This window comes from Callionymus lyra, chromosome 2 (assembly GCF_982586985.1).
Source record: "Callionymus lyra chromosome 2, fCalLyr1.hap1.1, whole genome shotgun sequence".
Classification (NCBI taxonomy): domain Eukaryota; kingdom Metazoa; phylum Chordata; class Actinopteri; order Syngnathiformes; family Callionymidae; genus Callionymus; species Callionymus lyra.
The window spans coordinates 25883924-26003769 of record NC_141819.1 but is presented as its reverse complement, the minus strand read 5'-3'; the positions used below and the strand labels follow the sequence as shown (position 1 = coordinate 26003769).

The following is a 119846-nucleotide window of genomic DNA, read 5'->3' as shown; positions in this document are numbered from 1 at the left end:
GTTACTAGAGTAAGAACTCGGTAACCCTCATGCCAGAATGTCAACACCCTCAGACTTGACAAAGAAACTAAAATGCTCTTTAGTTCACCTCGCTTTGACATCTTGAACGATCCCGAGTGAATGCATTTCAATGATTATACCTTTAAAGAATATATAAGCTCTGAAAATATCCCACACACAACTGCTGACAAGACTGTTTACACTTCTGTTAAGAGTGGAGGGAGAGGAGACCCTTAAAGGCAGGAAAAGGTCTCGACATTTTACTGAATACTCAGGAAATATATAACTTTCATAGAGGTCTGTCACCTCTCCTTTTGAAGGGTAGCCTTTCTATTTCAGACCGTCTTTGTCAGCTTTCTTTGATCCCACGAGGGCAATAGTTTAACGTTCAAAAATTCTTTAATGACCATATTATATTTAGACGACATATTTATATTCAAATCAGAAAGCTCTTACTTGAGCTAACTTTTTTAAATTGTATTTTTTACTTTTTTCTGGTCCACTCCCCAAAAACTATATGAATTGAACTGTGTCTTTCATTACATATTGCATTTAATCACTTTCTTGAAGTGTCATTTATTACATTTACTGTACCAAACCATGACCACCGACTGACTGGCCATGTGATAGACATGTGACAATCATGTAAATGCCAAAGGATGACATAAAAAAAAATTAATTGGAAATCCAAATAATCCTGACATCTCTAAAAGAGAGTAGATTTTAAATTCCAGGGGATTATAGGATTTATGATGGAAAGTAATGGAAATAATTGAACTTATTATTGTTTAATATGTAATAAATAAGGTGTCAATTTCATGATTTATGAATCTGAAGTTAGTTATTCTCCTTCACTGTAGATCAGAACAGGAGCTCATGCTCAGGCTCGATGATTTAACATGATTGATTTTGACATTAGACAGACAGGAAGACTCATGGACAGCCTCCCAGCAGCTGGTGAAGATCCGTCAGGTGATAGTCAATTTTAACATCACGGAGCAGTGGATAAATGCGTGGCACTTGTTGATGACATTTCCACTTCAAATAGTCTGAATTCACCTTCATTTTATCATCATTGTTGAGCAGCCGGACATTGAAAAATGTCAGGTATTCAAACGGTCATATTAATCCGTCACTCATCCTTGCACTTGACACCACATCTTGCCTATTCAATCGTCTGTCTTCCTCCCTTCTTAGTCGTTATTCATCTATTAACTGTCTGTCATCTGAATTGCTAAACCTGTCAGTCACTGACATCTTTGCCTGTACCAGCCCATCTGTCTCTCTTTTCAAACTAGAATCAATTGTGTGTGTGTCAGACGTATCAATTACATGAAATGTTATTTATATCTGCCATCAGTCTATCGACCATCTTCCACGCAATTACGCTCTGTTCCCATGTCCGTCTCTGTCTGTACATGAGTGGTCTGTCGCTTCCCTGTTTAAATCCATATCCACTCGTCTGTGAAGAGTTATGGTTATGATCTTTCAACGAATCATAATGTCTGTATTACATGGACAGAGTTTATGAAAGTGAATAAATAGAGGTTGAAATCTATATAGTGTGTCTGAAAAAAACTGCGGTGATCAAGTGTTTGTTATGATCGGAATCGAAGAGCAGACATCGATGCATAAGAAATGTTTATTTCAAATATAAGAGTATGCAAAATAACAGCACATAATATTAAACAAAATGAACATTGCTAACATCTGATCAGTTATTATAATAGCAGCCCAGTTGCTCCATCACCCTCACCACCAGTTGGAAATATTTGTTCCATTTTTCTTATTTATATGAATGTTTTATTCAAATTATATTTCCTCACAAGCATCGTCTTTTAACTCATACCTTCAAGTTTGTATTCAATTTAATTTCCTAATGAATATTTTTGATTGACATCCTTGCAAATGTTACCGCTAGCTTGAAGCTCTTGTTAGTATTTAAATTCCCCCTGAAGGCATTTTTGTGAGAGCAGGTGGAAGCAGTGAGAGAAATCCCAGTTATTAAAAAGAAGCAATGCTCCGGGTCATGGGTCTGTATTTTGGGGGAAAAGATTGTAAGAATTATGTTTGTTGGACATTTAGAGCAGAAGGTTATTAGTGAGTTTGATTGGCAGCCGGATATCTGTCGCTTTTCACATGACATTGTTGCTAAAAAATAATAGAAAACATAATCACTGTGCACCTAATAAATAAGCTTCAAAGCATTAATATAGTAAAAAAAATTATTTACTCATCATTTCTATTTTTTAATTGGCATGAATGTTGATACTGCAGTTTACGTGTATGTATGTGTATGTGTTAAACAATATAAGTGTAACCAGTATAACAATTGAAGCCCATACATAGATGACACAAATCATTTTTTTTTAAATGTTATTAGGATCAGATCTGATTATGTAAATCATATATTAATAATAACAATAACAATAATACATCGTACTGATACAGAGCTTAAAGTTCACTCTCCTGCCCAAGACACTGTAGTATTGCTTGGATTCACTTGAGAGTCCTTGAAAAAAGTACATTAAGTAGTTCAAAAAAAAAAACTTTATACAAAATGATCCGTCTCTCCTCTACGGCAACATGGTGACGTCAGGCTCGCTCGTGTCGTTCAGGTCGTACCCTTCCGTGTCACATTGCAAGTTGGGGGATATTTTTCCGGCAGAACAAAGCAGGCTGTGAAAGTATCTCCCGAAGGTGTCGGAGAAGCAGGTGTAGAGAATGGGATTAGCACAGCTCCACGAATACGACAAGAGCACCACGACCTCGAAGGCCCTGGCAAAGTTCTCCACCAGCTCGGTTTGATAAAGGGAGCAGAAGTTGAGGGCGTAAAAGGGCAGCCAGCAGATGCCGAACACGAGCACCACAGAAACGACCATTTTGGTGACTTGACGCTCCACCCGGTGGTTGCCGCCGGTCGTGGCCTGAAGTCGCTTGGATCTGAGCGTCAGCAGCAGCGACGAGTAGAATGCAGTCATGATGGTGAAAGGTAACGCGAAACCCATGACGAACGTGTAGGACAACACGCCGAGCCACCAGGTGTCCGAGGCCAGGTCGGGTATGCACAGCCCTCGCTCCGCGGAGAAGTGAAGCGCCATGGGAAGGATGGTGAGGAGGGAGAAGAGCCACAGGAACGCCGACACTATCTTGGCACAGCGTGGCGTTCGCCAGCGGGCGAATCTGACCGGGTTGGACAGCGCCATGTAGCGGTCGATGCTCATCACCGTCAGGCAGAAGATGCTGGTGAACTGGTTGATGCCGTCGAGCACCATCACCACCTTGCACACCAGGTCACCGAACATCCAGTGGTTCTGGAAGTTCTGGGTGGCGATGAAAGGCAGACCCACCATGAACAGTCCGTCCGCCAGGGCCAGGTTGAAGATGTACACGGTGGTGGCCGATGACATCTTGTCCAGTTTCAAAATGGCAACGATGACCAGGGAGTTTCCGGCGAGTCCCAAAACGCACACCACAAGATACAAGATGGCCATGGTGACCCCGAATCCATCGATAGTGTCCTGAATGTCAGGGTCCATTTGAGTCTGATTGTAGTCTGTGAATAAGGAGGCGTCCATCGTGCGGAAAAGAAAAACAGCAACGGCGATCTCCGGCAGGTCGTTCCTTCAATTCTGTCTGCAGGACATTTTTAAAAAAACCTGTGATTCCTGCCGCAAAAAAAACGCAACTTCAACCTCAAGAATCAGATAAAAAAAGGAAAAAGAAATACCCTTAAAGGCCTCAAGAAATGCCAAACTTCAGCTCCTCAGCTTCCCATACCAATTGTTTTCTTCTTAAGTATATTCCTTTGAAGAATGTTCCTGTCTGATGCTGACTCACGCACTTTGAAGACGGTCAGTGATGCACAGAAGTGTGGAAACGAACACGCTGGTCAACTCTGACTTCTGCCTGAGTACTCTCCTTCCCCGGGAGCCTTTATGTCCCCCCCACCACCCCCCACAACCACCAATAGGTTGTGTCTGCCACTGTGTGTGTGTGTGTGTGGGCGTGTGTGGGCGTGCGGGTGTGAGTGTGTGTTTATCAGTCTCAGGAGACTATGATAAACTCCAGCTTGACTCCCCCCACACTCCCTGTTGTAACGCTGTTTCCAAGGTAAAGACAGGCCCCATCTGCTGCAATACTTTTGTTTTCATAACTTTCTCTCTCCAGGCTTTTTTCGCGTCCTCCCAGCGTCTGTTTACTTCACCTCCCCTTGCATTCATCTATTTCGTCTTCCCCCTTGGCTTCCCTCCATTTCTTTCTCCTGCGCTCCGTCAAAGTCAGCAGGGGGGGGTCGCGCCGCTTAACCTCAACGCACACGGAGACGGATAATGAGCCTAGTTTGTCACTTGGGCCACCTACCTTCAGGAAGCCTAGTTAAAAAAAAAAGTTAATTATCCTGGCGTGAAATCGAGTAAATCGTTGGAATGGATTGACATATTTAACTAAAGAGCTACAATGAAGATCAGTAATTCAACAAGTAGTACCGAGAGCTGACCTGAAACCTCAATTCCATTCCACTCCTTACATGATTCCTGAGGATTAATAAATCGAATAAAACTCAACAAAAAAACAACTATTTTTAAAAGATATCTTTGAAAGCGTCTGATCATTTGAGAAGTTCATTTATAGGTTGACAGTGAGCGTATTTTAAGACACACTGCTTCTACTCGTGGCATCAAAGGAAAGTTGATCTGGTCTGGTTCATCCTTAGATACCTCGGGGCGAAATGGGCAAAAACAACTTGAATTTAAGCACTTTTCTTGGTATTTATTGTGATTGTAATTGTTAAGTCAAAATCAGAATCGGAAACTTTTATTGTAAACACAACATAGTTATTTTTTTGGATTGATAGTACAGAATTAAATAATTAAATACAATAACACACAAAATAAGCAACATTAGAGCTTTGGGTACAAATGTAAGTAAGTAAGTAAGTAATTTTTATTTGTATAGCGCTTTTCGAGACCAGGGTCAAAAAGCGCTTAAACAATCAAAACAATATTCAATAAAGTTTATACTTTAAAGGTCAAGATAAAACTGATAACACAACAGGAGTTCCAGAAAATCAAGGAAAAGCCTGAACAAATAAAAACGTCTTAAGATGTTTCTTAAAGGAGTCAGTAGATCCATCAAGCGCAAAGAGAGAAGAAGATCGTTAATCCAGTGTGTTTAAATATTTTTAGAGGTTTTCATTCGTAAACGAATGCTACAATGCTTTGTTTTTCGTGGTCGAGGTTCAAATTGACCATGGAATGCATGTGTATACTTCTCATGTTGGTCTTGTTTTTCTTAAGGTGATGAATGGGAACAAAGGGGGGAGACATGAGGGAGCGGTGGACGGGGAAATGGGAACATTTGGGGAGGGAAAAGGGACGGGGTATGCTAAGGATGCGAGTTGGCAGAGATTAAAGACCATGTATGAGCAATGACCTCTGTGCTGTTGCCACTCCGACACGCATAGTTGGAATACCCCTGACACTTCTCCAGCAATCCTCAAAAGCCTCTTTTCTGAGGCTTTTTCAGAGTTTATCTAATTCCAAAGACACTTAACCTTATCAGAGAGCTCATTCTTCAGTCAGAGAAGATTTCCTGTGAGATTTACGGAGACCATCATTTGGCCCAGCTCTTAACTGGTTTCAATTAACTGAAAAAATGCCTTTGTAGTCTAAACTCCTGATTAGGTAAAGGCTTCACTTCCCCCGGGAGACTTCCTAGACTCGAGTCTCCAACTCCCATAAAAAAACATCACTCAAAACACTTTGTGTCACGGTGCTAAATTCAGAGACGGTTGACAGCCTCGCTTTTTCAAAAGCAATATTTCACAGCAGTGTTCTGGATGATGTTCAAGCATCGTTTTCCACTTGAAGGGAATTTGAAAGTTCATCGGTTGGTTCTTGTGTGTTTGTTAAAGACGGCGATGGTTTTGCACATCCAGAGAAAACAATTGTTTCTGATTCCTAAGCAGAGCTTTTCAAGGTATCGTGGATGTACTCCCTTAACTGCCTAAATGTGTATTTCCAGGACATATTTAACTGGCTAACTGAGGATTAAGTACCTAACGGAATGTTCCTAATAAGCTCAAAAACAGGGGCTAAAAAATCTCTATTGGATTGATATCAGTATCTATTCAAGCCAAGTGAACTTCCTGACATGTTCCAGACAGATTAGTACGCAGGAATACTTAGATACAGTCGGTGGGGGGCAGTAAAGAGATCAGCTCAATTCGTACTAAGGGTAGGAAAAAAAGATAAAAGACCAAACATTACCCTACACCTGCACCCCTGAGTCGAGGTGGTTCATTTTGCTTTTCGTCAAATCCTGACGCTACATTGGCATGAAATTAATGACTTGGCAATGTTTCCAATCTTCTTTTGTGAGCCTGAGCAAATGGTCTCTTTCATGATAAAAGGGCACTGCTGTGGTTTTGTTCTGTTATCTGCCCTTCTGACGTCTCAAAATGATATGAATAGACATCTTTATTATTGAAAATAAAGCAGGAAGAGTTTTAGGTTATATGGATTTATCATAAAAATAAATCAAGGAAGGTCCTTTTGATTCTAATTTGCTATCTGGATTGAACAATTTGTCAAGGACATTTATATGTAAATGTTGTCAAGCTTTTTTATCAAATTAGCATGAGATAAAAAAAGGTTTTGAGATCTCATTTTAATTGCAAGTATCTGTTGCCTGTAGCAATGACTCGGTCTTCGAGATTTACCACTTTTGTAACTAATAAGCAATTTGACAGCTTAAATATATCTAAAGAGGCTTCTCAGGAAATGTCCAACATTTCACAAACTCTCCAATACTATTCAACCATTTTTATCCAGAACTAATATATATGTATTTCACCAAGAAAATATTATCAACCTTTCCCTTGAGTTTCTTTGCTGGTAATTATTTTTGTGCTGGACAACTGTCTATTCCTCCAATATATTTGATGGTGTTTTTGATGGTGACTTATTTTGGCTGGAAAGGGAAATTTTGAAGCAAGTTGCCAATTACTTAATTGACTTTAAGATAAGATTAAATAAGATATTTCTTTATTCTTCCTACATTGGGGAAATTTGAATTGTCATAGCAAAAAAGATTAAACATGCGCATTCGATTAAACAGTACACATATAAAAAATAAGGATAACAAATAAATAAATCAGAATTAGTATTGTTATACATTTGGGAACATTTGGGCATTTTAGTGAGCTCATTAAATCGACCACAAATGGAAAATGCTTCTTATCAATGAGTAAATAATAGAAACTACAATCATAATAACTACTCGTGTTTTTGCACTCAGAGATCAGATAAGAGAGCTGTAATGTGTTGCAAGCCATTATCAGAATCAGGAACCTGTATTTCCTGTGTTGTCAACACAACATAGTGGTTTCTTTTTTTTGTGGTGGCAGTTGAGAATTAAAAACAAATGGAATAAGATAATACACAGAATAAGCAATATAAAAACACAACCAAGCACATAGCCATTCTGTGATGCTTCAAATTAGTATTGGTTATCCTTAATGTACTCTAATATTAATACGTGAATTCGCTCTTCCGGAAAACCTTAATTTATTTTATGTTTTTATTTCTATTTATTTTAAATAATGGAAAAAAAATAGTGGTGCTCAAAAAATGGTCAACATACGTAATATCAACGAACAAGCAGAGCATTTTCTATGTGGATAATGTGGTGTTAAGGGACTATGTTTGTTAAACGCTTGTTTATTTGTGACTACATCACTACAGATCACTACAGATAACACAAATATCCAATTCCAAAAAAAAATAAAATCAGGGGATAATTAAAATCAGGAGAATTAAAAGCCAAACTGATATAATATATTTATAACATGATATATTTGGTATGAATGTTAAATTAAATGATATTAAATCATCGCGGTTACCTGAAGTCTGAATACGACTTTAATACGTGACGTCAACTCAATTGACCAATGGCCTGCGAGGAAGGGCGGGGCTTAAGGTGTCAGACAGAGACACGTGTCCCGGGAAGCAGGAAGTAAATACACGGGATCAGGAGCAGAGCTGCAACAAGTGAGTAGAACAATAATGGCTGAGAATCATAAACGGCAGAATTAAACTCACTCACTTATTCTTGGTTACAGTTTATAGAATGTAAAGGTTGTCTAGTGGTAATTTCGGTTTCTTTTTGTAACACCCGACGATGCTTTAATCTCTCTGTGTTTGAATGAAAGATCCATTTAACCTGAACTTGGTGTTAAAATCGTTCGAATATTCAACTCCACATGTGAACTGCACCATTTATCTGTTTATGTTTATCCAACCGAGCGTTTACTGAATGCAATATGTAAAGAAATATATTTTTAAAATACTAAACTCAACCCATATTTATTTTACTTGAACTGAAACTTAGCTCAGGATAATGTACAAACATTTATTGTAATGTTATTATGTTATGAATTCAGTTGTAGGTTCAGTTGTTTAAACTGTTCCTTAATGTGACTCGGGTATTCTCTCTATTATAGGCTCTTTTCAGGCTGTTGCTCCTAAGTTTTGGAACGATCTTCCTCTCTCTTTGCGCTTGATGGAGTCTACTGACTCCTTTAAGAAACACCTTAAGACGTTTCTATTTGTTCAGGCTTTTCCTTGAATTTCTCGAACTCCTGTGTTGTTCTCAGTATTATCTTGATCTTTAAAGTATGTACTTTTTTGAGTATTGTTTTGATTGTCTAAGCGCTTTGTGACCCTGGTTTCGAAAAGCGCTATATAAATAAATATTACTTACTTACTTACATATAGTTCCAGCAGCAATAATCCATCCATCCAAACAAACATCCATTAAATAAATGCATGTAAAACAGTCAAATAAAGAAATACTATCAAATAAAAACATATACAAAGACATGAAGAAATAATTTGAAAGTTGCCAAGAAAAAGTAAAAAGATCATGTCAAGCATGAGGGAGAGATCTGTTGTAACATCTAATGGCGGAAGGAACCAAGGATGTCTTAAAACATTATGTTCCACTATGTGGTTAGATCTTATACTAATACAATGGTATATCTGTCATGATACAAACTTTTGATTCACTGAGACTTTAAATGCTTTATTTAATGTCGATGAGAAATAAATAAAGATGAATGTTTTATTGGAAACTAGTAACCATGTTCAATACTTGGGAGTTCATATGTATTTAAAAATCCAGGATGTTAAAACCCTGAGCAAACAGGATTCCGAGTCTCCTCTGTGTGCATACACAAAGCAGTTGTTGGCCAATTGATGAGCACTTAAGGCGTGACTGAGTGAAGTGTCTGAAATATAGTCGTCTCTCTTGTATGACTCGAATGACTCTCTTCCTGGTTCAGGACTGGCACCATGATAGAAGGCTACAGTCCAGTCACCCAAGCCCTGCTGGGGACCTTGTTCACCTGGGGTCTGACTGCTGCTGGAGCGGCCTTGGTGTTTGTCTTTTCCAGTCGGCAGGTAACACATCTTTATATACAGTACACACAAATTAAATGTTAGTAAAGTGAGTTAGAATCAGAGCCAGAAATAAAAACGGTACCATTAACAATATTTGAAGTAATATCTGATAAGCATAAAATACAGGGAAATTTTGCAAACAATTTCTAGCAGACATTAAAGGGCAACTAATGCGTTGATTTAAGTGTGTCTTAAATAACATGGACCTTTATTGTATCATCAGAATGTGTCTGTTTGTACAAAACTCTCTTTTCATTGAAATATATACATTAAAAAATTTGCTACTGAAAACACTTAGATTTTCCTTAAATCCCAGAAGCCTCCACCTCTAAAGGAGTCGTTCTATAAACAAAGCGGGCGTGATTAAAGCTGGCTGGAAGAGGAGTGAAGCCATTATTACGTGATAATGGACTCCACTCTCGTAACCTCTTGTTCACCCAGATTTCAGACAAATGGAAACTTTATAAATTAATAAGTTCAAAACATGGTCATGATGAGAGACTTACTGCATCTTGGAGAGGAAGACTTCAACATTTGAAACATGTGAGTGAGTCAGGAGAGTTGGGTTTACCCATTAATTGCCCTTTAAGGAGAAAGAAAACATTACTTTAACTAGAATGGTGAAAACGCCTAAAATATATATTAGGGAGTTAGCAAATTACCCATATGAATTGGAAATCGATTGCTAATCTTTTTTTAAACTTATCACAATGAAGGTTAACGATATCAAATGTTTATGATTTAATTTAGGATCATTTATAATGTAAAATGTATACTTTAAACAAGGAACAAGGAACATCTCTAGGCAACTGAAGCAGGTCAACTGGACTTGGTTTTTGTCTGTGTCTGCGGGCTAGTCAGACTTGCTAGTCTCTTGAACTGATGAAGCCACTTGGATAAGAAACATCTTCACAGACAAAAACCAAGTCCAGTTGACCTGATTCAGTTGCCTAGAGATGCCTTTGACCTGGAAAAATGCACTGAATCGTACCAAATCAATCCAATCGTTATCTAATTGTTTGTTTTTTAAAATGTATTGTTCCTGAATTGTTTCGTACCTCATGTATACGCATCGAATCGTCTTATTTTGGAGAGATGCACACCCTTAATGTATATATGAAACAATTTCCAACATGATAATATTAGTTAATAATTATTAATAAGATTGGTATTTTACATTCAAAATTATCATCTATTTTACTTACACTATTCTGAGTAACCTATAATCTTCAGTACGTTTTTTAATAAGTGTTTTGAATGTTCATTTATTTCTACTTTTTAATCTAAATCTGCTGATTTAACATTTTAGAGTTGCGTGTCCATAACTTTATTTTGTTTGAGCACTCAACTTCATCAATAATTGTACATCTATATCGCCTCCGTCATCATCAGGGCTGGATACTAAACATCAATAACTTAACCAAAGTATATATTTTCTCTTATGAAAGCCGTTAATATCTAAAGTATATCAATAAAGTGATTGATTCTGTGAACTTAATTCTTATTGTTTATGTCACTTAAGGCAGAACTATGCGATAATACTATACAAGGGCTCGGCTTAACGGTCTAATGTTGAAGTTATTTTTAGGGTATTGTTTTGTTTTTAACTCATTTCCTCGATTCCTCTGCCGATTTCAGAAGCGCATTTTGGATGGAAGTCTAGGCTTTGCAGCTGGGGTGAGTCATTCTTCTTTCAAATTGGAACATTTCTGTTGACATTTGTTAGTTTAGCGAAAGGTTTGATATCAGCTGCTGCTGCCTCGTTGGAAGGAAATAACAACAAAATATCTAAAAGGGCATTCTGCTGTTAAATAGTACATCTAAAATCTGATTTGTCTTTTTAATTAAATTTCTCCACTTTGTGTAGAAGCTGCACCTCATTACTGATATTTATGAGGATGAATCAGCGACTCAGCTCTACAATTGCTTTTGATTATGTTGGAAAACATCTATTCTTAAAAGTTAAGGATTTGTAAAATCTTAATTATAGTATCCAAGCATAATTAAGTCTGTTTTTTCTCTGAGTCATGCAAAACAAAGTTATATTCACACATTTGTTTTCAATAACATTTTTAATAAGAATTTACACAAATAGGAATCTAATCTAATCGTTTAACTTTTTTAAGATTCTTTTATTTTTATGATTATTCTAACATAACAATGTTCTTAATGGACTAAAAAATAACATGATCAAAGTCACAAAGTCAAACTGACGTTTTCCTCTTTCAAAAAAGTTAATTTAATTGAACCGTTTTATCCGTAACCATTCCTTTTTCATGAGAGAAACTGATCTAATTGGCTTCAATATCTTTAATATGAAACAACTCTGCCAAACACAGTCTAATTAGATGCTTTTTAATGGTTGGTTTTAGAAAAAGCAGAGGGAATTAAATGTCCTCTAAAACTGAGACCAACTGCCTCTGTGTTGTCCTCAGAGCACTGACCCCTGAATTATTGATATGGGAGGGTTTTTATATTCTTAACTGAATCTTAAATGTGTTCCACTTCTGTCTTTTCCTGAATCCACAAATTAAATTGAAACTTAACTATCTTTCTTAAGGTTATTTATTTGCTGTGTTTATATTAGTATTAAGTTTGTTTGACAAAATGTCAAATGATATTTTTAGGCAAACCGATCCGTCGTTCTAGTTGTAAGTGGAAGTTGGATTGGTGGAGAGCTGTACCATCAGCGTTCAAAATAGATGGATAGATAGCTAGATATGTAGATGTATAAATAAACTTTATTGATCCCTCTCGAGATCTTCTTTCGGGAATTTGTTTGTCCAGCACAGAGCAACATAGACAATAGATTCATAAAACAAGAACAAATTGCAATAAAAAGAAAGTGCAAGATGACACAATAGAAATCGAAAGTTTAAAAAAAATAACAAAGAAAAACTATACTAAGATTAACATAGAATATAATCATCTTTTCGCTCCACTCCTGCCCCCAAACTCAGAATTAAACAATATAATAACACAAGGAAAGAATGGTCCCTGAGTCTATTAATGTACCCATGCAGTCTACAATTTGCAGATTGATCTTCAAGATTGCTGAATAAAAATTAAACAACCTGCAATTTGCATAAGTCTAAAAATCAAATCGGGTACATTGAAAAAGCTGCGATCCACACATCCGATCCAAGCAGTTTAATAACTTTATTTGCGTTGACGTCACGTGCCAGCGCTGGTGAAGCAGCTGCTGCTGACAACAGAGCTAACAACAGCGGGTCTGCAGCAGTGTTGCTGTGAGCAGATGTTTGGAGAGAAAAAATCGATAATAAGATGAAACACCACTAACTTTACTAAGTATCTAGAGAAGCATCACAACAAAAACAAAAAATATCAAAAGATTGGAGAAAACGAGAAAGACGAAACAAATGTTCTTGTTAGTGTTAATGTTCATCTTCATCATTGGTATCTGTCCCAATCTAATAAAAAGAGAGTCAAATTTTAATTCCACAAACTTCAGGATCAATGATGACGCAACAATACATATATTTTATACATTAAGTTTAGTTTAGTCATAACACCGTTAAACGCTTTACTTGCTTTTAAATCATTTTGATCACTGATGTGATGATTGAGTGTTTCTTGTATTAAAATTGTCATCAAGACCTCTGTGCTCTAGAGTCTAAGGTTCTTCTATTCATGCACACCTTTTGTAAATCAGATTTGGACTAGTTTATTGGATTTGTTTAGATAATTTCTGTTTTTATAATAAGTGATTATACTTAGTGCTTCTTTTATTTACATCTATTCTCAAAAAATTATTGATTTTAAAGCAGGGAAGACTGCAAGAATATTTTTATTTGACTTGTTTATGTATATAATACTTGTTTAAGTGTTATTATTATTCAGTTTTGGACTTTTTGTGTTCACTTAATAATCTTGCATGGACATTTGCAGGGTTGTTTGCACTTTGTTCCACATTGTCACCCTTGGTATTTTGTTTCACCAACTTTTCAACTTCACAGACCGTCTATGTATTCTTCAGGTTATAGGGAAACAACGTTTACAATTTACCTTTTTATTATATCTTTTTTGTTCTCAAAATGCTGATGAACATTAAACTATTTATTTGAATAAATACAAACTTTGTAATTCTACATGTTATTATTGTCTCTATACCTTTATTAGTATCTTGTGTGTAAGGAGGATGTGTGATGGTGTGATGACTAGTTCATTTACAATTGGTTGATATACTAGTTGTAGTAACATAAGAGAGAGGGGGATGAAAGACCAGTGGAGGTATCAGGGAATGATAACTTGGCTGCAGAGGAGGATCTGTGAACACTGAAATATAAAGTAGAGTGAGAGAATAAAGATGATAATGTTATGGGTTACAAAGCTGGATATGTAAAGTATAAGGTTTAAAATGTTGTATTATGGGGGTTTGTGTATTTGCAGAAATCATTTTCAAATTGCAGAACACATTTTTGACACTGCACAACACTGAAAGAAAGTATTTCTACCTCTGACCATGTAAAAGATATAGTATTTAATATGATTCGATCCTTGACACTTTATGTTGCTCTAAGGGTTGAATTTACAGTTTTCTAATTTTATAGTAAACGCTACAATCATTTTCGCTCAGATAAAGTGTGTCAGTGTGGACAAACGGTGAAAATGAACTGTTAAATATGATAATGTCATTGGACTCTTGAGACAAGCTCAAGCTTCCAGTTGAGACCTGCATATTTTAGAAATAAATGGCATTAATTAAATATAATTTTGAAAATGTTCTTTTATTTGTCTGTATAAAAAAAGCTGGAATAGAACACACTCCTGCTGTGTGCAGCATGTTGTTGAACAGTTTTTCCACGCATGAATAAAATCAGTTTCAAAGAGTCCAGCAGCTGTTTAATAATGTGTGGAGGGTTATATGTGCTTGATTGCCCAGATGAAGATATATATATATGGCCTGGGTGCACAAGAGAGACAGATGTGATCCTGTGGAACTTGGAATTATATCAACACATATATTTCTATTGGAACGCCAATATTCTCAATGACAATAATCAAGCGCTACAGTTCAAATCTGCAGTTTTGCACTTTGTTTGATTGAGGATTTGTGAGCGTTCCGCTGTTGTCATCGTGCATACGGATGTTTGTTAAGATAATAAGTACCACGAGAATGGCCAATTGTATCACTCTTAAGTGCTCAGTACAGAAACTTAGCTGTTGACCTTGTTGTTGGAGAATCCATTTGGACATTTCTGGTGACTTCAATTGAATCGACGTGAATTGGATCATTATCGTTAAGCATTACAGCAGAAATGGAGAGTGACACGGAGCATAAAAGAAAAGATACACACACACATATATACACTACCGTTCAAAAGTTTGGGGTCACCCAGAAAATTTTGTGTTTTCCATGAAAAGTCACACTTATTTACCACCATGAGTTGTAAAATGAATAGAAAATATAGTCAAGACATTGACAAGGTTAGAAATAATGATTTTTATTTGAAATAATATTTTTTTTTCCTTCAAACTTTGCTTTCGTCAAAGAATCCTCTATTTGCAGCAATTACAGCATTGCAGACCTTGGGCATTCTAGCTGTTAATTTGTTGAGGTAATCAGGAGAAATTTCACCCCATGCTTCTAGAAGCCCCTCCCACAAGTTGGATTGGCTGGATGGGCACTTCTTGCGTACCATATGGTCAAGCTGCTCCCACAACAGCTCAATGGGGTTTAGATCTGGTGACTGCGCTGGCCACTCCATTACAGATAGAATACCAGCTGCCTGCTTCTTCTCTAAATAGTTCTTGCACAACTTGGAGGTGTGCTTTGGGTCATTGTCCTGTTGTAGGATGAAATTGGCTCCAATCAAGCGCTGTCCACAGGGTATGGCATGGCGTTGCAAAATGGAGTGATAGCCTTCCTTATTTAGAATCCCTTTAACCCTGAACAAATCTCCCACCTTACCAGCACCAAAGCAACCCCAGACCATCACGTTACCCCCACCATGCTTGACAGATGGCGTCAGGCACTCTTCCAGCATCTTTCCAGTTGTTTTGCGTCTCACAAATGTTCTTCTATGTGATCCAAACACCTCAAACTTCGATTCGTCCGTCCATAACACTTTTTTCCAATCTACCTCTGTCTAATGTCTGTGTTCTTTTGCCCATATTAATCTTTTTCTTTTATTGGCCAGTCTCAGATATGGCTTTTTCTTTGCCACTCTGCCCTGAAGGCCAGCAGCCCGGAGTCGCCTCTTCACTGTAGATGTTGACACTGGCGTTTTGCGGGTACTATTTAATGAAGCTGCAAGTTGAGGACCTGTGAGGCGTCTATTTCTCAAACTAGAGACTCTTATGTACTTATCTTCTTGCTGAGTTGTGCAGCGGGGCCTCCCACTTCTCTTTCTACTCTGGTTAGAGCCTGTTTGTGCTGTTCTCTGAAGGGAATAGTACACACCGTTGTAGGAAATCTTCAGTTTCTTGGCAATTTCTCGCATGGAATAGCCTTTATTTCTAAGAACAAGAATAGACTGTCAAGTTTCACATGAAAGTTCTCTTCTTCTGGCCATTTTGAGCGTTTAATCGTCCCTACAAATGTGATGCTCCAGATACTCAACTAGCTCAAAGGAAGGTCAGTTTTATAGCTTCTCTAACCAGCTAAACTGTTTTCAGCTGTGCTAACATAATTGCACAAGGGTTTTCTAATCATCCATTAGCCTTCTGACCCAATGAGCAAACACATTGTACCATTAGAACACTGGAGTGATAGTTGCTGGAAATGGGCCTCTATACACCTATGTAGATATTGCACCGAAAAACAGACATTTGCAGCTAGAATAGTCATTTACCACATTAGCAATGTATAGATTAGTTTAAACTTAGATTAGTTTAAAGCACTGTTTTTTTAAACAGTGCTTTTCTTTCAAAAATAAGGAAATTTCTAAGTATATATATATATATATATATATATATATATATATATATATATATATATATAATTTGGATGCAGATAGGCCATACAAACAAGGATCTTCCCAAGAACACAAAGGACCAAAATTGTTTAATAGTTACAAAATCTCTATCTCTATATCTATTGTTAGAGTCTCAATCTTCTTTTTATTATCTCTATGTTTGACCTTCAACAAACACTCCAATCAAATTCCTTTGCTTCATTATCACTTAAATAAATGTTGTCATCCATTATCTTTGATCATAATTTAAAGAAGTAGAAAAGAAGATTTAAGAAAGAAGAATATAAACAAAAAAAGTTTAAAAAAGAGTGCAATAAATATGAACGTTCACATTTTTCAAATGAAATATCTAAAGTTGCATGAAGGAAAGTTGAAATCTTGCAACAAGCAGTGAATTAACCCTTTTATTCTGAGGGAAACTGACAGATATTGAAAAGGTAAAATAAAGTTTCATTTTGGAATGAAAACTATTATTGCTGATATTACACTTATTACACAATTTGATTCAATATTTTTGCTATTTTTGCTTATAATTAAGACTCTCTTACTACTCTTAATAGAAGGTGGAGTTTTCATTTCAGACTTTCAGATGAAACTGCTGATTCAAAGTGCAGTGCATGTTCTTATGTGCCAGAACGCTGGGTGTGTTATTCAAGATGTGTTATTAAAACCCACAATGAGAGGATTTCTCCATGAGGTGAGATATTTCACAGTCTGCAGCCCACGTTGGTACAAAAGATTTTATTTTTTGTTGTGAACGTGAGTTTGAAAAATGTGACCGTTTCAATTATCTAAGATAGTAGAGCAGAATGGATAAAGTTAAAGTTTTAGTAAGTTTTAGTGGAGCGTGCTTGTCCATGTCAAGATTATTAAATGAGAAATTAAAGACTGTATGTAGACACTGTCCAAGTTAGTTCAGGCGAATAATTGTCCTACATGGTCTCGATATGAAATTCTGAAAAGCATGAAAATTATAATTAAAAGGCCTAATGACTATATCTCATAAGTATAGTATAACTTGCTATACTAAAGTGAACTGACTCACTCACATGTTTCAAATGTTGAAGTCTTCCTCCTCAAGATGCAGTAAGTCTCTCATCATGACCATGTTTTTAACTTATCACTTAATAAAGTTCTCCCCCTATTGAAATCTTGGCGAATGAGAGGTTACAAGAGCGGAGTACATAAAGACGTAATAACAGTCTTCGCTCCTCCTCCAGCCAACTGAAATCACGCCCTGCTTTGTTTACACAACAAGTCCCCTGGAGGTGGATACTTCTAGGATTGATGACGCGTGGTGGCAAACCTTGATGTTTGACCAATCACAGCAGAGTGGGTGTGGTTATGGTAAACATCAGTTAATCTCCAGAAAAACCAAAGTGTTTCCAGTGGGTGTGGTTTAAGAACATTTTCTTATGTAAATATTTCAATGAAACATTTTTACAAACAGAAACATACTGATGAGTACAATAGAGGTCCAAGATCTGTTTAATACACACTTAAATCAACACATTAGTTGCCCTTTAAAAAAATAAAATAATAATAATATATATATAGGAGAAGGCAGTGGCTGTTATTATGAAATAAATATGGCCAATTGTTTATTGCTAATTTTACCTGACTTCTATATCATGATTAAAAGTTCAATCATGGTGCACTCTACAGTCAATACAGTATACTATCACATTTGTGATGTTTGATTTCCTTTTCTTTTATGTCACTGCTTCACGTTGAGACATTGAGACCATTTTATTGCCATATTTTTTAGCTGTTTGTTGACGCTGTTTTCTTGTTTATACATCGTTTTGTACCTGTCGGTCTCTCTTTGTATCCGAGTTTCCCTTTATGTTTTCCTTGTAGCCACTTCTCACGTAGACAAGTTAACTCTCTGCAAGTATGAATAATTTGTGTCAATTGTGTCCTTCTGTGGTTCGCTTGTTATCGACTTAGCATTTATTTTAGAGTGCAGCTCATTTTGGATGTGTCAGATTGTTAGAGAGAAATGCTGTTCTGAACCAGTTAGAGCTGCTCTGTTGTGAACCGCTGCTGTTTTTGAGCTCAAAGGTTTTGGAAGTGATCAAATGTTTTGTCTAAATGAGGATAAAACGAGGTTAATGTTCTCTTTGGTAATGATTTTTCGAGTCATCCCTTTAGTTCCGTTTAGGAAGGCAGCAAGCTGTTAATTAATTCCGGAGTTTAAATGCTTTTCCTTATTTTCTGTATTGGCGAAAAAGAAGAAGTATTTTTCTCCGGGAATAGCTACTCACGTTGTGCCTCTGGGTCATGTAGAGAATAGAAAACCATTAATCTTATGGATAACTCATTTTATTTCATGTCATTTTCACGTTTTTTTTACCCATCCTTTTTAAAAATGTATCACCCGATACGTTTGGTTTTTGCACTCTCTTGTATTTAATATTAAGGAATTCCCAATAATAATGTATAAAAAACTCATTATTCAATTATTATTCAACTATACACTTCCTGATTCAACACAAACTATTCTCAGTGGGGCAACACGTTTCCGTGACAGCAATAAGTCCTTAAGGGGTAAGTGGGTTACGAGGTTATTGACTTTAATTTAGGCTGTCAGTTGGTATTTTCAGTATAACAAAGCCGGTGCGTGTCCCAAGAGGGAGTTCAGATGAACAAGTACGGGTAAATTCATGCAAAGATGATGATGAAGAGAATATCTTCTTACTTGAGTACTCGATAATAAATTCATTATGTATTGTTTAAGACCCACAAGACCTGAACCGTCACTCATGTACAAATGAGGAGATTGATGAAGGTGCTCTTGAATACAACAAAGGAAAAGGTAGTAATCTCGCTCTTTTCTATTTTTTTGCATGTAAATGTTTTTCGGATACTACCGCTACGGTTTATAAGTGCCATTGGAATATTAAATTGCTTTAACGTTTCAAATTTTGAATCGTATTTTTTAATTAAAATTAGTTTTTTTATTTAAGCGTTTCATTTTTGGGGATAATTTAATTGGATGATTACTTTATTAAAAAGCTGAATTCCAATTTTTTTTAAATAATGTAATCCAATATTTTGTATATTGAAAGATTCAAGGTTTTTTCTTTTAATAAAATTGAAAATTAAGACATTTTTTGTTACACATGCTATATATTTTCAATCCAACAATCCAAAAATAACTTTTATGAATTTAATTTTGTTTTAATTTGTGTCCTTTTAAATAAAAAATAAAAATGTTGGTATAATAGTGGCACCATCTTTAGCTGAACATTTGACAGAGTAACTTCATACTCTTTTGGTATTGTCTGGTAGTATTGGATAGAATTATTTTTTTTAAACTTTCAGAATATACATTTTTTCATCTAAATATTAAAAGATATGTCAACGCTTAAAAAAAAGCTTAAACAATATCCATTTAAAAAAACCAACATTACATTCAACTCAGTATTCTGATGGCACTGATACACTTCCATATACCTGTTCAGAGGAACATGTGTGAAGAAAACTTTTAATGTGAATCTTATGTAACACAATAATTTCCCACATTCATAGCCTTGGTTATATGTTTTCTTTGTTTTGCTCATATCTGAGCTGAAGTGATGCGAGACCATGTTGTATCATAATAATGGAGTTCAATGCAATGTTTTTCTTCAAGTAAGGGATTCTAGATCCTTGTCTGTAGTTTAATAAAATTGGAACATTTTTCAAATGCTTTGCAGGATAAAAGTGGCTTCTTCACCTCTAAACTGAAAAGATTTGAAGGGTCATTGCAGTCGCCCACAATCACGCCTCCAGTCAGGGACTAGATTGAAGATGTAGTTCACAGCTAGTAGATGTGGTGCCATCTTTAGTCTGCAGGTGCGTGACTTGATCAGACTGCACTCAAAAAGATTTCATAAATGGGATTCAATAAGTTGTGACTTCAAATTCAAAAGGTATGTGACCAGACTGTTAACTAGAGTTCCACGTGGCAAGCAAATTTAAAACAGTCACTCAAACACACCGTTTTCTTCAATAATCAACTAAAATGTACTTTGGTTGCTGCAAATTATTCAAATGCTCCAACAGATTTAACCTTCTGTGAAAAATACATCTTCAATCATTGCAGGGGACTGGCTCGAAATAATGAACAGTGTGTGAAAGAGCCATGAGAAAAAAGTTATCTGTATGGCTTTGGAGGCGAGATCTTGCGGAAGATTCTAAATAAATCAAAATCAAATGCATCTTTTATTTAGGATGAAACCTGATAATTTACCACCGTCATAGAAATACCTGCATCTACACAAGTCAGAGTTGTAAATCCGACTGGATTCTCCACTGACTTTGACGCTCTTGTCAGGTTTTCTTTGATCTTTTTTGCCCTACTTTTGGTACCTCACGAGTACAAAGAGAGTTTAGAATTGTTCCAGTGCTCTGCTTGTTGCCCAGAGTAAGGGAATCTACATTGCAGACAGAATTGTTTTGATCATTTTGTGATGCCTGTCTGAGTGAAAGTTAAAGAAAAAAAAGATAGACGTTGATGGAAGGAGAAACTGTGGCGTGGAAGGAAATCTTATTTCATATACATTTGATGGGTTTGTTGGATTGGTTTCTGGATCGAGTCAATTTTTCATGAACCCTGTTTTCTATTGCCCTCTTCAGTTTTTAAGATGGGATTCAATTGCAACGCTGACAAAAGTCAATGCTGTGTAATGCTGACAAGCCGACTAATATCTGATGGCTGAACGGCTTGTTCAAAAGCATTATTTCACACAGAAGCAGAATCGCAGAGTTAGCAAGTGGGAGCTGTGTGTTCCAGATACCAGTTTCAGGTTGAAGGACCAATTTGGCAAGTCACTTTAAGTTTTGTCAGTGCTGGTTCCTCAGTGTTTCCCTAATGAAACATCTGAATTGTCCCATTTTCAGCATAGTTTTCAGCAACCGATAATGGTAAAATGGAAGTTGAAAGACATGTCTTCCCTGTTATTGGCTTTCTGTTGGGTTTATGCCTCCATTCACGTTATTGTTGTTGCTTTCAAGGGACTTTTGTCATACTGGTCAATACCAAAAAAAACACTTTTTGTCCATTTTGACCTCAGTCTCAGGGGCGTTGATTCCTCCGCCAGCCTCTTCAAACTCAGACGAAAAAAGGCATGAATGAGAGCTGCCCACACACCGAAAGACTAAAAGAAATATAAGAGTGTACATTGAGTAAGATCCAAGTCAAAACTAAAAAGTCAATACTAAATTGGTAACTTTTTCATGGACAGGCGGGAAACGTGTTTTTAGTTTTTTAATATTTTTAGAAATTAGCATAGACACTTCAGCTTTACCATATATAATGTATCTTGTCATAATAAGTTTCAAAAAGTTTCATTGTTGCAATTCAAAATGTTGTGGATTTTTACTAACTCTTAAAAATATCGTTATTTTGTATGTTTGACTGTGTGTGTTCTTGTGTTTGTGTGCCTGCTTGTTTTTGTGTGTATGACAAACGACAACAAATCAATTTTCAGTTTACCTTAAATATTTGTCACACACACATCTTAAAATCTTAGCTTAACATTGATAAGTTTGAAATACTTAATATAATGAAAGTGTTGCTGTCATAGTGTCTAAATTAATTGATATGGTGAAATGTAATGCCTTGTTTTGCACTAATTCAGTTGCAAAATCCACCTTGCAGTGATATATATTTTTCTATTTTGTTATAGGGAAATCGGATTATGCTTACTTGTTGTTCTTTCTTTCCTATCCTAACTCAGGTGATGTTGGCTGCTTCCTATTGGTCACTACTCGCACCAGCGATTGACATGGCAGAGGATTCTGGGAAGTACGGCTCATTTGCTTTCGTGCCTGTAGCTGTGGGTTTCACACTCGGAGCAGCCTTTGTTTACGTTGCTGACGTGACCATGCCCTTGTTGGTAAGAAAGAAATCACATTTTTGAGCAGGGTTTGAACCCCAATGGGTTAATTCACTGATTTGGTTCTGGATGTTACACAGAATCAAGCCCCTTATGAACAGAAACCGTTAGTTCCATTTTAGTTGTAGGCCTAATCCCTCTTTCTTTCATTCTTGTTTTTTGCTCTGATATTTTAATTCTCAAGTTTTCAATAACTTAGACAAGTTTTTTGGCATTTTGCAAAATAAAAACATTAAAGCTAATTTGTCATGTGACCTGTCGCATAACAAATTATGTGTGGAACTGTCGAACCATGCAGCTTTTATATTTTATTTCTCACTTTTATAACTAGAAAAAAGATTATAAAAAATGAATATACTCGTCCAGCTTCCGAGATTTACATATCTTTGTGCACTTCAAAGATGGACTATGTCATTCTGGGAATTCTTGGAAAATGCCCTTTGATGTTCTGCCAATGAGGTCTGAATCAAAGTGGATGAAGTCTTTTGTACACAGCATGTTATTGTTGTGTTATTTACAACTGGCCTGACACTTGATCTGCTTCCAATAAAGTCCACATCACAACTGAATTATTGCCAAAGGCAAAACAATTCAGTGTCTGCTCAGTACTAGGAACTGACCAAGGATGCATGCTTTTGCTTCAGGGTTGAAATAAATCCAGGGGCTACGACTTCACGGTTTCCTGAATGTTGCATCAGTGATCCAAGGGTACACAGGCCTTGGAACCAAAGTCATAGTTTTGTATGTAGTACACAGATGTTTCAAAAACATGCACAGAGAGGGACACAAGACGGACAAATTCGGACCACGATGAATTGAGTAATTCTGTCTGGGGACAAGGACAGAGTCTTATTATTGGAAAAGTTAACTTAACTTCGTTACCTTGTCTCCAAAAAGTTCTATCAGATTTTGTGAAAATGTTTAGAATTAATGTCCTTTCTCATAGCAATGATTTTTTATATTGGTCGATTGTTTTTTTTTTGACGTTCTATATGATTTATACTTCAATTATTTGATGTTAATTGTACTTCCACTGATGGGACGTTTTGGATTGATCAGGTTGATTTTGATTTAAGAAAAAAGAAAACCTCATATTATTTTTTGTAATTGATATTTGTTTCTTAATAGTCAGAGGATATATTTTCATATGAAATTCATTATTGGTGGCGAATGGTTGATGAGGTTGGGCTCTGTCAGCTTTAAAGGTCAGAAGTCTGGTCGAATCTTTTGCAGTGGCATAGGGTGGCATTAGGAAACAAGCCTTGTCACCCCTGCTGCTTCCCCAATTTGCTTTCCAAAATGATTTAATTTAGTCTATGTTACCACCCTTGAAAAGTTCCTGCCACCCCATAAATATTTTTCTATACCCGTCCCTCAGAGAAGATTATTTACAGTGAATGATTGATCAAATTATTCAGCGACTGCTTTGCTCTTCCAGAAACATTTACACCCAATAAATCTCAACCTTTCTTTTGTGATTCGTAACAATACAGCTCTCTCAATGACCAGTACCCTTGTGCAACAATAACTGATAAAAAGAATTGTCTAAAGGCATTGGAAAAGCTATCAGAAAGCAAGACATTCATTTATAGCTTAAGTGCTGCAGTGTCTTGTCTGTTACCAGGACTCAGCTTCCCATTCAAACACACCCTAGAAACAGCAAACAGTGATGATGCCATGTTCCGGGATCTGTTCATTGTTGCAACCGTCTATCTACTATTGCCCCGAGAGTTTATGTGAACAACAAATCGCCCTTGATATACAGCTCTTCATGACGCAATGGTTTATCTGCCTGTTTTTCATGTCCTTGATTCACAATCTGTGAATTCATTCTGTTTATGTCGCAAACATGAAAAAATGCATATATATCTAAATTATTGCTGACAGATTCAATGGTTGTCCTTAAAAGTATTTATTGTGTGTCTGTTTTATTATAGATTGGCGCAAATATTGAAAAGATACATTCAGAAGCAATGGTTGTACTTAAGAAAACTGCAACTATCAGGGTAGATCCATTATAAAAATCTGCCCTTTTATTCTATTTGAAATGACTTCATCCTAATCTATTAAAGCTGTTTCAAAATATTGGTGGTAATTTGGACTCAAATATTATAAATTGTTGACTTCATTGACTTCTCGGAGGTAAAAGCTTTTATTTAGTTTTTCAATTATAGAGTTAATAATGTTTTCATTGGTTTGCAATCCATGGCATTAAGGGGATCTTTTGGCATTTAAGTGTGAAGAGTCAAGGGAGTATGAGGTTCGGCTTCATTGCTTTTGGGAAGTAGATAAACCACATACTGACAGTTACTACCGAGTCACACAACCATTGAGGAACACAATTTGCAAATGATTTTATCTGCCTTACTTGACTGCAAAAGTAAAATATTACCATTTATGAAGTTGCTACTTTAATTGCTTGTATTCAGTTGAAATTTGAATATAATTGGAAATATTAGACTCGCATGTAAATGGCAGGACACCCAATCAATTCAACTATGTCCTCGAAATTAAACCTCATACTGTTGAACAGTTATTTAAATGATCTAAAACCTTTGGAAAACTGCTCATATTTAAGTCTTAATTGGGTAATTTGACATGACATGTTCCACATTACCATGTCAGACTCTACATCACACTAATCTATGATCGGGCAGATTTTATTCTATATTTATATTTTAGTGCAACTGATTAATTCATGCCTGAAACGCTTTTACATTACTCTTGAGTTCTGTCAGCTCCCATTATCCCCTCCAGGTGTTGCCTGTCATTCTCTCTAACTGTGCTCCCAGTATTAAGCATTTATTTCTCCTTAACTATTCTTCTATAACTGATCCAGTGTTTGTTGAGGAGCCAGTAAAAGTGGAACCAGCAGCTGTCTAAACACCGATTACACCCCCCCGTTTGTGACCCCCCCATTGTCTTCCCGGTTGATTTTGTGCTAGCCACAACTCGACATTTCCCAAAAGCACCATGACACCAAGACAGAAATGGCAGAGGAAAGAGAGCAGAGGGAATCGGGATGGAGCAAGAACATCAATTATTATGACTATGGATATATAGATAGATAAAAGACGAAAGGGATCAATTATCCATCTATTTTAATAATAATTTATATATTTTATATTTAGTTTATATTATATATATATATATATATAATTTAATATAAAAAATCTACCTGTTTAACTTGTGTTAGCGGAATATAGCCTATTTTATGATACAGCATTTGGCTGAATCTTTAGCACACATGCTCTTTAAAAACTCCATTTAAAAGGATTCACGTCTAATATATTCATCAGCAACAGTGCCAGCTTGTAAATTTTTTCTCACTCAAGCACCTGCTCAATGTGAGCGGGTTTAATGCTTCTCTGAACTGTCATTATTGTCCTCTGCCCTGTAATTGTTCCTAAGTGTCGTGGCTACCAGCACTACCTACTCATCAACAAGCACAGGTGCAAGTGAGCAGCCGCCATTCTTCTCTGTTTTTAAATTCTACTCAACTAGAAAAAATGACCCTCATAAAACTGATATCTTACCTTAGTAAATGTTCAACAATTTGATGCTCACCCATCATTTTTGTCGATGCGTTGGACAAATACTTTTTATTTGGCAACAAAATGCATGCAGTGGATGCATTTCTTGAGTTCTTACTTAAGCACATTTTTATGTTATGCAAACAAAGAGCAAATGATGATTAGGTTGGAAAGTACGGAGGTAGAGAATGATTGATCGGTCGGTAAAACAGAGAGATAGAGGTCCGGGTGATTGAGGATGGAGAGGGACATGTGTTGACAGGTGCCACAGAAGTAATAGGAAGATGGAAAGAGTACTTTGAAAAGCCAATGAATGAGGAAAATGAAAGCGATCAAAGGGTATAAGAGGTGACTTCTGTGAACCATGAAGTAGCAGAGATAAGTAAAGGTGAAGTGAGGAAGGCATTGAAGAGGATGAAAATGGAAAGGCAGTCGGTTCTGATGATACATTTTCCAGACCAGGGTCACAAGGCGCTTACAGAATCAAAACGATACCCAATAAAATATATTCTTAAAGGTCAAGACATCACTTAGACAAACACAGAAGTCTCAGAGAATCAAGGAAAAGCCTGCATGAATAAAAGTGTCTTAAGTTGTTTCTTGAAGGAGTCAGTAGATCCATCAAATGTCTAGGAGAGGAGGCAGTAGAGTTTCAGGTTAGACTATTCAACAAGATCTCAGAGAGTGAGGAGATGCCTGAGGAACATGGAGAACAAGTGTAATGGTGCCCACTTTTAAAAATAAGGGAGATGTTGAAAATTGCAGTAACGATAAAGGAATTAAGTTGATGAGCCATACAATGAAGTTGTGGGAAAGAGTAGTGGAAACTAGACTGAGAGCAGAAGTCGGCATCCGTGAGCCACAGTATGGTTTCATGCCTAGAAACAGTGGGTGCCGAGAGAGGAACTTTGGTACTGTATGAGGAAGTCTGGAGTAGCAGAGAAGTATGTTAGACTGGTGCAGGACATGTATGTTAGACTGGTGCAGGACATGTATGTTAGACTGGTGCAGGACATGTATGTTAGACTGGTGCAGGACATGTATGTTAGACTGGTGCAGGACATGTATGTTAGACTGGTGCAGGACATGTATGTTAGATTGGTGCAGGACATGTATGTTAGACTGGTGCAGGACATGTATGTTAGACTGGTGCAGGACATGTATGTTAGACTGGTGCAGGACATGTATGCCAACTGTGAGACAGCAGTGATGTGTGCTGTAGGTGTGACAGAGAAGTTCAAGGTGGAGGTGGGACTACATCAGGGTTCAGCTCTCAGTCCCTTCTTGTTTGTGGTGGTGATGGACAGACTGACAGGAATCTCCATAGACTATGATGTTTGCAGATGATATTGTGATCTGTGGTGAGAGCAGAGACCAGGTGCAGGAGAAGCTGGAGAGGTGGAGATATGCTCTAGAAAAGAGACATAATATATGCGTGTGAATGAGAGGAACCCAAGTGGAACCATTAGGCTACAGGGAGTGGAGATGAAGAAAATAGAGGATTTTAAGTATGTAGGGTCAACAGTCCAGAGCAGTGGAGATTGTGGAAAAGAGGTGAAGAAACATGTTCAAGCTGGATGGAATGGTAGGAGAAAAGTGTGAAAGATATTCAAGACATGAGACCATCTATGCTGTATTGTCTAGAGACAGTGGCACTGAAGGAAAAGGCATGAAGCAGAGCTGGAGGTAGCAGAGATGAAGATGTTGAGGTTCCTTTGGGAGTGACGAAGATGGATATGATCAGGAATGAGTGAATCAGAGGAACATGTTAGATGTTTTGGAGATAAGGCCAGAATGAGATGGTTAGGTCATGTACAAAGAGGGATAGTGAGGATATTTGTAGAAGGATTCTGGGGTTGGAACTGCCAGACAGGAGGTCTATAGGAAGACCAAAGAGAAGGTTTAAGGATGTAGTGAAATAGGACATGAAGTTGGTTGGTGTAAGAGAGGGGGATACAGAGAACAGGGTTAGATGGAGGAGGTTGATTCATGGCGACCCTTGAAGGGAGCAACCCAAAGGAAAAGAAGAAGAAGATGCTATGTTACAACAAATATAATAGCTGCCCCTTTTCTTGTTGATGAAACTAAAGGTACATTTGCTTGTACAAATATAATGATGAAAGTAGATCACAAGAGTTTAATTTAGGAACTAATATCAAGACATCAATAGCTATGACATTGTACTCTGCTTTAAGGAATTCAATGTTTTCTTTTCTGTCTGTTAGTCACATGCTTCACTCAGTAGTTACTACTTGATTGATAACCACAAAAAGAACTGCTCTATTTATGTTTTACATGGCTGTGTGTTATTATAGTCCAGTTGCATAGTGTGATTAAAGGGTTGTTTAAATCCCTCGCAACGTTGTTTCTCGCTAATATCGTGAAACATATGATCATAGTTAGCACAGTATCTATTAGCAAATGTATGTCCCCACTGTGATAATAATAATATTCATTAAAATGGGCTCGCTGCACCAAGTATTAAATCTTGCATTTACACATTTTGGGAAACCAAGAACTATAAACCCAATACATGAAAATACAATTAAAGTAACTTTTTTATTTACTTTCATTGTTAGTTGTCATGCTTAACAGTACATCTATTTAAGATAAGATGTACCTTTATTCTATATTTCCGATATTTTATATGTTTATAAGTGACCTATATTTCACATTATATTTCTTTCTGTAATCTCTTTTTCTTCTTGCTGGTGTCAGTTTTTTGGTTAAAAAGCACATATTTAAAAGTTGTGAAAAGATAATGTTCTTAAGATCAGACATTGGCAAGATTCAAATACAATTTGGTGATCATCTGGATCAAGGTCTGGATCAGAATTAGATACTTTTATTGCCACTGTTATAAATACATCATAGGTTGTTTTTTTTCTGGCAGTACAGAATTAAGTAATGGGGTAAGAAAACACACAAAATGAAACAGAACCACGCACCAAGGCAGCCATTCTGCAGCACATATAAACAGGTTTTTACCTGTCAAATTGAATCATTCAAATAAAATAAATTCCATGTTTTTCAGCACCGCAGCTCAAGTTGAATTCCCTTTCAGGATTGATTTCATTTTTGTTACGGTCCAATTTTTCCACTTTGATTCTATTTTTCTCCTGCTTGTAAGTAACCGCACATTTGTTATATCCCCTGCAAGTCAAGGCCGGTAAATACATTTTCTAAATTCAAATATTGTTGTGGCTGGAAAAAAAAAATCAAGTTCTTCTGGTGAGTTCTTGACAAGTTATTTCAGCAGAGCATGATCCAATTGCTGCATTAAAAACGCTTATTTACCTCAGACCAAGACCATCTTTCACGTCAGAGGACACAGAGTATTTTTCTCCTGCTGGGTCAGTGTGCTTATGAGCAGCACAGGGTTTAAGTGAGTCATAAAAGGAAACGGTTGGTAAATGAGAGTGACAAGTGAGGGTAAATGACAGGAGGTCAATTAGACCCTGAATTATATACACTTGAAAAAATGTGTAATCGATTATAAAGCAAAGAAAATCGAATTGATTGTCAAATAATTGCTCATGAAGGCAAGCGACGTTAATGTGGAAACATTTTCAAAAGTTATTTTGTATTGCTTTAATATTTATTTATTTTGTATATACTTCACATAAATGTGTCTTTAGAAAGTATGAAGACATCAGATGTCTGAGGTCAAGGACTAGGTGAGACTGAGATACACAAATAACCAAAATAACTATACAAAATACTTTTCTTTCATCCAAACTTAAAAATAATAAAAAACTGATTACAAAGGATTAAGTTAAAATAAGCTGCAGTCTTATTGAGATGAAAAGTCTCTTTATCTCAATTGGAATGTGCAGGAATAATCATTTTCTTCTTAAAGATTGCTAATAATACTCAGCAGACAATTTAACGATCAGCAAAAGCAGCCGAACATATTGCAAATTTTACTAGTGAAAAAATAAAATGGATCTCCCGCATACAATTTTTGGAATAATAAAGTACTTATGGTCAAAGCAATCTGTCAGGACCATAGATGCTAGAGATTTAGACATGGATTATTACAGCATTTCTGTTGTCGTTGTCCTCTTTCCATTTGAACATAACCTTTTCCGTGGCCTCAATATTTGTAATCACAAGTAAAACCTACTTTGATGTTTCTGGATGCAAAGCTCTTCACCTATTCTCATTGATTTGAAAACCTTGACTGTGTAAGAATAGCTATGTCTATAATTCGAATGATACAAACTTAATCTGATTTACACAATCAGAATAGAACAGCAAGCACTGAAGAAAATCATTTTTTTTAAAGATTGCTTAAAAGGCAACTAATGTGAAACTCCAACTTTCCTGACTTGCTCCATGTTTCAAATGTTGAAGTCTTCCTCTCCAAGATGCAGTAAGTCTCTCATCATGACCATGTTCTAAACTGATTACTTTATAAAGGTCTCGCCCGTCTGAAATCTTGACAAATGAGAGGTTACGAGAGTCGATTATGATGTAATAATGGCTTCACTTACTCGAGCCAGCTGTAATGCCCGCTTTGTTTACACAATGAATCCCTCGGAGATGGAAACTTCTGGAATGCTGAAGTGCGGTGACAAACCTCAATGCTTGGCCCAATTATAGCAGAATGGGTGTGGGTTAGGATAACAAGATTTCATTTACAGAATTTTTTTTTGTTTTTAGTGGGCAATGAAAAGAGAGTTTTGTACAAACAGACACATACTGATAATACAATAGAGGTCCAACTTCTATTTAACAATAACTTAAATCAACACATTAGTTTTCCATTTACATAAATAACCACATATGTGTTGTTCTGCTGCCAGAGAACTTTTAGAGACTTGTAGCTCAAACACATTTTCTCTTTAACCTTTATATTTTCAGTAGCAAGCCGAACTGTTCAGTGTTTCACGACAACCAGCCAAGAAAACGTGGCTGTGGCATTGAGATAGAAGTGAGGCTCATTGTTGCGCAACGCCAACCTAAGGAATCATCCCTCTAACTCTCTCCATTGACTGACGGTGCCAATTCTGATGCTATGTCAACTTTTAGTTTTTAAACATAATGTCTGTTTGCGGCTTGTCGAGGGCCTTAAATCCGCAGACATTTCCCTATCGGTCCACAGCAAGAGTTATAGCCTGTATAACTGGATGTCACTTTTATCCATCTATAGAGTTTTGGCAATGGAAAGATGGTAGGGATTATATTTCTACATAGATGACCAACAGATTATTTATGTATTTTCACATCATTCTTTCGTGGCTTTTGCTTTTGTTGATTCAGTCATTCAAAGAATAATATTTTACCACCAGCCGTTAACCAAACATGACTGAATTGCAATATGTTGGCACCAAAGATGTGCACCACTGCACGTAATTTCCTTTTGTTGGCTAGCAAACAAGCTACAGTTTCATTAATTAAACATCTTTGAAAGGAAAGCAGAGACAGCTGTCAAAATATCTACTTGTCGCTCTGTAGCCACAGCAAAATTTCATTGAGCAAAATAGTCTTTACTTATGTCCTATCACTGATGCATGATGATTTGTGCCTGTAGGAAAATGGTTGTGTGTGTGAGTGCAACAATCTGAAGTGAGACAGTAGTGTTTTCTCAATTGGATCGCAAAGGCTTTGCAGGTCGCAAAGGTCTGTTGGAGCCAAATGATTCATGCAGCCAACAGCAGTTCTGTCTCATTTATTCACCACACGGGCACAGGGATGCTGATCCTCCCTGAATATCACATGACCAGAGTACGTTGTCATCTGTGTGTATTTGGGCTCGCTAGGAGACACCTTTTCCTATGAATAATCTTTCCGTTTGAAATGTCACTTTGTAAACTCATTGGCCCAAGACGTATCCATGTGCACTGGCGTGTGATGGTTTGTGTGTGTGTGACGCTTCAAATCCACTCGCTATGCACACAACATAAAGACACTTGAGACTGAGACCAGAGTAAGGCAACTAGATTATTAAGCCGGCGCCATTTAAAAAAAACCTGAAGCACTCTCAGTATTCATGCTCACGTCTCTAAGGGGGACTATCACCATGACAACTTCATTTAAACTCAATAATCTGTCTCGGGTCGACCTTGTTGGTAGGTTCTGCCCTGAGCTTTGAGTGCCTATGGAAAATAATTTAATCGGATTCTATTGATTGTATTGAGTTTATTTTAATTCCTCCACCAATTAATTACAGAAAATGAGCCAATGATACAGTATTTTCAAACGTTTCTATGTGCAAGTTCTTTTTAGTTAAATCAACTATCTGGAATTCACATCTAACTCTTTTTCTGCATGATGAAGGTGGGATGTTGATTTACCTTTTATATTCTTGGATAAAGTCCCATGCAATAAAGACAGAATTTAATTTAATGTCAAGCAGAGTATAATTAATCCTTGCCAAGTATAATAAATCAAAAGTATATGTACAATCCCTAAAAAGCAGATGTTCCTGTAAATCTTTCCAAACTTATTTTAATTATTCTAATGCTCTGAGATAAAATATTTGACGCGTGAATTACGAGTTGGCAACAGATACAACCAGCTAAATAAAGAGAAACAAATTGTTATTATGTGTCAGGGGACTATTGCGTCATTCTCCAGCCATCTTCCTTGCTTCAGCCAGTATCTTCACTGCCTGTGGGATTGTGATGTATGATAATAAATAAATCATTGCAATTTCACATTATACACTAATATAATCAATTCTCCACAACATGTGACTTTCTATTACGCATTCCATGTTGTTCTGATGGTGTGTTTAATACAAATAACATGTTTTTTTTTCTTTCTGGGCACTATAGGTGGCAATCTTCTTAAGAAATGCTTGCAAAGAAGAAAACAAAAACAAGCTAATTTATGTTTGTTGACGATAATAGATAACATTCAGGCTTGCAGGCATGTAGAAATTCTTATTGTCAGCCTTGTTTTCTTCAATGTGTTGTTGATTTTTACATCTGGTACATTAGTTTTCACAAATATAATGATGAAAAATGCTACATAAGGGTTTAATTTAAGGACGATTATTTAGACATTTTCCATGCATAGCTAAGACATTGTAATTACAAAAACAGTGCTTTTAGGTATTCCGTGTTTTCTGTCAGTCACATAAGGATGACACAGGACGTACTAATCAACGGATAACCATTGTTGAAAGAAAACAAGGCTCAGTTACCATTTTAACATGATTGTCTTTGTGATTCCAAAAGACCTAAGTACCAAAACCAGTATTTAAAGGAAGTACAAAAAAAAGTAGCACCTCTGCACACCAGTCTTTCCTTTTTTCATGCACGCATTTTGCCTTTTGCTTTCAACAGTCAATGTTAGGACCGTTTAGTTTTGCTTTGCTTTCTTTACACCTTTCCAAAAATATCAAGGGAACCATTAAAGCGGTCCATCATCCATGCCCTGCACGAACCATGCAAACCTCAGCACTCAATTACGCGTACAAACCTCATGTCATCCCCGGGGGTTTCAGTGCAAATCATCTCATTCTCAGGCAGGGGTGTCAAACTCAATGGCACAAGGGGCCAAAATCTCTAGGAAAAAAAAAAATTTGACTTGGTCGGCTGGAAGGATATATTGGTCAACCACACAAACCAACTTTGATTTTGAGCCAACCATTTGGCGGACAACATAAAATTAGGATCTACAGTAGAACCAAAGCTCTGCTTGTGTGTAGCTCCTTTCGCTGCCCTTCTTTTCTACGAGTTGTTTCTGTCATGTTCCTGATGTTCAGCTCCTCCCATTCACTTATGCTTGAAGTCGTAAGTATTCTTGAAAAGACAACAGAAAAGATGATATGATGAGTATAATTTTGCTTTTTTAAAAGCAAGATGATTTGCTTGTCAACCTGATTTTTAAATTAACTAAAGTACTCTTCCCTTTAATTTTGCATCTCCGAATCCACAATGGGAAATCAAAGTCTTCTAAAAGACGGAGAAGGGAGCTATTTTGCAGCTGCCATCATGTAAAACATTCATGAAGTGGGTCAAGCACATGGAAGGGATTGGTTGAAAATCGTCTGCCATTTTCAGAAGTTTAATGTGCTGTCTCTTGTTGTCCTTGTGTAAGAGAAGCCAGCAACATTTCACCTGTCACATCGGTTATTATTCATCTCTGATGTTTCATTTGTGATAATTCTAATCTTCAGCTTTTTTTTTATTGAACTCTCCAGAAGTTTTAGTTAACGGCTCTAAGCTTTAAAAGTTGTTTATTGATTTCCACAATGGTGATTGATATTGTCTTACAAATGAAATATGGTCAATTTGTGCTAAAAAAGAACTGTGACAGAATTAATCTGTGATAGATTTCTATTTTTTTCGGATATTTCTTCTGATTTATGGCAATTACCAGCTTATTTAAAAATGAGTACAAGGTATTGCTGCTTTCACAATGGTTTATTTTATTTGACTACTACTATGTGGATTTAAGTGTCTCTTAAATAGATCTTGGACTTCTATTGAGATCATCAGTTTGTGTTGATTAAACACATTGAGCTTTGTTACTGCATCAATCCCGAAAATCACCTCCCTGGGCTAAAATGACAAAGCATTTGTACGACTTTGAAGTGGAAATATTCTTGTGTAGCAGAGTCACAGACCCTTAAATTAATGTAACAATCTAGACACTCAAAATGAATAAAAACATGAAAGAAACAGGGACAACTATTGTGGTGTGTCATTTATCTACACAAAACACCTTGAACAACTTTTTTTTTGCCCACTATATCCTAAGAAGGTGGTTAGGTTTGATCAAGTGCATGTTATTAATTATCTAGTGAGATATTTGCTTTCCAAGTCATCAATAGTCATTAGGCTCATTAGTTATACCAACAGGAATTCCGCTCATTTTCCCCTTCAACCTGTTTCCTGGTGAGGGTTTGGCTCACTTGATATGATGCATTTGTTAAAAGACTGTACTTCCTTTGATTCCAACGTCAGATGTACCATCAAGCGTTTTCATTTGAACAGCTCACAGGCAAATGTGCTAAAGAGGCTCTCAAGAGAGGAAAAATCAATGCACAGGTGAACACAGTATCTTGTCTAAATATATTTGATGTTTTTTTTGTTGTTTTTTTTCAATTGCTTTTAAAAAGTGTCATTTAACTTTTTATTTTCATTCGAAATAGACCTTGAAGTCTGATTCTTTTTTCACTATACAATGGAGTTGTTAAATATCAATACGACACCACAGAGGACTATAGGTCTTTGCATACTTGCTCACTGTCCTTGCCTCTTATTTCCTTCAGTGTGACTATTCAGCAACTGCTCCATTCTGATGCTTGGAATACCTAGTCAAGACTTATGCTCTTCGCCCCCGCTTAGCAGGCCTTTGTCAAACTATCTGTCATCTTGTCCTTGCACGGCCGTAAGCCCTGTCCTGTTCCTATCGAATGTGAATACCAAGTGGTTCCTTTTCCTCCTTCTGTCTAGGCTTTGCTCAGGAAATGATTTGTGATCCTCCAAAATGTCTACTTACTCTATTAAAGGTCAATGTGAGTTTTTTAATTATATCCGTCTATAATCACAGGAATGTGTTTTATATTATATTATTCAATAATAATAAAATCTTTCCATGCCTCATACATAAGTGCTGTTAGAATCTTTTGAGGTCCTACAAGGAAACGAATGAGCAAAAGCAGACGCGTCAAAAGAATGTTTTATAGTTATAGTAACTATGCAGCTTATCCAATTATACAGATAATCTAATTATTTTAGGGGTTTACATCCTCCAGGAGGTACTTTAGCTGGGAGTAATGGGAGAAATAATGCTCCAAGAAAGACTATATTTTTAGGAACAAGACTTGGTAGTAATACGGCAAATAAGAAATATTTTATTTTTATTTCTTTACGTCATCATGGCGATGACTAAGGACAAGAGGATACAGTCAACTCCAGCAGCTTTTAAATGCCTTGGGACTTGGTTCTGTTTTTCTATAGTCTTTTTTGCATGTGATTTTATTTAGTTTTTCTGTACTGCCACCACAAAAAAATCATATGTTGTGTTTACAACACCGGCATTAAAAGTTACTGATTCAGATTCTGGGAACCCTACAAATATATATAGTTGTTCCTACAATATTGAAATATAACATATCATTGCCTGTGTATTGTGATATGTAGCGTATCGCCAGATTCTTGCTAATACACAGACCTACATGTAAGCTTGGCATCAATGAATCAATGGTGAGATTTTGGCGACAGCAGCACCAAAAACTGACTGATCAGCAAAATGACAAGTAAAACTTTTAAGAGAGAATATAACATTGACTGTTTCTGTAGGCTGTTTATTATTATTATTATTATTATTAATATTATAATTATTACTGTTATTATTTCATACGGCCGTATTACTGCTGTGTTACAAGCAGAAAAAAAGATTATTAAAAAAACGTACTTTTCTGTAAATGTCTTATGTTACGAGGTGGTGCAGGTGTCTATAACCTGCAGGTGTAGCATATGTACATGCAAAAACAATTGTTGGTCCTTATTATATTTAACTGGCATCTCCATTATCATCAATTTAAACAGGATCTACTCACCATTTTCAACATCTCTGCATGTGTGTGTCTATGGATTATGGAAGGTGGTGTGAAGTCAATATTTTCAGCATGTTATTAAACACCACACCAGCCGAATGTCATTCATTAAGATGAGCAACAGACTAGGACGGAATAATCTGTACTCAAACACATGACAAGAATGACATCCCTCAGGATGTTTTTTTATTTTCAGTAGATGATTAAAGCTCCTTAATGGTGTCAGAGAATGGACCGTGACTTAAGGCTTTGGATCCGATGACTTGCTTTCAAACAAATCATCAGCAGACGCTTGAAACTGATATTTGCTCATCACTCTGTTGTTGTCATTTTTTTTCTCACTAAACATTAGTGAAAATATATGAAGATAATATAGATTCTGAACTGATACAATCTTGCTTAATGATCATCAACACAATGGGTACTACACACAATTGAGTGTGTTTATTCTGAATGATGATTTTGGCTACTGTTGCCTAGGGAATGGAGTGGGTACATGATTCCCTTAGGCTGTGGTTTCAAGTGTTTCAAGAAATCCACCATCTAGGGCCAATGACCACCTCTTCAAAGAAAGAATTGACTGACTTAAAAGGCAGGAATACATCAAAACACAAGCAACTCATAATGGTGCCATCAATTATCTGAAATAACTGTTGCCATGTAATTATAACTGTTATGCAGCCGCGCTTTTCACAGCAATTCCTGTCGTCAAACGTTACCAAACAAATGTTGCAATAATAAAAGACTAAGCAAAACATGTTTTTAGGGGGAATAAAGCACAGTTTCAATTTGATTTACATGCAAATGATTTCCACAGAAAGAGAGGAAAGGAGGGTGATAATTAACAATAGTGATGGCATCTTCTTTAAACAGACATTCTCCTTCTTACAGAATCTGAAAGGAGATAATTTTCCTTTTCAAGAATACATGGTTGTGTGTTCAGATGAAAGATGATACTTTTCTCTGAGGTTGTCTATGTTCTTATACAGACATAGTTTTGCAGGGTCCACTTCTTTCAGTTTTGCAATCAATTTGTCATCTACTTGCTAACCCCAGCTTCTAAACTTTAGAATAAAAACGTCACCATTTTGCTGCCTTGTTCAAACAGTTTTGTCTGTGACCCAGTTTTGAAACTACAAAGACTAGAAGTATTGAGACCAAGACATAAACCATGACAGAGACAGACCAAGTCTGAGACCAAAAAAAGACACCAAAAAAAAAAAGAACTATACACAAATATACACAATAAAAAGCCCTTAAACATTCTTCTTGTCAAAAATGTACATCCATTGCGATATTTACCCCAAGTACTTTGAGAGTACTTACAGACGAGAGCCATGGAAGTATTAAGTGTCTTTTTGGTGGAAGTTCGTCCACTCACGAATCATAAATTATAAAAATGGATCTACATTTTTGTCTCTATAACTCTAAAAAGGAACAGATTACTCTGAAAGTTAATCCCAACTCTAAATTGTCATGAGGGTGAGTAGAACAAGAGTGGTATTAGAATTTTGGGTGAACTAACTCTTTAAGGGCCCATGACTGGGCGTGAAAAAGAGGAACTGAGACTTTGAAATCAAGACCAATATTATTGACCGTTGCGTACAAGACCACAAAACGTTGTCTCTGTTTTGGTTTCAGTTTTGTTGATAATGTGTTACTTAAAAAACACAGTCATATCAAAGTGTATATTTTTCTTCTTCCCCAAATCAAAACAGGGAACTCCAGACTTAACCATTTATTTTTGTCACATCTTGGCAGGAAAACAAATGAAACTAAATATTGGACAAAAAAAAAGATGAACTTGAACAAACAATCTAATTTTCACGTACTTCAAACCAACAACATGAAACAGCCATGATGTAGGGTCTAGAGCCAACCAACATGACTGTTTTATCCAAATTCCTGCTTCAAATGCATGTAAAATTTATCAGCCGGTCCCCTCATTGAAAATGAGATTTTTTTTAAGTTTAAGAAATAATATGGTGTCGTGATGGCTGTCAAAAAACAGACCAGAAAATAGGACATAGGACATGAATTTTTAACCGATTAAACAAAGGTAATGTGAACCAGAGGAACATCTCATGAATACTAGCTGACCAGAAATATCCCAATAGGGATCTGCAGACCAAAACCCCTTCCAGGCTTATCCTCTGTATTAAATTCTGTTTACTGTAGAACACCAGATAATGCAGAAATATATGCTTTTAGGATATGTTAAAATGACTTTGTAAGAAATATGTGAAGTCATTTAAATTTCTACAATTATCTTGGTAAAATATTAATGAATACGATTATGATTAGGTTTGAATCCCTCCAGCTAATGAAAGATTGATCTATCCCTGTAAATTAAAGTTTGTTATCAAATCCCGAAGATTATTTTCTTTCAGGTGTGAATAAAATGGATGATAATTATGCCAATATATTCAAATTCGAATCACTCTTTTTAATAAAAGATCCTGACGAGTGTTATTTGAGAGTGGCTCAAGCACAGGTAGAAGGAGATCATTGGAATAAAGGGAGACTTTATGTTTCAAGTTTCAGCTCTGAATACTTTTAACGCTATTGTCTGATTTGAGTCTGAACTGTGATTGCAAAAAGAAGTGGAGAAAAAGGGACACCTTTGACGAGTGCCAAGAGACTTAAATGCTTGTGAGTAAGTTCACACTGGGAATGGTGAGGAATATAAAGGTTTTATTCAGGAGGATTATACCAGGGGCCAAAACCAAAAAGTTAAATATTAGGAAAGCAGTAAACCCCATTCACCTCCATCAAAGGCCGTCTCTGCTTCTAAATATGTTAGAAGGTTGGGAGTGTGAATGACGCTGCTGTCTGGCCGAGAGGATTTACCATTACGCATTGATTGAGTTGCAACTTTAACCTCTGCTAATTCAATGTGGGCTTGGAATTTGGCTTTGTCATGTGAGGACTCCAAGGTATACAGATAAAGTAGACATTTAAAAAAAAAAAGTTTATTGTGAAAGGAGCATTTCTAATGGGACCAGTTTCATTCTGTATTTGTAGTTCAGATTCCTTATTTAGTAGTAGGTCCAGATCAGTAACTTTATCCTCTTCTCAATCAACTCTGGCATTTGATTGATTATTGCTTGCAATCTATTTTTCTAATTGCATTATTTAATTTATTATCCTCCTAAGTAGCCATTTTGCTTGGATTAAGATTTGTCCAGGGATGGGTGTTTATTAAATATATTTAAATATACTTGGGTATATCAAAATAAAAATGTACAGTTTGAAAGTTTTTTAACAGTTAAACATCCATATATTGTAAGCTTGATTAAATAAAGTGAATTGGAACCACCAGGAAGTTTATTTAGCTAGTTCGTAGTTAGCTAGTCTCCATTTAGTCAAATTGTGTCTTCTGCTCCATCACCATGTTCTCTGTGTCGAGTCAAGATAAGCCTCCAAAGTAGCAAACGTTTGGTGAGTATCATAGAGATCCACCTGCACTTACACGCTCTACTAATCGGAAGTGATCAGTCTCAATCTTGGATACATTGCAAGCTTAACAACAACTGATTGCATCTTAATATTCTGTAAACAAAATATTCATAAAAGTGTCATCAACCACTGTGTTCAATTCATACCTTGTATCGATGGTTAACCCTCGAAAGATATTGGTTAATGTTCTGTTAAAGGTCCCCAAACTGTGTAGAATGGCCAGTATGAACCTGAATCTAATAATTTAAGATAAAAAAAAACAATTTAAACCTCTTTAATGTTCTTGCTTATCTCATGCACAGTATAGGGAAGTTGCTCTGCACTTGCTCTCAACCCTCAGCTTTTCTCATTTCAAAGTGTTTGATTGAACTTCCTCTGACTCTGATAAAGCAGTGTTGAAAAGTTGCACTTGATAAAAGCCATTTTTCCTATCTCGGCCTTCAATGGAGTTTGTCCTAGCCCAGTGAGCTGTGTTGTCAGCATATGTCAGACAAAATAAATTACTTCTGACTCCTCTACACCTTTGAGCTGCAGCTCTAAAGTTGTGTCTGCTCATAATTGCAAAAATGGATGTACAACAACATAGTGGAAAAGATGTTCACAAAGTTTAACAAAATAATGGACAATTAGAACATTTAGCTATAACAAGGTCTTTTTTTTTGGATTAAGAAAAACTGAAACTGAGTTGTACAGCAGTGTGGGCAGTGTGGGTGATTTTGTAGATTCAATATCTTATGATGTGAGTCATAAACCTCTTCTCTACTCTTAGTTTTAACACTTTTGCAAAAGTATGACAAGACATATGTGCTTTCTATATTACGTTCCATATATAAGGCTTAAGCAGTGGTCTCTATAAAATCTTCTTGGGATGCATTGACAGAACATGTTGTGCACACAGAGCTCAATGGAGACCATAAACATTTATTTATGAAGCAAATTCTTCTTCATTCTTTTCATATTTGGATGCTGCATAAGATGAATAAGAAATGCATGCTTCTCCAAGGAAATGTATTACTTTGCCAACGATGTCCTTGCTTTCATTTTTTTTTCTTTTTACTAGAATTGGTCTTCTAATGTTAAGCCTTAAAAGAAACAGGAAATGTGTTTTCATAGCATCTGCCTAATATTGTATTTACCTTTTTCATGGAAAACCCTGCTTCTGTAATGGTCTGTCAATATTTAAACTTTTCCGACAATATTTGTAATTTAGTTAACATTTAATTAACCTTTGCGAGAATGCTACGAGTTTTAATATATGTTTTACTTTCCATTTGTTTGATTTGTTTCCATTTGCAGAAATTGTGCCCTTTTCACTTCACTTACAAAATAATTGAACAAAAAATTGAAATTTTGTGTCGTCCTTTTAATTATTGTCATCTCACGAGTCATACAGTAAGCTTTGGATAAAAAAGTCTGAATTAGTTTTGGATCTATATCTATATATGTAAAATCCGTCGTTATCAATATTGAGAGACTAAAACGACTAAAACGAAAATCTAGGAAAATCATATTAAATTATTATTTTTGTACAAATTACATAAATGAATTCTGGCTCTCATAGACCAGTCCATTTTTCTTTCCTGGTCTCCACTCAGACTTAAACCTCTACACTATAGGGAAAACCTGTGAAACCTAGGAAAAAAGCTGTGAAAGGACATCAGGGATAAAATTGTATACCTTGAGAAAGTCGGAATGAGCTACAAGAGGCAACAGCCAATGGCCCAATTTTCAAGAAATGGCAGAAGATGACGGCCAATTTCCCTTTCTCTGGAGCTGAATGCAAGATCCAATGAGGAGGGTGGGGGATCAGCCCAGTACTGCACGGCAGGACCTTTTCACTGATCTTAAGAGAAACGGGACTGCAATCTCAAAGTCTTAACTCCATTCGCCGTGTTTGTAGAAGAAGAAGAATTAGTATAAATCTGAGAACACTGTCCTAACTGTGAAGCTTGTGGGGAGGAAGGAGGATGGATGGCACCATGTATCTCTAGATCTTGAACCAACAACCTTCTTCCCTCATTAACCATTAAAGATCTTGTTGTGGATGGGTTTTCCAGCATGACAATAAACCTGTAGAACACAACTCAGGAGTTCCTCCTTAAGAAGCATCTAAAGGTCCTGTAGTAGCTCAGCCAGTCTTCAGACTTGAACCTAATAGAAAATCTTTGGAGGGAGCTGAAAGTCTGTATTGCCCATTGACGGTATCTGGAGAAGATTTGTATGGAGGCATGGGCCTTAATCCCTACAGCAGTGTGTGCGTACCTGGTCAAGAACGACAGGAAATTCCTTAAAGTGATAGTCAAACCCAAACTTCACTGATTTTCTAACCACCATAATAACGACCTAGGGTTGGGGTTATTTTGTATATTGTAGTGCCAAAAGGCAAATACAATAGTGTATTGGGGTTTTTAGTAATCTTTTCCATTCTAGAGTTTTAGGCAAAAATGTATGTTCATTTGAGTGAAGCAAATGACGCTCAGTGGACTTTAAGTGTTCATCTTCGTCCAAAAACACAAACTTAAAAACATTGGTATACCTCCATACTGCTCCTCTGTAACATCCATCTTGTATTGAAGCCTCAACGAGAATAATCGTCCTGGAAAAACTAAAACAAGGGTATATTTAAGATAATTTACAGCTTAAGTTAAAATTATAACAAGAGATACCGACAGGAAGTACTCCAGGTCAACATTGCAACACTTCCAGAGTAACTATACAGGTATGCACACTAATACCTGTTTTGCGAACAATGTTTGTCCACAACATATTAAGTTATCTTCTTCTGATGATACAAATACATAATTTAAAAATCCTACCTTGGTATTTTCTGCAATTTTGTTTTAGATTCCGATGCTAACAGTTGAAGTGTAGCTTTTAAACAAATCCACTTTACATGCTTTGTAAGTGAGAACACCATCTAAAATAGATATTTTTATTTTTGAATATAACAAATTAATTTTGCGAAATAAAATAACTAGTAATAAAATAACTAGTAATTTTGGTTTTGTTCTTTTTTTATGCAAAACTTAAAACTGTGGTTTGGAGACAGTGCATTAGTGGATTATGACAGTGGTGTTCATAATGCTGGTAATTGGCTTATTTCAACCTTCTGTCTGGATAAAGAAACTTGTATGAATGTATGTATGTGTGTATGTGCACAGTGACGTGTGTAATGCAACTTAATAAATCATCACAAGATGATCTTACTTATGTTCTTTGTGTTTTTCTTCCACAGGGTGTCGGTTCTGGCCCCCAGTTCTCGCTGGCTCTCAATTCAGAATCCAAGGCAAAAGCTGACGATCCTCTGTTTCCACTGTTGGAGGCTGATGAGATGACCATCAGGATAGGTACCCGACCTCCCTCAGGATCTTCCACAGGCAAGCCTGATTTCATATACCACATCAAACTTCACGCCATCTGATAGACTCAATAAAAACACAACCCACATACTGTTTTAATGAGATAACTTCTTTGATGGCTTGTTGTTTCTCTCCCACATCCTCGGACTTCCTTGTTTCTTTTTCCATTTACGTTTTTTTTTTCTCCGTCATCAATGCTTTCATTTTTCTTATCAAGTCGGTGTGGGGATCTTTTTCATCAGGCAACAACTCAGAAAATGCTTTCCTTCTTTACATGTATTTAGTGTGTATGCATAGAAGAGCAACAACATATCTTTATTTTTAAAAAACAACAATTAGAAATCAAATTATTTCTTCAAACTCCAAAATACGAAGCAGCAAAAAGTTAAGTATGGCTTTGCAGCCATACAAAAAAAGCTTGAATGCTTAACCAATAATACACGTTTAAAAGTGAATAAAAGTAAGGCTATACATTTGAATCTTTCTTTATATATTTTAAAGCATTTTCTGTGTTTTGCAATTTTGGTTCCCGGGGATAGGCTTTTGGTTTTGGGGGTCCTTGGCATGCTCCATTTGGATCACTCTGTTATTGGTACGTAAGGAATATCTGAATCCTGGATATTACCGACATCTCAAGAGATAAGTATCAAAAAATAATGTGTCGTCATAACATGAAACCTTCGTCGGGCTTCAATATCGGTTGCAATGGTATCAAAGAAAGATAATCCTTTGGTCAGCCCCATCGTAGTAATCTTAATATTTGTTTAAGATTTCATATTTATATGTTAATCTAACATTAATATTCAATCTATTCTGATGTGGATTACGCTTGTCAATTTCTGAGGAATGAAACACTTTCATCGCTCTATGGTACGTGACCTTTTCTTAAGGTGCTGTTCAAACAAAGATAATCAGTGTTCACGATAGGAAACGATTATTCATTCCCCGTTAAAACTATTCATTGACGTACTGTATCTCAATCCGTTCCCAACGTCTTTCTTCTGGCAGATTGCTTGAGGGTCTCCGCAGGAAAAAGTAGATATACACCTTCATTGGTCAATATATTCTTAGTCTTCATTGTGATGGAACCCATCTTTATATAAGTGTTTTTCCAAATGAAGGGGATCAGAATTGTAATGAACTGTTTCGCCTTAGAAGGTAATCTGTTAGATCTTTCCTCATGCAGGTAGACCCACACACTTTACGTGGTGCTAACAATAATAAAGTGAGCTTTAACCAATTAATAACTTGTCATTTGTTTTGTTGATTAGGATGTACAGACATAAAGTTTTAACAAGTGAATTGATCCATTTTGAAAAGGGTAAAAAAAGTTAATATGGAAAGGTTTGTTTGTTCAATGACAGATGGAGCTCATTTAGTTTTGCTTGCTTAAAGTATACAAATAAAACAGCCATCAGAAGTTCCCTTTTTTTTCCTCAAACTAGACCAAATAATAAATTACTCTTTTTATTTCATGATGGATTTGTATAATCTTTAGAAAAAAAAGAGAAGCAAATAAAGTGTTTAACAGAAATAAAAGGGTCATATTTCGCAATTTATATTTTTAAACTGAGCACATACAGTATGTGGTGCATCTTGAAAGACAAACAACCATTGATACAAAAATATTAGCAATTGGAGATTGTGAAAATATAATTGATAACTCATCAAACTAAAATATTAATTATGGATTTTAATGTGACATTTGGGATTGAACAACATTCGTTTTCTGCTTTTAGGCCAACTTTCAATTAAATGCTAGCCTTCAAACTTGACTTTGGTAACATCGAACTGTCAAAGATCACTGGTTCAGACCCTTGATAAAAGCCTCAACAAGTTGCAAGAGCAGCAGTCAAGGACTGTATTTAATAAGACTTCCTTTTTCATGAGTGAAGATAATTTGGACGATGGTTCACATATTTTTGTGATCGTCTCCACACATGACGCTCACTGTTCACCACAAAAAGTTCTAATCAGAACTATAAGGTTTATCGATCGACATCAGCAGCAAGAAGAAAAATTGATATAATCTAATCCCCGCATGACTCACTCACCTTCAGATCTTTCTGGATACACTGTATATTCAATCATGGTTTACATGAATTATTCAAACCAGTGTCCGTGCAACAGTGACAGAAACATGAGGAACATGTTGGAACGGACAGGACTAGGAAGTAGCTGCTGAATTTCCGTTCATTGTGAAATTTAAGTTTTTAGAAGTGATCCCTTGATTTTTAAAATGAATGATTATGTACCACGTTTTATTTGCTATTGCAAAAAGCAAAAACGCATCTCAAACATGATTAAATAAGCTCTTTTTTTTAAAACCTTAAGACCTTAAATGTTATTGGGCCGAAAAGTATCCATTAAATCAGTTATTTTTCCTCTCTCATCAGGATTCTACTTTGTTTTGCTTTTTTCCACCACTAACTGCATATATTAAGGGCATCAGAGTTTATTAAACACCATGGGCTGGTCCAGAAGCTGTGATTTATGTTAATTGGGATTCTTCAGAAGATTAGTCAAGCGTTTCAAATATCCGATCCCATCTCCTGTTGCCTTTGGTCATTACCAAGAGAAGTCCAATTCCTCAAGGATAATTCTTTTTAACAGCAATTATTGTTACTTCAAAAGACCAAGCAAACCTGTCCTGTGACGAGCATGTCAGGTTTCTATAGCAGTCATCACCGGTTTCAAGTTTCTTCAAATCCGCAGCTTATAAACAACTTCCCTATATTCTTCCGTTGCTCAAGTCCACTCCTCTTTTTTCTTTTCAAACTGAAAATGATTGGTTGTGGGTGTTTCTTTGATCTGAAGATTTCTGGGTCAATTTCGCCTTTTTTTCCCCCTTCTGATTCGGCTGTAATGCATCAAATGGAACCTGTGCTTTATCAGAGTGTTCCTTCAATCTCAAGTCCTCTCTCTCTCTGAACTGGCTGCTGTAGCTACTTCTGCCATCACGGAAGATAAGCAAACACAGAATCTTACCTTGTACATGTGGTATATGAATGTTGGCAATTTTATCAGTCTTTCTACAATGTTTTTTTGCTCCATTTAAATGTTTTTATATAAAATGATTTAAAAAATATGAATCAAAGTGTAGTGAATATCATAATGCAAGTTTCATTTCGATTGTGAATGTAAATGTACAAAACAAGCACATTACATATTTACACAAACATTTCCATCAATTTCCTCATTTCAATTTTGCCCTCCATATGTTTTAATTTATCACACAAAAATCTGAATTTACTATCCTACTTACTTACTTACTTATTGTTCTGGCTATTTCTAAGATACATTTATTTTAAAATGCGATCATTATAAACTTTTTATATTTAAAAAATTTACATTTCTTTTAAAATAGTCTTTTTTTAACAAAGAAACTCAAAAGAAAGAAAGAAAATCAAAGTGTTAATGGCACTGTTTTGTTTAGAATGAGCCCTAAGCAATGTTTTACATATGTGAACATATTACACATTAACACTAACATACAATAACTTACCATAACGTAGGATGTATTAAATGTAACACCAGAAAGCTGAGTATTAATTGGTTTTGACAATTTAAATCAACAACAATTTAGGTTCAATTGTTCTTCCAAACTTTACACAATGTAAAGCGCAAACAATGGTGAATTTGATTTTAGTTAATATCTTCATGCAGACCTAGTTGTACAAAAATAAAAAGACCTTGACTGTTAAATGTATGAATACCTTACATACATTATGAGTATATTAAAACATCTATAAATAAAGTGATGAAGAAGTTGAATAAAACACAGTTAGATATGTATGAAGTCTTAAAAAGAAAGACTTCTATAATTAGCTCCAAATATCTTATAAAACATGAAATGAGAATACACAAAACAGCACAAATACACAGAGAAGTGATTATTATTCAGTAAATGTATCATAAATGACCTGAAGGCTCTGATGGTCTTATGGGGATTTTAAAGATCCATAAACTGCCTGTCTTTGATTGATTTTAAACAATTACTTGCACAAGAAAAACACGTCCCAGTGGTTGGAAGGGAATGTGTACAACATATGTTTCTTAATTATTTAATAAAATAATACTTTATTCTGGCCCAATTCATAAACATTTCAATTTTTTTGTCAAGATGGCCACAAATTGTTATCATGGTTTAATGATTACCAGTTTTTCGAGACCAAGCCGATCCATTTTTATCTTCAAATTTACATGAAGACATGAAAAATATTCTGGTTCTTACTCATGCAGTACGGTTTTAATGCTTGATTTTGTATTCGGTGAAATTTGCCTTTTGGCAATTTATTAATTAGAGTTTTAGATGCTTAATTGGAAACTTCACGAAGAGGAACACATGCAGTTTAAACCATAAGAAAGACCATAGTCAGTTGGCGTTTGAAGTTGAACATGCTTTCAGTAACATGCATGTAAATTAGAATAGTTTCAGCAGGCTTCTTTTATTAAGTAGAAAGAATGATGTAAGAAGTTCAGTACATCCTTTTCATTTTGTTGCTCATCTCTTAAGTTACTTTCAAGTCAATGAAAAAACATGACTTTTGCCCGGAGCCATACCAACTGTAAACCTAATCTTCATAAACCATGTTTCACTTTTTGCTAGCTATGTTCACTCTGTGTTTGGACAATGTGGCAAAAATAAAACATCTCTAACGGCGTGTACCAAATTATTCATGCGAGCTGTAGACAAGGTATTCTTTTATTAATAATCAAACTTGGTATATAAAACAGTGTGTGAGGTATGTTAAATAAAAAAAAAATCACACCTTAAGACCTCTAGGGTTGATGATCTGACCATCGTAGCTAGGTTTGTTGAACATGTATTCATTTCATGAATGTTTCAAGCTACTCAAGTCACACCCTGACATGGTCAAGACATATCCTTTGACTTTGATACCAGTGATGGTCTGTTGAAGCAGTGTCATTATTTTCATAGCCCACTAGATGGCGGTCCCTGCACTATTTTCCTTTGCTTTGAACAACTGTTCCAATGAAACAAACACTGATGGCGCCACCTACTGACCTCTTAACGACATGATACTGCTTCATGAAGCTTCATTAGCACATCACTATTTGATACTCATAATGTGAGGCCTGTTACCAAACTTCACCATGCCAAGGCCCCCGCCCAAAAAATACAATTCCTTACTTTTATTCACATTCCGATAAAAAAAAAACATCTTTATTTTTGGCAGCATCCTCACTAAACAACTTTCTTTGACAGCTGGTCAGAATCAGATCGTCTCCAATTGTATGATTTTATTTTTAGGCTCGGGCAATGTGGTACAAGCCTTTCAGGGCCCACTCAGGTAGAGTAGGTTTGCTGTGTAAATACAGCAGGTTGCTGGACCTAATACTCTTCTTAACGTTGGGCATTTCAGGTCACCTATCGAGCAATCGTGGCTATTTTCAGTTTGGCTGTAGATCCACACCTGAGGAATGATGACTCATATTTTTGGGAATTTTATACGGCCATTAGAGACATGCTTTTTTAGCAGCAGAATCTTCCATGGTTTGGCTGTTGCTCTGCTCCTTTGGTCTCAGAATCCTTTGCATTTCTGGCTCAATAGCTCCAGCTTCAATCGACTTACTAACAGGCGCAAACACCCAGGTTGGCACGGACACAGTCATCGTCACAGGGGGCGTCACAGGTGGTGTTGAAACTTGAGGATCAGAAGATCGAGGCAGTGTTGTATGTTCAGGGAAAATAGTTTAAAAATAAAATGATGGTTCTATTATATTCCTTTCTTCCGTTCCCTTCAACTTTTTCTGAGCCTCCCCTAGAGCCTCATGGCAGCCCCCCCACTTTGAAACCACTGGACTTAAGCGCTCTGATTCAGTCTGTCTAGAATGGCATGACCTTGACACACTAAAAGTATGTCAAGATATTAAATTGGATTTGTTGGCGGATACAATCTAAATAGTTTGTCCCTTTATGGAAACCATGTCTTTTTCTAGGAAATGAGAAGATTTGTGATGATAAATGACATTGATGATAGACAGAGTAATACTTAGCAAATAGCCTCAACATTCTCACACTTAAAGATAGATATAGATCTATAGATAGATACTTTATTGATGAGGAGAAATCCTTTAAAATAAACAAGTAGCTGCTTGGACTTGCTGCCACTATGGTTGATGCATGCACAGAAAATAAGAAAAAAGGTAAAGGTAGCTATCATAAGCTTTTATGCTATATGAGAAACAAAAGGCGAGTTTTTAAATTCCATCCTTCCAAATAACCTGAAGCCCAAATTGATCCACAGTCTCCCATCAGCCTAGGCATGTTTCTCAATAAGGCTTTTACTCATTATGGCGGAATAATATTGATTCCATTCGTTTTACTCATGAGGTAGTTCGGCCCACGGAAACATTTGCAGGAGAAAAACAAATGTGTTGGACTTAAATCTGTCCCAGAGAGCCAGTATTTTGTAGTTATCTCATTCGTCATGCCAAGCCAGGCAGAAGTGGGGAGTGATTGCTGACATTATCGGCAATAGAGCTCCTCGCACCTCTTTGGATGCTCTTAATAGTGCTTCTTCAGATGTGTCAGCAGACATTAAAGTGAGATGTTGACGACATCAGAACTGACAGTTATGGACAGAGCGCAGATACAAAGTGAAGTAAACAGAGTGGGTTTGTAGACAAATGTATCACATGTGGAATAATATGCACGATATTGGTAAAGGACTTTTTGAACTTCTAAATTAAGGTGGCAAAAAATGAAATGTAGTGAAAGGGAAATAGAGGATGTAAACTGGGTGTAAAAAAAGTTTTTTTTACATCAGCAAATTGTAAAATTCAAGTGTTGTAAACACAACACTTGAATCTTTTTGTAGAATGAAATAAAAATAGAATTATAAAAGAAAAAACAATAATCTCTTTTATTGCAATTGCATAATTCATTTTAATATTCTAAATAAAATGAGATTCCAGTGCAAAAATATATATATATTTTTAATATACTGCTAAATGAACGCAACGTAACTGTGTAACACAGTTAAAATACATGTACATCCGAAGGAGATAACTAAATTGATGTTTTTACTCTGGATGCTCCCCAGAAGGAAGATCCATGGCTGTTTTTGTGCATCTATTATTAACAAGCCTGCTATTTTGAAGTAAGAAATGCAGAATAACAATGTCCAATTAACTATATATTTATATGTATAGTTAAACTGTGAAGGATTCCAGGATCAAAAAGTTTCAGTGAAATGCACGAAAGAAAAAAAACAATAATTTGATCACATTTTATTTGTTTCTTGTCTTGTAAACGTAGTCATGACAGAGTTCAGATGGCTGATGGAAATGAGCCATATCATTAGATTATCTCTCAAACACCACTGCTACTGAGGGAAAAACAAAAAAATACCTCGTCTTTCCCTCATTCAGCAACATCAGCTGAGCAAAGATCAGTCCCTGCTGTAGCTGAAGGGCCGTTTGTCCACCATGAGCTCATCTATTGTCCCCAATCGAAGACCTTTTCAAGTCCTTTGTGCCACATTTACCCATCTCTGCGTCCAATGTAAACGTCGATGAGAAGGGGGGCGCAAGCCATGAATCTTTACTTTTAATTACACCTTTAACTCGGCCAGTCTGTCAGGGTCAATTCCACTCGCGGGTCACATTAAAAAAACATTATTTATGCGATATTCAGTTCAGACTCCTGGCTAAGACATGGAGCAAGTTTAATATTCTCTATTAGAAAATATGAAGGCTACACATGACTATGAACAAGTCAATTTGTGAGAACGAACCTGTTGCTATTCACTCTTAACTAATATTGCACTAATAATAACATTAATAATAACAATAATTATGATAACAAATAGATTTATTTTCTACTGTAGATATACTTTTACTTACTACTGTTGAGTCTTGGTTCAGGTCATGTTTTAGGTCCTGTATCATGCAACACTCGTTTCATTACTTTGGTTGTTGTAAGAAAATGATACGACTCAGTTTGCAGCAGAGCCATTAAAATTAGGTGTGATCTCTTCCTTCGTCTCACATCTGTGATAGTTGAAGCTTGACGTGCAGAGCAACTGCCTAATTGTATTTAGTTTAAATGAAAAACAAATCTAGCTCTCTACTGGGGTCTTATATAATCATCTTGAGACCCCCTTCCTTTACAGAAGGTATATTTATGGTAGAAACTAAGTTACATTAAAACAATAATTGTTATTTGGATATTTTTTTGTAAATCATTGAATAATTCGTATAGTGAAGGTGATTATTTACTTTATTTCAGACTGAGTTAGACATTAAACATTTTTAAATGAATTGCAAGTAGTCAGGTTCAATTAAGTTCACATTTTCTTGAGCTCACTAGATGGCGGTCCCAGAGTCTTGCTGCCCAATGCTATTCATGATGAGAAGCTTTCATTCATTTCATGTCTTTATATTTCTAGAAAGCCCAGACATGGTAATATGTCAATGAGCTGTAACTAGCAGGTCATTTTTTTTATTTTTTATTACTGCTCCTCGCATACGTCTTGATTGGTTGATTGTCCCGAGGAGATAACCCAATGTACATCACCTGATGTGTTCATAATGTAGATCAGATAAGAGAAGATTTCTATCTAAGAAAATGATGAAGATTTGGAAACTTTCCCTTTTCCAAAGCCACAAGACAGACGGTGAAATACAGCAAAAGCAGAAGGAGGCAGAGAGAGTGAATAATAGATAAAGCTCATGGTAGATGCAGTTAACAGGGCCCATTTTGATCGTTGAATGTTTACCCCTTTGGTCTGACTTCTCAGGAAGCATTTTTAAAACTCACCTCCATCACTACTCCATCTTAAGCTCCTCAGAGGCTCTAGATATCATTAGTGCTTCGTACAATACTGATCAAATGAGGCGCGGAAGGCTGGCAGGGCAGACAGAAACAGCTCTGAGATATTACTGCAAACACTGTTTACTAAGTTTATTGAGTCCAAGTTCTAGAGTTATGTAAAGCAGTTTATATATAATATATGATCTCCGAGATGTCATCATGCCTTCCAACCTCATCCCATTCCCATTAAAGCCCTTCCAATAGTTATATTGGCCCACTTAAAATCCATACATTTTCTCAAATATTGACTGTGCCCCTTAGGAGCCTTATGTAGTAATTCTGGTTTTACTTACTGACCTTTAACTGATTTTATGTAGTACATTAAAAAACCTGTCAAAGTGTTGGTAAACTACCAAGCCGCACTGCGAGTCATCAACTCTTCAAGTCACAATAGTATTACTCCGCGATTCTCGTAGTATTACTCCACCACTCAACTGAGTATTTCTCTGCAATTCTCATTGTATTAGTCCCCCAGTCACCGTAGTGTTCCTCTGTGATTCTCAGGGTATTACTCCACCAGTCACCGTATTATTAATTCTCTATTCTCCTAGTATTACTGTGTCAGTCAATGTAGTATTGCTCGCGATTCTCGTAGTATTTCACCGTGATTCACTGTAGTATTACTCCGTGAGTCACCGCAGTATTACTCCTTGCTTCTCATAGTGTTACTCCACGATTCCCTATAGTATCACTCCATGGGTCACAGTACTACTACTTCACGATTCTCGTAATATTACTCTGGAAGTCACTCCGGTATTACTCCGTGAGCCTCCATAGTTATACACCAAACAGAGTGGTGACAAATAAATCAACATCTTAAAACTTTACTGAGTCTCACATCTGAGTAACACATGACAAAAACATACACTACTGTGCAAAAGTTTTAGGCAGGTGTTAAAAAAGTATTTATACTAAGAATGCTTTCAAAAATATAAATAATAATCTAAATCAAATCAATATTTGTTGTTACTTGCCTTCAAACCAGCATCAATTCTTGTAGGTACATTTGCACAAAGTTAGGGGTTTTGTAGGATTCTAGTGTATGATCAACAAATTACACCAAACAAGTGCTAATGATCATCAGTTTCACAAGTAGGTTGAAACACAGTCATGAAGTGAAAAAGATACAGTTGTTTAGGAGCTTAAAACTGGGTGAGGAACAGCCAAACTGTACAACCAAGCTGAGGTTGTGGAAGACAGTTTCATGTCAAAGGTCATACATCATGTTAAGACTCAACACAGAAACAAGACACAAGGTAGTTCTACTGCATCAGCAAGGTTTCTCCCAGACAAAGATTTCAAAGCAGACTGAGGTTTCAAGATGTTCAAGCTCTTTTGAAGAAGCACAAAGAAACGGGCAACGTTGAGGATCATAGACGCAGTGGTCGGCCAAGGAAACTTAGTGCAGCAGATGAAAGACACATCAAGCTTATTTCCCTTCGAAATCAGAAGATGTCCAGCCATGACATCACCTCAGAACTGGCAGAAACCAGTGGGACCCAGGTACACCATCTACTGTCCGGAGAAGTCTGGCCAGAAGTGTCTTCATGGAAGACTTGCAACCAAAAAGCCATTCCTCCGACATGGAAAGAAGCGACTCAACTATGCACGAAAGCATAGGAACTGGGGTGCAGAGAAATGGCAGCAGGTGCTCTGGACTGATGAATCAAAATTGTAAATATTTGGCTGTAGCAGAAGCAGTTTGTTCGCCGAAGGGCTGGAGAACAGTACAATAATGAGTGTCTACAGGCAACAGGGGAACATGTTGGAGGCTCCTTGCAAGTATGGGGCTGCATTTCTGCAAATGGAGTTGGAGATTTGTTCAGGATTAATGGTTTCCTCAATGCTGAGAAATACAGGCAGGTACTCATCCATCATGCAATACCATCAGGGAGGCGTATGATTGGCTCAAAATATATTCTGCAGCACAACGACCCCAAGCATACAGCCAATGTCATTAAGAAACAAGTCCTGGAAGTGATGGCATGACCCCCACAGAGCCCTGATCTCAACATCTTGGAGTCTGTCTGGGATCACATGAAGAGACAGAAGGATTTGAGAAACATCTACAGAACATCTGTGGTTAGTTCTCCAAGATGTTTGGAACAACCTTCCAGCAGAGTTCCTTCAAAAACTGTGTGCAAGTGAACTTAGAAGAATTGATGCTGTTTTGAAGGCAAAGGGTGGTCACACCAAATATTGATTTGATTGACATTTATCTTCTGTTCATTTACTGCATTTTGTTAATTGATGAAAATGAACTATTAACACTTAACGGTTTTCAAAGCATTCTTAGTTTACAGCATTTTTTCACACCTGCCTAAAACTTTTGCACAGTAGTGTACACATGTCTAAAGCAGCTCCGCCTCTCAGGCAGGTGTGTAATTATTGGTGAGAAATAAATGCGGTGTAGGAGGAGAGAGTTTTTTAATGTCAGCAGTAAAAAGGAAATAATTATTATTTCTCGTCTTCGGTGTCTTTTTCAAACTTTTTTGATTGATTTGTTTTTTAATGATTTCTTTCGAATGGTTGCGATGCTTATTCCACATTTTATCTGCTATTATTTTGATCTAAGAGTTATCGTCACATATTAATTGGATTTCTTGCCAATTATTTTGGTCATTCATGAAACTTCAAGAATGATAATGAAAGCTTTGTCAACTTCATACAATTCAATTTTATTTAAAGTGTCATACAGTATCCTAACAATCTCAACACACTGTACAGTTTAAGAAAGACTATATTTGGAGAAAAGGGAACAGCGTACAACACATAACCAACACCAGCATGAATGATTTGTGTTGTTGTTGTGTGGGTAGTTGTAGTAGTGCAGTGTTGATCTCTTGCACCTTCATGAAGCTTTATCTTTCATCTTTTTAAGCTTTGAAAAACAATGTGAGGTTTAAATAAAATAGCTGTTCTAAGCAATACGATTATAGAGCAGAGACCGCCATCTAGTGGCTCTGAAAAGAAAGACACTGCTTCATGAACCTTCATCAAACCATCAGCAATATTAAGTTTGAAATCGAATCTGGGGATTTTTCAAAGTTTGTGTCTTGTTACGTTACAAACCTTTAATCGCACGATTACAATATTTTTCTAAACACAACATGATCACTCAACATTAGGGAGAAATGTTTTCTAATGTATTTGTCACTATAGTTATTATTAATGCTCGTTGAAAGCGTGCTCTATGTAGATGCATGTTGGTGAAGTGTGACGCTGAGAGAGAAGACGTAAGGATGTAAGGAGGGAGGCATGGGGGAGGCAGTGAAGTGGGAAAATGAGTGATTAAGGGTCATCAGGCAGGGTTATTGAGCACGCTTGGCTTAATGGAGGTATGGATCACAATTGTTATTAGCAGCATCAACATAGTAAAGTGGACACTTGAGAAAGAAAAGATGAAAACAAACTACATTTAAATAACACTTCTGTGTTCAACCTGCGGATCGGCTCATCAAACCAAGGCTTGAATTGTTTAAGTGTGAGTTAATGGTCATGATGCTTGCATTATATTTGTGTATTAACTTCTCACTCAGTCACGGACGATACCTCCATTAGATTTGTGTATTAACTTCTCACTCAGTCGTGGACGATACTTCCATTATATTTGTGTATTAACGTCTCACTCTGTCGTGGACGATACTTCCATTATATTTGTGTATTAACGTCTCACTCTGTCGTGGACGATCCTTTCATTATATTTGTGTATTAACTTCTCACTCAGTCGTGGACGATCCTTTCATTATATTTGTGTATTAACGTCTCACTCAGTCGTGGACGATCCTTCCATTATATTTGTGTATTAATGTCTCACTCAGTCGTGGACGATCCTTTCATTATATTTGTGTAATAACTTCTCACTCAGTCGTGGACGATACTTCCATTATATTTGTGTATTAACTTCTCACTCAGTCGTGGACGATACTTCCATTATATTTGTGTATTAACGTCTCACTCTGTCGTGGACGATACTTCCATTATATTTGTGTATTAACGTCTCACTCAGTCGTGGACGATACTTCCATTATATTTGTGTATTAACGTCTCACTCTGTCGTGGACGATCCTTTCATTATATTTGTGTATTAACTTCTCACTCAGTCGTGGACGATACTTCCATTATATTTGTGTATTAACGTCTCACTCTGTCGTGGACGATACTTCCATTATATTTGTGTATTAACGTCTCACTCAGTCGTGGACGATACCTCCATTAGATTTGTGTATTAACTTCTCACTCTGTCGTGGACGATACTTCCATTATATTTGTGTATTAACGTCTCACTCTGTCGTGGACGATACTTCCATTATATTTGTGTATTAACGTCTCACTCTGTCGTGGACGATCCTTTCATTATATTTGTGTATTAACTTCTCACTCAGTCGTGGACGATACTTCCATTATATTTGTGTATTAACGTCTCACTCTGTCGTGGACGATCCTTTCATTATATTTGTGTATTAACGTCTCACTCTGTCGTGGACGATACTTCCATTATATTTGTGTATTAACGTCTCACTCAGTCGTGGACGATACTTCCATTATATTTGTGTATTAACGTCTCACTCTGTCGTGGACGATACTTCCATTATATTTGTGTATTAACGTCTCACTCAGTCGTGGACGATACTTCCATTATATTTGTGTATTAACGTCTCACTCTGTCGTGGACGATACTTCCATTATATTTGTGTATTAACTTCTCACTCAGTCGTGGACGATACTTCCATTATATTTGTGTATTAACGTCTCACTCTGTCGTGGACGATACTTCCATTATATTTGTGTATTAACGTCTCACTCTGTCGTGGACGATACTTCCATTATATTTGTGTATTAACGTCTCACTCTGTCGTGGACGATACTTCCATTATATTTGTGTATTAACGTCTCACTCTGTCGTGGACGATACTTCCATTATATTTGTGTATTAACGTCTCACTCTGTCGTGGACGATCCTTTCATTATATTTGTGTATTAACTTCTCACTCTGTCGTGGACGATACTTCCATTATATTTGTGTATTAACTTCTCACTCAGTCGTGGACGATACTTCCATTATATTTGTGTATTAACGTCTCACTCTGTCGTGGACGATCCTTTCATTATATTTGTGTATTAACGTCTCACTCTGTCGTGGACGATACTTCCATTATATTTGTGTATTAACTTCTCACTCTGTCGTGGACGATCCTTTCATTATATTTGTGTATTAACTTCTCACTCTGTCGTGGACGATACTTCCATTATATTTGTGTATTAACGTCTCACTCAGTCGTGGACGATACTTCCATTATATTTGTGTATTAACGTCTCACTCAATCGTGGACGATACTTCCATTATATTTGTGTATTAACGTCTCACTCAGTCGTGGACGATACTTCCATTATATTTGTGTATTAACTTCTCACTTAGTCGTGGACGATACCTCCATTATATTTGTGTATTAACGTCTCACTCGTTGTGGACGATACTTCCATTATATTTGTGTATTAACGTCTCACTCAGTCGTGGACGATACTTCCATTATATTTGTGTATTAACGTCTCACTCAGTCGTGGACGATCCTTTCATTATATTTGTGTATTAACGTCTCACTCAGTCGTGGACGATACTTCCATTATATTTGTGTATTAACGTCTCACTCTGTCGTGGACGATACTTCCATTATATTTGTGTATTAACGTCTCACTCAGTCGTGGACGATACTTCCATTATATTTGTGTATTAACTTCTCACTCAGTCGTGGACGATCCTTTCATTATATTTGTGTATTAACGTCTCACTCAGTCGTGGACGATACTTCCATTATATTTGTGTATTAACGTCTCACTCAATCGTGGACGATACTTCCATTATATTTGTGTATTAACGTCTCACTCAGTCGTGGACGATACTTCCATTATATTTGTGTATTAACGTCTCACTCAGTCGTGGACGATACTTCCATTATATTTGTGTATTAACTTCTCACTCAGTCGTGGACGATACTTCCATTATATTTGTGTATTAACGTCTCACTCAGTCGTGGACGATACCTCCATTATATTTGTGTATTAACGTCTCACTCAGTCGTGGACGATCCTTTCATTATATTTGTGTATTAACGTCTCACTCAGTCGTGGACGATACTTCCATTATATTTGTGTATTAACGTCTCACTCAGTCGTGGACGATCCTTTCATTATATTTGTGTATTAACTTCTCACTCAGTCGTGGACGATCCTTTCATTATATTTGTGTATTAACTTCTCACTCAGTCGTGGACGATCCTTTCATTATATTTGTGTATTAACTTCTCACTCAGTCGTGGACGATCTTTTCATTATATTTGTGTATTAACGTCTCACTCAGTCGTGGACGATCCTTCCATTATATTTGTGTATTAACGTCTCACTCAGTCGTGGACGATCCTTTCATTATATTTGTGTATTAACTTCTCACTCAGTCGTGGACGATCCTTTCATTATATTTGTGTATTAACGTCTCACTCAGTCGTGGACGATACTTCCATTATATTTGTGTATTAACTTCTCACTCAGTCGTGGACGATACCTCCATTATATTTGTGTATTAACGTCTCACTCAGTCGTGGACGATACTTCCATTATATTTGTGTATTAACGTCTCACTCAGTCGTGGACGATACTTCCATTATATTTGTGTATTAACGTCTCACTCAGTCGTGGACGATCCTTTCATTATATTTGTGTATTAACGTCTCACTCAGTCGTGGACGATACTTCCATTATATTTGTGTATTAACGTCTCACTCTGTCGTGGACGATACTTCCATTATATTTGTGTATTAACGTCTCACTCAGTCGTGGACGATACTTCCATTATATTTGTGTATTAACTTCTCACTCAGTCGTGGACGATCCTTTCATTATATTTGTGTATTAACGTCTCACTCAGTCGTGGACGATACTTCCATTATATTTGTGTATTAACGTCTCACTCAATCGTGGACGATACTTCCATTATATTTGTGTATTAACGTCTCACTCAGTCGTGGACGATCCTTCCATTATATTTGTGTATTAACTTCTCACTCAGTCGTGGACGATACTTCCATTATATTTGTGTATTTACGTCTCACTCAGTCGTGGACGATACCTCCATTATATTTGTGTATTAACTTCTCACTCAGTCGTGGACGATCCTTTCATTATATTTGTGTATTAACTTCTCACTCAGTCGTGGACGATCCTTTCATTATATTTGTGTATTAACGTCTCACTCAGTCGTGGACGATACTTCCATTATATTTGTGTATTAACGTCTCACTCAGTCGTGGACGATACTTCCATTATATTTGTGTATTAACGTCTCACTCAGTCGTGGACGATACCTCCATTATATTTGTGTATTAACTTCTCACTCAGTCGTGGACGATCCTTTCATTATATTTGTGTATTAACTTCTCACTCAGTCGTGGACGATCCTTTCATTATATTTGTGTATTAACTTCTCACTCAGTCGTGGACGATCCTTTCATTATATTTGTGTATTAACTTCTCACTCAGTCGTGGACGATCTTTTCATTATATTTGTGTATTAACTTCTCACTCAGTCGTGGACGATCCTTTCATTATATTTGTGTATTAACTTCTCACTCAGTCGTGGACGATCCTTTCATTATATTTGTGTATTAACGTCTCACTCAGTCGTGGACGATACTTCCATTATATTTGTGTATTAACGTCTCACTCAGTCGTGGACGATACTTCCATTATATTTGTGTATTAACGTCTCACTCAGTCGTGGACGATACCTCCATTATATTTGTGTATTAACTTCTCACTCAGTCGTGGACGATCCTTTCATTATATTTGTGTATTAACTTCTCACTCAGTCGTGGACGATCCTTTCATTATATTTGTGTATTAACTTCTCACTCAGTCGTGGACGATCCTTTCATTATATTTGTGTATTAACTTCTCACTCAGTCGTGGACGATCTTTTCATTATATTTGTGTATTAACGTCTCACTCAGTCGTGGACGATCCTTCCATTATATTTGTGTATTAACGTCTCACTCTGTCGTGGACGATACTTCCATTATATTTGTGTATTAACTTCTCACTCAGTCGTGGACGATACTTCCATTATATTTGTGTATTAACGTCTCACTCAGTCGTGGACGATCCTTTCATTATATTTGTGTATTAACTTCTCACTCAGTCGTGGACGATCCTTTCATTATATTTGTGTATTAACGTCTCACTCAGTCGTGGACGATACTTCCATTATATTTGTGTATTAACTTCTCACTCAGTCGTGGACGATACCTCCATTATATTTGTGTATTAACGTCTCACTCAGTCGTGGACGATACTTCCATTATATTTGTGTATTAACGTCTCACTCAGTCGTGGACGATACTTCCATTATATTTGTGTATTAACGTCTCACTCAGTCGTGGACGATACTTCCATTATATTTGTGTATTAACGTCTCACTCTGTCGTGGACGATACTTCCATTATATTTGTGTATTAACGTCTCACTCTGTCGTGGACGATACTTCCATTATATTTGTGTATTAACGTCTCACTCAGTCGTGGACGATACTTCCATTATATTTGTGTATTAACTTCTCACTCAGTCGTGGACGATCCTTTCATTATATTTGTGTATTAACGTCTCACTCAGTCGTGGACGATACTTCCATTATATTTGTGTATTAACGTCTCACTCAATCGTGGACGATACTTCCATTATATTTGTGTATTAACGTCTCACTCAGTCGTGGACGATACTTCCATTATATTTGTGTATTAACTTCTCACTCAGTCGTGGACGATACCTCCATTATATTTGTGTATTAACGTCTCACTCAGTCGTGGACGATCCTTTCATTATATTTGTGTATTAACGTCTCACTCAGTCGTGGACGATACTTCCATTATATTTGTGTATTAACGTCTCACTCAGTCGTGGACGATACTTCCATTATATTTGTGTATTAACTTCTCACTCAATCAGGATGATCCTTTCATTATATTTGTGTATTAACGTCTCACTCAGTCGTGGACGATACTTCCATTATATTTGTGTATTAACGTCTCACTCAGTCGTGGACGATACCTCCATTATATTTGTGTATTAACTTCTCACTCAGTCGTGGACGATCCTTTCATTATATTTGTGTATTAACTTCTCACTCAGTCGTGGACGATCCTTTCATTATATTTGTGTATTAACTTCTCACTCAGTCGTGGACGATCCTTTCATTATATTTGTGTATTAACTTCTCACTCAGTCGTGGACGATCTTTTCATTATATTTGTGTATTAACGTCTCACTCAGTCGTGGACGATCCTTCCATTATATTTGTGTATTAACGTCTCACTCTGTCGTGGACGATACTTCCATTATATTTGTGTATTAACTTCTCACTCAGTCGTGGACGATACTTCCATTATATTTGTGTATTAACGTCTCACTCAGTCGTGGACGATACCTCTATTATATTTGTCTAATAACTTCTCACTCAGTCGTGGACGATACTTCCAATAGATTTGTGTATTAACGTCTCACTCAGTCGTGGACGATACTTCCATTATATTTGTGTATTAACGTCTCACTCAGTCGTGGACGATACCTCTATTATATTTGTGTAATAACTTCTCACTCAGTCGTGGACGATACTTCCAATAGATTTGTGTATTAACGTCTCACTCAGTCGTGGACGATACCTCCATTATATTTGTGTATTAACGTCTCACTCAGTCGTGGACGATCCTTTCATTATATTTGTGTATTAACTTCTCACTCAGTCGTGGATGATCCTTTCATTATATTTGTGTATTAACTTCTCACTCAGTCGTGGACGATCCTTTCATTATATTTGTGTAATAACTTCTCACTCAGTCGTGGACGATACTTCCAATAGATTTGTGTATTAACGTCTCACTCAGTCGTGGACGATACCTCCATTATATTTGTGTATTAACTTCTCACTCAGTCGTGGACGATCCTTTCATTATATTTGTGTATTAACTTCTCACTCAGTCGTGGACGATCCTTCCATTATATTTGTGTATTAACGTCTCACTCTGTCGTGGACGATACTTCCATTATATTTGTGTATTAACGTCTCACTCAGTCGTGGATGTTACCTCTATTATATTTGTGTAATAACTTCTCACTCAGTCGTGGATGATACTTCCAATAGATTTGTGTATTAACGTCTCACTCAGTCGTGGACGATACTTCCATTATATTTGTGTATTAACGTCTCACTCAGTCGTGGACGATACCTCCATTATATTTGTGTATTAACTTCTCACTCAGTCGTGGACGATCCTTTCATTATATTTGTGTATTAAGGTCTCACTCAGTCGTGGACGATACCTCCATTATATTTGTGTATTAACTTCTCACTCAGTCGTGGACGATACTTCCATTATATTTGTGTATTAACGTCTCACTCAGTCGTGGACGATACCTCCATTATATTTGTGTATTAACTTCTCACTCAGTCATGGATGATCCTTTCATTATATTTGTGTATTAACGTCTCACTCAGTCGTGGACGATACTTCCATTATATTTGTGTATTAACGTCTCACTCAGTCGTGGACGATACCTCCATTATATTTGTGTATTAACTTCTCACTCAGTCGTGGACGATCCTTTCATTATATTTGTGTATTAACTTCTCACTCAGTCGTGGACGATCCTTTCATTATATTTGTGTATTAACTTCTCACTCAGTCGTGGACGATCTTTTCATTATATTTGTGTATTAACGTCTCACTCAGTCGTGGACGATCCTTCCATTATATTTGTGTATTAACGTCTCACTCTGTCGTGGACGATACTTCCATTATATTTGTGTATTAACGTCTCACTCAGTCGTGGACGATACCTCTATTATATTTGTCTAATAACTTCTCACTCAGTCGTGGACGATACTTCCAATAGATTTGTGTATTAACGTCTCACTCAGTCGTGGACGATACTTCCATTATATTTGTGTATTAACGTCTCACTCAGTCGTGGACGATACCTCTATTATATTTGTGTATTAACGTCTCACTCAGTCGTGTACGATACCTCTATTATATTTGTGTAATAACTTCTCACTCAGTCGTGGACGATACTTCCAATAGATTTGTGTATTAACGTCTCACTCAGTCGTGGACGATACTTCCATTATATTTGTGTATTAACTTCTCACTCAGTCGTGGACGATCCTTTCATTATATTTGTGTATTAACTTCTCACTCAGTCGTGGACGATCCTTCCATTATATTTGTGTATTAACTTCTCACTCAGTCGTGGACGATACTTCCAATAGATTTGTGTATTAACTTCTCACTCAGTCGTGTTCTCAAACCAATTTACTAATCTATTGCTCTTAGCCATGGTCGACTCGTTTCTATTTTTTTATACAAACTGCTATGAAAAAATTAGGCAAAATATCTAAAGTTGATCACAAAACGTACCAGACCATCTGTTGTATCCGTTTGTGGAAGTAGAAGAGACTTGATGTTGTCACGTCTCTGGACAACAAAGCAACTGCAATTTTTGTTGCGACTGTATTTCATCACCAAAACAAGACGACAGAATTCACTATACTCGTTATCCGTGCAGTTATATGCTCTTGGCAAACCCAAGCCGCTTCGGTCCTGGCTGCTGTTTTTCTTTCCTCGGAAACAATATTAATTTGGCTTATTAGAATGCGATGCATCATTAGCTTCTTCTTCTGTCTTTAAAAGATGTCTTTCTGTGCAGTAAAAGATTGCTTAAAGACAAAACAAAATCACTAGTATGCTCAGATATAAAACATATTCAATCCGTGTACTGTATACACAAACACGCACACACACACAGAGAGAAACGTGTTATGTATATATGAGATGATATTTCCTATGTTTTCTTGATAATAACCACTTAAAGCCACTTATGACGTAATATCCACTCATTAGTCACATGATACAGGGAGTATATCTATTATCCATTATATCTATCTCATTAGTTACATGATTGTGTTTAATGTTAATTTGCGTCATTATGACGTACGATGTCTCGACTGAGCCATTATAAAAGTGAAGCACAGTGATATGTAACTGTGGAAGTGAGGTTGTGGGGCAGATTCTGACTGTTTATTGACAATGAAAAAGGAAATAGAAATAGTTGAAGTTTAGGATTGAAAGCTTCAAGCAGGTGTTCAGTTTGACTGCATAGATTTTTTTTTAATGTTTTTTTTATTGGGCTGGTTTTAGTATTATTATGACATTTTTGGAATGATCATACCTGGGCTTGGAGTGACTCCAGAAGGGTTTACACACTCTCAATGTCAGTGTATGAATAATTTGGATTTCTACTTTTTGTGTTTTATTTTTACTTTTCTTTTTCTCTGAAACTCAAAAAATATAGAACAGTTGTCTTAGATATTTAACCCCGGCTGGTGCATATTGTCTCATAACACAGTTGGGTGTGGCTAAATCACTACATTTGTGTGTTTATTTTCTACATTACAAGTCAGTACAGTATAAACCCCAACCAAACAAAGATTTTATATGTAAGGCCTGTAGTTTACAAATTTTGTACGTTGACATTTATTTATGTATTGCTTCATTTATTTGAGTATAAAAAATTCTGAATATATTTGAAATGGATATCAAAGTAAAATTTCAATGGAACTGCTCCAGTATTACTATTTCATTTTTAACATTGGCCAAAGAGCAAGCTTATCTGAAATGAAGACCTTTTAACAGAGCGTAAATGATGAAGTATTGATTCATTTTACTTTAATCTGTCTAATGAAAGCATAGATAACTCATGCAGCAATAGCCACAGTCCAAATAATATCATCTCTAATGGGAAGCCACCGAAAGACTTATTAATCCAAAATATAAATTAAAATGTTTTTTCCTAATGACTAAAGCGACTGCTAGATCAAGACTCATGGTTTACCTCTACAGTTTAACACGCTTATCCTGCGTGTTTCAGATATGAAGAGTTACATAGTTAATGTTAACATCTTGAAGCGTGTAGATGAAATTTAGAAAGACGGAGCAATAAGACCATAATTAAATACCTTGCTTGAGGTGTTAACATTATTATTTATTCCGCATTTTGAGATTAACCCTTGGGTTATCTCAGGGTCAAGGTGACCCGAAGGTCCTATTAAAAATTGTGTTTCTGGTATCCCTTGTGTTAAATGACCTCCACCACTGCATATGTGTTTAGCCACTGAGATTGTTCACCTTGACCCAGAGATAACACAAGGGTTATAAAACAAGTAATTATGGAATATCCTTGTTTTTTTTTTTTTTAGAGTTTATTTTAAAAAAGTATTCTGCAATGATAGCAACTGTTAAATGTTTCATAAGGAAGTGTGAGTTTGTTTTAATTTTGTCTTTATTGTTGTTTATATTGCAGATAAGCTAGAGAACGGAGACGTTTATCAGAGGAGGAAAGGAGCTCATTCAAGCAGCTCCGATGGACGAGCAACAGAAAGTAAACCAGAAGCGACTGGACACGAAGAAAGCAGCTGGAAAAGAATACTTTTACTAATCCTCGCTATTACTATTCACAACATTCCAGGTGAGTGAGAATAAAATGTCCTTTCCGACTCAGAGGTGGGTGTAGATGTTGAGATATGGTCCTACAAATTCCCAGTTGAAAAGAAGTCTTGTTAGTTATGGATGGTTGAACATCTTTCAGTGACACGATCCAGCCCATAGAGTTGTTTGATGTGGCTCACAACTCAATAGATTAATGTTGAGCTATAAAGATCTCGGCGTGTACGATAAAATGATGAAGTCAACAATTATTCAGAGACTCCCGATAAAAGTAAAATAGAAGTTGAAGGAAAATAATGTGATGAGATTTTAGGATTAAAGAGAGCAAACACAGTGATAGATAAGATTTAACATCTATGAATTTAATGACAATGAGATTCTTGCTTCCTGTTAAAGCAACACCCACATTTCAGAGAAGTGTAGCAGGAAAGTGATACAATCAATGATGGGGACTTATTTTGTGTCAGTTTACGGTTTTATCTTTCTGAAAACATACCATACTATCTTGGAACTATAGCCATATGGTTGCTCAGGAAAGTTTGCAAAGTGAAGAGTATCTAAAAAACAGTTACACTGTTATTAAATCATAACCCCAAAAACCAATAAGCGTTTAGACATCTTTTTTCTCTTTTCCTCCTTCGGGTTTATTTCTTACCAATATTTACATGACTGCAATCGTTTCAGAGCCGCTGTTGACCAATGAGGCGATTGTGCTTTGGTCATGTGACGCGGGACTCGGGGCTAGAAGACTGCGGTGTCAATAAAGTTTTGACACTTCAACAGCAACGACTCACTAATGTTATGAACATTTGTTAGAAGAAATGACAAAAACAACAATTGTATTTATACCTTATTGTTAATACAGGTATTAAAAGGTTCTTAAATTATGAAATTAATATTATGTAGCTTTTTTGTATCACCTTGCGAGGCGTATTACTGTGGAGCCCCGCGGAGCAATACTTGCAGTGCGGCTTTGTAAAAATGTAACTACCATTACAATATTTTTAAATAAAGTATAATTATTCTCCTACTATTCTACCTTGACTGTCAAAGGATTGTATTTGAAACCCCTGATCTTGCACCAGGATGTGAGAAACTGCAGCTGTATACTGAGCAGCTCCAGTCTAAAGGTCAGCAAGAAAACACTGAATAACAACACATCTACAACAATCCAGTCTCTCAGCATCACTCGTCAACCACTGCACTAATAATCTTGAATTCACTTTTCTTGCAAACCTCTGCTGTAAAAAACGCATATATTAATTCTCTGCAGTGGTCAGTACCTGTTTAAAGTGGGCCATGGAAGGCTGATGGATTTATAACTGTTGAAGGAATCATTTGAATTTCAGTTTTAAATTTCAAATATGGCTTCTATTATAATAGAACAAGATCATTCATGATTTTCTTTTCTCATGTGTTGCAACAAAAACAGTTGTTTTGCTCGTGGCACATGCTGTGAGTTAGGATTCCGTCACCTGTCTTTTTCTCATCTCTTAAGCCAGACCTTGTAAACAACCTTTTGACACGTTTAAAAAAAATGAATTTAAGGAGGAGCGCAGTCAAACATAAAAATCAGAAATGTAATTGGAGGTGAGTAATGTTTTCTGAAAGCTTAGCATTTGAATAATATATCTGATTCAAATTACGGGTAGTTTGTATTACATTCCATTTTCTTTTCCGACTTGTGTCCTGAGTGGAATTTCTATGTGCACAACAGCAGCTGCAGATCAACACGTGTGAACTTCAAAGATTCTCCCAAATGATCCGTGACAATTACGTGGACGCAGCCTTGACAGCGGTTTGGTGACGGTCCATCAAGTTTAGCCGCAGATTGATGGTGGTCTCTTCCCCTCCATTGGTGTTGATCTCTGTTAGCGTGACTGATGGAAGTGGTCTACAGTGACAAGCAGTATATTTGTGGAAAATAACAACATAAAGGTCTGATGTCTGAGATTGTTGTTCCACGGCCAGTTGTGTCGCTGATCAGTCTCTTGTTGGGTGTTTTTTCGTCTGAGTTTTATATACATATGTCTGTCTGGGTGTGGGTGTGTGTGTCCGTCAAAGAGTTTAAGAAAATTGAGAAAACTATTAAGTACAAACCATAAATACTAAGTAAGGGGCATTTTCCAAAATTTTAGGTCATTTCGTCAATTGAAAAGCGGCCGAAGACCCTCATAAAGTCAAGTGGTTAATTTAAATGAGGAAAATTAGCTTGAAAAGGGCGTGTAGATTTCTTAGTGATGGTTTTAGGTGGCAGGGAAACTTCATTAAGTCGAGAGAAAAGAGGACATATAGGGGGCACACCCCATTAAAACTCATTTTTAAATGCACATGTTGTTGCTTTAACAACTCAAGTCTTTAAGCAAAGAATACAGGGAGGGTGTTTGTAACATTCGTTATCATGACGAGAAAACATGCTTTAAACGATGAGTGGAATCTTTTACGTGCTCCACTACAGCACTGAGGGAGCTGATAAAAGCAAAGTACAATGAAAGTGTCAATAGAGAGTCTGTGTCTGGATTTCTTAAAATAGAATAGAACATCATGCCAGACGCACTTATTTTAGATTTCACATTTGAAAGCAAAGAAAGTCTGAGAAGAGAAGGATTCAACTCTCTCCCAAAATACTTCACTCGATTTTATAATTTTGATGGCAACATATTCACTTATTCTCTCCTCCGTCTTGTTCAGTGATGAGCATTCACAGTTATTTACAATATGATGTACAGTTTCTCATTTTAACAGCATATTTTTCAACAAAGCTTACAAACTTTAATGGATTTTCCAAATAATTCCTTTTGCCCTGCCATACTTTAGATGATCTTTTAACATTTTAAATGAATGTACGAATCACTAGCTTACAAATCAATGACAATCTAGAGGCTGCGAATGATGTGCCGTGAATCATTTAAATGGGATGTAACATAAATCAGAAATGGCTGGTTTGAGCAGTAAACATTCATACAACGGAGAAAAAAATCGATGTAGACTCACAAATAGAAAACGAATAGATTCTAATAGAACTAATCGACTCCTATTTTCCAATTTAAAAACAAGTAGTAGCTTTATCCAGATACAATGGTCAAGTTTATTGAGTTCATTTCCTATTGACAGTGCCATGAGGTAGTTTAATTAAAAAGTGTTTATCACTTTGACAGTAACAGCAGCTTTAACTGTTGCAGTGCAGTACGGTACTAGTGGCGATGGGAGTTACGACTACTTTCTATTAATAGATATTATACATTTTATAAAAGGATCTAAAATGGAACTAGCGTAACTAAGTATTTCCTGATTAAAGCTTTTGTAGTCATTTGCAAAGTGGCCATTAAAGTGAGCCCAGAGCAGGTCATTCTTCAGGTTTAATATCAAATCATTTTCAATTGCTTTGGTCCTTTGGAAACCAGTTAATCTCATTAAAGTATTCCATAATGAGGCTAATGCTGTTAATGTTTACGAGGTATTTGCTCAAGGACCTTTTTCAGCTTTTGCTGCTTCAGACCATTTTTCCAGTACAGTTCAGACTTCTGTCAGTACCGGTACATATATGCGATGGACTTTAGAGGAAGAATAGGATGACATTTTTGCTTTAAACATGCTGCCCCCAGCTCTTCTCAAGCTGTACCAAATGACAAACGCTGAGACTTTCTCCACTCATGTTTTATTCAAACTCAGATGGTTTTTCAGCACAAATAGAGCGTCTACTGGCCCCGTGGCATTTGTTACAACTCGGTAGGAAGATGGAAGAAAGAGTACTTCTTCTAAGAGGTTTCCTACGTTAAAATAAAAGGAACTCTGTCCCTTAATGGTGACGCTGTGTCAGCACTGTTATTTTCTCAAGAGGGAGTTGATTGGAACCAGTGTGTGTTGTGGTCATATAGAATAAAGACAAGTGTTAAATTTGGATGGAGTGGCTTCCGGGCTCAAGATGCAGCTCCACAGGCACCAGGAGGGAAAACATGTCATTGCCTTGCCTTTTCTTGTCTTTTCTAAACAATAGACCCGTGATTTAAAATGTTTCTCCAGGAAATCTGTTGGAGCCACTTCTTCAGTGTAGGGGTCACTGTTTTGAATACTTTAAAGACCACCAAAACTACTGTTGCCTCCATGTTCCAGGCTCTCTCTTCACCTTGATATCGTTTAGGATGGCTAAGTCTGTTATATACATCTGCTGCTCTTCTATGATCTCAATGTCCTGTTGAGTTTCCATTACCATTTGGTCGATCTGAATCTGGAACAGGATCTTGGGTTGATAGTTCTCCATCAACCTGGGAGGTGACCGTGGTCCCTACGCTTTGTATTCTGCACAGATATTCCTGTACACGCTTTTACAGGCTACTTGTTCTTGGCGTTCTTGCTAGTATCTAACACCCTTCTGTAAGATGTCTGGAGCTTAATCTCTTTAGACCATCTTTCTGATGTGGTCATGGTAGTTGGATGTTTCACCATCCCGCCTCCCTTTTGTGCGCTTTGTGTATAGTCCCAAGATACTGAGCTTAACGGGAAACCCCCATGAGCAACGTCAGAGTTCTAAGATCTGTGGTCTTAATTTCCTTCTTTTGACAGCTAATTATCCCAACAGGGTATCTGATCCCTTGTAGGGCACAACTCTTAATTGCTGTTATCGCTGTTGTGGACTCCCTTTAGGACTTGTCTTTCTTGGCGGTTGCCTTTCTGGTAGTCCTGTTCATGGTTGCCATTCGCCTGTGGCATGTTTTCAAAGGTATTTGTAGCTATCCTTACATCTGCAATTCCACCCTCTGGGAGAGCAATACTTTATTGAGTTTGCAATGAAGGCCCTCAGGGTCTCGTTGGCCTTGATCGGTTTGAGACATTCCATGTGTGTGTTTATACATATGTATATACTATATATATACTGTATGTGTGTGTGTGTATGAGTAGGAATAAGTAAGTGTGTAAGTTCAAACAGAAAGCCCTGTTAGTCTTAATTTGAATTATGACGTCAAATATTAACTTCTATTCAACTAAGAGCAACTGATTAGAAATGATTATGATTTGTTAATGTTTCTGAAAATTAATGGTCTGCGTCTGAACAGTCAATATCACATAAGAAACGTATTTTCAATCTTGTGTGTGTCGCTTAAACCCCCACCAAAACTAAAGTATAAACATGTCAACTACACACTCACATTTCCTCTTAATAGATTTGGATAAGAGGCTGACTTTTAATATTTTAAATGTTTTCGTAGTCTTATAGTTTTGTTTGCGTTCTGGTTAGGAACATGTAAAGTAACCGGCTGGTACGATTAAAAAGGAAAGTTCACTCCGAGCTCTGACTAGTTGATGGAAGTGTTTAAAACGAAACCCTTCAATTTGAATTGTCTCCACTTATGTGTGTATATACCTGCTCAAAGTGAGCGCTTGAAATGACTCACCTGATTACGAGTGTAAAACTCGGCCCAACAAACTTTTCTCTTGTGTGCTCAGAGGGCTTGGCTGTGGGGGTTGGATTCGGAGCCATAGGAAAGACGACGTCTGCAACTTTTGAAAGTGCAAGGTAAGACTTTTTTCCTCGCGTAAATGTATGAGTATGACAGCTTTATAATGATAATATAAACTCAAGACGGAACACTGTGTTCTGTCTGTTTCCATCTCTGCACCACACATTAATGAGAAATATCTTTACTGTTTGCATCAGGCTCAACTGCTCCATCTCCCAGCATTATCTCCATCATTTAGCTGGACAGTATACACTGAGTCAGCCATAGGAAGTGATGTGTGTCACTGAGAGGTGAAGTGTTCCTGGGCTTTATATTGCTTCAGTAACTGTGACCCTTTTTGTCTTTCTGGCTTATACTGGGGCAATTAATTGTTATAACATCCACATTATGAAGTGGGATTGCTAGGAGGAGTCAATACTAAATAAGTAATACAAAAGTATGGCATAAAAAAAACACGAGAGAAAAGACAAATCTCTGTGTATGTGTGTGTGTAAGTAGTATAAGTCTGACCACGTTATGACATTATAAAAAAGGCTTATTCCATTTATTATATAGTTATTATGATATATTATTATACCTAATATTGAATTAAATTACATTTTTTAGATGCTCAATATAAATGAATACATAAAAGTGTATTATGTATTATGTTGTTAAAGAGTTTTGAGCAAAACATGAAAATATGATAGAAATACATTTTTTGATGACTTAATTTACACAATAATAAGAAAGGACATAAAAAGAAACTAAATGAATTCCCTAAATGAAAGTTCTATTGAACAGGGTTCCTACAGCGCATTGCAAGTTAAAAAGAAGATTTTAAAAAAGAAAATGGAATTCAATTTAAGACCAAAAACGACAGTCGATCAAAATGGGAGAAAATAAATAAATAAATAAAGCACCACATTAATAACTGGTTGCCCAATTAAAAAACAGGCTCTTTCTAAAGTTGCTATACCAAGCAAGTATAAAAAGTGAAATAAATAAATAAAATAAAGTAGGAGCATGGCTTTGGTTAACTGCCATGAACATTTTTGCTTGACATCATGAGGGCCAAATAAATGGAGGCAAAGGACCACATTTGGACACCGGGTTATACTTTGCCCAGGTTTGTTCTAGCTTCAGAATCTTCAGGCACAAAAAAGCCTCTTAGCTAATTGATCGAGCCATGTTTTATGGGCCCTTAGCATTTTTACATCAATAGAGTGAAGAAACATCGATTTTTTTCACCACTTTATACACACCCCTTGTTTAATAATGGCTATAGATCAAGCAGTAACTCCTCTGTGTATCATGTGACTAACAGTGTGAGTTTCTCTCTTCGAGATCAATGAAGTATATGTGTGTATACATCGGTCTAATATACTTTAAAGAAAACATGGAATGCCTAAAAGAACTGTTTTTTCCATCGGTGTTGATGTAAGAATTTAAGTGTTATTATCAAGAAAATATGGAAAAGTTCTAAATATCAGTTCTTTAATAAACTCTTATGAGTATAATAACAAACAAATGGACCTTAAGTTGTACCAGACATTTAAAATGAACTAGAAATTGAAGAAAACAAGGCTGATATAATCGTTTCATGTAGCTCAATCCTCAAAGTAGAAATAAGAACTCATTTTAATTAATGGTAGGTTGCGTTATAAATAGCATTTTTTCTTATATAGGAAAATTGAATTTGAATTGGGTTTGACCAAAGTGTTTGGTATTAAAAGTTGCAGCCGAGATGTCGAACAATCGATGATGAGTGATTTTCTCAATTAATGTGTGTTGATCAGCAGTTTGTGTGCTCGATGGAGTAAAAAATCCGCAGTCACATCATGTCCTCTGCTGGCTCTACAGAGCCCCAGACAGACTTCTGCTCTCAACTCACAATGCCTTTCTCCCACGAAGCCCTTGAATTCGTCAGCTAGTCGTGTGCTTGGTTTGACAAGCCTGCAGCGCTCAAGAGTTGATCTTAATCAGAAGGAACTGGAAGCTTAAGATGTTGAGTTTGTTTGCTCGGCTGTTACCATGTTCAGGTTATTCTCTCTGGAATCTGACAAACGTTATTTTCTTTCATCACACCGTGCGAACACACGTCAGGTTATTGACTGATCATTTTGTATTTCTGTAAACAAGCCATGTTATCCTGCCTTGGCCTAAAGGAGAGGTTCCAGAGCCAGAGTGATGCTCGGATCAAATATTAAGCCTTTGTAGTCTTGTTTTTCTCATAGGATTCCAATGAATACGTTTGTGATTTATATTTAATGTATTTTACGAAGAATCTTTTCCAGAATGTCAGTCTTGTTAGGTGCTGACATCTAGTGGTTAGAATGGAACATGGCACCTTAGTTTCAGTATACCAAACGCATAACGTATAAAAATCGATGGCATTACATATACAAGTGTGTGTGTGTCCCGATGGGAACAACCACACAGATATTTCCACTTGTTTCTCATCATCAACGCCTCAACCTGCTTGTTAAAGAAACCACTGTTCATCAATAGATGGCTCAGTACAGTAAACATCCATTGATTTTCATATATATTTAAATACATCTTTAAGACTTTTATTCACGCTCTTACTTTACGTAGGATGGATATGATCCTCTGGTATTTCCGAACAGGAATCTGGCCATCGGAATTGGAATACAGAACTTTCCAGAAGGCTTGGCGGTGAGCCTCCCACTCCGGGGTGCAGGCGTCTCGACGTGGAAAGCCTTCTGGTAAGAAATGAGCTCGACAAATAAACTCAAATTGATCCGCAATGAAAACTGCCGATGTTGCTGAAGGTACGGCCAGCTGAGCGGCATGGTGGAACCTATTGCGGGGCTCCTGGGGGCCTTCTCCGTGGTCTTAGCCGAACCGCTCTTGCCGTACGCCTTGGCGTTCGCGGCCGGGGCCATGGTTTACGTTGTGGTGGATGACATCATACCAGAGGCTCAAGTCAGGTGAGAAAGTTCTCCGTAGATTTTAAAAGACTTCATCTTCCTGATCACCCTTTCGCCCTTTCAGCGGCAACGGGAAGCTGGCCTCCTGGACCTCCATCCTCGGCTTTGTAGTGATGATGTCACTGGACGTCGGCCTGGGCTGAAGACATCGTTGTGAATGTCTGCTGCTTCCTTGGAGAAAAAAGGGACCAAATGAAGTTTGTCGTCTGAAACGCGACACTTAACTTTTGTATAACATGAATGCAAGTCAATAGAGGGAAGGACTGACCTTGAAGTTGGGTTTTAGTTTCAGTCTAAGGGCTCTGGATATAAATTACACTGCTTTGTCAGATTTGTCTTTACAAGAATGAACGTCACGATTACAGAAGCCAAAGGAATTTGAAGTTTCTCATTTGTTTTTTTAATTTTAATTTAAGATGGTATGTGACTCAACTACTGTACTTCCTGATCTTATTTACTGTTTTCCTTAGTTGACAAACCTCAGTCCTGTCACACAATCCAGGTATCACTTACGTTTTCTGGCATCACCAGAACTGTTTTCTATTTCTATTCAGGTCTGAGTGTTGTGTTTTCTTCCTGTTTGTACTAGACTCCTGTCACCTGCTGGTCAAATGTAGGAAGTGCATCACGTCCAAGTTGAATGATTCGTTGTTGGGAAATGTTTATGAAATTAAACAATTGACTACAAACATGTCTTTTTTTGGCTCATGATGCTTTTATTCAGTTACATTTTCTGATATACACTGTCTGCACTTGTTAGCTTTTGTAGTTCTGTTAACTTTTCTAATTGAACAGAGCTTCCAGCACGTTCTTCACAGGTCAACTCTTCTTGCCACCCATCTTTTGAGGTGGAATCTACTCGCCTGTTCCAAGCATCGGCCTGTAAGAGAGTCTCAACATGTGATGTTTGATTTTAACCAAACTCAATATCTTCTCCCCCCCAGGAATGTCCCTGAAGCGATCCGCTGTAAATCACTAAAGGAGCTTAAAGCATAACTTTAAGATGCTCATGTGACTTTGGAGGACTTCTCCGTGGACTTGAGGGTAAAACGATCACACGTCTTGTTCGCATGTTTAATAGGCAGCTTTCAACACGACGGCACACAAACATTGAAAAAGACACAGCAGACTTACAATCTGTAAATAACAACAAGCTCTGCAGCTGATAAACATTTTAAGGTTCGACTAGAAGACGGCAACAGTGAGCGGCTTGTGTTTGAGAAAGTTAGCGAGCCTCCCCGGCAGTCCCAGCTGCTCGATACAGTGAATCTTGTTGTTCTTTTTGAGGTATTTTCGGACGGCGAGCCGGCACTGTGACGTCAAGGCCTTTGGAGTTCCTGCAGGCATTAAACATTTATGTTATACAGGAATTGCTTGAGTAGAAGTTTCACACTCGTGTAGACAACAGTCTGCTTTCAAGCCACTTTTCTAAAAGTAGTTTTTACACTGTGTTAAAGGTACCAACCTCTGGCATATACTAAATATATACTAAAAGGATGCTTTCTCTAAAAGGTTAGATGAGGGACAATATATTAAATGTTACATTTATAATCATCCTCTCAAACCATCCTCTTTAAAAACACAAAACCTTTTTATGTCTGATGAAATCTATGTTAAAGTGAGAGTTCACCCAAAATTCACCGATTTTTCTACTCAACCTCATGTCGACTAATGGTTAGGATTATTTTCAGAGCAATCTGTTTTTAGAGTTATGTACAATTTTTTTTATTCATTTTAATGTAACTGGAGCTCAGTTGTCTTTGTCTTCATCTCCGTCCAAAAAGACACTTAAAAACATCAAAATATTAAGTCTATATTTTTTATTAAAAAGAAAATACACTATTTCATTTAAAACGAACAGATTACTCTGAAAATAATCACTACCCTTAGTCGACATGTGGGTGAGTAGAAAATTAAAATTTTGGGTGAACCATCAGCAGGGATAGAATCTCACAAAGGATTCTTTTGGATGATGTTGGGTTCTCTCTCAAGTTGACTTCACTGACCCATTACTCTATATTTTTGGTAAGATAGTGAGTCTGATGAGGTCCGATTGATTACATTAACAACTGAATACATTTCTGATGCAATCAGATAACAAAAGGGACCCATGTATAGGATTGGAAAACAGTAAGTAATTATATCATTGAGGACTATTTTAAAGACCTATTAGAGATAATGACATATATTTGGGTTAACTATACAAAGATGTAGCTGTAATTACTTGGTAACTTCATCTGACTGACCAACAACAAATACAATCATCAACAACAAGACATCATTTCTTACCTCTCTCATGCAGAAGCAGCTCCACAGCCTCGTTCTGCTTTGTAGACTTTTCAATGATCAGCGTGGGGAGGTAGACGTTAGCACCGAAGTCGATGAGCAGCTGGATGTACTCCACCCCGCAGCCGTGCCTCAGGCACATCTCCAACACCGTTTTGGGCTGCTTGATGGAACCCAGCAGCCTCGCATCAGTGCAGTTATAGTCCGGGTCGGCCCCATAGAGCAACAGCAGTCTAAAGCACTCCATGTGTCCGTAAACGGCGGCCAAGTACAGCGGCCCGCTGGAGACTCTGACGCTGGACGTCCAGAGCGAGACTTTAGAACGAGAGTTGACCTCGGCACCGTGTCGGAGCAGATGCCTCAGTATCTCGGCGTCACCCTCCCGGGCGGCCGTGAGCACGGGAGAGCAGTTGTTGGTAGAGCTGCCGTTGGGGTTGGCGCCGGCACTGAGCAGTGCCAAGACGCACTCCAGGTACTTCCCGCGCACGGCTGCGAAGAGCGGCGTCTGGGCCTTGACGTCCACACAGTCTGGAATAGCACCATGATTCAACAGCACCTGAAGGCAGCTCAGGTGGCCTTTAGACACGGCGGCGTGCAACGGCGTCCCCGCGATGCCCCAGCCGCCCCGACAGTTGATGACTTTCTTGTAGATTTCCTGGCAGAGCATCTCATCCAGGAGTCTGTCATCGTTTTCAAACACCACCTTTCGCAGTTGGGATACCTCGCTGCTCTTCTCTTCTTCTTCAGATGTTCTCAGTCGAAGCATATAACCTGCTGAAGAAACATGTTTGGATGAATAAACACAGGCTTTCAAATACTTTATCATTTAAACTGAGGTGCAGAAGTTTAAGTTGGATGTCAAGCAAATGTCAAGCAAATGTCAAGCAAAGAGAAATCGAGCCTATGTCCACAGTTTCGCTTTTATAATCTACAATAAAGTTGTATTGTTCTTCAGTGGAGGCCAAAGGACACAGAAAACAAGAGTGAATCGACTGAACTCATGACTGTCCCACAAAGAATGATGTAATCGAAACACGAATGTATTGATCGTAAGATAACAAGGTAATAATAGCATGTTGTGGAACAGAGAAATAAATACGTAACACCTTTATTCATATGAACCAAATGCAGAACAATACACTGTACTGACTTCTTTAACTGACATTAAGTAAATAATCTGACATCGAGCTAATCTTCTTTGCCTCCGTTCACACGAAAAGAAAAACCATCTCTCGCTGCCACAAACGCACGAATATTCACATACTATGAATACTGCTTTATATATCGTTATTTTCTTATTAAAAAAATGTAAATGCATTTGATTTTAAAAGGAAACGAGACCGTTATTTACCAAATAATACGCGTCACCGTCAGATGCCTTCCTTCTTCCTGTTTGTGCGAGGCTTCTTCGCTGTTCTGACGGTGGTCATTATATTCAGTTGGATGACTCAGTGTCGCCCTCTAGCGTTAGTAGAAACGTAGGCACCCAGAAAAAAGCGTGGTAGTATAGGTAGGAAATAAAAAACGTTCGATTTGAGTAACGTGTAATATTATTATATTAATTTAATCATTATTGATTTAAAATGTATGTTGTGGTTTATACAATCTATAAAACATGTGATATGTCTATCATATTTATAATAATAATCGTAATATTTTACATGTTATTAAAATATAGCAATAACAATAATCATCGAAATGACTAAAAAAACATAATCATGCCTTAGGACAAAACTACTAATAATACCAAAAAATGAAATAACCATTACAAAACAACAACATTATTATTTTAAAGAATGTAAATAATATCAGAACAAAACTAAACGCAACAATTAACAACAGCAACTGAGAAAACACTTAAAAAACGTCAATTAATGTTTTAGTAAATAGTAATGTTAAAGTAAATATAATATAATAAATATAATAAAGTTTGAATTCCAGTCGGAAATAATAAGGATGCTCTTCTCTCTGCTCCTTTAATCTGTATATTATTGTATGATTACAGTAGAAAGTTGTGAATGATTGTGTGTAAAGTACAGGTAAACCTCAGATAAGTCTAATGACTTACAAACAAATGATTCTCATAAATCCAACCAAAACAACCATTTAAAAACACAAATGAACCTGCTTGATAGTTTTACATCAAGCCATTTTCATCAACAAAACAAAAGAAAAAAGTCAAATTGACAGAATTCCGATGTCTTTTCAGTGTCTGGGGTACAATTGTTGCCATAGCAACAGACTCACAATCCTCAGCTATTGTCGTCTTATCATTGGCTCAAACTTTATGTGCGTTCTCTCCAGGCAACACAAATGGCATCCCTCCTTCTCAAAGTGCTTCTGTTTCTTGTGCGTCACTGGCTTTGTTGTCATGATGTGATGTCAGGAAAGCAAAAAGAAAATTAAGTTCAACAATTTCCTCCAATTCTAGGTTCTATATCTTCGATATTACTGTGTAGTTACTGTGTGGTTTCTGGGGTTTCACAACATTAATGAGCAGCTTCTGTCCTCTTAAGCTGTTGCTCAGAGACAAAGTTGGAGTCACCCTGAAGCTTTAAGGGGGGAGGAGAAGAGCAACACAATGGCAGCACCATAACTCATGCTAGCAGAGCACCAGGAGAGTAAGTCAGTGATGGGACAGAGCAGATCCAGGAGCCACTGGCAGGACTTCTAGACTTGTGCAAGCATGACAATCAGAGAACATGTTTCCTTGCACTGCTCCGGATGTTGAGGAAGAAGAAGACAATGACTGACGCTCTTCATTCACAACTTCTGATCATTCTAGTCGTTGTGATTCCCTCGGCGGGAGGTGAGATATCTCCCCATTTTCCAACGTAATGACGGTGTGGAGATGTTCACGTTGATATGTTGTAGATGAGCTTCCTTGTCCGAAAGGATCTCAGGTCAGCTGGTCCAACCCTCACTGCTACTGGCTCCCAGAGTCGTCATCAACATGGTCTGAAGCGAGGGACGTCTGCTCGACCCAGGGAGGCAGTTTGGCAGCTGTTGATGGTCCAGAAGTTAAAAACACCATAAAAAGATTATTTTCCATGTGAGTAAAACAACCAATTAACTTTCATTTAACTATGCTGGGGGGGACAGTTACAAAAAAACATTAAAAAAGAGACATAATATGATGGAGGAAATTAATTAGGTGAAGGAAAAAAAACAATCAAATACTCAATTAATTATACTGCGAAACAAAAAAATCTCTATTTTATTGTATAATAAATAATATACATAATATTATTTTAATTTTTCCGAGTATTTTATTCAAAAATGTTATATTTAAAGTTCATTCCCAATATATATATATTTTTTATTGTTTTTGTAGTTCAATATATAGCTAGAAACAGGCCAGAACAAAATGTTAAAAAATATTCATATCTATGTAGATAAACTAATACAATCTGTTGTATAAACACGTCAAACGGTTGCATGTGGCCACACTTTGCTTGTGAGATATGATTATATACTGTGGATTTAATATTGTGTTGTTTGTTTCAGGAAAACTTCTCTCGGGGTTTGGGTGAGAAAGTCAGAGAGCGATGGATCTGACCAGGAGGGGGAGCCAGCAAGATGTTCCCTGATGCTGCTGGGATCACTGGAACGATGGAGGGAAACTCAATGTTCTTCTGTACATCGCTACGTCTGTGGAAAGAAGATACACGGTAAGATCAAATGAAGCCAATCAAAAAATCAGTAAAAAAAAAGATGTTTTTTTTTTTTTTTGACATTTCTGCAGAGGCAGCACCATCTACTGAAGGTTTCTTAGTTGGACTCGTTCACATGACTGGGGTCTACGATGAAGCGCAGATAGAACCATTGACCACAGCACCTGACAGTGGACTAGTGAAAGTGGAGGTCAGTCCATTATTGGTATTTATTAGGGTTTGTATTTGGGTCCTGTTGTAGATTTAACATGGCAATCATACATCAATATTCAAAAACATACCTTAAAACTTCAGGACGGCTGTTGTTGTATGTCTAGATGGAGGCGTTCATACTATTTTGGTCATCATTATATGATTAAGATCAAAATTCTGTGCTGCTGAGGGGTATATTTTAACGTTCACTCAGAGTAACAAAAACTCTCCTTAGATGCAGTTATTTCCAGGGTTGTGGTTCAGTCACGCAGGTCAACTCACTGCAGTGGAGTTGGTGGTCCAGCCCGGTCCACTCTCCTCTCTGGCTCGCATCCAGATCCTACGACCCTACTGCAGCCCCAATCATCACCTGGTACCTCCAGGTACGAAGCAAATGGTGACCTTTGTTAAAGGTCAAAACTGATCGAACTGAAATGTCTTCTAAGGTTGCAGTTCTCTCTCGAACTCCTTCAGCTGCTGCTCAGCGGTTCCTCTGTGCAACACCACAGGGGGCTGTAGTTCAGGCATGTACTGGTGCCACCTGCTGGAGGGCTGCATCCCCACGTCTTCACCCTGCAGTCCCTACATCACGTCAGCAGTAAATCGGGGCTTCACGTTACCGCCTCGATATCCTGCGATTCCACCATTCTACCACCTGGCGGCAGATCTGCCTCTGAAATTAGAGCCTCTGTCGGACTTCACGACCGTTAAAGTAAGTGTGTTACATAAATCCTTGATAGACTTTGACCCACTAAAGTATGTATGTGGTCTAGGACCATAGTCCCCTTGGGTTGATGACACTTCATGAAGCAGTTTCATTTTTTCAGAGCCCACTAGATGACGCTCTATATTCTTTTGTCCAGAAAATAATTGTGTTTAAACTGAGGGTTCCAATTACAATGCTTCATGAAGTGTCAGCAAAACATCACTAGCCACAGGTACTCCTGGCAAAATATACCAAAAAAGGTTTTGCTTGTGTCTGGAAATTTTGCCCATTTTTGTGAGTACTGGAGACAAACCTACCGGGACCGGTCAGTGTAAACCAGAACATTAATTATAATTGCAATGACTAAAAAAACCCCATGAGATACGCCACAGATACATTTTTCTGATTTTGTCACATTTTAACATATTTTATTGAGAGTTTATGGGAAAGATCAACAAAAACTAGCAGAGAATTGTAAATCGGGAATGAAAATGATAGGGTTTTCAAAAATTTAGACAAATACATATCTTTAAAGTATGGCGTACATCTGTATTCAGCCTTATAATGTACTATGACACCCCTAAATGAAATGGTCTTTCCATCCAATCGGGCTGAGATTGCGCTATTTTGCAGGAAAACTTCACTTGATAGATGTGCAAAGCTAGTAGAGACATACCTTGAATTACTTGCAACTGTAACTACAGACAAATATTGCGCTTAGTATTGACATTGGATGGACTGAATATTAATGCAAACCACTATATATACTGTACTTTTTATTTCCTAGGAATTTAGAAAATATTCATAACTATCATCCACTCTACTATTATGTCCTATTTTGAGTTGTTTAATCTGATAAAAACAATAAAAACATTACATTTCTTTCTGTTCCTGCAGGTGCGTCTTCCTGAGAGAGCCATCTTTGTGTACCCTGATGATATAGTGGCAGTACAGCACACTCGCGACCCTGGATCCTTCATGCACTGCCTCGACAGAAACGCTTCGACCGATTCTCAGTGGCGCCAAAGTTATCTGTCTCTGAGAGGTGCAGAGTGGGACGGATGGTGGCCCCGGGGCCTCACTTCCATGCCAAGCGGTGGTCAGTGGGTGGATGGTGTGGTGTGCGATCTCAGGATGCTTTACGTGGACTCACTACACGAGAGCACCGGACACGAAGATATCTTTGGCCTCGCTCAAACAGAGACGACGCCTTTGGGTCGGAATCCCAACCCAAGATCCGACACCTTCGGCCTTCACGTCATACATCCTGTTCCCGATGGAAACAACCGGATTCACGTCCAGGTCAATGTCCCGGTGGTAATAGTTGCTAAGATTCTGTCTGGAGAGAAAGCCAAGTGTTCGTGGTCAGCTCCGGTGCTTCAGAATGGACTTTCCTTCCTCCCCTCGTGTCCCACAACAGTATCAGGATGTAGAGGAGAGTCCGAGTCGGAACAGTTCTCTTCTGTAACTCTCACTGTTAAGTCAGAAGGAGTTCAAACTCTGAATATCCTTGCTCAAAGCGATCTTGTTACCCAGAGTACGAGTGTAGATATCTGCAGCTATTTGGCTGTGACGGGCCTGAAGGTCATCCCTGGTTCTCATCTGAGGGTGATCGTAGATGTTCCTCAGGTAAGAAGTACATGTGTCTTAGTAGAACTGCTGCGACTCTGACTCTTCTCTCAGTCCTTCACAGCTGAGGTCGATGGTGGCACATCAGCGAGGTTCTCGTGGGTTATCGACAACCTGGAGATGTTTGCATCTGAAGGTGAATCCTACAGTGTGGTCTTGAAGAAACCTGCAGTCTATAAGCTGAAGGTAAAAATGCTCGCTATTAAGAAATCATTTTTGATTGAAATCTCACTTTTACTTTGGAACTATTTTGCACCCAGGTGACAGCGTCCAACCCCATCAGCTCAGAAACCAGAGAGATTATCTTGGATGCAGACGAACCGACACCGTTCACTGAGCCGGAGTTAATTCTGTTGAGGGAGATAGTTGCTCTGAATGAGACCAACCTTTACGTCCTTCAAGTCAGGGCTGACATGTCTCTTCCTGTCGTCGTGAGGTAACAACATTTACTTTTCCCTTTGGATTCTGAAATACAACCATAGAAACTGGAGAAATCATTTTTTAAATTGAACTCGAAGGTGGATTTTCGGGGACGAGAGCGACCTTATCGTTCACAACCTGCCGGCTCAGAGCGAGGCCTCTGAGGAGTTGGAGGAAATGAATCTTGTGACTGTCAAAGACTCTGTAAACCACACCTATTCTTCTACAGGTAACCCATGAAATATTCGAATACATTTATTTTATTGTTCGTTTATTGTTATTGATGTTTTTCCCGCTTGCATTCTTTATTCACGTCTAATATATTTATATCTCAGTATTTCTTATCACTTGTTTAAATCCTGTTTTTCAAACAATTATTCACTTTAATTTTTTCCGAAAAACCCAAAAGAGACACACAGAGCAATAGAACAATAACTTAAAAACATGGTAAAAGCATTAAATGTATAATGATTGTGATTACAAATGAAAATGCTTATTTTATTAGTTTTTCCAAGGTTTTTTTAGTACTGTTTTATTTTCCCAGGAACCATTTTTCTAAAACACTAAATTGTACCAAAAGAACCAGCTTATTTATTTATCCATTCTTGTCTTCTTTATTTTATCTGCCCATCTGCCCGGTCATAATGTTTGCACTCACAATCTTTTCATGAACACCCAAAAGGGTGTGGAATATATTAATGCATATTTTAATTGTGTCATAATATAATATAATACTTCGGAGACGCAGATTGTCGTCGTGGTTAGCGCAACTGCCTTAAAACAAGAGGATTGCTGGTTCAGTTCCAGCTTTAGGAAACATTTGTGAGTTTTTATGTTCCCACCTTGCTCACGCCACTTTACTCTGGGCTCTCCCGTTCCGTCCAAAAAAAAAAAAAAATCTGCTTTTCATTAGCACTCTAAATTGTCTGTACATGTGAGTGTGTGAATAGTTGTGTTTCTCTGTGTGCCCTGAGACTGGCTGGCAACCTGTTCAGGGAATCAGTGGTAGAATATATAATTATTAAAAGACGCATATGAATGAAATTATTATCAGAAAACTTTGCTGGGTTTGCCTTTTTTAATGCTGATGGAAACTGTATTCTATTGTAGGTAACTTCACAATTCAAGTGCAAGTGGCCAACCAATATGAAACCATCCAGAGGTCTTCAAGGATCGATGTCCGTCTACGTTTACATCACGTTCATATGTCTTGCACCCCCCTTCACCCCACTATCGGTGAGCCTGTACTCATGGAATCTGTGACGGAGCCCATCATGGACAACGTCATCTACACATGGAACTTCAGCGACAATACCGGAGGAGTCAGCGTCACCCAGTCTGAAGTCAGCCACACTTTCTCATCTCCGGGAGCCTACAACGTCACAGTGCAGGCCGACAACACTCTCACTGTGAGGACCGCCTGGCTTTTGGTGGCGGTTGTCGAGAGAATATCTGGACTTAGCATTAGCCACAGCGGCCCTAGTGAGCTGAACTCTGTGAGTGAATTCCAGGCTGGAGTTGTGACCGGTACAGGTCTGATTTGGAGTTTTGACTTTGGAAATGGATTTGTGCAAAGCAAGCTCATGGATGGTTCTACCTCACATGTATACAACTCACCAGGAAGGTATGAAGTGAGAGTTACTGTCTCCAATAACGTCAGCAAAGCTCATCAGTTGATCGTCATTGAGGTCTACAGGTTAGCCATAAGTGGTTTGCAGCCTGTTGGTTGTGTCATGAGCGACGTGAGTGTGGAACTTACTGCTCTGGTCAATGGTAATACATCTGTATTGGTCTTTCATTGGATGTTTGCAGATGGAACACCCTTAAGTGTTGTGAGTGGATCACCCACAGTTCGACACATGTTCACCCACGAGGGAGTTTTCCCTGTGAACATCACTGTGATCAGTCCAGTTACGTCGACCTCATACACGTGTGAGGTCTGTGTTGAAACTCCCATTAGCAAGATTGAGTTACAACCTTCAAAGAATCTGGGAAAAGTTGATGAAGAGATATGTTTTAGGGTGTTGTTGATTCCTGAGAAGATCGGTAGCTGTCAGTTCAAATGGACCACGAGTTCACCAACAGAAACTAGTGTCACAGATCATTTAGAAAAGTGTTTTGCCTTTTCTGAAGAGGGTGATGTTGTTGTTTCAGTGACAGCAAGCAACAGAGTCAGCAATACAACTGCCAATGCTAGTGTTTCTATTCTAACACCGGTTGGTCAGCTCTCAGTGGGGCATGGTAGCAAAACAAACATGATGCTGGTAAACGCCAGCGTATCATTTTGGGCTGCCACCTGCTCTGGCAGCAATGTGTCCTTCGTCTGGGACTTTGGAGATGGTACTTCGTCCAAACACTCCATCAACGAGTCGCACATTTTTACGTCAATAGGGGAATTCACTGTATCCTTCACAGCAGCCAATGCAGTCAGCCAAGACTCTGCAACGCTCAAAGTCTATGTAGTTTCACCTGATTTACATCTTTCACTCCAGCTGTCTCAACCATATCCTGTGGTCCGTGAAGAGATTCTCATCACGGCAGAAAGCTATGAAATAAACAGCGTTACATACCGTTGGACAGTGGATGGGTCTTCGATAGTTCAGCAGACAACTCACCAGTTAAGGTTTTCTTTCCCTTTACCTGGATTACATGAAGTCAAAGTCATTGCTGAGGGTTTTGAAAAGGCTCAAGAAGCTACATTGTTAGTGGAAGTTACTGAAAGAATTGAACATTTAAAGATTGACTGCTATAATCTGACCGACAAGAAGTTCATTCCGACTCAGCAGGAGGTTCTCTTTGTGGCATCAGTTGTTGAAGGTTCCAATGTGACATATCAATGGCTAGCAACACAGTTTTACCCACAAAAGGAAATGACAGGCACTGGTGGGATGTTTAGTTTATTGGTGAAATCCCCAGGAGAAGTTACCATTCAGCTGAGAGCCTCGAACAAGTTAGGTGTGACCTCCGTCTCCATGTCTGTTGTGGCAGTGGAGCCCGTTTCTAAAGCTCAAATGGCAGCACTCCCAAACATAGTAGCTCTTAACCAACATGTAAGCATCTCTGTATCTGTTTTCACCGGATCCGACCTTGAGTACGTCTGGTATGTTTGCGGTGATCCTTCTCCTCTGCAGACATCCGTCCCTCATCTTCTTTTCTCATTCAAGAGTATAGGTCATTGCTGTGTAACAGTTTCAGTTAAGAATGTCCTCAGTCAATCGAATGACACCAAAGTGTTTATTGTTCAGGAGACAGTGGAAGGTGTCGATTACAAGATCGATGGCAAGAAACCACCGTTTTATGTCGGTCAGAGTGCTGGTGTGTTGTTTCAAGAGGTGCATCACAAAGGAAGTAGTCTTCACTTTATGTGGAATGTTTCAGGTGCAGCATGTTATAACAAAACCAGCCAAAACTTGAACCACTCTTTTTCTGAAGAAGGTATCTACACGGTCAGTTTGAATGTGTCAAATGGAATCAGTTGGCAAGTCTCATCACACCTCGTCACTGTGCAGCGAAGGATCGAAGGTCTAGTGCTCAATATTAGTAAGTCAACAATCTGTACCGAGGAACAAGTTCAATTTGTCCCTTCAATCTCAGTAGGAAGTAATGTTACCTTTATTTTGACTTTCGGAAAGAAAGATTGGTTCTACACTCAGGTTGTCGTTGGAGGTCAGTACAACACTTCAGGTCTAGCTACAGGGATTTATCAAGTAAATGTTACAGCCCATAACCAGGTTAGCAGTGCTCAAGTGTCTTCTGTGATTGTAGTAGTCGAGAAGATTAAAGGGTTAAAGTTTGTAAACGATATCCGAGATACTCTTTCGGCTCTACAAACAGTAGTTTTCCAGGCAGATGCTGATACAGACAATGTTGATTACATGTGGCTGTTTCGCTTAGAGGATGCGTCTACATGGCTCAAAGGTCAAGAGGTTACCTACAGACCACAGGCTAATGGGTCCCTGACTTTAACCGCTTTTGCAAGCAACGGAGTTTGCACAAGTCAGCTTGACACGAGCACTCGAGTGGAGTGGCCAGTTCAAGGTGTTAAAATTGTCTGTCAAACAGAAAGAATATTTGTTGGATATGATGTCACTTTTTTTGCAGAAATCAATAGAGGAGACAATTTAAAATATATCTGGCACTTTGAAGCGTCGACAGATGGCTTAGAGACACAACTTAACTCGGTCAATCACACATTTTTGGTTGCTGGAAAGCATTATGTCGTCGTTAATGTCTCCAATAGCGTGAGCTCTGTGTCCGCTCGGCTGCACTTTGAGGTAGAGGACCTTAAATGCTCCGCCCCTCGAGTGTTTCTAATTCAAAGCCAGATAACTGTGTTCATGTCTCAAAGGAGTTTTTTCGAGGCAAATGTTGAAGCCAACTGCACTGCTTACAAGAGCGAACACCAGTGGAAGATTTCCACCAGTACAGACTGCACCGGAGGAAGGAATCTTCGAGATGCCACTTCACCCCTTCTTGTACTTCCAAGCCACTTCCTGGATGTGGGACAGTATTGCCTTATTTTCACAGTTTCACTTCAGGGGACCCCTTTGCTAGTTCAAAGAGAAGTTAACGTGACAGTGGTTCACTCCCCACTTGTCGCATTCATTAAAGGAGGCTCCGCCAGAGTATGGCCCCACTTACGTGACCTTGTCTTGGATGGATCCGATTCTATGGATCCTGATCTGAAGCCTGGCGAGAGGAAAGAACTGCAGTTTCTCTGGACGTGTGTGATACAGGTATCAATTATTTTTTTAACCTAATTGAGGCATTTTTAATTGACTTTTTTATTTTATTTAACTCATTGTTCACTAACCCTGAGGAGCTCCTGAGTCATCTATGACTTTTTTGGGAGTTACACGGGGGTCTGGGCAGCAGAGCATATCCATATATTGGTCGGTCACTTTTCTTCATCCAAAAAGACACCAAAAAACATCCAAATACCTCCATATTGCTCGTCTGTACTGCCACTCTTTTATTGAAGCCTTGATGCGAGAAATTATTCCAAAATAACAATCACACAAGTCTATATTTTAAGCTGGGTTGTAGCAAGCTTTTGCAAAAAGAAAAGTGAGATCTGTTCACGATAGTTATATGGACATGGACTGCTCCCCCACCCTCTCCCATGAAACTCAGAAAGAAAAAAAAACTAATTTAATTAAATTAAAATTTCGGGAGAACCATCCCTATAAACTATATAGAAATCTAGATCACTATTTTGATCCAGAGCGTGTTCAATATTGTTTTTGAGTTTCTAACATTTCTTTGTTTTTCTCAGTACAATTTCATAGCTATTGATGTAAGAACTTAAGTGGTTATTGTCAAGAAAACAGTGTCTAGGTATCAGTTGTTAAATAAAAGTGTCATGAAGTATTTTCTATTCATCATTATATTTGAACAAACTGGGTACAGCAAATAAAACAGCTTCTAACTGTACTATCACCTGCCAAGAGAAATCTGTTTCCACCGCTTTCTGCAGTTATTTTGACTCTTATTAAAATACAACTGTCAAAGAAAGCTTTCTCAAAGAAAAAAAATGAAACTTGTGTTTGTCATTGCAGAACACGACAACACTTTGCTCTGAAAACCACCAAATTGGGGGCAACAAAGCGGTTCTAATCATATCAAGCAGCCTTTTACATCCAGGGACTGTTTACATTTTCTCCCTGACTGTGCTGAGTGCAGGCAGAAAATCAACATCTGCCACACAGATGGTATGTATTTTCAATGCTTCTGTCAATCAGCAATTTCTCAAACTTCATCTATATTAACAGGAATGTATTATTTGGTTAAAAAATGACGACTTTATCCTCAGGTGACTGTCACTGACGTCCCCGTGCTGCCTGTGACGGTTCAATGTAAATCATGTTCCCGCACCAGAGACGACTCTTCAATAATTCTATCAAGCCAGTGTGGACAATGTGACGACAACACACAGGTTTTTTTTTTTTTTTAATTAGGAAAATACTACCTATACTTGTAGTGAGGTATCACTCCTCCATTATTGATCCACCTCTTTATTTGTTCTCATTGATCCCCCTCTTTGTTATTGTGGTCCAGCCTCTGAGGGAAAAGACTTGTTACGGCTGCTTAACCCGTATTGACTTGAAACGACTTTCCATTAGCCGCTTAAATTACAAACATGATCATTTGTTTGTTTGCATTTGCCCACAGTACAAATGGATCGCCGTCGACCGAACTGGCTTGACCCTCGACCTTGAAGACAAGGGCACGTCCTCAGATCTGGTGATCCACTCGCATGTTTTACAACCAGGACTAGGTTATACTTTCACTCTCAACGCCTCTGAGCCATGGAGTGGACGTTGGGGAAGCGCAAGCCTGATATTAACCCCTAGAAAAGTGCCCTACGGAGGACGGTGTGAAACAAGTCCTGCCTCTGACCCCCGTCTACTGGAGTCGGGGATCACTGTTACCTGCTCAGGTAAAATAAAAACTTCAAAACCAACGTTATTGAGTATAAATACAAAATGTATTTTCTAAAGGTTGGCAAGCTGATACTAAGGGGTCCCAGTTGATTTACGCCTTACAAGTAATACCTTGTGAGCGTGTGTCTCCTCAGTGCCCACTTCTTACATTGTACAGGTAAATATGAAGTTAATATATCTAGGGGAATAAATCCAGCCTATTTGTGTATTTGTTAGCTGATCACAAATACACAAAAACATGGCCTTGACTTTGATAAATGTGATTTAAGTGAATCCTATCCTTCCTTTTCTTAGAAGCACTTGTCCAGTCTTTAGGAGCCTGATGCCATTTGGAAGCAGAGTTGAAGGAAGAAACGAGTCCGTCATGAAAGTCATCTTGCTTGTCGAGGACAGTCAAGGTCAAAGAGTCACTGCTCTGAACAGGTGATTCCAGGTTCAGAAGTTTGTCACAGCGTGTCCTCGGCTAACCACGTCTTCCTCGTCAGAACTTTGACAGTTTCCACCAACAGAACTGATTCTACCGAGTGGCTCGGAGACAAGACGCGAACAGGATTGTGGACTTTAGTTCAACATGGAAACCCTCAGGAAATCATCACCTACGCCGCTGCTCTAACAAGTCGGCTGAATCAGGTAACGTGTCCTCGAGCTACTTTAGACTCAATGATATCTGTGTACGTCTCTCTCTCTCTCCCACAGATTGATTCAGGTGAAAGTGTTGAAGAGCGAACCAGACGGAAGGAAATCCGAAGAAATGTGACACAGGCCCTGGCCTCGCTTCCCATTTCCTCCTTGATGGATGTTGATCAAATTAGCTCAGCGTTAGCTCAGTGCACAGTAAGAATCAATTCCTTCTCCAACCGTCTGTAATGGGTATAGAATATCTGACGCTTTCTATAGTTTAGCACTCAGACGGTAGATTCATGTGGTGCTGTTTTTGATTCAAGCAAAAAGAAGAGGGAGAGAAAAGGAATCATTTGAGGTTTTGTTTGCCTCCAAACCAATTATGCTTTCTTTTTTGCTCCCCTTGTTGCTGATTTCTGAGTAATTATCTGAAAAGAGAACATTCTAAAAACAAGGGTGCTAATCTAGGAGAGAAAAATGACCATCCATCCAGGCCATTTTTACAAAATCTGTGCTTTATGTTTGGTTTCTGTTAGGAATACAATCTATATTTTTGTCCAACATAGAATAATACTGTATCATGAAACCATCAGTAGCACACACTGTAACGCTCGGATTGATTGATCACCACGTTGTCATTTCTCAAGGCTGTTCCTGGAGAGTTGGAACGTGGAAGAGTCCAGACGACGGTTCTGCAGATGGTCAAAAAGATGCTCCTCGTGATGAAGAACCAGAGTGCTGCTGGTGTTTTGTTGACCACTGGCCAGAATGTTCTCAGTGTCTTGGGTAACGATTGGGTTGTTGCTGTTCGACAGGAATCTTTAACATTTACCTCTGATCTTCTTTGTTTTTTTCTTGTATTTCCAGGAAACTCCATGGCAGCTGTGTCTCAATCCAACCTGGCTTTAAATCCGCAGCCCGACCTCTCCCTGTCAGCAGCTACAGACATCACTCTGGAAGCTCTGGACACGGCGACTGACCTTGTGCGCTCTCTTGTCCACACCGATGAACTTCTATCTCTGTCCACCTCTTACATCAGAGCCGTTGGTTTCCTCGGACACCCCTCTGACCTCCTGTGCGCCGGGCCAACAAATGCATCCAGACAGATTCGTGGTTCCTCATCAACCTCTGCATTATTGCATCCTGACCAATGCCCCTTCAAAATCCCAACCTCTCTTACCTCCTCCCTAACTAACAAGACATCAGAGGTGGTGCAGGTTTTCTTCCATCTCGATGAAGTCCTGAGATCTCACCTTCTGCCGTCCAACCTGACGATGTCCACTTCTCTGGTGGCCATGGAGCTCTCGACCCCTCAGGGGGAGCTTGTGCCGATTCATGACCTGGATCTTGAAGACTCAATAGAGTTGATGCTGCCCAACAAGTTACCCTTCGTTGCTGGAGATGGGAGGAAATATGAGCACTTGAGCGAGACGTGTTTGACCGTCACACTTCCCCCTGAAGGACAGTTGGACTTTTTAATGAGGTCTATGGATGACTTGGACGAGAATGCTGGACTATATATCTCCTTTAACTTCAGCCTCATACCAGGTACTTTCATGCTCTTTAGACCATGTGATTTATGAATGAGTTCAATCAGTGGATTACAGATAAACGGAAACAAGCCTGTTCTCAGTCCAAAAAGATCTTTTTCAAATTTGAATTTCAGAGAACAATGGACAAATGCCATGGTCTGAACTCGGCAGGCATCATTTCACTGCAGACAGATGTGTGGAGTCGTTGCTATACAAGAAACTCTCCTCTTAAAAGTTCCTAAAAAACACTTCTAAAACCGACGACTATACCTGTAGACACATCAAAGAACTTACTTTTCTGCACCGTACCCAGCATGACAACTTAATATCTAAATTGTCACCATGTACGTCATGGTAGTTCATGGAAACAAATGTTTATTATTAACGTTTATCAACACAGGATAAAAAACAGTAACAGAAAATACGAGAAAACTGTATTTTAAATATAATAAAAATTACATTTACAAGAATATAACCTGACATAATTAAATGAAAACACATTCAAAAAAGTGCTAAAGTATTTATTTTATTAGGTGAAAAAAGCTATTGACAATAATACAAATAATATTCATTGAAATACATACAGTCATGTAAAAAACAATTTCAATTTCTGTTTTCAAAGTACATTTGTTTGTACAGAAATAATGGAAGAAGATAACTTTTTAATTTTAGAGTTAATTTTAAGAAATGATATATCATTTTATTAATTGTGTTTTCTTGATAATGGCACTTAAGTTCTTACATCAATAGTTACGACTTTGTACTAACAAAAACAGAAATGTTATGCATTCTATGTTTTAATGTGTGTCTGTTAGTCACATGACATACACAGGATTAGTAAACATTGTTTCAATAAAACAAGGCTGCTTTAATTATTTTTAACATGACACGTACATGCACTGTGTATGTTCCGACACCTTTAGCTTTATAAAGCAAAGACCATATATTTCCATTTACACAACAGTGATGTGTTTTACTGTCTAAATGTATTAAATTCTTTCAGCAGCTGCTCCAGTGATCTCAGGACAGGTCATGATGAACATCAGCTCTTCTCTTTCACACGATCATTCGTCCCAGGAAGTCTTCGGTGAAAAGTGGATTCTCAGTCTGTCGTCTGCCTCCGACTTTGAAGAGAAAATTATATTTTTATCTCCAATGTAAGTGCTTTCATTTAGTAGTCAGGTTGAAGTGAACCTATTTGACATTATGATGTGTCTATTACAGTCTTAAGCAGACGGACAAGCCTCTCATGGTCAACTTGACGTCCATCTTGGACGGCGGTCCAGTCAACATGACGGTCTGTGTGTTCAGTTCTGTGTGTCGCTTCTACGACAGGAAGGAGAGGAGGTGGAGCACTGAAGGTGTGGGAGTATAGCAGTGTCACCAGATTATGAATGGTTCTTTTTAACATTTTTATTAAGATTTTTATTGAAATGTTTTTTTAACGTTTATTTATTATTATTATTTTTTATTATTAAGTCAACTCATTTGAAATTGAAGGTTGAATTAATTTGTTGTTTGTTGTATATATATATATATATATATATATATATATATATATATATATGCATTTTCTAAATATAATATTATTTTAGAAATATGAAGCTTTTCAAACGTAATATCATTTAGCTAATAATTGTGCCACTATTATACATACACAACATGTTCATATTGAATTTAAAAAGCCAGAACTAAAAAATGTATTGAATTCATAACTTTTATCTTTTAATTATTGGATTTAGAATATCAAACTGTATTTTTCAAAATGAAAATAATTAATTTTGATATTTTCATAACTAATTTACATGCATAGAAAAACAAGAATAAAACGAATTTAAACTTTTTTTTTTGCAAATCATTGAATCAAATTATTCATTAAAACCAGCCTTTCAATATAGAAATTATTTATTTAAATTATACAAAAACAAACAAAAAAAAACATATCAATAAAACAGTCCCAAGTTTCAACAACATGTTAGATTCAACCTTTCGATTTTCTGATGGCTCTGATATACTTTTAATACAGGTCTCCTGCCACTGGAGGGCAGCACGCTCCACAGAGCTCACTGTCTCACCCAGCATCTCACCATGTTTGGGGCCACTTTGTTTGTGCATCCTGGTGCTGTAGTTCTGCTTCCACCAGTAAGTTATATATATTATTTATGTATATTTATCTCTCATGTATCATGGAAGTGAGAGTGTTGTGTCCGTCCAGTCAGATGGTCCGGTTCAGAACATGGTTGTTGGACTCGTGTGCTTCGTCCTGCTCCTGGTTCACTGTGTTGTTGGGCTCATCGCCCACAAGCTGGACCACCTGGAGAGTCTGAGGTTGAGTCAGGTGCCTCTGTGTGGACGCCCAGGACTGTTCCACTACAGAGTGTTGCTGAAGACCGGGTGGCGGCGAGGAGCAGGTGAGGCCCAGCAGGGGGGATGATGGTGTGTTGGATGGATTTGAAGGCCTCCGTGTCTCCACCAGGAACCTCAGCACACGTGGGCATCAGCCTGTGCGGCCAGAACAAGAGCGGCTCGCGTCACCTGAAGCGCCACGGAGCCTTTCTCAGCGGGAGCCTCGACCACTTTCATGTGGAAACAGACGACAACCTGGGAGAGCTTTGGAAGATCCGGATCTGGCACGACAACACAGGTGTGTATTGGAACCAGGTTTCTTCATTTGATGTCTCAAACTCAAGGTGAATCTACAGTTATTTTTTTACTTGCAGGAAGTTCAAATATGTGTAGTTGACTCAAAATAAAATGAAATACTAATTTAAAGAGGTTCTTTAATGAGTCAAGTGTTTAGATTCAATTCAACAAGTGCTGAAAGGATGGAATTCTATTGGAATAGAAAATAATAATGGATAGAAATGATGGTTTTTGCTTGTGTTTGGATAAAAAAAAAATAAAACAGTGTCAGGAAGATGTGCGTAAGTGATAGATTTATGTTTATGACACCAAAGTATTTTTTTATTTGCCAAAAAATAAAAAAACAACAAACTGATAAAACAAAAAAACAGGGAATGGTAAGTAGGTGATGGCGAACAAACTTTATTAAATTTTTTTAATAAGTCTGGTGAAAAAGTGAAAGAGTACAGATAATGCTTTCTGTCATTTTTTTTATTTTTTATTTAAATTAATAAATATCCAGGGAGTCGTACATGACAGAGAGCAATACATTTTTTAAACCCACATGTATACTTTATTTAAAAAAAAAAAATAACCAGTGTATGGTGAATAAGTGATAGAGTAAACCAAAAAAAAACAACTTTTAAATTATAAATAGATAAATAAATAACGAAAAAGGGGTGAGTATGTAATCTATTGTTTAAAAAGAAAAAGTATTTGACCAAAATAAAAAAATGAATGAGTAGAGACTTTTGAATAAGTGAAAAAGTGCAATCTATGTTTTTTTTACACAAAGATAGATACTTAACTTAAAATATTTATTTTTATTAATTAAACAAATTAAAGGAAACTGGTGAGTAAGTATAATTCACTTGGACGTGAGGACTTCCGGGATTGATGATGCTGTGTGACAAACCTTGATGCTTGACCAATGACAGCAGAGTGGGTGTGGCTTAAGTAAACAAAATTCCAGGTGTTTTCAGTGGGCGGGGTTTAAGCACATTTTCAATGATAAGAGAGTTTTGTACGAACACACATACAGATCATACAATAGAGGTTCAACATCTATTTAAGACTCACTTAAATCAACACATTATTTAAAGGAGTTCAATAAATGTTTTCTAGAATGCCATAAAGGATTTGTTTGAACATTTTAGCCTCTTATAAAGTTTAATATTCTGCAGGTTTGGACCCCGCCTGGTTCCTCCAGCATGTGGTGGTGTGGGACCTCCAGACCGACTACATGTATTTCTTCCTGGTGGACGACTGGCTGTCTGTGGAGCACGTGAAGAACGGAAGTGTGGAGAAGGAAGTTCTGGCGTCATGTATGTTCACGCCGATCAAGCCCTGGAGCTCGTTCATAAACATAAACCTCCATCGATCTCTCGCAGGTCCTGCCGAGCTCACCAGGTTTGGTCGGCTCCTCACCTCCCAGCTGCTGTTCGGAATGATGGAGCGCCACCTGTGGCTGTCGCTCTGGACCCGCCCGGCCCACAGCCGCTTCAGCAGGAGTCAGAGGGTCACCTGCGGCGCCCTCTCGCTGCACCTCTACCTGGCGCTGGCGGCTCTGTGGTTCGGAGCCGTGAGCAGTGAAGGAAGCAGGTACAGGAGAGACGATGAATACAAATGTTGAGGTTGAAAATGATGAAGTTATCTCTGGAGTAGTGGTCCGGTTTCTGCTCAACTGCTCTTCAACATGGAGACGGTTGCCATGGGGATGACCACAGCAGTGATGGTGCTCCCGGTCCAGTGTCTCCTCTGCTTCATCTTCAGGAGGGTTTGCAGTAAAGTAACTAGCACACAATTGTTCACTCATTGACTGACGGTCTTGAATCTTCTGAATCACGTTTGTTTCTCAGGTCATCATGGACAAGTCGGCTCCTTCCTCTCCTTTGTGTCACTCTGTGTTAATGGACGTCCATCTTGATCGATCAGAGTTTTCAGGGCCTTCGTTTTTGTCCCTCCCGGACTCCTCTGCAGGATGCCGAGACACTCCTTCATCTGTGAGACTGAATCCCTTTCTTTTTTTAAGTCTGAATGTTTGAATTTAAGTGTGTTTTTCTTCCTGGGTGGAGACACTGGAAAGCAAGGCGGTCAACTCCAGCATCCTGGACTTTTGGGCGGCCTCCGGTCTGATGCCACAGTCGGGGGACGGACCGATAGGGGCCAAGGATAAATGCTGGTCCTCGTGTGACAGTCTCCTCAGTGTTCCTGCAGGTGTGTCCCACCAGCTGGCTCAGGTCCCCGACAACAGCCCGTCACCGGCTGCTGCTCCCGCCAAGCAGCTGAGAAGAAAGAAGGCGGTTTACATGAACGACCACAACATGGACACATTCCTGTCGTTGTCAGGTGAGAAACTGAAGGTTAAAAGTGGAAAATAAATCTAAGAATATTAATGTAACATTGTTAAGATTTTTTCCATTTAATTTCTAGTTCCTAGTTTCTATTCTATTCAATATTGTTTTCTTTACCAACATATAAAAAAAATTAAAAATATGAATTTTACATATGTATATATTAAAACATACAAATATATACATATATATATTTTTTTAATTATTAAAATGTATTATATTGTTGTTAATATTAATTGAGTTTACAATAAAACATAATATTTGATTTTGTCGCTGTAAAATATAAATTCCTCCTTATATTTTAATATTTATTTTAAATTAATTTATTTGTATTTTATTTCTCTATAGAGCTGTTTTCTCATTATTGCCCATAAAAGAGTCATTGTCCTTGTGAATAGATTTGAGGATTTATCAGCCACTAAATACACATCTTTAATCTGGATTTGTCCATAATTTATGCGTGGAATCAAACAAAGAAGATCAAAGTCTCGACTCACACAGACTATAATCTATCAGGAAACCGAAAGAAAAAAGTATATTTAATCACTTCCTTATCTTATCTTTGTTTAAGATGATTAAAGTTCATAAATGGTAATAAAACAACATTTACATCGACCACAACTTAAATCTTATCAGAAGCAAAGACAATAAGGAAAGCAACATAAATTAAATACAACAATAAAGAAAATAAAACCAACGAAAAAAAAACATCAATTAACCATGAAAAGGTTGAATAACAGGCATCAATAATCACAGCAGCATATTCTACATGATAACCTGATGTGAACTAACATGTAGTAAAGCTTTAGAAACAATGTTTTAAAAAAATAATGTGAGGTTTCAATAGAATAGCTTCGAATAAAATGGATTATAGAGCAGAAAGCGCCACCTGGTGGGCTCTGAAAAGAATGACAGTGTTTCATGAAGCTTCGTTATTACTGACAAGATTAGATTAAATAAAATCAGCTAACGTAACTGTTGTTTCAATATTGTTGTTTGTTGCTGATGAAGCAGAGGAAGATCTTCTCATGACTATAGCAGCTGAAACAGAAGAACCCGTGAAGACCGTCAACAGTCATTCAGACAGTGGCCGCGACTCGCCCCGAACCACGTCCTCTCTCTCACGAAGGTTCCCATCACTCACCAGACACCACGTTCATTTTAAGACACATCTTGATGTTTGAAACCCACTCTTGGCTTCCGAGCAGCACCTCCTGCAGCAGCTGGTCCAACGACTCTGATGAGAAGCTCCTGGATGAAGCTCACGTCTGCACATCTCCTCCTAAGACACACCTGAGCAAACGTGGGTCTGTGGCGTCGACAGACTCCATGGCCAGCACCGTCCTTCCCAGTCCTTCCCCGGACTCTGAGCAGTTCTCCTCCACACGCATCGGTACCAGAGGACGACCCGTGGTTCAATACTTCTTATTCTGTCACTGACACAACGCCCCCGACATTAGGTCTCGCTCGAGGGCAGCCCGGCTGGCTCCTTCCCTCCTGGACGCTGTGTGTGATCTACCTGCTGGTGGCTCTGGTGCTGGGAGGCTGCCTGGCTGCTGTCGGACTCTACGGAAGGACCTTCAACCAGAAGGTGGTCCTCATGTGGCTGGTGTCTGCAGCCTCCGCCCTCCTGACCTCCGCTCTGCTGCTGGAGCCTCTAAAGGTAGATCCTAAGAGTTTTGTCCGAGCTCCAAAACTGTATGCGGTTATGATTAATTATTAAAATATTAAACATTTATTAAAACAACTCAATCTGTATAATGTGAACATTTGAAACAAAAGTGTATTTTCTTCCCAAATAATGAAACCTGGGTGGGAATTTGAATTATCCTTTGAATTTCCAAGATAAGATTTAATAATATTTATTATTATAATATTGTCAGGAAAACACATAATATTTAAAATGAGAAGAAAAGTGAAATCTCTTAATATTGATTAAAAAAACAATTAACTTTATTGTATTGATTCCAGTTATTCATATATATTTCCCTCTTGTCACATCAACTGATTTTCCTCTCTGTGTGTTTTTGTCAAGGAAATACAAATATAAGTAAAATGTATTTAGAATAATTGTAAATGTCATTTATTTATCTAAGTACTTATCTTCTAATATGAGTTTTCTCTGAGTCATGCGTTATCACACTATTAAAAAATAAATACATCTAAAAGTATTTTTTTATATAAAGTGAAATTGTGTAATAATATGATTAAACTTTGCCGAGATATACACTAAATCAATTAATTTTGTTCTCATTTTTTAATTGTATTTCACTATGAGGATGTGTTTTCCCGACAGTATTAAAATTAGATGAAATAATATTAAATATTATCTTGGAAATTGTCTGCTGTCATCTCTTATTATTAAACTTCAACCAATCTAACATATTGTACTAATTCAAGTTATTAATATCAATTGTCCTGTGATATCAACTACTTCTCCTTTCTATGTCGATTTTTTGTAAAGAAGATAAAAGGAAAATGAATCTACATTATTGAAAAAATATACATTAAAAATAAAATCTTTATATATTAAAAAATGTTTCTCTGTTTTCTTTATCATTTTAGCATCACATGTATCTTATAACTTATCTTCTCAATAGGTAAAAATAAAAATAAAACAACAAATTAATTAATTCAAACGAAAATTCTTAATTTATCTTATTAAAAAAAATATACCTAAAAAACAGCTGACAAGCGTATTTATTTAAACTATATTTAACGCATAAAAACTGACTTTAGCAAAAATAATCTCAACCCTGCATCATCTCGGTTCAGCTCGGCCTGCAGGCGTTGGCTCACGCGCTGCTGTGGCGAACTGTAGATCCGGAGGTGGAGGACCAGCTCTCTCTGGAGACCACGGTCGTGAGGGCGTTCGGGGAAGACATCGAGAAGGTCCGTCCACCCTGTGGGTACGGCCTGCTCCAGGCTAAAGAAGAAGCCCGGAAGGTCCAAGCATTGAAGTCGCTCATGAGGGTGAGACGCCATCCACACCTGATGTCATGGTTGTGTTCAACGTTGACTGTTGAATCCTCCTGTCGTGCAGCACAGCGTGGGTCAGCTGCTGTTTCTTCTTCTGGTGCTGATGGTCAACTACCAGGACTACGTGGAGCAGAGGCAGGGGAGGATGTTGCATTCCTTCACCCAACGGCAGCTCCGGTCAGGAGTTCCTAACTTGGCCTTTATTAGAGAGTAAGAGCAAAATCAATATTTTAGGACGTTAAAGCAGCAAAATGTATCATGAAAAGATCGTTTCTGGCTCCCCCCAGAGTCAGTAAAGTGTAACTGCAGACCCTCTGTTGCTGCATACGGAATCTGAATGTATTACAAAATGAGAGAAAGAGTCTTCTCTATCGTTCTATCCTCCTTTTAACTTGAAAATAAAATACCTCAAGTATGACCTGGTACCACCTACTCTTCCTTGAGTCCTCAAACATCAACGTAGACGTATCGCTCATGACGCCATATTTGTTCTGGTTCTCCTCACCAGCTGGTCAGAAGCAGGTCGGTGGATCAACACAACACTGATCTCACACCTTCACCATCAGTCTTCTCTGCGACTCGCCGGCTCTCCTCGTCTTCTCTACACACCAAAGCTTGGTCCTGAAGAAGTCGTGCTCCTGGGAAACAGCAGCGCAGCGACACACCGGATCCTGAATGACCTTCAGACGGACGACTGGAACAAGTGAGGAAAAATATCTTCTGTGTTTATTTACTTTACTTTTTTATTTAAAACTTCTTTTTTTTTCTTCTCAAACCAGGTTGGCGGCTCTCTCTGTAGACTTCACTCACTACCACAGAGAGTCTGGTCTATTTCTGTGCGTGTCCATTCACATGGAGTACACTCTGATCCAGAGAGTCACTTCCTCGTTCTCCATTTATCCTCTCATCATCCCGGCAGCTCTCTCGGGCCCGGACCTTCATGTGGCTCTTACGGTAACGACATCCCAGATTAGCCGGTGATCATTCCGCCCGCCTAAAACTGTCTCCCCTGCCAACATGTTCTGGCTGTTGACTGCAGCTGATTCTGCTTATCTCCGGAGTCCTGATGCTGCTGGCCGAGCTGTGGCGTCCGTCCACCGAGCGCGCTCAGTATCTGCTCTGTGGGATCCAAGTGTCGCTCGCCGTGATGACAAGTCTGTCTCAACTCTGTTACCTGCTGCTGGCAGAGTCATGCCTGTCTCAGGTAACAATATTGGGATTAAACATGTTCATGTGTCATCGATTCATCTACATAATCTCCACTATATTTATTTTCTCTAAATATGCTGGACTCTGTTAAAATGATTATTTTGGCAACTTTTAATCCTAATTACTGAAGCATAATGAGAGAATGATTAATGTTTCATGCTTGACATGGTAAAAAAGCATATATTCCATATTATATATACACTGTCTGTCTGTCTGTCTGTCTGTCTGTCTGTCTGTCTGTCTGTCTCTATTAAACAAAGCAACACAACACACTGAAGTCATAATAATATTTTGCAAAATGTACATTTTATTTATAATTATTTAAAAAAAAAATCTACTGCTATTGTGAATTTATTATTGTTGTACATTAGTTTGTTCATTATATTAACTGATTAGCAATTTAGAAATACTAACATTTATTTGAAAGATTTACTTTCTTTTTTAGATACCAGTAATAATACATTAATTATAAATATCAAATAAAACGTTTACATTACATATTCACATTATGTGAGGCCTCACAAACTTGAGGCCTGGGGGTCAAACACGGTCTGCCAAGTTATTTTATGTGGCCCGTTGTTGATATTGGCTGCTGTTGATATACTGACCTATAAATATGTCATTGTTTAAGATAAGATAAGAAATTGTGGATGTCAACAATCAGAGACTCATAATTACTCTTTGTGTCATTTTAAGATCCTTGTTTTTCTCCTTTGATCTATTTTATTTCTATTTGCACTTTGCTCTTTTTTGCACTTTGTTATTGTTCTTGCTTTTATGAAACTACCTTCTATTGTTTGCTGTGAACTGGAAATCTAATTTCCTGAAGGAGATCTCCAGAGGGATTAATAAAGACTATTTAATCTAACTAATCTATTGAAATATTCTAATCTAATCCAATCTAATAAAAGTAAAAGTGATGTTGAAGGACTTTGATGAAGGAGAACAGACACAGAGATAATTAAGATAAAGTGAGCCTCAAAAAAATTATCAGACTAACATTTCCTGTTTATGTTTGATAAATACACATATTTTGAGCTTGTGCACTAGATTGATAAAATATTTTGGCTCCTTGTGTAAATGAGATTGACAACTCTGATTCAAAATGCCCAATTAAAACGTGCTTGTTGCCAGTGCCTGTCAATATAACTTGATATAGTTTGAAACATCTGTTCGCGACTGTCTTTTGTGTCATAGCTTGGGAAGGAAGGCGACATCCATGTCGACTTCCTGCGTCCTGCACTCGTGGCTCAGTTCAGCTCTCAGTGTGCGGCTCTCCTGCTCACGCTGCTGCTTCTCAAGGTAATCAGCCGCTTTGTTTCCGATTCATGTCGTAATAGTCAACAGCTTCACGCTTCCTGCTCCTCGTCTTTCAGCTGCTGGGCACCCTGAGGTTCGTGCAGAGGTGGGTGGTGATTGGCCGGGTGCTCCGGAGAGCCTGGGGGGAGCTGAGGGTGCTGACCGTCCTGCTGCTGCTGCTGCTGCTGCTCTGCCTTCAGCTCAGACACGTGGTATGAAAGAGAAACGGACGGCTTCATCTTCTCCATCGATTCAACCATGTGTGTTTCAGTTATTCCAGAGTTCCGCGGAAGATTTCCCGTCTCTTCCACGAACGTTTGTGTCGGTGTTGTCCATGATGCGAGGTCGGGTCCACCTTCGAAGGCTGTGCAGGGAACGTCCAGTACTGGGTCCAGTTTATGCTCTGCTGGTGATCGGAGGGACCTTTTGGCTCCTGAGCAGACTCTGCGGGGCCATTCTTTGTTCTTCCTACAGGTACACAGAAACAGAAACTCCATATCACTGCAAAAGCACAGCTGCAGTGCATACCTCAGCCAAGGACCTCATTTTAAGATGGCTTTATAAAACACTAAATGCAATACAATAAATACTTACATTTTAAATGGATTATATTAGCTCAAAGTTTTGTCATCAGGACTAGAACCATCACCCTACCGGTCAAAAGTAGTGTCAATTTTTTTTTTATAATTGAGGGTAAACAGGAAGTGCTTACACATTCAGTACCACATACAAATAATTGAAAAAAAAAAGAAGAATTAAAAACACACACCGTTGGATTATATAATCCATTCTGTTGTTTGCCACCAACATTTTACTAATATGTTAGAAACTTTGAGTCCTATAGATGGTGTAAAAAAGTATATTGCTTGTTTTTTATTCATTTATCAAGGTATGTTTTTAAAAGGTGTAAAGTATTTTCAAAAATGTGTCCCATGCTTCATGGAATGTTTCTTTTTGGGGTAGGTAAGAGAATATCTGATTTTCTGGGACTTTTGGACATGAAATGATGACAAATGTTGTCCTTTTAAAAAAAATATGAAAGAATATTTCCAAAGTTCCATAAATGCATATTATAAAAGTAAGTAATTGTAAAATTTAGATTAAACATTGAAATAGGTTAAATCTGTTAAGAAATATTATATTAAGGTACAAGTTGAGTGTATGATTTTAAGAACAAAAACTGATTATTCCAGAAATTAATATCTGAATGTGTCTTATTAATAAAGCCATAACATGTAATCTTGAAAACAGTGTTTCTGCTACCATCCAGTGTCAGAACAGTAGAATTGCAGCGTTGCCAAAACAAGAGAACACGTTTTCTTGTGTTGTTTTATCTCCTTGGTCACTTCAAAATTCTCTCAGTGCTTCAAGTGACACACTGCTGTAAAGCAGTTTGGTGGTCACATGATACTCACAGACTCTCGACAAAGAGTCCATTATTCATTACAGTTTAACTTGTTAATTCACTGTTTCTGTGGCTCCTTCAGGTCAGTGCGAGCTAGCTTGCGCTGTCCGAACATCGAACCCCAGGACTACGAGATGGTGGAGTTCTTCATCAAAAGACTCAAACTGTGGATCGGACTCACGAAAGCTAAAGAGGTAACAGAAGTCAAAAACACTCAGTTATGAACAAACTCATTTCTTTCCTTCTATAGTTCAGGCACAGGGTGAAGTTTGAGGGAATGTCTTCATCGAGGTCCTCCCAGGAATCCCGCCTCACCACTCTCTCGTCCTCTTTCCTGTCTTCCTCATCCCCTCGTCCTCCGTCGTCGAGTCTGTCCGTCAGGTCAGAGGACTCCTCCGCGTCCGAACAAGGCTTCAACGTGTCCTCGTACCTCGAGCACCTGCAGCCGTGCTTCGAAACCCTGCTGAGCCGCTTCGACCGAGTCAACCAGAGCGTGGAGGACGTTCTCCATCTAGAAGTTCAACTCGAGGACGCTTTCAAGAGGAGGAAGAGTAGAAGAAGAGAGACAGAAGAAAGCTCGGGGAACTCAACCGAACCGAAGGAAGAGCTGAAGAAAACAGCGGAAGTGAGACGGAGACGGACCGGACTTCTCTACCCACGAGTTCACCCTTCGTCGTCTTTTTCCTTCCTGTCTTCCCTTCCCTCGCCGGCAGCCTCGTCCTCCTCGCTCGCAGCTCCTACTCCGAGTCCGAGTCCGTGCGACACCGGCTCCACACTCGCAGCGACACGGACGTCTTCAAACCGTCGCACAGGAGCCACGACGCTCAGCCCGTGGCCTCGCCAAAGATCGACAGGCTTCCCAGGCGGAGAGCGTGGCATTCTGGGAGCTCTCACTCCGCCGACGCCGCTCAAAGGATGTTTCAGAGCGGCGTCGCTCAGTTCAGCGGAGACGGAGACACGTATTCGTGCTCGGGCGTCAGACGGAAGAGCGAGGAGAGGACAAACGAGAGCGTCAGCGAAGGTTTACCGAGGAAGAGGAAGGCCTGGATCTCTGAGGCGCCCGAGACGGATGACGCTTTATGATCCGACGTCTTCGTTTTATTTAAAAATATTCTGCGGTGTCACAAAATCACCACCATTTGAGTAAAGACAAGATGTCAGCGAAAGACTTCTACAGCAGCTTCCAAGAGAAACCCTTTTATCTCGAGTTAAAGAAAGAATAGTTTATTTGACTCAAGGAAAGTAGTTAAACATATTAGACATAAATATACGAATAAAACAACTCAAACTTTTAGTTTTTACAAATGATTTTTCCAATGGATTAATACAATTCTATGTATCTATTTAATAATTATTGTATTAATTGTGATAACATAATTGTTCTTGTTATAACTCAGAGATAATAAAGATAAAGAAAACACACACACAGACTCACTTGTACCGTCTCGCTTCGTTAAACAACCACAACAACTCTCACTCTTTCCCCTTCAACTCAGAATCTAACACACACTTCCTCACAACTCAGCCGATCAGTCATTTTCTTAATCTCACAAAATTCTGACCAATTTATGTTAAACCCTTAACTCAACCACTTCATAAAGAATTTATCTCTAATAATGTAAAAAAAACAAAAACGAAAACAACGTTACCGACGAGGGTGGGGAGGCAGCGTGATCAGAGGAGCTGCACATTATATTAAGTAATCATTAAGAATGTCATGTTGTTACAAGGATGTATGTTTTTGAAAGTATAAAACCGAAAGTATAAAAAGAGTGTTATATATAATGTTATAATGTTTTAGAAAAGATTATCTGGCTTGATTTGTGTAGTAAGTTTTCAATATAAGTCTGTCTGTGAAGAAGTTCTCAGTATTTTGTTGAACTGGACAAAGATTTACAATAAAAATACTTTTATTTTGTAGTTCTAATCTGAGATTACTCTTGGCACGATGTCACCCTTTTGGAAATACATGAAATAACCAATAGCAGAGTAACAGGTGAAGTATGAGAAGGTTCTGAAGGAAGAGGAATACGTCGTACAAAACATAGTAAGAAATACTTTATATAGTTAAAGTATCAAGAGCAAAAAGCTACAACCAGGTTGACTTTTAAATGAATAGGATTGTTCAGTTTGATAACCACGAGTGTTCTTCGCACGTTGAGTAAACATTAACATTCATCGGTCGAACACCGAAGCAAACGCTGTAAGAATGAGGAAATCAAAGTAGCAGCAAAGCTTCCTGTCAGAACTAACCTCTTCCTCATTCACCGCGACTGGAGGTTTCACTTTAAGATGATGAATCTCACCTGAGGTCACTCCCACTGGACGAGTGAGCCCTGGAAGTCGACAGCTACTTCTCTCATTTATCCAGAAACCTTTTTGTTGTCGAGCGTCAAGTGTGGAAACCTGTGAACGGCACTGATGAGTGAAGAGGAGAATGCGAGCGAGGGGACGAGCTACAGCGACTGGATGGCAAAACTTCCACATGAACTCCTGAGTGTTCCGCTCTGGAATGTGGCTCTACCAGGTAGGAAGGAGTGATGTTGACATACTGTTCATGTCTTTTCAGTGTTGCATGTGCGCACCGGTAGAGACTTCATTATATTGTTGAGCACCTGACATTGTGTCGATAATAATGTGGTGAATGAGAATAACTGTAGAAATCATTATAAAGAAATGTTGTTATATTCTGGATGATGATTCAATCAATAGACGTGTTGAACACAATATAAATATAATGAAGATGTTTACGGTCAAACACCCCAAGAAATCATATATAGCCTCGACTTCATTTCACAACTTTAATTTTTAATGGCCGACTGTTACAAAGCGCACTCCTAGCACTTTATAAATACCATAATTCACAGGTTTTAATTAAGTTTGCATTTCTGGTGTGTGGAAATGCTGTGAAGGGTTTACACAAAAGAACCAACAGTAAACGTTTAATGAAAAGAAGTAAAAAGTACAACATCTCAAGCATAGTTGGAGTATAAAAATACACTCAATCAAGCCAAATAATCGTCTATAGTTCTGCCTTTTGCTGGGAGACAAGAACTACACAAAAAGATCAATACAATCAAAAACTTTTTATAAACATCTTTTCATTTGAAATGTATTTTCTTTTTACAGAGGACAGTTTTTAAATCACATTAATAATTAATCTCCTTTACTTGAATTTTATTTGAAAAAAAAAGTACCACAAAAAAATTTAATTAAATAGAGAACGGATCCAGAAACAAGATATTTGTACTTTCTTACACTCAATTGTGGCCTTTGAGATGATTTTGTGCAGCCTTCTGCTTTGTACAGTGCCAAATATAAATGGAATCAGGATCAAAGACGTCCAGAACAAAAGATGAAGATTTAAGAATCCCTGTGTTCATCTAAAGGTAACTGTTCTTCTCAGGCAGCCACGACAGCATGAGCTATGACTTGGACATCAACTCCACCATCCTGGAGCCGGACAGCTTGACCCGCTTCAGCAAGATCCTCCTGCTTCGGAAGATTGTTCGCATGTGGGCGATCACACAGGTGAGAATTCACCTGAGATTCTAGAGCAACATGTGACACGATCTTCACCGTCGCAGGAGGCATCCATCGTGGATCAGCTCGACGCAGGCGTAAGATATTTTGACTTCAGGATTGTTCGCAAGTTGGACGACGATGATCCCACGCGGCTGTATTTCTTCCACGGACTCCACACACGCACTGATGTCGAGGTAGAAAGATGACAGTGATCAGATCATTGACTTGATATTGTTGTATCATTATATCTAACTGGACATGAAACATGTGACTCAAACAAAGTTCCTGATGATGTTTGCCATACTCAGATTTAACTATATTTGATTAGTGTAAATAGTATTATTTTTATTATTAATATAATTATTTTTGTTGTTGCTTTGTATTCAGGGTTAATGCAGAGTAAACAAAAATGTTTCAACTATACATTTAAAAAATGTTTTTTTTAAATGTGTGAAAAGTGTTGTTTTGTTTTCAAAAATACTTTTAAACCATTTAAAACATCTGTATCTGTGTATGTCTTCAGATACATTTTTATTTAAACAAATATGTACTTCTCTGTAGGTTTCTTAAATATTTAAAGATATGTTAAAATATCTGCTTTTGTTTTTTCTTTTTTTAAAATACATATTTAAAAATCTGTTTATGGTTTTGGAATCTTTCAAAATGAATATTTTATTTTATATTTTATATTTTATTTACAAAATATTATAAAATCTGTGTGTTTTTTTTTGCCATATGCTATTAATTAATATTTCAACATCTGTTTAATTTTTGACATATTTTTATGTTTGCATCTGTGAATGTTTTTAACCCTTGTGTTAGCTCAGGGTCAAGGTGACCCAAAGGCCCAAAAACAAATGTGTCCCCTTGATCTGGAGACAACACAAGGGATACCTCAAACACATTTGCTCCATGGCCTCCGGGTCACCTAGGTCACCTGAAAACAATGTATTTGCTCTTAGGTAACACAAGGGTCACGATACTTTTTCAAACATATATTTTAACATCTATATATGTTTTTAACATATTTCTCAAACATATATTTTAACATCCGTGTATGTTTCTAACATATATTTCTTAAACATATATACTCACTTCGAACAGACGCTGCTCAAGGACATAAACCACTGGGCTGAGCTGCACCCTAAAGAGATCCTCATCCTGTCTTTCTCCCACTTTAAAAACTTTCAAAAAAACGCAGCGGCTCTACACTCGCATCTTCTCAACTTCATCGAGACCTTGTTTGGCTCCAAACTCATATACAGAAAGGTACAGCGAGCGATCTGTTTACGACTGAGGATGATATCGATCCATATTTCCTCTCCTGTCTTCAGTGCTGTCCGACTGTGCAGTGGTGTTGGGAGCAGAAGAGGAACGTGTTGATCGCCTATGACTTCCCAGCTCAGGTGAACTCAAGCTCACACCCGGACATCTGTGGAAAAATACCCTATTTCTACGGGAACACGATGAATCCTCACCAACTCGAGGCGTACATCAGTCAAACTCTGGAACGTCAGGCGCGAACAAATGGTTAGTTTTATCCCTAAAAGCTCTTTAAGTTCATTTAAATTAAATGAAAATATAGAATCTGATGCTGGCTTCAGCTGATCTCCGTGGTTTCATCGTTCCTGTTTTTTTCAGGCTTCTTCGTGTGCGGCCTGAACCTGACGCTTCCAGACGGCGTGGCCGCACTCAAGTACATCCTTCAGCCCTTCAACTCTCTGCTGAAGGTCATCCAGAGAAGTCTGCCCGAGCTGATCCGGTTCACGGGTCGGAGAGCCGGAGGTAGCCACGTTAGCATCTTGGCTTCGGACTTGGTGACGCGTGATGATTTTGTCTCGACGGTGGTTCGCCTGAATGTTCCCAAACACACGACAAACACTATGAATGCCGCTTGATGGACTGGACATGTTCTGGTTCAGTCCAGTTCCCTGGAGGGTTTTGACACTTTAATCTGAGACTTGAGCTAATGCTAACTTGTGGTATAATGTAGCTGACAATGTAATTTTTTCATAGACTTTGTTTGTTCTTTGCTTTTTTTTCTGATACTTTCTGCTTATTTATTTTGTTTTTTTTTAACGTACGGTACATCTTCACGACTCATGCAGTGTAATCAATAATAATAATTATATAATAATAAAGTCTAAAAGTTAAAGCCAATATAGCCCTGCGACAGACTGCCGTCCTGTCCAGGGTGTCCCCTGCCTCTCGCCCTATTATACTGGGATAGGCTCCAGTCTCCCCGCGACCACTGTAAGGGAAAAAGCGGTAGAAAATGAATGAATGTGTGTCAGTGAATAGTGAAGATGTCGCAGATTGTGGATCATCTATTCATTATTTATTCCAATTTCATCCAATAATTTCTTGGAATTTCACTATTTCTTCTACACAGTTGACCAACATAAACATAAAACTTGCCAAACTGTACATGACTGTTGTAATATTAATATCTTAATCCGTGTTGCTCCCAACATTTTTGACTTACGAAGAGGTCAAAAAAGTTTTACAGGTGTAAGACTTCCTGCGTCTCGTCTCACTTGGTCCTATCTTTGACCGACGCACACTTGACTGCTCGCTGATTTGTCGCCAGAGTTGAGTTCACGACGCGCCGTCACGGTCAAGTTATCTCCAAAAAAAAAAAAAGCAGAGATGTGATTGTGTGGCCATCGAGCTGAAAACTCTTTCGTAATTGGCTTCTTCAGACATCTGACACACATGAACAGACTCAGCAGAGATTCAGTTTACAATCATATCAAACTGTTGTTTGTGGACAAAGAGATGAGCCTCATGTTTCATCGTGTGAATGATTGACCTGCATGTGCAGCTTTGAGGACCCGTCCAGCTTTGTGGTCAGATTTAGAAACTCATTTACAATCCCTGAAACTGCAAAACAACTGAGAGTGAAACAAATGATCAAACTATGGAAATAATTAACAAATTGAAAACAAATGTTCAAATTCTGAAACAAAATGTAAAACTGCGAAACAAATAAAAAGCCCATTATTATAGTTTTTTCTTACTTTACAAACTGTTATATAACAAACAAATATATAGCAAAACATATTAACTTCGAAATAAATGTTCCATATGTTGAAGTAATGTACAAACTACTTAAAAGAAACAAAGTTTCTGAATTTTGTAAATCGGTTTCAGAATTTGTATATTAACAATTCGTAAATGTGTTTAAATTCAGTTTACACTTCCCAGTCATTGTAGCCCAAGTATTTGTCTTAAAACATTTACACTTTGATTCATCCCCCATCAGTGCACACTGAATTGGTCAATACAAATGATGGATATTACGACACAAAATAACCCAAAACAGCTACAAGGACAAATCCTGAAAAAATGAATCCGCTAATATCCATAAATATTTCGAGAAAACCTTTGCCCTTTCTGTTTCAATTATCTGAGCCTTGTATAAGTCTGCGGAGTCTTCAAAGCGTTATAAAAACAAAAGTTAATTAGGACACAAACATGCAGGTTAACATCAATATTAATAGAGATTCTCTTCTTTAATGAGGATGCTCCTTCCGACCCTGTGAGTCACATGACCTGGTTTGTGTGTTGCATTCTCAGTTGCTTTGATCACCACCTCGCCACTTTTTTAACTCCTTATCTAGTACTTTAGCAGTATCGCCCCATTGTTGCCTTACAGCTAGTTATCCACTGTTAGCGCCGGTAATTTACTGCCAATCCACTATTTTTATTTTTATTTTTACTGTAACTCTTGGTTCAGTCTTCCATTATCTTGTAACTTATTCTTATTCAGCATAATGCAGACGTAAAGAGGTGATGCCACCAAACTAGCCACAATGTGTCCGTCCATTTAAATCTCCCCCTCTAACCACTCTGCTGAAGTGATGTTGGTCAGACTTCTGGAAATACTTGTTTTTGGTCCACCAAAGTAGAACAAAACTAAACATAATTTTGACTTAAATACAGAGTTATTGAGGACCTAACCGGGTCTTTATGGAGAAATATGTTTCAGATAAATATGAATATATAAAGAATCCTGAACTTTTATCCAATTAGAATCACCTGCCAGGATTACAGTAGACGTCACATAAGATAAAACACAGATAATACTTAGATATAAAAAGGAACCATGTTAAATGTATTATGCAAAGTTAAATTAAAAAACGTATTTATTTATTTTAATGTTCAGGAAAAGTCCACGAGGGTTCCCTCCTGGTAATATCCTGGTTAAGCAATCGTTTTAGAAGTTAGCATTAGCCTTAGCATTGCTATTTTAGACTGTATTTTTCATTTTTAGTCCTTGTTTACTTCTTCCCGAACCTTGCATCATAACGTTGTCCGAACTGTAGTACATCTGATCGAACAGTTGAAAAACTCGATTTGTCTTATCGTCAGTTGACTCGGACCAATGAAAATGTTTTCGTATGGATGGTGTTTAAAGTTCATAAACAAAGATGCCTCATATTAAAATGATGCTTATCTGGACGCTGGTCAAAACTACTCCTGTCTGGTGATGAATACAACAAAAGACGCACTTCCTCTCTGCTGACATCTCAAGACAAAGTTTGCTCGTGAGGTAATGAGGCTCCGAGAACTGCCCAATTAAACCCTCCACTTCCTGCTCTAATGAAGAGACACGACCACTAATCACCTGGATCAGGATCTGCCGGAACACTTTGAACGCGCAGCTGCAAACTCACCAACCTTGATTCACGGAACCAAAGAGGAAACAATAGGGCATTTGTTAACAGACCGGAGAGATGAAAGACACTTTGAAGAGACACAATCCTGCCAAATAAAAGACAAAAAGGTAAGTGTTAGGTCATGATGATACCACGATATGCTGAAGAAGCATAGATGACGTTATCTGACCTAAGTACTATCATTGACTACTTTGTATTCGTCCAAAATACTAAATCGGCTATATATATCTGCCCTTAAATGAGTGTGAATCCTGAACTATTTTCCTCGTGTGCATCCTTTGTCCTGTCCTTTACTGTGGGGTCCACCAGAATCCTTTTTCTGACAACCAAACAATACGTATTGTTGGTGCTACTGTTGCCCTCGAGTCAACACCCACCTGAACACTGGATCCTAATTGAAGGTTTTCCTTTAACTGGACTCTTCTTTTTTCTCTTAAATCTAAGAGCGGGTCTAGCTGCTCAGTGAAGTCCCAGTCCTGTGTGGCATGATGTTCTCCTTCTGTAAATGTCGGCTGGTATAAGGAGGTTTTTTGTTTAAGGCATTAATCAAGGAAAACAAACAAATGCCCTTTGTCCTGATCTCGGTGGAATTTGATTCTGCAATTATTCCGTTTTCCCAGAGTAAAGCTCTCTCTCTGTCATGGTCCCTCTGGAGATCTAGAGAGTTAAGTCGTGATGTGTCTACATTACAAAGAAGACAATGGTTTTCGGCATACTAGTAGTTCCCAAAGAGCGGATTATATCATCCCAAGAGACGTTTTACTTGTTGCTAAGTATATTAAAGCTGCACTATGCAATGTTTTTACATCATCATTATATATATTTTTGTATTTATGATTTACTTCTAAACAGTCATGAGTCACATTGCAACTCTCTGGCCATTATTTTAAAAATGATCTTCACTACACAACTTGTTCGCCGCCCGGGGGAGTCTGTGAGTGTCATGTGACCACCTATTTACAACCGTGGGTCAGAGACGGTGTTTTCATATGAAGTACTGAGAGACTTTTTGCTTCAGGAAGATAAAACCAGTGCACTGGAGATTTAATGTAATTGTAGTTACTCTTTTCTGATGCACTTTTTGCAAGTTACCAGAAAAATCAATTTAAAATATCTGATGATGCAAGTCTCTTGTTTTGGGAGCAAATGTTTCCACAGAAAATTGTCGATGGGAAACTGAGATTGAATAATCCTTAAAACTATTCACTGGCTTCCAGTTTCTTTCAGGATCAACTTTAAAATTCTGGTTCTTACTTTCAGAGCTATTCATGGTCAGGCTCCTCCTTACATCACTGATCTGATCCAGCCTTACACCCCAGCTCGGGCTCTGAGGTCTGTGGATCAGAATCTACTGATGGTTCCTGAACACGGTTCAGGACCAGAGGAGAGAAATCTTTTCAGGCTGTTGCTCCTAAGCTTTGGAACGATCTTCCTCTCCCTCTGTGTTTGATGATCTACTGACTCCTTCAAGAAACATCTTAAGATGTTTCTATTTGTTCAGGCTTTTCCTTGATTTTCTAGAACTCCTGTGTTGTTCTCAGTATTATCTTGATCTTTAAAGTATGTACTTTTTTGAGTATTGTTTTGATTGTTTAAGCGCTTTGTGACCCTGGTCTCGAAAAGCGCTATATAAATAAATATTACTTACTTACTTACTTACTTAGTTACACTATTCTAACACTAAAGGAATAATCACCATTTAAAAAAAACAACCGAGTTACTTAATTTTAATTTATAAACAAATGCACAAGGCGTAACCAAGGTTCTACGGAACTCTAGATACACTGTTATGGCACATGGGGGCGCCAGAAACAATATTTTCAATCTTACATATTGCTGCTTTAATGGAAAGTAGACGGCATTTTGATCTGAATTATTAAATATGAAGGAATCCATTTTTCCAAATGTTAATGTTAACTAACTGTTGGAACAGTAGACTAATTATCTTCGACAGAAAAAATACAAACTTCTTCTTGCTGCTCAAACATTTTTGTTAACAACCAGCAAATAAATGGGAAAACAATTGTTTTAATCTGACCTTGAGAGGTAAGACTTGGTAAAGAGTTTGAGGATTTGAGAATATAGTAGAGCAAATCTCAGTGAGACTAGAAGATAAGTTCTTCGTTCCATTACTGGTTACCAGCAATTGGTTTATGGATTTGATTATATGCTATGTTTATAAAAAATAATGTCAATTATAATGAGCTCCTTGATAGAGGTAAACGCTACAACAATACCTTTCTAGTTTTTTTATTCATTCAAAATATTCTATTTGTATTTGTAATTTAAAAATGAATATGAACAATTATTATCTTCTGCAGAAAAATAAACTGCATCTACAGCCAACAAACGCTTGACCTTTTAGGATCCTGAAAATTACAATTAATACAGGAAAGACCTGACACTGTTTCCATGATCATCACACTCTCGGTGGTTCATAACGACCACACTCCCGGTGTCCTCGTTCTGTTGCCCATTTTTAACGCCCTAGTTAGTGTGAAAGAGTGAATGTGAAAATAAACAGAAGATGTCCAACAAGATGAATCCCCTCCATGTTGAAGCATGACCAGGTACACGCTCAGATGCCTAAACACTCCTGGCCTTGTTCTGCAACATCTCGTTCATATTAGTGTCAGCAGCAGGAATGCTTACCGAGGCGCTTTTCGTTCTGCACTCTGTATATATATCTTCAGGTGGGCCATGTGTCCCCTGGACTCATTTAAAAAAAAAAAAAAAAGGGATGTTCGCGACACAAACTGGGTTAATTGGAGACAGAGATGTTGAGAAACTGCTATATTTTCTGCTGTGTTTTCCACATGAAGACGGCAACTCTTGTAGTCCATGTTAAAAATGAAGATATATTAGCGATAATTTAGAAAGAGACTCTCGTTATTAACTTGAGTTTTTTGAGAGTATTAACTGAGGCAGTAGCTCACCTTTGATGACCTTGTTTGGAAGTAAAACTGGAGAATGTTTGTATTGTGTTACTGACTTTCCCTGACCTGAACATTAACACGTGGAACACATCCCATTGAATATCTCTTTGCACAGAAAACTGAGAATACAAAACAAGTTTGTCCTTGGCTTGTTTTGCTCGACGGTCACCGACAGAACCCTCAACTATATTCAATGTGGGTCAACGCAGTCAGCGGCAAAACATTTCACTGCTTATTTCCACGGCTGGGAAGTTTCTCTCTGAGCTTAGCTTGACTAAAGATGAAAAAGAATAGTTGCTCAACAACAACTATTGGGAAATGGTGGCGGCTGCGTTTCTTCTTTTGGTTATTAACTTTGCCTCCTGAAGGTGAAATTTTACAGGGACAAAGGCTTTTGTCACTTTTTGCAATTTATTGTTCTGTATTACAGAATCCTTCATTGAAGAGAAACAAAAGTGTTCCTCTTGTCCTTTCGTAATGCCTGCCAAATGTTTCTCTCAGTTATTTTTCATTTTCTAAAACAAATCTTTCTCAGGTTGAACTTGACAAGTGCATATTTTAACCTTCTAGTGTCTGTATTTTGAATTTATTGAATTGATGGATGTCTTTTCTTGGATTGAGGAGACATTTTTATTTTTTTTTTAAATCCAAAAACCAAGCTAATTTGCTAATGTAAAGTGTTTTCTGAAGCTTTTTCCTTTCACTTATCTTCTCAGTAATTGATTTGGAGTCAAGTGCAAACATAAAACCATCGACCTCGTCGTTGTGTTGGATTAAACTGTCTTTGCTTTCAAGAGGAAACCAAGTTTAGCACAACCCAAGTGGGTGAGTGAGAGTTTTATGCACTAAATCTCTTCAAGTTCAGCGGCTGCTTATCAGCACTGTTGCGACTAATGTTGGGCAGATGGATTTGGAATGTTCCATCAACTACATGTGAACTGTACTTTTAGGTTGTATTTTTTACATTTTACATTAAGACTGATGAAGAATTACTTGATTTATTCAGATTTAATATATTTAAAATATAATTCTATAAAAAGGATTACACTATTTTGAGCCAGACATTAAAATAAACATATATTAATACATTCATGATAGTTTTTACGTGCTGGTGCACACAGAGGGAGCCTTTATTATTATTATTTGTATTTTTTACAAAAACAATGAACAAAAACTTCACATTTTTGTGTAAACTACATTTAGATTTAACCATTGTATGTCACCAACCATTGCACTAGATAGACTCACTCGTGACCGTTGAGCGACTTTATGCACTTCACGTACTTGAACGTCCAGATCTCAAAGTCTTGACTGGTGCTCAGCAGTCTCCATCCTTCAGTCCACTCGTCCACTCGTCCACTCGTCCACTCTCCTGCGGCGCTATCATGTGTCATGTCAACGTCTGTCCGGCCTCACTCACACATGCACGCTGTCGTTGAAGAAGCAGAATTCTGTGCCGAGTGCAGGTGCGAGGCTGAAGCGATCGTGACAGGTGGAGGAAACTGAAGAGGGATCTTCATAGAAGAGGGAACGTCAGATGTTCAGGAACGGAAAAGTGGGTCGATGTCCAACAGAGGAGAGGTTGTCGGTGGAGATGTCAGAATATGTCCAGGATAGATTTATTTGTTTGTCTCCTGCGTGTTCAGGGAAACAAGTGTAACAATGGTGCAACAATCTTACCTGACAATTGTATTAATAGATGTCAACAGTAGTTTGGACTGTTGCAGAAAGTTTCAATGTCTCTCTCCAACTACAACCGATGATGATGACCTTGACCAAAAACATAGAAAATACCCAAACTGTGAATTAATATTTTGTTCTTACCTCTGCCAAGGAGGTCATGTGCTCACTTTTGTTAGTATATGAGTTAAATGTCTCAGAAATGGATGAAAAGAGAAAGTGTTTTCACTTTTATTTTGGTTTTATTTAGTTCTCTCATTTCCTGTTTTCTTTCCCTGTCAACTAATGGCACATGGCTGGACCCCATGAGCAATCAAGATGCCTAATTAGATTAAATTGGATAGACTTTATATTTCAACCAGCTGAGTCCAGACCTATGTGTCATATTTAAGATCTGCCAAAGCGTATTTGTAGTCATTTTTTCTTGTTCCCTCCTGTGGATTATTCTTGTTGAATTTCCTGTGTTTTGCCTCTTTACCACTGTGCCTGAGTGCTTTAGTTTCTTCTTTATACGCAAGTGTTTTGACCTTCATGTTTTATTTTCTGTTTGCCTGTTGTTTCCTTTTGTTTCCTGTTTTATTCCACGGTTCGGAGGACGCTTTGGTGTTTGGACATTTACACATTAAGGGATTTTGGATTCTGGATTTCGTTATTTAGTATTCTTGGTGTTGCATTCTTTGTCTCTGGTGGGTTTTATCTTCTTCTACTGCTAGTGTTGCTGCTGCTGCTTAACAATATCTAAATAGTTTAAAAAGAAAAAGTTGATTGGTCTACCTTCAGCTCACAATTCTACTCCACATACTGTTGTGTTTGTTTATTGGTAATCTCTTTTTATCGGTTGACATCAGTCTATTCTTTGAATCACATCGATCTTTTCTTTCTGTTCATTGCGGCGTTGAACTGTCTCATAAACATGTTGTAATATACTGTACATTTCTCTCTCTTCATTTGAAGGGGCCCAGCTTTGAACTTCACATCCAGAATAGATGAAATAACACAATCTGCTGATGTCAGCAAACTACTCCATTGATTTGAATGACTGAATGGTTTCAGATTGACTGGTACCCAGTACCCAGCATCCATCCATCTCCTCCTCATTCCTAAATCTTCCACTATATTGATTCACCTGCAGCTCAACTAAATTGAAGCCTCTGTTCTGATACCGCCGTCTTTTTTTTTTCTGAGAAGAAGTGGAATATATGATAAAGAAGTTGAATAGCTGGAAGGAAGAATATGAAGGAAGGAGGAATATCGACCACCTCTCCTCACCTCTATTCGTCTTCAACCCAACATGAACTTCTCCTTCGTGGAGGCCCTCAAAGAAAGATGTTCTTCAGAGCTTTGATCAGTGATCTGTCAAAACAGGGTTTCGTTTATTCATCACTCTGTTTCACATTTTACCCCAGGAAAATGACTTTAAAGTTCAGAATCATGTCTTCTTACTCAGAATTCTCTTCATCACAACCGTTCATGTATTCCTTTAGCCTGAGAGCTTCTCAACTGGAGAAGTGCAGCGGTCAATTAGCGATAACAACTCTGACTTTTTTATTTCATGGAGTGAAAATGATTGCTTCAGAATAGCAGTGGAGATCGTAATAAAGGGCATATAGAGTCATAAAAATGATTACATCAACCTTGTTTTCTCCAGTTTTCTTGTTGATTTTAACATCTGGTAGAACTAAAGTTACATAAAAAGAAAAATAGGACACAAGAGTTTAAATTAAAAACTAATATCAAGACATTATCCATGTTTTCTTAAAAATAGAATTCTTGCATCAAAAGCATTTATTCTGCTGTGAAGTGTCAACCAGTAGTCTTTCTCATGTTTAAAAGGATGAAAACACCTTTAAAATCATTTGTTAAATAAAATGATTTGCAGATAAATGTTTCTTATAACAAGCAAAATATATGGTATTATTTAACTTTTATTGTTATCTAATGCAATTGTATGTTTATTAATAACAATAGCAAATATCTTCGCCATCATGACCTTTCCATTGTTATTTGGTTATATCCTGTTTTTCTTATTATTTATTGTTAAAATATACTGTATGTCTGACTTATACTGTGAATTGTTTGCCATATGTTTTGAGTTTGATGCTCCTTAATGTGAAGGCAAATACTCGTATATTATCTTCCCTTTGCATCATTGGAAATTTGATTAAATTACTTATGCGTTGTTGACCAGTGCATCAAATTTTCCTTCAATAAACTTCCAACAAAGGTGGAAAAAATACATATTCTGAAAGTACCTTTATTTAAAAAAATGTATTGTTTCTCATGTTTATTATCTGGATATAATCATTTATTTTTCAACATTGCTAATATTCTTCTATTTGTTTGTGATGCATTGAAGAATGTCGCTCTCTCATGTGGGTCAGAATGTAACAGTGGAACTTCGATAGCATGTTAATCACATCTGTGTGCATCCTGCATTAAAGTGTATGTTCATCTTTCCCCGGAGGCCTCGGAGAAGACGTTACATACTCGGGGAGGAATTAAAATAATGCAATCATGCGGAAGCGTTCTCGTGATCTATGCATAATTCAGAGTGCATCCATGTCTTTAAAGGCTTTTATTTTTTAGGAAACCACTATTTGACATGAAGCGGACGTTGGGTGATTAATGCAGGAGACCATTCTCTCCGTCTCACCACTGAGATCCAGGCCTGCTGTGAGGTCATAGTTTATGAGAAGGTGACCTCCAGACTCTCACTGGACGCTGATAAAAGATAAGGAGCCATCACTTACCGAGGCTAAGACTTGAGGTCGCCTGTCAAGCACATCACGGCGAACAAGGAGATTCTACATCAGTCCTGGAGAGTTGATGGGAATCTGACATTTGCCTCGTCCCACTTTGTCTTAAAATACATTCATTTGATGTGTTTTTCTTTAGTAATAATAATAAGACCACAACAGTATTTGCCATCAAGTTGAGTTCAGACCTTCAATACGAGTTTCAAGGTTGTTTTTTTCCTCATTTGTTGATTCAAAACATTGTTTGGCTTGAGTAGCTCTTCATGGTCATGATGAACTCTCTTCCAAAATCAAAGACACTGTAGAAATAATGAAATAAAAGTTAAAAAAAAGAGGTCGGTAAACAAGCTCTGAAGGAAAAACAGCCAAGGCTGGACTCCTCTTCCGTGTTATTTCAGGTTCACTTGCTGAAATCTAGATGAGCCCATTGAAGAACCTCTGATAACTCGGAAAACTTGGTCAGTCATGAGAGGGTGTGAGGTCATGGGTTACACAGTTAAAGTGCAGAGAAAAAGCTTAAAGGAATGTAATGATTAAATCCTTGTCCTGGAATCAATCATTTGCACCACTCTGCCTTCAACAAAATCATTTTTTACATGATTCATCACATTAAATATCGGCGTCTGCCTACTATCCTTTATTATCTTGACTTTCTACTGGGTTGTGCAAGGACTTTCTGGAACCACATTGCCCCCTTCTGTCCAATTGTCACTATTTTAGAGAATAAAACCACATTTAAACTAAAGAAAAATATTAGTTAGGTAACTTTTTTATACATCCGTTTCAATCTTCTTGTCTCCAGCGTTGTGATGGGCACCAGGAGGGGAGACACGCTAATAACCAGTCTGGACCGTGAATCGGAGCTCAGGGGTCGAGGGTAACAAGCTTAGGATGACGCCGTCTCTAGGAAAACACCTGCTTCCCTTGTTACTGCTACAAGTTCCGCCCTGAACTCCATGAC

At 37.8% G+C, this 119846-nt stretch overlaps 4 protein-coding genes and 1 pseudogene across 7 annotated transcripts; 3 read left to right on the top strand and 2 right to left on the bottom strand.

The window, feature by feature from the left end:
• Positions 1-1755: 1755 nt before the first annotated feature.
• Positions 1756-3908, bottom strand: LOC148086153 (somatostatin receptor type 2). The gene has a single exon (XM_087782873.1). The coding sequence runs from the start codon at positions 3576-3578 to the stop codon at positions 2577-2579; it is 1002 nt and encodes a 333-aa protein (XP_087638999.1). The 5' UTR covers positions 3579-3908; the 3' UTR covers positions 1756-2576.
• Positions 3909-7994: 4086 nt separating this feature from the next.
• Positions 7995-74628, top strand: slc39a11 (solute carrier family 39, member 11). Of its 2 annotated transcripts, none has more exons than XM_087784351.1 (10): positions 7995-8051; positions 9344-9461; positions 11100-11138; positions 22126-22284; positions 43031-43142; positions 65401-65565; positions 70989-71058; positions 73612-73710; positions 73777-73935; positions 74000-74628. In XM_087784351.1, exons 2-10 carry the CDS (start codon positions 9354-9356, stop codon positions 74076-74078), a joined length of 990 nt encoding a protein of 329 aa, XP_087640477.1. In that variant the 5' UTR covers positions 7995-8051; positions 9344-9353; the 3' UTR covers positions 74079-74628. The 2 variants fall into 2 exon arrangements, with proteins under 2 accessions (XP_087640477.1, XP_087640475.1); XM_087784349.1 differs by having other exon boundaries at positions 43031-43172.
• Positions 74629-74995: 367 nt separating this feature from the next.
• Positions 74996-77625, bottom strand: LOC148086151 (ankyrin repeat and SOCS box protein 12-like). 2 transcript variants are annotated; one of them, XM_087784352.1, is made up of 3 exons: positions 77573-77625; positions 76225-76995; positions 74996-75272 (listed from the first exon to the last, which is right to left on the bottom strand). In XM_087784352.1, the coding sequence occupies exons 2-3, from the start codon at positions 76985-76987 to the stop codon at positions 75121-75123; spliced, it is 915 nt and encodes a 304-aa protein (XP_087640478.1). In that variant the 5' UTR covers positions 76988-76995; positions 77573-77625; the 3' UTR covers positions 74996-75120. The 2 variants fall into 2 exon arrangements, with proteins under 2 accessions (XP_087640478.1, XP_087640479.1); XM_087784353.1 differs by having other exon boundaries at positions 76225-76992; positions 77573-77605.
• Positions 77626-78945: 1320 nt separating this feature from the next.
• pkd1b (polycystic kidney disease 1b) lies at positions 78946-104454 on the top strand. Its single transcript, XM_087784334.1, is given in 44 exon segments — positions 78946-79030; positions 79096-79273; positions 79729-79892; positions 79967-80085; positions 80323-80470; positions 80534-80799; positions 81691-82422; positions 82477-82608; positions 82683-82858; positions 82941-83071; positions 83953-87578; positions 88401-88553; positions 88655-88777; positions 89014-89281; positions 89343-89442; positions 89580-89708; positions 89771-89915; positions 89982-90119; positions 90554-90692; positions 90774-91478; positions 92442-92595; positions 92663-92799; positions 93465-93580; positions 93654-93849; positions 93915-94082; positions 95245-95385; positions 95452-95662; positions 95726-95849; positions 95920-96063; positions 96136-96409; positions 97429-97543; positions 97620-97807; positions 97875-98077; positions 99190-99387; positions 99458-99603; positions 99902-100096; positions 100173-100347; positions 100433-100597; positions 101800-101904; positions 101979-102113; positions 102173-102375; positions 103389-103509; positions 103557-104028; positions 104031-104454. Coding segments are annotated over 44 exon segments (12102 nt in total). The 3' UTR covers positions 104390-104454.
• A 1143-nt stretch (positions 104455-105597) lies between these two features.
• Positions 105598-108991, top strand: LOC148086149 (PI-PLC X domain-containing protein 1-like; annotated as a pseudogene). Its single transcript, XR_015710531.1, has 5 exons — positions 105598-105833; positions 106713-107025; positions 107936-108100; positions 108166-108361; positions 108473-108991. The product of XR_015710531.1 is annotated as a PI-PLC X domain-containing protein 1-like (transcript).
• The last annotated feature ends 10855 nt before the right edge of the window (positions 108992-119846 follow it).

Coding starts and splice junctions, on each gene's coding strand:
- LOC148086153 (XM_087782873.1), bottom strand. CDS start 3,578: ATGGACGCCTCCTTATTCACAGACTACAATCAGACTCAAATGGACCCT.
- LOC148086151 (XM_087784352.1), bottom strand. CDS start 76,987: ATGCTTCGACTGAGAACATCTGAAGAAGAAGAGAAGAGCAGCGAGGTA. Junction 75,273..76,224: donor GCTGCTTCTGCATGAGAGAG/GTAAGAAATGAT, acceptor TAATGCCTGCAG/GAACTCCAAAGGCCTTGACG.
- slc39a11 (XM_087784349.1), top strand. CDS start 9,354: ATGATAGAAGGCTACAGTCCAGTCACCCAAGCCCTGCTGGGGACCTTG. Junction 22,285..43,030: donor ACGTGACCATGCCCTTGTTG/GTAAGAAAGAAA, acceptor TTTCTTCCACAG/GGTGTCGGTTCTGGCCCCCA. Junction 71,059..73,611: donor GCAACTTTTGAAAGTGCAAG/GTAAGACTTTTT, acceptor ATTTCCGAACAG/GAATCTGGCCATCGGAATTG.